We start from the raw sequence: 144,179 nt of genomic DNA, 5'->3' as shown, positions 1-144,179 counted from the left end.
TAGTGATGCCGGCATGCTGTCTAAAATCACACACTGGAGCAGCATTATGAATTATGCTTTAAACCGCATGGTTTTATTTTTTTTCACTTCACTTTCACATCATTCATTCATCATGTTCCTTGCCCTCCATCTCAGACTCCTGTCTGTGGGTAGCAGTGCTGGGGAGGAGAGTGGTAGGTGTCATAGCAGCAGTCGGCCAGCAGAAGTCAGGAGGTGCTGTTGAGCTGCAGCGGATGTCTGTTGACTGGAGATATCGGCGGTGTGGAGTTGGTGTAGCACTGGGACGGAAGGTTGTGGAGTTTGCTGTGACTCGCAAATACTCCTCTGTTGTTCTGGGAACCACAGCTTACACGCCTGCCGCCCACCAGCTCTACCAACGTCTGGGCTTCCGCTGTGTGGGGGTCACCAACGGGTACATCACACCTGGTGCGAGATGTTCCTTACTGGAACGGATTTTCTACAGGGTCCGCCATCATCACTATAGATTTGATGTGGAAAATAGCAAGGTCACTTCCAATGGATCACACTGACTCAGTGGGAGTGCAGATAACTGAACTGAATCTTCTAGACCAGGGGTATTAAACTAACATTCACAGAAGTCCAGTTAGAGAAAATTTCCTAAAGCAAAGGTCCGTAACATCATAATGTCTAACTTGTGATATGATTTAGTGTGATATATACTGAAGTAGCCTAGTAATTGTATCAACATCTACATGTAATCAACATCTGACTGTCAAATCAAATAAGAAAGTATGATTCAAAAACATTTCTACAATATTTATTGTGACTTAACATTGAACTATACAGGTATGCATTTAAAAATAAAATGGAGAAAATGAATGAAATAGTTTTTGAAAAATTGTGCATCTTAAAATAAAGTGCTTAATTTTAGAAAAAATAAAATAGTGTAGCAACAGCTTGAATTTTCCTTTTTCTTTATTAACTGTTTCACATCTTGGCTTGACCAATTTTACAATAAATAAATAAATAAATGAATAAAAATTGAACAGTTTTACAGTTTCTCTTTCTTTCCCTGTTTTTCTACTCTCCCCACTTTTTGTTGTTCAGTGAGAGAACTGAGAACTGTCCTGACTGGATATTAAATCTGGGCTGGAATGGTGTCAGGGCCATTCTCATACACATGTGCAGGTCCTCATTGGTGAGCCTGGAACGATATTTAGTTTTTATTATGTTCATTGTGGAGAAAGCTGCCTCGCAGCTGTATGTCAAGCATGATCAAGATGTAAAGGGCTACTTTCCTCAGACCTGGGAAAGCTGTCTCACAGACCATTTGGAGCCAGAGAGTGGCAGGGTCAGTTCTTCCAAACTGCTCTTTCTCTGCTTGGAGATCAACTACTCGTCTCTTCCTCTGTGTTTCTCTCTGTCCCTTGCTCACATGCTTCTTCCTCTCCGTCTTCTCTCCCTGTCACCTGCTCACTTGCCTCTCCATCGTCTCTCCCTGTATTGATTTCTTTCTTTTTCTATATTTCTATCCATTTATATTTCATCTATTTTTCTATCGTCTTTCCGCTTGTCACTAGCCTCTCACCTCTCATCTGACTGTAGAGTCGCAATGTTAAACGCCTGGAATGCAGCGATTTGATTGGCTGGGTGGCATCATGTAGGATGGCTTAACTCGCATTGGTCTGTGCGTTTCCTGATCACCTAAATCGGTGCTGTAAAGACGAGAAAAGTTGTGCTGGTTAAAATAGAAGCAAAATGATGGTGCCACATCACAACATTATCACATGGGTCAGGTTAAAAACCCACCTATTCAGTTGTGCTATGTGCTTGTAGTGAACTGAGGTTGTGGTTGCCCTGAGAGAAGGCGACAACTAATTAAAGACTGAGTTTCACCTGCTCTAAGCTGTGGCTGCTGCCGGTGGCTCTGTGGGCTGATGATTCTCAGCTGCAGGTGATTATGCAGGAGGTGAACTGATAAGAGAGAGCCCAGGAAGTGGCAGTGTTTGTCTGGGTAGCGGAGCTTCATGCACGCCAGGGCAACATTACTGTTTGCATTCACGGAAGGTGGATGGGGGCCGTTCGTAGTTATTTAGGCCTGCCGGCAGTGAAGACAGGTAGAGTAGGCAATAGATGTAACTCGGCCATTCTGGATGTCACTAACTCGGCTTCTTCTCCGCAGCCTTTGTGCTCCGCTGTCTCGCAGGTTAACTTATATCACAGCGGTGCCTGGATAGTGTGACATGTGTGGTTGTGCTGCTGCTGTGGTCCTGCCTGATGCCTCCTGCTGCTGCTGTTATCATTAGTCATGCTTTTACTGTTATTATATACATATGATTATTGTCACATATGTATACTATCAGATATTAATATATACTTTCAACATATTGTACCACAGTAGCCGTAAATATTATTATTATAATATTATTATTTTCATTAATGTTGTTGTAAGCTACTGTCATTACTATCTGTCCTGCATCTCTCTCTGTCTCTGTCTCTCTTTCTGTCTCCTTGTGTCATACAGATTACTGTTAATTTATTATGCTGATCTGTTCTGTACGACATCTATTGCACGTCTGTCCGTCCTGGAAAAGGGATCCCTCCTCAGTTGCTCTTCCTGAGCTTTCTACCATTGTTTTTCCCCGTTAAAGGTTTTTTGGGGAGTTTTTCCTTATCAGCTGTGAGGGTCCTAAGGACAGAGGGATGTTGTATGCTGTAAAGCCCTGTGAGGCAAATTTTGATTTGTGATATTGGGTTTTATAAATAAAATTGATTGAATTGAAATTGAGATGTTCCTGTGATAGGGCTGCTGACAGACAGGGACCGGGTAAATAGGAGTGCCTTACCACTGCCCAGCTCTAAGTAGAGCATCTGCCACACCGTCAGCCATTCCACCGTTCCAGCGCTGGACCGACGAATCCCCTCGGTCTCTTGCTGCTTACGACCCAGGGTGGGCCAGTGCCACAAGCCTAGACCCCGGGGCAGGGTCTTGGCCAACCGGCCAGTTAAGTGAACTGTACATTTAAAATGTTAAAATTAGTGTTATATGTTTTGTACTGTGCCCCTATTATCCTAGTCTGTGTCTTCTTTTGTTAAGTGTAGCTTTTAAGAATTTTAATCAAACCACCAAAGCAGGGGATTCATGGGAAAGGGGGAGGAGCTGGGAGGGGGTTAGCTGGTAGGCAAGGAGGAACAAGTTCCGCCCAGTCTAATCACATCGCCCCATTTAGAGTGAAACTCAGCAGGCCCGGTGGCCTGGCCTGCAAGTGGTCTGCTCTGGCCTGTCTGTCTGTTTTGTTTTTTTGTTTTTTTTTGAGGCGCGCTCTGCAGCGCAGGTGGCTGTGCCGGCTGGCAGAGAGCCCGCCCGCTGTCAGAAATGATAGGTGCTTGTCAGCATTTGTCACAGCGATTGGTCAAAAAGGTTTTTTTTGTAGATTCAAGACATGATTAGTTTGTTTTGCTTTCCCCCAAATCAGCGCGCCTGTAAACTGAAAGCAGCTTGGTTGTGGAGAGTCAGGTGGAGCAGAGAACAGAGGGTGTGTACGTGTGCCTGTGTGTGCAGACTGTGCAGTAGGAGCTCTGCAGCTCAGCAGTGCTGTTACAATGGACTGCAAAAAGAGGAAAGGTGGAGCTGAACGGGAGAGAGATAAAAAAAAAGGGCCATTGAGGAGGAGGCGGCCAAATGTCATAAACTTACAGACAAAATAATACAATCATGTTGTTTAGTTCAGCATAATATCCGTTCATATTATTGAGAGGCACATTTGGTGAGGGTAGGGAAGAGAAAAGCACTGGACTGGAGGACTATGAGTAGGGTTGCTGCTACAGTTGTGTTTAATAGAGTTGTTGTGTGACAGTCAGTCTGGAATAATGAGCTTTGGTGATTACTTAGCCCATATGTGTGTCCGTGTGTACGTGCTCGTGTGTGAGCATGTAATGTGTGGATTGGGTGGCCTGGGTGGATATATGACTCCTGGCCTGAATTTTTGTCCCAGTCCGGCCCTGAAACTTAGTGTGTCCACATAAAGTGAAATGGTGTGATTTAATGCATGGGGTTTTGAGTGCTTACCTGCTGTGTTGTCTCATGCGTGGGCCCACTTGTTTGAAAGCCAAGGTCTGCCTCCTTATTTGAAATGACTTGGTGTGCTGTGGGGTTGAGGGCTGCTGGTTAGCTGGTGGGGTGGATTTGTTGGAGGGGGATGAGTTAAAGTTTGCCCCATTCTAGACCCTGTGTATGAAGAAGCTGCTGTGTGTGTTTTTTTGGGTCACTAACACCTGACCAAACCGGTTAAAGGTGGTGGCAGCTCAACTTTCACCCTACCCAGTTGGTTCTAAATTTACGTGAATCAGGGTTTATTACATTCTGACAGAAGTCCAGTGTGTGTGTGTGTGTGTAGTGTTTTATTTCAGTATGTTTTGAATTTTAACTATATTTTTATCCCATTAAAATGCCTTAATATGACACAATATGCATATATGTTTCAATAAATATGCTTTATAAATGTATCTATGTATTAAGGGAGGGGATTCAGCAATGTATATAATGCTGTGTCTAATAATCTCTTGTACTGTATGTGCATTTGCTATGTGTGGTTATGGTTGTTGTTTTTTTTATCTGCTGCACTCAAGTCTCTCTTGCAAAACAGATGTTTATCTCAATACTTATAAAATTGGGGGATTTACAGCAGACAGTTTTGTTTTTTTTAAAGTAGGAAAACAAAGCAGCAGAGGCTGAGATATTCTGACCAAGCTCCAAAAATAACTGATTTTTCATAAAGCAACTCAATAGCGTGTATCACATAGACTGTACAAATAATGGATGTAATGATGGTGATGTCACATTGGTTTGTGGACTCCTGTTTTGAAACCACCAGTACAGCATTTCAGCTGTCACCATCTTGGTTTTTTGGAGCCAGTAGTGACCATATTTGGGTAGGAGGCTGGTACTGTGGAGGAGCAAGGGATGGATCTGACTGAGAAGCCGAGGACAATGTCGGCAGACAGCTTATCTCTAACTAACCGTAACTTTAAGTCTAAAATGTAAACAGGTGAGTTATATAGAAATTCAGCCCCAGTACAGTTGGCGTGAATGTTGAAATAAGCAATAGAGACTGAACAGTGGTAAACATGTTTATTTCTGCTATAAAGTTGGGCATTTTAACATGGGGGTCTATGGGGATTGATTCACTCTTGGAGCTGGCCTCAAGTGGACATTCAAAGAACTGCAGTTTTCGGCACTTTCATGTTGGCTTCATTTTTCAACCCCAGAGGTTGTAGCTTGGTCTTTCATTAGGCCCCTGTGCCACCTCATGTTTGTGCAGCAACAAAGGCCTTCTGTTAATTTTTTTGAGTCTTTAGCCCAAGATGAGATGGAAAAAAAGACCTCGATGGAACTTTTCAGATTACCCGGGATTCTTGAGGGGCAGGGCTGTTTGCTGAAGAACACTGATTGGTGGAGCACACACTCGCAGTGTTCCGCACTTCATGGCACGGGCAGCCACTGCAAACTTTATTTCATTTCTACAAGCTCCACTTCGTTTGTGTTTTGATTAAGCATGGGTACCAAAACCCGGTACTAACTTAGCCTCAGAGCTAAATTATTAAAGACCGTAGTATAGGTAAGCACTAACGCTATTGGTTCTTTTGTGCTGGCGTTGATCTCCTCTACACACATCCATACATACACTGACGCGACACGGTAACCGGTGAACAGCTGAGCAGCCGCGGTGGAAACAAAGTGAAGATAACTCGACAATGACTCGAGTTGACGGCAGCTACACTCGTAACTGTAAGTGACATTAACCCTTAGTGGGTAAGAAGCCAGTACTTTATCAATACATGTGTTCAGCAAGCATGAACATGTAAACATGTAGACAGCAATATTCAATATGCTCCTTCCACAGTCTCTCATCCACCGTCACTAATGTTATGTCTTACACAAGGGCACAGCACGCTAGTTCGGCTGATAGCCAGTTGTTACTAATAAGCTCAAATGACAGCTGTCTGTATGTAGACTAACTTAGTTTGACACTTATCTTAAAATACTTTTAAACTTAGCTGCTGGCTGAGACAAACAGCCCCAACTCTCTACACCAGCATGTAACCAGCCAAGCTGGGGGAGCCAAATACAGGGCACACTCCGAATCATCTACGTCATCACGCTAATTTGAATAAATTTTCTGGAACTTTGAGGTGCGGTTGAAACGCAAACCACACAAATTACCAGGAATTCTTTTACCCAGGTAAATAAATTCCTGGTAATAAAGTTCCTGGAAATGTTGGTGGAAAAGGGGCTAATGCTCATATTTATAAGGCCCTGCAGGCTTTCTGTTTTAAGCTGTTGTCAGTGTTACATTTAAATGACGCACAAAATATTTATCTCTGGGTGGACAACAAAGCTTTCTGCACACTGCAGAGTGGTCATCTCTGTGTGTTCGTTTTATTGTCTGAGGCTCTTTTTTCACATATCAGCTAAATCAACAAACACAACTGCTCCTCAGAGATAACTGAAGGGTGTTGCAGTTAATCTCAGCTCTGTTCGGATTCCTCACTTCCTCTTAGTTTCTCTTCAGTTTACTTACTCAGCAGCTGGGTCAATCAATGGTTTCTGTCTTTTACGGTACAGTACATCACTATCTTACACAAGTCCTTATGAAAATACACAAATGACCATTAGCATACATATGAGAAAATCTGGAGGGAATATAAATTTTTATTCCCTGCTTTTCATACTTTATAACGTACACCTTAACGTGCAGGCTCCAGGCCCACATTATGTTTCTGACAGTACTGTTTTCCCTGGACTGTTAAATCAGGAGTAAAAGCATAGATGTACCCCATAACTATTTTGGCACTATGTAATTTCCATATTAAAACATTGCCTGAAATATTGTGATAGTGATTCAAAAATATTTTCATGTGAGCAAAAACAATTCCATGGTCTGCGCATATTTATTGAATTTGCTGGGGAAATTTCTTATTTTTCTCTAATTACTTTTATTAATTCACAGTGAAACACCCCAGGTGAAAACATAGTTTTTTCATGCACTGGTCAATTTTGAAATTTTGGCTATTTTTCTTTGATAATCCTCCTCATCTATTCTGACTGATTTCACAGAGAGATTTGTTCAAATATAGCAGCTTTAAAACTGAATCAGATGCAGCAGGTTTTATTTGCCAACATTAGTCTGCCTCACCTCTCAGCATCAGCTCTTCCTGTCATACCTGCTGTTTCTTCACTTTTAAAAAAAAAAAAAAAAAAAAAAGTCTATTGCCTCTCTGTTCCTTTAAGTGTCTTGTTCTCTCTGTACCCTGGCTTTTCTTTTAGTGGTCCCTGATTTTTGGTAATGCATTCTGACTTAGTCAGTCTTCAGTCTGCCTCACATGTTTACTTTTAACACCGTTGTGATTTCTGCACATCACACACCTGACTCCCTCTGTCAGATGGACTGAACCATTTCACAACACCCGCAGGGTTGGGAGAATCAGATGGCATATCTAAATTTGTTTCAATGATAAAAATATATTTATTTATTGCAGTGGCAGCTCCAAAGTTTTGGAACGATATGCCTCTGCATGTTAGGCAAGCCCCCACTCTGCAGGTGTTTAAATTACGCCTCAAGACACATTTTTATTCTTTGGCTTTTTCAAGCACAGCCTGAGTGATTGGTGTTCTTCATGTGACGCTGTGTATGTTTTTTATTTATGAGTTGTGATTGTGAGTTGTTACCTGTATTTTCTTTTACTTGTAAAGCACTTTGGTCTCAGCTCTGTTGTTTTAAATGTGCTTTATAAATAAACTGGTATGGTATGTTATGGTATGTAAATACATATAATGTATATTGTCAGTGATATAAATCAGAAAGTAAATTGTTGTACTTGAGCCAATTCTTGGCCCCCCCTTGGCCTTGGGCCGGGGTCATCTGTACCCTTTGATCCCCCCTGATGGCTGGCCTGGGTGGAAGCATCAAAAGTTTTATGTATTGATTTATTTCATTATTCAAAAATATGAAAATGATACCAAATGGCCACTCTAACCATTAGATGTTATAAAAGTCTTCATGTTGTTTTCATTATGATCACAATAAGGTTAAATAGAGTCTACATAAAATGAATTTACTAGCCCAGTGCACAATGTTTTGCTGAAAACACATGTTGGTACAAGACTTGAGTAATCGGCCTGACACAGACTGTTTCACAGAATGCTGACAAGAAAACTGCACATTCAGCATCTTTGCATTTTGTGAAATCTGTTCTTCCGTTCAGTGCAACAAGTGGTTCATGTTGTGCAATTGTCAAATAGATGCTGTTTTTCTATGTAGATCACACAAACTGTAAGTGCTATATTTTCCACAATCTCCAGCAGTGCTCTTCATGCCTTGTGACTTTGGAGGTGGCAGTTGTTTGTTTCAACCAGAAGCCCAAGCTGAGTTCACTTATGAGTTCACCGTGTCTGATTTAAATTGTGTTTATGATGCACCACTGGTGTTGAGATTGATTTTGGATGGCCAAGTGTCCTGAGTTTATTATCAACCTAGTCTGTTAGGTTCAACCTTAATCCGATTTCTCAGACTAATTCATTTGCATTTAGAGAGACAGGAGGCTCTAGCTCCGCCTGCTGACCAACCCCCAATTCCTGCCCCTCCGGCCACAAGTATAAAGAAAACCACACAAGGATGTAAAGTGTGTGGTACATATCCAAGCATTTGCATACTTCTTTTGTGGATTGAAGTTACAGAAAGTAAATAGATTAGGTTTTACTTTAAGAGATTTATATATTACTTTGACCGTGTTGTCATCTTTACAAGCAGAGGTAAGTCTTACTTTGTTTATAGCTTACATTCATGCTGATCATTATCCTGTCTTACACACAAAAACACTTTTAATCCTAGTTAAGGTAAGTTCTGCAGTATCTTTTTTATGCTGAGATGGAAACTTATTGACAGGGAAACAAATGAAAGGGGACAAATTTTCTTGTAACATAATTGGAAAAAAGGAAAAGAAGCAGCTCTTTCAGAGGCTAATACTACTTTTACTTTTTCTTTCTTTTTTTATTTTATTTTTTTTGCTGGTAGGGATCCAGCTCATGAAGCAGATGTAAAGATGTCTGTCGAGTACCAGGCCTCTACAATGACCAACATGGACATAGACAACAGTAAAGTTGGCTATAAGCAACTTTTAGACGATGGCAGCAAGCTCCGGTATTCAGGTAATAAAATAATAACTTCTTTCCAAATAGGGCTGAGAGATGTGACAACATAAACAATATAAAACACGAGACAATATAAAGTTCCCCTCAGCTCCACAGAAAGTAATAATATTTTGTTCACTGATTTAGTTTCATAGCCCACAACTTTACTGGTTTAGTTCAGACAAGAGACTTGCTTCAGTGTTTCGGTTTTCTTGCTCTCTCCCTCTGACAGACAGACAGACAGACAGACAGACACATACACACACACACACACACGCACACACACACACACGAAGACTCACAAAAGCCCTTTTTCCACCAACATTTCCAGGAACTTTTATTACCAGGAAAGTATTTACCTGGGTAAAAGAATTCCTGGTAATCTGTTTGGTTTGCGTTTCCACTGCACCCCAGAGTTCCGCAAAATGTATTCAAATCAGGCTGATGACGTAGATGATAGAGGGTGGTAGAGGGAGTAGGGGTTGTTTGTCTCAGCCAGCAGCTAAGTTTAAAAGTATTTTAAGATAAGTGTCAAACTAAGTTAGTCTACATACAGACAGCTCATTTAACTTATTAGTAACAATTGGCTATCAGCTGAACTAGCGTGCTGTGTCCTTGTGTAAGACATAATGTTAGTGATGGTGGATGAGAGACTGTGGACAGAGCATATTGAATATCGTTGTCTACATGTTTACATGTCATCACATTTAACGGTGCCATAGTAACAGTTTAATTTAATGAGATTTACAATAGCATCAGCAGAGGGAGCGAGTGTTTTTGCACCAGCAGGGCTCTAGACTGTGACTATTTAGTCACATTTTGTGACCATGGAGCACCAGTGCAACTTGCAAATACTATTAATATAACAACTGGCAAGCTGTTAGATTGTTTTCCAGCTCACAGTGAATAAATCCTCCCATTTTAAGGTGCAGCAGCAACAGTTTAACTTTGTGCTAACTGCTAACATTTCACTGTTGACCGGAAGCTTCAAGTTCACAGCAAAAACAACAACACTTTGTGCCTGAATCCAGGTGCTTCAATATAAAAGCACCAGTGTTTTGCTTTGATTTAATTAATTAGAACAATTCTTCATTAAAGTTTATTACAACAGTACTCTGTTTAGATATATTATGACAGTAGCTACTTTATTTAACTTTATTGTAACTTTAGCTCATTTATTAATTTCTATAATATTTTAAGTTGTCTACATTTCTTTGGAGGGTATATCAAAATATCACAATATACACAATATTATTTTGAAGCCATATTGCTCAGCCCTACCCCAATGTCCATACACAAAAATAGACATAAGCCCCTTTTCCACCAACATTTCCAGGAACTTTTATTACCAGGAATTTATTTACCTGGGTAAAAGAATTCCCAGTAATCTGTATGGTTTGCATTTCCACTGCACCTCAAAGTTCCAGAAAATTTATTCAAATTAGCGTGATGACGTAGATGATTCGGAGTGTGCCCTGTATTTGGCTCCCCTAGCTTGGCTAGTTACATGCTGGTGTAGAGAGTTGGGGTTGTCTCAGCCAGCAGCTAAGTTTAAAAGTATTTTATGATAAGTGTCAAACTAAGTTAGTCTACATACAGACAGCTGTCATTTGAGCTTATTAGTAACAATTGGCTATCAGCCGAACTAGCGGGCTGTGCCCTTGTGTAAGACATAACGTTAGTGACGGTGGATGAGAGACTGTGGAAGGAGCATATTGAATATTGCTGTCTACATGTTTACATGTTCATGCTGCTGAACACATGTATTGATATTGTTAGCTTCTTACTCTCCAAGGTTTAATGTCACTTACAGTAACGAGTGTAGCTGCCGTCAACTCAAGTAATTTTTGAGTAATCCTCACTTTGTTTTCACCGCGGCTGCTCGGCTGTTCACCGGTTACCATGTCGTGTAGGCGTGTGTGTGGATGTGTGTATGTGGAGGAGATCAACGCCAGCACAAAAGAATCGATACCATTGGCGTTTATCAATACTACGGTCTACAGCCGATTACTGATAATTTAGTACCAGGTTTCATCAAAACACAAATGAAGTGTACAATGAACCAGTACCAGTACAATGAAAATGGCAAAAGCTACAACTGTACACAGTGCAAGTTAAAAGGTACAGGGCATTTGAGTAGACTTTACATTAAAATTTTGTGTCACAGATGGATTGGGGTTTACGGTGTGCTTGAATCCAATCCTATTACTATTGAAACGGGACATTTTAGAAGGACATAGTGAATAAGGTGGAAAAGGACACAGACAAAAGAAGCAATCCTAAGCTGAAGCTACTTGTACATGCCAATATACACCATGAGATAATGCAGAAAACTGTCAACCACCAGTGAATTTGCCATAATGTCTATGTTGTGGTATATAGTATATTACATATCCTATATGTGGGCAATATTGGAAATCACTGAGCAGGACTGATCATAGCAATTTAGGATTTTCAAATTGTTTAAAGATTATTTTGTAGGGCATTTTGCTTTTAATGAACAGGACAGTGTGTGAAATAGGGTGAGAGAGAGAGTGGGGGGATGACATGCAGCAAAGGGTTGCAAGCCGGAGTCAGACTCGCAATCGCTGCAGTGAGGCATCGCCTCTGTACATGGAGCGCACAATCCACTACGCTACTGACACCCAGGATTTTCAAATTGTTAAGAGGATTTTTCAGATTTGACTCTCAGGACGTTTTTGAACCCATATCCATTTTCTCAATTGGACTTTAAATTTATCATTTAAATATAAATCTATTTAGATTTAATGCATGTCACCCTACCCAAATTTAAAAACGACAGCCGTCACTTTTATAGGGTTGATATGTCCACTGGTTTATTATACATAAAAGCATTATACATGTGATTTATGTTGGTATATGGAATATGCTGTTTTCAAAATAATAATAAATTGTGTTTTTCTAAAATAAATAATTAGTCAGCACTTTTGCTTGAAATTAATGTTTTGTATAATATTTAGCAGCTTCACTCAATTTTGTAATACGGATAGAGCCAATGAGCCACAAGTTCCTCAGAACACTTTTTACGTTTTAAATTTCTGTTTCTACTCTTGTTGTTATCCAGTATATGCACTGAGGAACAGCCCCTTCAGAGCTGCTACTGTTGGTCTTGGGCTGCTGTGTGTGCTCCTGTTGGCCGTGGTCATAGGTCAGAGTGTCCACTGTGAGTCAACCTCTTTTCTTTTTCTCTCAAATATGCACATTAGAGAGAGTTGCCTGATATCACTGATGTCATACTGTGATATATCTCATCTGCCACAGACCAGAAAGTCGGACAAGACCATCAGAACAACCTTAAAGCCATGACTAATGAGAAAGAGAAACTACAGGAGGATCTGAAGACAGAAAAAAAGCTTAAAAAAGAGCTTGAGACCTCCCGCAATCAGTTACAGAAAACAAACGATTACTTATCTAAAAGACGAGACCAATTACAGACCAACAACAATATACTGACCCAAGAACAGCAACAACTGAAATCTAGCCAAAGTCAGTTGCAGGCCAGTAACGCTGCTATCACCAAAGAGAAAGAACAGCTAAAAGCCAGTAAAGACCAGTTACAGAGTAGTTTCACTGTCTTGTCGACAGCCAAAGCCTCATTACAAAAACAATACGATTTAGTGCTAAAGCGCAAAAATGAGGTACAGGCCAGTTTTGAGACGGTGACCAAAGAGAGGGACAATTTACAGAACAAATTCAATAATGTAACCAGATCAAAAGACCAACTGCAGCTGAGTTACAATGATTTGATAAAGCGTGTCGAGCATTTGCAGGACAGATACAACTTCTCCACCAGCGAGAAAGACAAGCTTGCTAGCAGTCACCAAAACCTGACAATATCAAAAGAAACTCTGCAGGCCACTTATGACCTACTTGTAAAGGAGACAGATAAGTTGCGGGCTACGTATGCATCCTTGGTTCAGGAAAAAGAAGAGATTGAAAGCGATTGCAAAAATGCAACTGTGGATAGAGACCTGCTGAAGGTGAACAATTACAACCTGACTACTGAGAGAGATCAGCTGAAGGCGGAGGTTGAGAGACTGAAGGGACTGGTTCCAGGTAAGCTGAAAAAAAGGTACATATTCATCATTATTCATATTGCAAAATGCATTTGGCTTTCTTGTCAAAATGATGCTGGAAAAAGCTGAGAGATCTGGTAGTTATGCCATTTCATGATAAACAAATGCAAACTCCAAATGTCTTTTCCCTTAGAAAACCACTACTTAAAAACAACTCAATGCTTGTAAACTTATTGATCAAAAAATATTTTGCATTTTCAGCTAGGAAGTGCCCCACCGGCTGGAAGAGGTTTGAGCAGAGCTGCTACTTCACTTCTGTTAGCAAGAAAAGCTGGAGTCAGGGCAGGAGCTACTGTCAAAGCAATGGTGCAGACCTGGCGATCATAAAAAGCCAAGATGAAATGGTTGGTTTATCTGCGTGCATTTGCCTATATCTGCATGAATGTATGTGCAAGTGTCACCATAGAAATGGTCATGAAAGCACAATGAATTAGCTTCTTGGGGGCATTTTACTTAATTAAAGCTGCACTAATTGATATTTTCACATGGAATAACAACATGTTCTCATCCCAAGTTATCACACATCACTGCTTTGTCAGTGGACTTTAACGTCTACATATACTGTGCCAGGTATCTGGCTGTGTCTGCTGTTGACATTCCAGGAACCTGCAACCAACGCTGGGATGTCACCAAAAGCATGTAGTTAGGTTCAGAAATAAATACCATGGTTTGGCTCTTCACTCGTATGTGAAGCGAACACTGGGCTCCCAGGTGAAAGTCTGAGGTTGGCTGGACCCATCCATCACCCCTCCCACCTGCCCTAAAGGGACTTCACTGCTCCTTATATTACATCGTTACTGCCAGCATTTCAAACTGACACCTACCGCTGCGACAGGTGCCATCTGACTGTGCTATGAACTGACACTGCCTGATTACCTATCATACAGTCACAACAGGTGCCGTCCAGCCAACTGGTAGTGGATCAACATATTTTAAACAATAGAAGTAGTTTTATTTACCCTTTAAACTGATGGAGAAAAAAAAACTTAAGGCACACTACTGGAACTAACACTAAAGCTGCATGAATTGATTTTTTAAGCTTATTGGTTTTGGGGATTTGTGGAAGAAGTTGTAAGCACAACATTGACATAACCTTATAAGCTTATATGGTATATGTCTGGGAACAATTTATACACAGCAAACCATGTAGGTCCAATACTCACTCTTTTTTAGCTCTGTTTTTTGGTCTCACCAACTCCTGAGGGAGATATCTTCACTTTGTTTACCAGCATGTTTTGAACTACAGTGATAATTTCCTTCATAAAAATAGTGATTAGTGCAGCTTTAAGATATTTGTTCCACTAAACCCCAACAATAAATGTGTGTATCTCTGTGATGACTTTATATTTTATATCTCTTCCCTCACAGCTATTCATCAACGGCTTGTATTCAACTGACAAAGAAGTCTGGATTGGACTGACTGATGAAGGAATAGAAGGGCAGTGGAAATGGGTAGATGGGACAACACTGACCACAGCGTGAGAAACTGAACTCATATCTCTTAAGGCCCAGACACATCAAACTGTCTTTATTAAACTAGTGGCAACAAAAGCCCTGCTGCACTGCCTCACGTTGCTTAGTCTGCGCCAAAAAGTTACACGTAACCACACCGCAAATTCTTCAGCTGCTGGCCAACCAGCACATATGTTCTGCACCTGCATGAGAGGAAATAACTACAGTCTACAATCGTCATACTAAAAGGGAAACGGAAGACCATCTTGACACTAGTTAGCTAGTTGGCACATTAACAACACAATCCAATGTTGAAAGAACAGAGCATATTCACCGTGTGCCAGTGAACAATAACACAAACCATTGGGAAATGTTTCTGCTGAAGAGCTCAATGACTATATATATAAATAAGAAAATAATCTGACCTAATGTTACAAGTTTGTTTTGGTCTCATTCCCTCTGGACTTTAGCTCTTTGTTTACTTTCCTCACGTCTGTTTCTCCTCTTGTGTGCTGAGCTGAACCACCAGCAGAATTATTTCATTCACCAGTTGGCTCCGTCACTGGTTCACTGGATCACTCTATCATTCTATCACTGTTACTCAATCTGTGGAAATAGAGCCGACTAGCACTGATGAGCGTCAACGATCGGGGACACGCAGCAGCTACGAGGGCCATGTACACTCACCTGTGGCCCAGCATTGGTGTGTCAGGGCCTTGAGAACCTGTCAGAACATTGATTCTATTCACCCAAGGGTAGAAAAGTATTCATGCTTGTTTGGGATGTGTCCTCTTGTCCTGCAGGTTCTGGGATAAAGGCCAACCTAATAGCTATGACGGGAGGAACCAAGACTGCGTGGAATTCTGGCACCGTGCAACAGGAACAGGCGCCTGGAACGATGAGAACTGTGATCTAGAACAAAATTTTATCTGTGAGATGTAGTTTTCCTGTACAGAGAGGTCTAGCGGTTTGGTTAGCCATGCTGCCAGCTGTCTGGTGCTGATGATAATCATGTAGTGTAGTACTAAAAATACAGATAGGGACTGTTGACCGCAAATTAGAAATAATCAAAATATCAGACACAGTTTGCTTAGAAATCAATATTATGTGACCAATGTACACTCAATGGCACACAGCACTGCTAACAGCTAAAGCCTGAAATGTACTGATTGTGATAAGTATGGTTTTGTGAAGTGAAATTTAGCAGATGGCATGTCTTGGTGATGTGGAACCAGCTTGGTGCAAAGGGCACTGAGATTCTCATAGGTGCACATGCTGTAGAAAGAGTAACGTTAGTGGTTTAAGTCATTTATGGAGTGTGAGCTTGCTTTAAAATGAGTCCTCTGGCACCAAGCCCTGCTCTGCCAATAGTTTAATAATGCTGGCTATTTTGCATTCAGTTGTTTCATCAGTTAGTTGGCTTGTTCTGTGACTAGGGGCCTGTTTGAGAAAGCATGTTTAACAAACTCGGAATCTAACCCTGAACTCTGAGTTGATGAACACTGAGATGGAAAACTTGTGCTTTCAGTTCCAGAACAGCTGATCAGAGTCAGTTTAGTCAACTCTCAGTATGTTCACTCTGAGTTAAGTTTGTGAGTGCTGAATGAAAAAAAGCCATCATCAATGGAGCTCCGATACTACAATTCACCATAGCAATAGGTAAATGAAAGGCAGAGCCGCTATTTTAATCCAGTGGACATAGAGGTTTTAATGCATGTATGTGTGGACTGTAAACATTGATCCAAAGAAAAAAAAGAAAAAAAAAAGAAAATAACTTCTACTCGCAAAAAGACAGATATGCAGGGGTTTGATTCTGAGCTGAAGTGACTCAGTCTCGGAACCCATCCTCTATTGTCTGACGGCAATACATATGCAGATATCTGTGTATTGAGATTAAGGCTGACTTGATGCTGTGTGATATTTTATTGTGAGGTTGAAAACCACTGTTTGAAGAAGCAATTGTGTATAAACGCAGTAACTTAAGATAGCCCTGAGTAACAAACTATTATCCAAATAGGATTTTGATTCTGACAGTAAACTTCTGCCAATTACTGCGCTTCGATACACGCTTTGAAACGGACTGAATCAATGAGGAAATGAAACAGCATGTCTGGCTCTGCCAGAGGGAGGAGACAGAGAGAAACTCAGGGTTTGCTGGTGGAAACCTGCCAGTGTGCAAATTAGGTTTACAAAGTCAGTTACCAAAGTAACTAACCCAGAGTTTAAGTTACCTCTCTTACTGGATGGAAAACCCAGAGTTTCCCTCATCTCAGGGTTAACTTACTCAGAGTTTTCACTAAACCCGCTTTCTGAAACAGGGCCTAGGATGAAGGTTCACACATAGTCAAAAAACAACCGCTCAATCTGTGCTTTAATCATTTAAATGAACATATGGAACAAAGGCTGCTCACACTGAAGAAAACATTTATGTATTGATTCGTGTAAATATATTAAATGAGTGTTTGTAATAAATGGATTCACTCAATGTAATAAATAGAACTCATAGAGTTTGACAAGACGCTCAAGTAATTGGGACACTAAGGACAAGTCACCTTAAATGTAACGTGTTACAATTGTACCACAGGTGTTTTCTTTTGCTGCATAAATGTCAGTTGTCAGTATCAACAGGATTCGTCCACTCTGAAGAAACAGCAGCTGGAAAACCAGTTTGGCACAAACTAAGTAAAAATTATGATCCAGGGATATTTTTCAAATATAAATTTTTGTTTGTATGTTGTGGAGCTAAAACCCACACTGTAGTTTGCATGTATCTGTTCTTCTTCAGTTAGCATAGTTTTCACGTCATGTATGCTAGTTCTGGTCTGTAAGGAACTCCAAAGCTCATTTGTAACACGTGTTCATTTGTAACATGATCATTGTATATATATATATATATAATATTGTATCCATATAACTTTTATTTCTGTTTTTGTCAATTAAACTTGCAAATATAAATGGACTGTGTGACTGTAACCTGTGTTGGGGGTAATTTTATTACATTTGCAATATCATACCAATCGAAATAAACTGTTAATTGTTTTAATTTTTCATTTATCCAAACTGATCCACACTGCTTCACTTCCACCACTGCGCCACAAGAAAAAATATCATCCGAAGGTTAAGAAAACAGTCTATTTTATCAAAGCTATGATTCTTTTTAGTGGTGGTTGAGTTGGAGTCTCTCCCTGTTGCTTAGATTTCAACAGATCAGTGAACTTAAAAGCATAGTTAATGTGTTTTTAGCAGCTTATGCAGCCTCCCGAGGTGAAATTCAGTTTGGATAAGGGGCGTGATGTTTCCGATACATACTTTAAGCTTTGCACCAATCACAACAGACTGAGCGAGCTGACCAATCACAGCAGACTGGGCTGCTGGGGAGGCTGGACATAAGCCCAGACAGAATGTTTCAGACAGAGGTGCTGCAGAAATGAGAAGTATAAGAAAAATAATGTGTTTTTTGAACATTAAAGCACATAAATGTATTCCACTGGACCCCAATATTACAAAAACAATGTAAAAAAATAGCACTATAGGTCTTCTGTAAATCATTTATCATTTCCATTCAGTCAGTGAGACTGATACTTCCTGAGCGCCTGCTTTGATATAAGGTACATCATTTTAATTGTCCTTTTCTCTATCCTAGCACTGTAAAACAGGTAGGTTTAAGACAGCTCCTGGAGCCAAAAACTACTGTATTGGTGTTGTCATGCTCCTGTGTCAGTTCATGTTTTTGTTTATTTCTTCATTTGGCCATTCTCTGAGGGGTATTCCATCGAGGCAGATAAAGAGAAAGCCTGGCTTATTTTGATAAGTCTTGCTGGTTCAAGTGGAAGATTGGTTCCATTACTGTGGCTTATATGAATTCCATGTCAAAGAATCCTAAAAGACAACTCTGTATAGTACATTTTTGCCGCAGCAACACTTTTATCCTGTGTTTTAGACATTTTTCTCACAATGTGACCAAGCATGACCACTTAAAAAAAAAAAAAAAAAAGATAGAGCGCATGCGCCCGCGCGTGCAGCCTGTTGCAGTCGCTCCTGCTTGTTTTCTCGGTTTTCTTACTTTTTTGCTTTATTAAGTTCGGTATTTGTGCTGGCTTTTTGTGATTGTAATTTTGGAACTGCGCCCTCTCAAAACATGCTGATTGAGAGAGTTGTACTCGTTTTCCTCACCCTGGAATTACTTATTTCATTCGGACCCGGCACCATTGCGCAACAACTTCATGGCCGCATTGTTTACTCCAGAGATCAGCTGATTGCGCTGAGGCCGGCCGGCTTGGCGGCCGGAACATCGGAGATACCAGCTGAACTGTGGAGGAAAACACACAGAGGATGCAGGGGAGGAAGTAAACAGCGGCGGAAAAAAGCAGGGTTGAGACAACGGAGGCTTATGGAGAAGAGAAGATATAAGCCGTGTCTCCCCTCTCTCATCATGGGCAACGTGAGGTCACTGGCAAATAAGATGGACGAGCTGACAGCGGTCGCCAAAAGTCAGAAGGAGTACCGGGAATGTAGTCTTACGTGCTTCACTGAGACATGGCTTCACCAGGACATTCCCGACACCAACGTCTCCATCAGCGGCTTTCAGACTGTTCGGGCCGACCGGGACTGCACCGAGAGCGGTAAGCGCAAAGGAGGGGGGCTTGCTGTTCTAGTAAATAACCGCTCGTGCAGTCCTGACCATATTTCCATTAAGGAACGTATCTGTTGCCCGGACATTGAACTGTTCGCTGTTGGACTCAGGCCGTATTATTTGCCCAGGGAGTTTTCACATGCCATTATTGTAACTGTTTACATCCCCCCCTCTGCCAACCCGACGTCGGCATGTGATGTCATTCACTCCGCCATAGCCCGCCTGCAGACTAAACACCCGAGTGCCTTCATAGCTATCTCGGGTGACTTCAACCATGTCACCATGGCAACAACATTGCCCACATTCACACAGTATGTGAGCTGTCCTACCAGAGAGGAGAGGACACTGGACTTGCTGTATGCAAACGCCAAAGATGCATACAGCTGCTCCCCCCTCCCCCCTCTGGGTAGGTCAGACCACAGCCTGGTGCACCTCAACCCCTGCTATGTACCACTAGTCAAGAGCCAGCCTGCGACCATGAGGACAGTGAGGAGATGGTCGGAGGAGACTTATGAGACACTGCAGGGCTGTTTTGGGGTGACAGACTGGCAAGCACTCTGTGAGCCACATGGGGAGGACATCGACGGGCTCACAGAATGCATCACAGACTACATCAGTTTCTGTGTGGACTCCACTGTCCCAGCCAGGACTGTCCATTGTTATCCAAATAACAAACCGTGGGTAACAAAGGACATCAAAGCCATCCTCAATGCAAAGAAGAGGGCCTTCAGAGCTGGTAACAGGGAGGAGGTGAGAACAATACAGGGGGAGCTGAAGATGAAGATCAGGGAGGCTAAGGAGAGGTACAGGAGGAAGCTGGAGAGGAAACTCCAGCAGAACAACGTGAGAGAGGTCTGGAGTGGAATGAGGACCATCACTGGCTTCAGGACCAACAACCACAGAGGAGTTGAAGGCAGCATGGACAGGGCCAATGAACTGAATCTGTTTTTTAACAGATTTGACACTGCTGGCCCTGCCCATCCCCCCCCTGACTCTTCTGCTGTCTGTCTTGGTCAACCATCTCCCACTCTGCCCTCCTCCCCCACTCCTCCCTCTCACACCTCAACACCCTCCTGCTTGACCCCCCCTCCTCCTCCTCCTCCTCCTCACACCTCATCCCCCCGTGGTCAGACTGACTGCTCTCTCCATCATGAGGACTACACCCCTCCCCCACGTGTCGTCACCTCCACAATGTGCTTCACTGCTGACCATGTGAGAAGACAGCTGATGAGACTCCACTCAAATAAGGCTGCAGGCCCTGATGGTGTCAGCCCCAGGGTGCTCAAAGCCTGTGCCCCTCAGCTATGTGGAGTACTTCAGCATGTCTTCAACATGAGCCTGAGTCTCCAGAGGGTCCCCTTGCTGTGGAAGACATCCTGCCTTGTTCCTGTGCCAAAGACGTCACGTCCCAGTGGCTCCAAGGACTACAGACCCGTGGCATTGACCTCCCACATCATGAATCACTGACTGCTCTCTCCATCATGAGGACTACACCCCTCCCCCACATGTCATCACCTCCACAATGTGCTTCACTGCTGACCATGTGAGAAGACAGCTGATGAGACTCCACTCAAATAAGGCTGCAGGCCCTGATGGTGTCAGCCCCAGGGTGCTCAAAGCCTGTGCCCCCCAGCTATGTGGAGTACTTCAGCATGTCTTCAACATGAGCCTGAGTCTCCAGAGGGTCCCCTTGCTGTGGAAGACATCCTGCCTTGTTCCTGTGCCAAAGACGTCACGTCCCAGTGGCTCCAAGGACTACAGACCCGTGGCATTGACCTCCCACATCATGAAGACCCTGGAGAGACTCGTCTTGGAGCAGCTCCGGCCCATGGTCAAGCCACTTTTGGACCCTCTCCAGTTCGCCTATCAGCCCCGACATTGGAGTTGAGGACGCCATCATCTACCTGCTCAACCGCGTCTACGCCCATTTGGATAAGCCGGCGAGCACTGTGAGGGTCATGTTTTTTGACTTCTCTAGTGCATTCAACACCATCCGTCCAGCTCTACTGGGTGACAAGCTGACAGCAATGCAGGTGGATGCCCCCCTGGTGTCCTGGATTGTAGACTACTTGACTGGCAGACCACAGTATGTGTGCTTGCAACGCTGTGTGTCAGACAGAGTGGTCAGCAATACCGGGGCCCCGCAGGGGACTGTCCTCTCTCCCTTCCTCTTCACCCTCTACACCACGGACTTCAGCTATTGCACTGAGACCTGCCATCTTCAGAAGTTTTCTGATGACTCTGCTATAGTTGGATGTATCACCAAGGGTGATGAGAATGAGTACAGGGCTGTTGTGGATAACTTTGTCACATGGTGTGAGCAGAACCATCTGCAGCTCAACGTGGCAAAGACAAAGGAACTGGCGGTGGATCTGAGGAAGACCAAGACATCGGTGACCCCTGTTTCCATCCAAGGGGTCAGTGTGGACATTGTAGAGGACTATAAGTACCTGGGGGTACACATTGACAGTAAACTGGACTGGGTTAAGAACACTAACGCTCTCTACAGGAAGGGCCAGAGCCGTCTCTATTTTCTGAGGCGACTGAGGTCCTTCAACATCTGCCGGACTATGCTGAGGATTTTCTATGAGTCTGTGGTGGCCAGTGCTATCCTCTATGCTGTTGTGTGCTGGGGCAGCAGGCTGAGGGTGGTGGACGCCAACAGACTTAACAAACTGATCCGCAAGGCCAGTGACGTTGTGGGAACGGAGTGTGACTCTCTGATGGTGGTGTCAGAGAGGAGGATGCTGTCTAAGCTACGAACTGTCTTGGACAATGTCTCACACCCACTCCACCATGTGCTGGTCAGGCACAAGAGTACTTTCAGTGGGAGACTCATACCACCAAGATGTACCACTGAGCGCCACAGGAAATCATTCCTGCCTGTGGCCATCAAACTGTACAACTCCTCCCTCTGAGTGGCCCTGAGACTTTCACACACTGCAATAACTTAATTTAACTTGTGCAATAACCCCGTTCACCCTGACTGTATATATTCTGTTTGTGTAAATTTTGTTTACAATATATATATATATATGTACAGTACAGGCCAAAAGTTTGGACACACCTTCTCATTCAATGCGTTTTCTTTATTTTCATGACTATTTACGTTGTAGATTCTCACTGAAGGCATCAGAACTATGAATGAACACATGTGGAGTTATGTACTTAACAAAAAAAGGTGAAATAACTGAAAACATGTTTTATATTCTAGTTTCTTCAAAATAGCCACCCTTTGCTCTGATTACTGCTTTGCACACTCTTGGCATTCTCTCGATGAACTTCAAGAGGTAGTCACCTGAAATGGTTTCCGCTTCACAGGTGTGCCTTATCAGGGTTAATTAGTGGAATTTCTTGCTTTATCAATGGGGTTGGGACCATCAGTTGTGTTGTGCAGAAGTCAGGTTAATACACAGCTGACAGCCCTATTGGACAACTGTTAAAATTCATATTATGGCAAGAACCAATCAGCTAACTAAAGAAAAACAAGTGGCCATCATTACTGTAAGAAATGAAGGTCAGTCAGTCCGGAAAATTGCAAAAACTTTAAATGTGTCCCAAAGTGGAGTCGCAAAAACCATCAAGTGCTACAACGAAAGTGGCACACATGAGGACCGACCCAGGAAAGGAAGACCAAGAGTCACCTCTGCTTCTGAGGATAAGTTCATCCGAGTCACCAGCCTCAGAAATCGCAAGTTAACAGCAGCTCAGATCAGAGACCAGATGAAGACCAGATGAGTTCTAGCAGCAGACCCATCTCTAGAACAACTGTTAAGAGGAGACTGCGCCAATCAGGCCTTCATGGTCAAATAGCTGCTAGGAAACCACTGCTAAGGAGAGGCAACAAGCAGAAGAGATTTGTTTGGGCCAAGAAACACAAGGAATGGACATTAGACCAGTGGAAATCTGTGCTTTGGTCTGATGAGTCCAAATTTGAGATCTTTGGTTCCAACCGCCGTGTCTTTGTGAGACGCAGAAAAGGTGAACGGATGGATTCCACATGCCTGGTTCCCACTGTGAAGCATGGAGGAGGAGGTGTCATGGTGTGGGGGTGTTTTGCTGGTGACACTGTTGGGGATTTATTCAAAATTGAAGGCACACTGAACCAGCATGGCTACCACAGCATCCTGCAGCGACATGTCATCCCATCCGGTTTGCGTTTAGTTGGACGATCATTTATTTTTCAACAGGACAATGACCCCAAACACACCTCCAGGCTGTGTAAGGGCTATTTGACCAAGAAGGAGAGTGATGGAGTGCTGCGGCAGATGACCTGGCCTCCACAGTCACCGGACCTGAACCCAATCCAGATGGTTTGGGGTGAGCTGGACCGCAGAGTGAAGGCAAAGGAGCCAACAAGTGCTAAACACCTCTGGGAACTCCTTCAAGACTGTTGGAAAACCATTTCAGGTGACTACCTCTTGAAGCTCATGGAGAGAATGCCAAGAGTGTGCAAAGCAGTAATCAGAGCAAAGGGTGGCTATTTTGAAGAAACTAGAATATAAAACATGTTTTCAGTTATTTCACCTTTTTTTGTTAAGTACATAACTCCACATGTGTTCATTCATAGTTTTGATGCCTTCAGTGAGAATCTACAATGTAAATAGTCATGAAAATAAAGAACACGCATTGAATGAGAAGGTGTGTCCAAACTTTTGGCCTGTACTGTATGTATGTATATATATATATATATATATATATATATATATATATATACATATATAATTTACGTTTATGTTTGTTAATAATTCCTGTTTATTTAACTATATATTTGTTAATACTATTGTTTAAATTTCTTATATTTTCATGTATCTTTCCTGTCTTGCAAGGAGCACCTGTAACATAAATAATTTCCCCTCGGGGATCAATAAAGTATTTCTGATTCTGATTCTGATTCTGATTACCACTTTTACAAAAAAGCCTCAGTTAAAGACACAGGTAAAACAAACCTAATTCCAGCTAATCCCTTTTTTATTCATGATCCCCCTTGTTTTTGTTTAGAGTTTTTAGAATGTATAATGTAGCGACGCCTACATTTTCCTTCATGCCTAGTGCTGGACTGAGTAGTTAGTAGTTTGTAGTTAAGTTTATTGTTTTATGTTCCAAAAGACAAATGTCACTTTATATCAGTGATTATAAAGTGTCTGTTCAGGTTATTCAGTTATTGTCATTTGTCACATTGGGCACTTTTCATCCTCCATACATGCCATCTCCTCAGCCCATTCAGTAATTTTCCATTCACCCCACCTTGTCACCACACCTACCTGCCAGCGTATTTCCTGTCCACTCATTTCCTGCTCCTGTCAGTCCTCCACGCCCACCTCTTCAGGCTACGCCACTCACTTGTGGATCATTATCCCCTGTCACTATAAAGACGCCCACTTCACAGACATTCCTTGCCAGATTGTTCTTCACCTTATGCAAGACTTTCTAGCGTTTGTTTTCAGGCTGCTTCATCAGTACCAACCCTGCCTGTCCCTGACTCACCTGCTTCATCTGACCCCAGTAAACCACTCTGCCTTCCGTCTTCGACCACAAGCTCTACTTCTGCCCCCCCTGGTTCCTGTTGCCTGTTTCCTGCAGCTTTCTGGAAAGAACGAGACCAGAGACCTGTGATCTTCTGAGGTGTGGATTACTTTGTTGTGTGGCAGTACACCTTGCCTTTGAGTGTGTGCTGTTGATTCCATGTTTCATCGCTGCTGTCAAGTCCTCCTCTGTCCACAGCTGGCTTCACATCACAGAGACTGCTTTCTCAGTGGGTACTCCTGGTGTTGGAATCTCAGCGCTTCTGACATTGCTCTCTGCCTGCCCCCTCTCGTTACCATCGCACACTATTGAACTGTCTGCTGTGTGTATGCGCCTGGCAGATGCTGGCAACTCCCCTGTGTGCTACTACAGCAGTACAGAGCTGCGGACTGATTCTGTTCTCCTAGCGACTCTGACATCTAACATTGACTCTCTCTCACATTTGGCGACAAGGATGGGTTGGACGTTCCACTGATTGACGCCTGAGCCTTGACTGAGGGTTAAACTGCTGGCAGGAGTCTCTAGAAGGCTCAGGGAAAGCTTCGCTCGGCAAACGGAGGACAGGATCCCGCCTGAAGTCAGGCATGGGTGGCGGACGCTCCATCTACTTTTAAGAAGTGAGTACAGTGTTATGAATCATTTTCTCTGTCGTTATTTTGTAGTAAGGCACCTGTTTCCATGTGAATCTTTTGAGTGTGGTGTTGGAAACGAGTTTTCATGTAATTCCAGAAAAGCGGTAGTGAAACTAAATTCATGAGTGTGTGTAGGCCTAGCTCGATGGCATTCCCTTTGTGAGAGTGGAGCTTGTTGGCATATAAATTCTTTGTGGTACTGTAGACAGTTCAAACATGGGGAACAAAGCAGGGAAATTTGAAACCTTTACCTGACCCACTCTCAGGTCCTGCTAAATAAATGGTAGATAAATGGGGAAAAATGTTGTTGAGGATGTTCCACATATTACCCAGGGGGGTAATGGGTACATTGAGAACAGATTGGTTAGGAAGGTACAGAGTATTGTTAGAGTAAAATGAACAGGGAAAGAAAGTTGGCTCAGGAAAGCTGAAGTGAGGGAGGCTAAATTCTTGGCAGGCTTGATGTTAAAGCAAGAAATGAAAAACAAGAGTAAGGGCTCTAGTTTCCCGGCAGGATGTCCCTGGGGGTTTTCGCCCCCTTTCTAAGGGGGGCCCCTTGTTTATCCTTGGGGCATGTGTCTACATAGTGTTTTTGGTCAGCAGAAAAGCAGTGGCAATGCGGTGGGGAGAGCTTCATCCCAGCACTTTTTTTAATGATGTGCTGTGCATGGGGTTTGTTTCTATGACCACCATGGGCTCTAGTTTCCCGGCGCAGTGCAGGGTGGCGCAGGGTGGCGAACCCCGCGCAGAGCTAGTTTCGAGCAGCGCAACCCAAGGCGTGTTCAGTTTGGTAGTTTGGCAGATCGAGGTGCGCTGAGATGGTTGTGGCGGCGCAGCAGGGGGAGGTGTTGACAGATCCAGCTTGGTGCAGTGACAGTTTTGTACCAAAAGGCTTCGCCAAAGGTGCACTAAAAGCTTGCAAGCTGAAACCACGTCTACTGTCAGCGCAGGGGGAGCGCAGCCAGTGTAAGCCGAAGTTTGGCTGACCGGCGGACAGTGCGCACACTGTCAAAACCAAAACCTCACAGGCAGGTTTCCAGAATATCAGGCACATTAACGATGCAATAAATACCCAAAAACACTATTCAATGCAACTATCTGCAATCAGCACATAAATGTATCTCTATATCGACTGTCCCGTCACATCTGATGTCAGATCAAAGGGGATCGGCACCGTGTGGCACGTTTGGCACGCGTAATGGAAACCCAACCTGATTTGATTAACACAGCTGCAAAATAATGAGTTCACATCCCTCTCAGCCAACCACACACAGCCACAGCATCAGATAGGGAGTATATATTCAGCATCTGTCATCTTAGAAAAGTCAAAAGAAAAGAAACAGAGTGAGACTGCAAGAGAGAAAGAGAGAGAGAGAGAAACGCAACATTGATTTACGATTGTGGTGACCTCCTCCCAGGCTACCTTTGCATCATCAGCCCGTGGAGGTCTGCTCGCAGTTCCGTATATTCGGACACTGTGAGCTTGGACCTCCCGGACCAAAACATCGGTTTCCTCCTGGGAGAAGTTTGGCTGTCCGACGCTGCTGCTCTCTTCTGCCATGACGAATTGAGTAAACTCTCATTACACCTTCGCGCAGCACATTTAAGGGCGAGGAGAAGGGATCATTTGATTGTTGTGATGTGTGTAAAACCCACTCCATGCCTTCTCTCCTCCCTCTTTCTGACTTGTGCAGGTAGGAGGGACGGAGGTGGGAAAGAGGAGTAGCTGCGCCAGGTGCACGGTGTGCCAAACTTTCAAAATCCGCCTGGCCACACCCAGTTGGCGAAGCGCAGGTGCGCTGCACCTCCGCCGCGCCCAGTCTGCGAAACTAGAGCCCTAAGTGTGAAAGGAAGGAAAAACAGAAACGTAGGGCAAGAGATAGGGATCTACCTCCTCCATATGCTGTCTCCACTGCTGCAGCCTCTCTTTCTCAAGAGGCACATGGCCCTGATGCTGAGCAACTTAAAAAAGACTGAAAGGGAGGGGGAAGAGGCATTGTTGTACCCTGACTTTTCTGCTCTCCATCTGACCCGCAAGGAAACAAAGACTAACCACAGCTGTGATTACCAGGGTCTGCAGCTGAGCAGCAAGGTGACAGGCATCTCGTTCAAGCCTGGCAAGAACTGGACTTAAAACATGTTCACATATTTACAGCGGATCCATCAAAGATGCTTGGAAATGAACTGATAACATCGAGGGTGCAAGAAGACACAGGGATGAAGTGGCACTGGCATGTCACCAACGCAGAGTCCAGAGACCCCAAGAGACGTGTCAGAACTTCTATAAAAGGACAGTTGATCAGAAACATAAGACTATAAAGTCAGCAGGTTGACTGGTTGATGATGGTGACTTGATCATAGACAAATGATACAATTTTGACTTCTGACTTCAAATTGACTGTTTTATATGAAAAGTTTTGTTTTCTGAAACTTTAGCATCTTTATCATATTTTATTTATCATCAATAAAAATGACGAAAAAACAAGTGGGCTATAACATATAAATTTAGTCTGTCAGCATTTTTTTTTTCCCAGGCCAGCCCCCTCATCTTGTCAAGTGTTGCCACTCTCTGTAATTACTGTTGAATTTTCGTCATGGAGCTCCATCAGCGCTGTTTTGAAAGAAGAACACAGCTCTTGTTTTCTTGTTGACAATTGACTGTTCTGGGCTGCTTGTCTACTCCGTGTGCATGCTCAAGTGAAGCTTATTCCAGCCTGGCTACAGTTAACTCTGATTAGACAAGGCTGAATTGTGTTAATAGAACGGCTTCAGTCTTAAGTGGAAGTTGATGTTCAGTCAAACAGGGCTTTTTCAATTAAGCGCAGATTTCTTTAGCTGCGTTGATGGCATACCCCCCAGGCTGCTTTGTTGGTAAGGTTGTTTGTGCTTTACGTAGCAGCAGGCACATGATTGATTGCACACGCTGATTATGTGATTTGGTTCAGTTATGTGCTGGCTTTGGCTGTGTGCTCTACTGTTTTCTGTTTTTGCTCTGGTATCTGGTTTGTTGGGAGACATGGATGAGTGTGGTTAGTAGGATGTTTTGCTATTTTGGATTACTGTATAGTAGCTGTGTTTTATAGCAAGTTGTGGTTTAGTTCTAAGGGTTGAGTCACAGATGTCACATGGTCCACAAACTGACAGGAAGTCATCGACAAATGTGCAAAACCACTTCACATGAAAAAAATTGATCCGCAAATGCCTAAATATGACTTAACACGTATTTGCTGTGGTGAAACTGTTTACATTTGTAAACCTGTAACATTTTTAGGTGAAATTAAAGTACGTGTTTACAGAGTAAGCTATTCTAATTTGCAGTTCACACTGTATTTTTGTGAATATGACTTTACACAACACAAATATAAAGAGACATGTTTGAGGATAGTGAAGTTGAGTCTTGAGTGAGTTACAAATACAATGCTCAAAAAAAAAGAAATTGGAATACTTAAATCACATATCAAATCTTGATGAAGGAATTATCATCTTTACTGATGTACATTATGTGATTTGTTGAGAACAAAATGATGTAACAACAGTCAGTGGAAACCAAAATTATCAACCCACTGAGGGCTGGATTCAAAATCACACCAAAAATCAAAGTAAAAAGTTGAAGTCACAGGCTGATCTAACTTGCCTGAATTTTATCACAGCAACTCAACTGGACAGTAGGTGACTGTACTTGGTGGCATTGGATACACCGATACAGAACATCCCAAAGGTGCTCAGTTGGATTTAAGTCATGGGAATGAGAGGGCCAGTCAATGGCATCAATACCTTAATTATCTAGGAACTGCCTACACACTCTTGCCACATGAGGCTGGGGATTGTCCTGCACCAGGAGGAACCCAGGGTCCACTGCAACAGCATAAGGTCTGACAATTGCCAAATACGGACCTGCCGATTCTGGTGTTTTCAGGCAAATGCAGATTGAGTTGCACGGTGCTGGGCTGTGAGCACAGGTCCCACTTTAGGACATTGGGCCCGCATGCCACCCTCATGGAGTCTGTTTCTGACAGATAATACTGGGCTTGTACACAAGAAAATAGTATAATGTTACAAAGAGGATGGGTCTGTCACGCTGTTGCTGAATCTCCTCCAGCATTTGGCCTGGCAGCCTCATGGCCAGAAATCCTGCTCATTCCTCTTCAGACCGCCCTCACATTAGCTGAAGAGTGTTCTCATTTCTGTCTCGGTGCTGTAGGTGTTCCTTCCATTATCTTCCTCCTTTGTTCCTTTTGGATAGATTTAATCAAATGTTTCACCCTGTGCGCACAGCAGTTTATTTGAAAAAACAAACAAACCCCACTGTAATTATAACTAGAAAAGCACTCGGAGAGCGCAGACCTCCGCCAAGCAGCTCGGATTTCCCGCCATTTTATTATTTTATCCACTTTGCTTGAACCGATCACCACCAAAATTTTATCATCATATTATTTGAAAACTCTCTCACTCACAAACACAGTTACAGATACACAAAACAATAGAAAATATGCAATACGAAAAGAAAACAAAAGGTGAGACTCAAATAAGTTACACACAACACACACATATTACTGCTTCCCTCCCTCCCCCTCCATCCCTCACGATTTGCAAGTATGGCACCCTGAATCAGAGCATTTAATTTTATGCGGCTTCCAAAAGAAGATTTCAAAAGCCCTCTGGTAGTTGAATGCCTCTGGGACAGGCCCATTTATGGCAACCCACTGGATCCATGGCATGCGCGATCCAGCCGAGGCACGGGTGCCGGAGCTAATAGTGGCCATTTAAGACATGATCCGGTGGGTGCGCCACTTTAAGCGGTCCGACCCATAGATATCATATACAGTAGGGAGCTGTCTCATTTTTCCACACTTGGCTTTTCCACACTATTCAGAAAAAGTGCAGGTACATAAAGATATTGGAAATGTTGCAGTTTTGGTTGAAGATAGGTTGCAAACATTATATCAAACATTCATCCCAGTATACACAGATGGATCCAAAGCTTTGCTTTGAGTATACCAACCTTAAAAGTTTCTGTGAAAAGAAGAACATTAGATCATTTGTCAGTTTATACAGTCGAGATGATAGCAATTGCAACAGCATTACAGTGGATAGAGGATTTGCAAATTAAAAAGGTTATTCTGTGTACAGATTCATGTTCTGCATTAATGTCATCACAGTCATTTACATCTCACAGTAGGCAGGATATAGTTAATGAGATATATGAAACTCTGTACAGATTTAAAAATATGAATGTTTTGATAACATCTATGTGGGTACCAGCACACAGATGGATTAAGGGCAATGAAATGGTGGATGCATTAGCAAAACAGGCACTGAAGCCTGAGGAAATCATGAAAATTTCACTCAGTAAATCTGAAGCAAAAGGACTAATCAAAAGAAACATCATTAAAGAGTGGCAGCACAGTTGGGATATAACAAATACAGGATGACACCTCTATGCAGTACAGCAAGAAGTGGGCACAATGAGGTCAGCTAAAAGAAGCACCAAAGAGGAGAACATCTTAACAAGGCTGAGGGTAGGACACACCAGACTAAATAAAACACTGCATTTAATAAACAAACATCCCTCAGGATTATGTAACCTATGTCATATAGAAGAATCAGTGGAATATGTCATTTTGCACTGTAATAAGTATTCTCGAGAGCGAGAATTATTAAAGAGAGAAATCGATTGGAGGGGAAGAATTGAGTTTGGAAAGTATATTTACAATTGGGTTAGGGAGTCTATTCCAGTACTTGAAAGAAAGTGGATTGACATAGTAGGTGCTGGTAATGCACCTTTATGCATTCACGCACAGTCCACTTGTCATGATGTTATTGCACTGCTCAGTCATAATTCATCCCTCGACCAGCCCACACTACTACTACTTTCCAACTGTGTGACGTCAGTTACGATATACCACCAGCAGGTGGGGCGGCTCCCTTATAGACTTATCAACACTAAATATGCAGAAAACATTAAACATTGAAACATAATATGGCAAAGGCACTCTCCAGCTGTTTCCATGTCAGTCCCTTCTTCTTGAATTTGTGCTCTGTGCTCCTTCTCCAGGTGTTTTTGGGTCTTCCTCTGCCTCGCTTATCTTGTGGGTTCCAAGTCAGTGCCTGTTTGGTTATTGCTGTGTTGTTTCTTCTAAGTGTGTGTCCAATCCAGCTCCCCTTCCTACGGGGAGTCACAGCTGTGCCTACAGTCGCTGTATACCAGGCAGTTGCAGCGGCTGGCCAGCTCCATTTCTAATGATGACTCCCATCCCCTAGCCAGTGAATTCCAGCTCCTGCCACCTAGACGGAGATTTAAAGTCCCGAGATCTAAGACCACAGTGTTTCTGTAGATAGCCAAGGTTTGTGGTTCATTTTCTTTTTCCCCACCACTTTTAGACATGCCTCCTTCCATATGGTTTTCAGGCTGATCCAGTACTCTTCCACTGGTTTTTCTGCTTCTTCTTCTTGCAGGGCATGGAACCTGTTCTGTAGGATGGTTTGGTACAGTTCAGTTGTTCTTAAGTCCTGGTAAGGCTGGATGTTGAACTTTGTTCTTCTGTCAGAAGGGTTATTGCAACGCTTGAGCTTGAGTTGGAGATTTGCAGCCAGTAGGTGATGGTCTGACCCAGCGTCTGACCCCCTCTTCACTCAAACATCTAGGAGAGAATGCCTAAACTTCCTGTTTATGCATATGTGGTCGATTTGGTTTTCAGTAGTATGGTCAGGTGATATCCAGGGGGCTTTGTGAATGGGTTTGTGGGGGAATATGGTTCCTCCTTTGACCAGATTGTTGTCAGCACAGATGTCTGCAAATCTCTCCCTATTTTCGTTCATGCTGCCAATTCCTTGCTTTCCCATCACCAGGTCATATCCACTATTGTTGTTTCCAACCTTGAAATTCATGTCTCCCATGAGGAGGAGGATGTCTTTTTCCTTCCTGGCCTGGAGTAGGTGTTGTAGTTGGTTGTAGAATTTGTCTTTTAGTTCATCAGTAGTATTGTTGGTGGGTGCATAGCACTGTATGACTCGGAGGTTGATTCTTTTATGGGTGGTTTGAAATCTTGCAGTGATGATCCTGGAGTTGATGGGCTCCCAACTGATGAGGGCTCTCTGTGCTTCTTTGGAGAGCATGAATGCCACTCCCTCCTTGTGTGGTGCATTTTCATCTGTGTGTCCAGTGTAGAGTATGGACTCGCCACTGACCAATTTGACTTCTCCTGTCTGGTGCCATATAGTCTTGCACAGGCCGAGGATAGAGATCTTGTATCTCCTTATCTCATCTGCGATGACTGACGTCTTCCCTGCTGTGAACATGGTCCTGATGTTCCAGGTGGTGATGTTGGTAGGTTGCCTTGGAGATAGAAGATTCCGACGCACCCTCTCCATGTGGTTTTCAGCATGCGTCTTCATTGTCTCTTTAGCTTGTATGCTTGAAGAGCCTTTATTTCTTAGATTATGGGGTTTCTTACTCTTCAATGTTTCTGTAATTGTTTTTAATCCACTTCACTGGTGATTGGCCTATGAGTTTCGCCATTGCCCTATTACCCAGCTTTACCTGTTTCCACTTCTTGCGATGGGGACATTAGGGTTGGACTTTGAGAGGCAAAGGCACTTAGTAATAACTAACTTTGGCACCTTTTCTACAACCATCGAGGAGTGGGCAAGTGACGTAGTCAAAAAGGCAGAAAATCCAGGACCAGGTAAATACACAGTCCATACAGATGAACCAGAATGGAGTAGGTAGAAGGCATGTCGAGGCCAAGCAGAAGGTCGAGAAGCCAGCAGGTAAGTACTCACAGTAAAGTGAAAATCTCTGGACTGCAGGAAACCACAGATAAGCAGACTGGAAAACTCACACTGTAGCGCTGTCAGATGAAAACGCCAAGCAGCCACAGGCAAAGAGGAACCAAGGATGCAGAGGCAGGTCTCGATGTCAGGGAGGCGTTTACTGGGAGTCAGATGAGACAGGCAGGTCGGAGGCAGGCAGGGTTGGCAACAAGAAATCAGTCCAGAATAAAGTGCTGGAGAGTCTTGCATGAGTGGTGAAGAACAATCTGGCAACCAGTGACTGAGACGCTGGTGTGTATGTACTGGCTGGGAATAATGAGGAACAGGTGAACTGAGCTGCCTTGATGAGGTGGGCGTGGTGGACAGGCAGGAGCAAGAAGAAAAGTATGCAGTTGATTGGTTGGCAGGTAGGAGTGGTAGAAAGGTGGGATGAGTGGAAAACTATTGACTAAGGGCTGAAAAGAGAAAAGAGCTGGTGATCAGGAATGCAAACTGTGACATCTGGACGTTTTCAGTTACGAGATCCAATAAATGAAATCATTTAAACTACAATAGGAACAGCATATATCTTATTTAATTAATTTTTACCAACAGTTTATTCACAGCAGGAAAGTGTTTTATACAGTTCATTCATTTATCTTTTTCAGCTATCAATCTTTAATGGATCTGTTTTTCAGTCTAATTCCTTCTTAGCTATACTTCCTTCACTCTTTCTTAGGGCTCTGAAAAACCAAGCTGACAGTCGTCTAAATGTCGGTGAGTGACTGTCGTCGCTCCAGTTTTTGCAGTGTATCCCATATCGTTGGCCCTCCTCTGCTTTTTTTTTTAGCCTATTCAGCATGTCGAATTGGCGTCAAAGTGATTGGGTGAATAAAATCACTTTGACTAGTAGTTCAGCTCAGCTCATGAAAAGAGGAATGGAAGTGAGGAAAGTAAACAGAGAACTAAAATCAGAGGGAGCAGGGGCGGAAATCCCGGGGGGGACAGGGGGGACATGACTCCCCCTTCAATAAAGCTGTACCCCCCTAGAATAATTTGAGACACAATTAATAATTTTTGAACAATGCAGTAGTATTTATTAAAAGCACAATGTAAGCAGTGCTCATTATAAAAGCGTAATAATGTGCTATTTAAATCTTAAAAGATTTAGTCCCCCCCTCCCATTCCTAGTAGTGGTATATCCCACACTCTTTCCAACGGGCGGGGCTAGCAGCCGTTAGTACTTGGCAGCAGTTGCAGCGTGTGGCTGGACCCGGCTGCCCACATCACGCGGGGTAAGATGTTCACTCACACAGATACAGTTTAACTTACATAAGTTACAACACATCCCATTTACTGTTACAACAAGCCCCAGGCCCAGGCTGATAATATAAACTGTCTGCAACATTTCTCCTGCATTGTTCAAAAGCCAGAGTTTAGTGATAGTCAGAGAGGACAGGAGAGAAAGAAGAGGGAGAGGACAGGACAAGAGCAGTCAGTGACGGAGCGGCTCGTAGTTAATATCTGTAGGCTCTCCACCTGTCAGTGAGACACACGACAGACGTGCAGTTTAAGTGACGAGAAGCGGCCATTACACGCGATCATTATGCAAGGTTTTGAGGTGCGCAGTGGCAGATCTCACAGCACACTGTTTATAAAGCAGTTCACCAGTTTAATTGCAGGAAATGTTTATCTCACTGCCGGTAAAAAAACGAAAAAAACAAACAAAACGGTTTGCTCCTGCAGCCAGCCAGAGACGATGGATCCATTCCACACACCTGAGCCAGATGAAAAAGAGGGAGAGAAGGAGAGAGATCGAGTTTCGGTCTTTGATGACTGAAGCCTTATTGTTTTGCTGCTATTAAACAATGAGAGACATGTTTTCTCCGTTTACTTAATAGCATAAATATTCACACTACTGCGCACAGGGAGACAGAGACCTGCTCTGCTCTGAACACACTCAGCACCTTGGACAGCACGGCGCACCTGACTGTTGTCGTTGTGTACATGTTAATTTGATTTCAATCATTTTTTTTTTTTAAATCTGGACATGTGCAGGTGGACTCAGCCAGTGCTAAGAAAGGTCCTATGCCTGCCTGTTGGAGAGATAGAGAGAAGATTAAAGCGTCAAAGTGCGGTAAAAGATGTTGTATAAAACAACTTTTTTTCCTTGTCCCCCCCTGGAATTATTCTCTAAAATTTTACTGTTTATTGTCCCCCCCAGCTATGAAATGGGATTTTCGCCCCTGAGAGGGAGTGAGATTAAAACAAATTTGTTATATAAGGTAAGATCATTTTTCCTTTGAGCTCTTTTGCAGAATCATTTTGTAATTGTTTAATTGTTTGTGTTATTGTTTGGTAGCACAAGCTAAATGTCCCTCCGTCTTTCAACATTGGATTGTGTTCATGTGCTAACAAGCTAACTAGCATCTGAAATCCATCCTGTTGTTCTTCTGGTTTCCCTTTTTGAATTATGGCTGTAGCTGCAGTCTTCACAATGTATTCAATAGCAACTTTTTGGTCAAGACATAGGTGACGTGAGGCGACACAGTCACCCTTCGTTGCAACTTTTTCTTTGATGTAGGTTTGCTGTCTGGGCCTTTACATCCTACACGTTTCTAGCTTGTTAATGCTTGATCCATGTCTGCTCTGTGACTCAATTTCTGGCAACTACTCTGGGTCTCAGAGGCAAGCAGCAGGTGCCATTGTTATAGGGGGAATTACTTCATTTGTAACCTACATGTTTAGTTTAATGACACAAATTTGTAGAAATGCTGTAAGAACCTTAGAAAATAATAATTTCACAGTACATTGCACATTTTGCCATTGTTCATTTCTACTGTGTAAATTTATATTGGAAATTGACTTATTTGTTCAGAGTATCTTTCACAACAAATTCTTATGGGTCCTTTGGACATGCAAAGGCAATATTGGTCACATCTCAACATCAGTGCATCAGTGCAGTAGTGTACAACACAAACACGGTGTGTTACATCACAGTATAGTTCAAGATGTTGGTCGATCAGTGCCAGCTGGCACAACTTGCTGTACTAATTTCACAGACCGTTTTTGTTGACATAGTTGTCACAACAAAGACAGAACATTTGTTGGAGCAGATCAGCCAGCAGAAACTGAATGTTGCTGGTGAGGGTTGTGCTTTTATCACTGTACACGTTAAAAGTTTGTTGTTAACTCTGTAGTCAATCCTCTGTTATCATAGTGTTGCAAAAGCTACATGGATAATGTCTATGTAAAGATATGGGGCTCTAGTTTCGCAGACCAGGCGCAGCGGCGGCGCAGCACACCTGCGCTTCGCCAACTGGGTGTGGCCAGGTGGACTTTGTAAGTCTTACTGTTAATTTATTATGCTGATCTGTTCTGTACGACATCTATTGCACGTCTGTCCGTCCTGGAAGAGGGATCCCTCCTCAGTTGCTCTTCCTCAGCTTTCTACCATTTTTTTTTTCCCTGTTAAAGGGGTTTTTTTGGGGAGTTTTTCCTTATCCGCTGCGAGGGTCATGAGGACAGAGGGATGTCGTATGCTGTAAAGCCCCGTGAGGCAAATTGTGATTTGTGATATTGGGCTTTATAAATAAAATTGATTGATTGATTGATTGATTGATTGATTGATTGATTGATTGAAGTCTGGCACACCGTGCGCCCTGGCGCAACTACTCCTCTATCCCACCTCCGTCCCTCCTACCGGCGCAAGTCGGAAAGAGGGAGGAGAGAAGGCATGGAGTGGGTTTTACACACATCGCACCAATCAAATGAGCCCCTCTCCTCGCCCTTAAATGCGCCGCGCGAAGGTGTAATGAGAGTTTACTCAATTCGCCATGGCAGAAGAGAGCAGCAGCGTCAGACGGCCAAACTTCTCCCAGGAGGAAACTTATGTTTTGGTCCGGGAGGTCTGCTCGCAGTGTCCGAATATACGGAACTGCGAGCAGACCTCCACGGGCTGATGATGCAAAGGTAGCCTGGGAGGAGGTCACCACAATTGTAAATCAATGTTGCGTTTCTCTTGTGCGCGCGCGCTCTCTCTCTCTCTTTCTCTCTCGCAGTCTCACTCTGTTTCTTTCCTTTTGACTTTTCTAAGATGACAGATGCTGAATATATACTCCCTATCTGATGCTGTGGCTGTGTGTGGTTGGCTGAGAGGGATGTGAACTCATTAGTTTGCAGCTGTGTTAATCAAATCAGGTTGGGTTTCCATTATGCGTGCCAAATGTGCCAAACGGTGCCGATCCCCTTTGATCTGACATCAGATGTGACGCGACAGTCGATATAGAGATACATTTATGTGCTGATTGCAGATAGTTGCATTGAATAGTGTTTTTTTGGGTATTTATTGCATCGTTAATGTGCCTGATATTCTGGAAACCTGCCTGTGAGGTTTTGATGACATGTGCGCACTATCCGCCGGTCAGCCAAACTTCGGCTTACACCGGCTGTGCTCCCCCTGCGCTGACAGTAGACCTGGTTTCAGATGGCGAGCTTTTAGCGCACCTTCAGCGAAGCCTTTTGGCACGAAACTGTCACTGCGCCAAGCTGGATTTGTCAACACCTCCCCCTGCTGCGCCGCCACACCCATCTCAGCGCACCTCGGTCTGCCAAACTACCAAACTGAGTGCGCCTCGGGTTGCGCTGCTCGAAACTAGCTCTGCGCGGGGTTCGCCACCCTGCGCCACCCTGCACTGCGCCGGGAAACTAGAGCCCATGGTGGTCATAGAAACAAACCCCATGCACAGCATCATTAAAAAAAAAGTGCTGGGATGAAGCTCTCCCCACCGCGTTGCCACTGCTTTTCTGCTGACCAAAAACACTATGTAGACACATACCCCAAGGATAAACAAGAGGCCCCCCTTAGAAAGGGGGCGAAAACCCCCAGGGACATCCTGCCTCAAAATATAATGGACAGATTAATTAATAGGATAATTCTTGCCTCGGTAGTGATGTAACATGCCCCTTTACAAGATTTTCATTTTTGTACTATAATAACAAACTTGGCTACTCATTGTGCTGGTTTATGTATCATCATTCTGCACATGCTAAAATCCTATTCAAATATTCTTTGATTTTACACTAAATTGACTTCTTCTGTATTGTGACTGATATGCAAAATTGGTTTGACTAGCCTGGCTGTTGTGATTACTGAAATGGTCCGACGATAGTGAATAACAAGTATTAATGCGATCATTAGCGGCAAAGACCATTGATAACAGTACATTTTGGAAGGAATGGGATGAAGCATAATTTGGCTGTGGAAAATAACCCACTACTGTTGAGGTTTTGTTTTAAACAGCTATCTGATCATGATGTGCGTGTGAATGCATATATATATATATATATATATATATATATATATATATATATATATATATACATACAGAACAGGCCAAAAGTTTGGACACACCTTCTCATTCAATGCGTTTTCTTTATTTTCATGACTATTTACATTGTAGATTCTCACTGAAGGCATCAAAACTATGAATGAACACATGTGGAGTTATGTACTTAACAAAAAAAGGTGAAATAACTGAAAACATGTTTTATATTCTAGTTTCTTCAAAATAGCCACCCTTTGCTCTGATTACTGCTTTGCACACTCTTGGCATTCTCTCCATGAGCTTCAAGAGGTAGTCACCTGAAATGGTTTTCCAACAGTCTTGAAGGAGTTCCCAGAGGTGTTTAGCACTTGTTGGCTCCTTTGCCTTCACTCTGCGGTCCAGCTCACCCCAAACCATCTGGATTGGGTTCAGGTCCGGTGACTGTGGAGGCCAGGTCATCTGCCGCAGCACTCCATCACTCTCCTTCTTGGTCAAATAGCCCTTACACAGCCTGGAGGTGTGTTTGGGGTCATTGTCCTGTTGAAAAATAAATGATCGTCCAACTAAACGCAAACCGGATGGGATGGCATGTCGCTGCAGGATGCTGTGGTAGCCATGCTGGTTCAGTGTGCCTTCAATTTTGAATAAATCCCCAACAGTGTCACCAGCAAAACACCCCCACACCATGACACCTCCTCCTCCATGCTTCACAGTGGGAACCAGGCATGTGGAATCCATCCGTTCACCTTTTCTGCGTCTCACAAAGACACGGCGGTTGGAACCAAAGATCTCAAATTTGGACTCATCAGACCAAAGCACAGATTTCCACTGGTCTAATGTCCATTCCTTGTGTTTCTTGGCCCAAACAAATCTCTTCTGCTTGTTGCCTCTCCTTAGCAGTGGTTTCCTAGCAGCTATTTGACCATGAAGGCCTGATTGGCGCAGTCTCCTCTTAACAGTTGTTCTAGAGATGGCTCTGCTGCTAGAACTCTGTGTGGCATTCATCTGGTCTCTGATCTGAGCTGCTGTTAACTTGCGATTTCTGAGGCTGGTGACTCGGATGAACTTATCCTCAGAAGCAGAGGTGACTCTTGGTCTTCCTTTCCTGGGTCGGTCCTCATGTGTGCCAGTTTCGTTGTAGCGCTTGATGGTTTTTGCGACTCCACTTGGGGACACATTTAAAGTTTTTGCAATTTTCCGGACTGACTGACCTTCATTTCTTAAAGTAATGATGGCCACTCGTTTTTCTTTAGTTAGCTGATTGGTTCTTGCCATAATAGGAATTTTAACAGTTGTCCAATAGGGCTGTCGGCTGTGTATTAACCTGACTTCTGCACAACACAACTGATGGTCCCAACCCCATTGATAAAGCAAGAAATTCCACTAATTAACCCTGATAAGGCACACCTGTGAAGTGGAAACCATTTCAGGTGACTACCTCTTGAAGCTCATGGAGAGAATGCCAAGAGTGTGCAAAGCAGTAATCAGAGCAAAGGGTGGCTATTTTGAAGAAACTAGAATATAAAACATGTTTTCAGTTATTTCACCTTTTTTTGTTAAGTACATAACTCCACATGTGTTCATTCATAGTTTTGATGCCTTCAGTGAGAATCTACAATGTAAATAGTCATGAAAATAAAGAAAACGCATTGAATGAGAAGGTGTGTCCAAACTTTTGGCCTGTACTGTACATATATGTGTGTGTATGTATATATGCATGTGTATGTATGTACATGTATATCATATCTTATCAAATTGAGTTAATATAGTAAAGAGCACCAAAATCTAAGTATAATCACTGTGTGTTGAGTTGTATTATCAATACAGTGCTCTCCAAAAGTATTGGAACAGTGAGTCCAATTCGTTTACTTTTGTTGTCGACTGAAAACATTTGGGTTTGACATCAAAAGATGAATATGAGACAAGAGATCAACATTTCAGCTTTTATTTCCAGGTATTTACATCTGGATCTGATACACAACTTAGAAGATAGCATTATTTGTAATGGAACACAATTTTTTTAGGTGAGCAAAAGTATTGGAACATATAAACTTAAAATAGATTAAAGTGAATGAGACTTAATATTTAGTTGCAAATCCTTTGCTTTCAATAACTGCATCAAGCCTGTGACCCATTGACATCACCAAACTTTTGCATTCTTCTTTTGTGATGCTTTTCCAGGCTTTCACCGCAGCCTCTTTCAGTTGTTGTTTGTTTTGGGGGGTTACTCCCTTCAGTCTCCTCTTCAGCAGGTAAAATGCATGCTCTATTGGGTTTAAGTCTGGAGACTGACTTGGCCAGTCTAAAACCTTCCACTTCTTGCCCCTGATGAACTCCTTTGTTGTTTTGGCAGTGTGTTTTGGGTCGTTATCTTGCTGCATGATGAAGGATCTCCCAATCAGTTTGGTTGCATCTTTCTTTAAATTAGCAGACAAAATGTTTCTGTAGACTTCTGAGTTCATTTTGCTGCTGCCATCATGTGTTACATCATCAATGAAGATGAAAGAGCCCGTCCCAGAAGAAGCCATGCAAGCCCAAGCCATGACATTACCTCCACCGTGTTTCACAGATGAGCTTGTATGTTTGGGATCATGAGCAGATCCTTTCTTTCTCCAAACTTTTGCCTTTCCATCACTTTGGAAAAAGTTAATCTTTGTCTCATCAGTCCATAAAACTTTTTCCCAGAATTTTTGAGGCTCATCTCTGTACCTTTTGGCAAATTCCAGCCTGGCCTTCCTATTCTTCTTGCTAATGAGTGGTTTGCATCTTCTGGTGTAGCCTCTGTACTTTTGTTCATGAAGTCTTCTGCGAACAGTAGATTGTGATACCTTCACTCCTGCCCTCTGGAGGTTGTTGCTGATGTCACTAACAGTTGTTTTAGGGTCTTTCTTTACAGCTCTCACAATGTTTCTGTCATCAACTGTTGATGTTTTCCTTGGTCTACCTGTTCGACGTCTGTTGCTTGGTACACCAGTGGTTTCTTTGTTCTTCAGGACATTCCAAATGGTTGTACTGGCTATGGCCAATGTTTGTGCAATGGCTCTGATTGATTGTCCATCTTCTCTCAGATTCACAGTTGCTTTTCACCCATAGACAGCTCTCTGGTTTTCATGTTGGTTCCACCTCTAAATGCAGTCTGCACAGGCAAAACCTATCGTACCCAATCTGAAACTGAGCTCAGACATTCAGTGCTATTTATTGTTTGAATAATCAGTGTAATTGGAAGACACCTGGGCAACAAAACACACCTGTCAGTCACATGTTCCAATACTTTTGTTCTCATGAAAAATGGGTGGGTTCAAACAAAAGGTGCTATCTTCTAAGTTGTGTATCAGATCCAGATGTAAATACCTGGAAATAAAAGCTGAAATGTTGATCTCTTGTCCCATATTCATCTTTTGATGTCAAACCCAAATATTTTCAGTCTACAACAAAAATAAAGGAATTGGCCTTATTATCAATATATTACCACTGTGTTATCAATACATTACTACTGCATCATCAATATGTTATCACTGTGTGAATTTAAAATATAATTGTCATTCTAATAGTAGAATGAAGCCCCTATAGTATAAACAAGGGACATACACACACCCTGAGGCCATTCAATGCACCTGCAACACACACACCAACTCAAACTTGGATAATTGGGATACATCAAAGGGGGGGAGATCAGATATGGAAGACGTAAAGTGCTGAGGTTGACACTTTTGAGAAGGAAGGCCCTCCAACCAGTTTTAACTGGTTTTAGGGGTCTGTCAGGGTTCAAGTGACGTAAAAGTGATGTTGTGATGTATATGACTTATGAAAAAATAAGGGTAAATCTACACATATGATTGGTTAAAAAACTTAAGAAAGTGAGAGAGAGAGAGAGAGAGAGAGAGAGAGAGAGAGAGACTAGGTATAAAGGTCAGTGCCCGAGCCTTTTGGGTTCAGTTCTTGGTCCGGACCACCAACTCACATGGGTTTATTTGGATGTCATCTCTGAACAAAGAATAAACCTTCTTGCATTGGACTTCTGATCAGCCTCCTGGTTTTTCTTCAGAGTGCTCTGAACTTTCTTTGATTTTATTGGAAGCAAGTTTTACTGAAGACAAATTTTTGGTTTGAGGGCAGCAAATAAATCCACAACACTACCTACTTACTTACTAACAAAGGTCTGACCACTCATTTCACTGCATGAAAAACAAAACAAAAAAAACAACATCAACTTTTCCAGATTTTGTACTTGCATGTGGACTCAAATATCTTCCACAGCTGGGTGTGGAAGATGTAATCTTCAGGCTTCTCTCTCTCTCTCTCTCTCTCTCTCTCTCTCTCTCTCTCTCTCTCTCTCTCTCTCTCTCTCTCTCTCTCTCTCTCTCTCTCTCTCTTTCTCTCTGTCTATCCGTCTATGTGTGTATTAATCTGTCTCTCTATCGAGAATCTCTACCCACTCAAACAGGTAGGTGGTGAGTTCTCAGTTTGGCCACACTGCTGTGTAGGAGCAGCTCCACGTGCACTGACACCACTCCTCGGAAAGGTAAACAATAAAAATAAAATAAATAGATTAAAAAAAAGCCTGCCTTGTGTACTTCTAATATACTTTGAAGGTGACATGTGTCAGATATGGCCAGAATTTTAGTTTAGAGACCAACAGAAGACCAGCAGAATCAGAACAATCAGAATGAGATTTATTGCCAAGTTAGGGTTTTCACTCACACTAAATTTGCTTTGGTTTCTGGTGCATACATAAACATACAATAAACATATTAAGAAGAAATAAAAATAAGGCAAAGTACTGCAAGACTCAACAACTGCAGACTCTGTTTAGACGCATTTATTAGTATTACATTGTTATTGAATCATTTGTTAATTCACCACACTGACAGGCTAACATTCAGTGCTCCAGTTTTTTGTTTTGTTTTGTAGGCCTATCTGCCTCTTTTTAATGTGTTTAGTATTTGCACTGCCGGCCAAGTGTAAATACTAAACACATCATCCAGTCCAGTCACTATAAATACATTAATCAGTGGTTTTCTACTCTCTGCAGGGTTAAAATTTTGGGTGATGGTGGCTACCCATGCATTGAAAGACCTGTTAGCCATCATCACTCTATACAGAGAACCACTGCAAGGGAAGGTGCAGAGCTGCTTCAATCAGCCAAGGAGCTGCTTCAATAAGCCAAGGCCTGTTCTATAACAGAGTGGGCCTTTGGCATGTTGAAGGTTTGAATGGCATGGCTGCTCTCCGCTCTCGTGTGCGCATGCTGTGGAGTTGCAAGAACGTGATTATTGGCATTTGTATATTTACATAAAGGCCTGGGACATGGGCCACCATACTTCAGGATAAGCAATGTGTCTTTTTGTTTCAATAATGTATATTCTTTTACATACCATGTGTTACTGGATCAGAGATTTCTTGTTTGATCTCACTCAGAGAGTAGGACTATCTCCATCTCTGCTGAGCCCTCAGCCTCAGCACTGATGCTCCTCAGGGATGTGTGCTGAGCCCCCTACTCTATACTCTACCCATGACTGCACCCCCCGCACACCGGAGCAAAGCCATCATCAAGTTTGCGGATGACGTGGTGGAGCTCATCTCTGGGGGGATGAAACTGCATGCAGAGATGAGTTCCAGAGGCTGTCAGTGGTGTGCACAGAGAACAACCTGGTCCTGAACACCCTCAAAATCAAGGAGCTGATCATCGACTACAGAAGGAAAAAATCTGATCCACATCCCATCCACATCAACGGAGACTGCATGAAGAGGGTCTCGCAATTCAAGTTCCTGGGCGCATACATGGATGATGACCTGTCATTGAATGCAAATACCACCGCGCTTGTGAAAAGGGCACAGCAGCATCTCCATATCCTGAGGATCCTCAGAAAGAACAACCTGGCAGAGCAACTGCTGGTGTCCTGTCACTGCTCCATGAAGTGTGTGAATATTGCCATCTGGAATTGCCATTGGAGTTTGCTTGCATGGCCTCAAATCACTTGTCCTCCCTCTTGGCCTCCTATTTTAAAAATTCCAACAGTGCCCCTCTGGAGGTACACAATTTTTTGGGCGTGGGGGACAGGCAGAGATGGATGGCTTGTTATCCGCCTCTGTGGCGGTGTTCCAGGCTGTGCAGAATCCTCTTCCTTTCATGCTTGGCCACAAGTAACAGCTCCAGCCCCTGGAGTGATGAGCCATTACCATTAGAGGCCATGTCAGCTACAGGCTCAAGGTTTTCCCCCATACATTAGTCCATCAGGACTCAGGCTCAGTAGAGGGTCACCTCCTGATGGCCTCATACTTGAGGGAAAACCCTGGCCAATGGCCATGGCCAAACCGTGGCCTCCCCCTGTCTGTCCCCATCCCTGTTGGTGGATTTTTAAGTTCCTGGAAGATATCAAACAATAGAATTACTGGTGAGATGTAGACACACTGAAACCACTAGAATGTGATACAATGTGCTAAATAACAGTAACAAATGTCTTCATTTGGAAGAAAACTGAGCTCATAATAAACTTAATTACCTCATCACTTATTCTGAATTTGATGCCTGCAAGGACATGTTTACCACTATGTGGCATTACCTTTTCTTTTAACAACACTCAGTAAGTGTAAGGTCAAACTGTGATTTGTGATATTGGGCTTTATGAATAAAATCTAATTTCAATTCAATTTCAGTTTTATTCCATTCAGTTTTATTTATTAAGCCCAATATCACAAATCACAATTTGCCTCACAGGGCTTTACAGCATACGACATCCCTCTGTCCTTATGACCCTCACAGCAGATAAGGAAAAACTCCCCCAAAAAAACCTTTTAATGGGGGAAAAAATGGTAGAAAGCTGAGGAAGAGCAACTGAGGAGGGATCCCTCTTCCAGGACGGACACCTGCAATAGATGTCATACAGAACAGATCCATCCATCCAGTGGTGTAGTGGAGGATGTACGCAAGTATACGGGGTATTCCCACTTATATGTCTGGCTGTTAACAGTATATCCACCCATCGGCCAAAAAGCCATTGGAATATACAAGAGAGTATAACCACTTCCTCCTCTAACCTATCCATCTACCTAGAAGCAAACCCACCTTATTAAATACCACTACACCACTGCATCCATCCATTTTTGTAACAGCTTATCCTCTTGAGGGTCGCGGGGGGGCTGGAGCCTATCCCAGCTGACATTGGGTGAGAGGCAGGGTACACCCTGGACAGGTTGCCAGACTATCACAGGGCTGACAGATAGAGACAGACAACCATTCACACTCACATTCACACCTACGGACAATTTAGAGTCACCAATTAACCTATTCCCAACCTGCATGTCTTTGGATTGTGGGAGGAAGCCTGAGTACCCGGAGAAAACCCACACTGACACAGGGAGAACATGCAAACTCTGCACAGAAGGGCGAACCAGGAACCCTCTTGCTGTGAGGCAATAGTGCTAATCACCACACCACCGTGCTGCATATTTATAAAGCCCAATATCACAAATCACAATTTGCCTCACAGGGCTTTACAGCATACGACGTCCCTCTGTCCTTTGGACCCTCACAGCGGATAAGGAATTACTCCCCCAAAAAAACCCATTAATGGGGAAAAACAATGGTAAAAACTTCAGGAAGAGCAACTGAGGAGGGATCCCTCTTCCAGGACAGACAGACGTGCAATAATGTATATGTACAGACGTGTAAGTAATGATATTGAACTGAACTGAATGGATATATCTATTATGTTGGGGGATTTTGTCTTTGGACTCTGGGTGGAAGCTGGAAAACCTGGAAAAATTTCACACTGACATGAGGCGAACATGCAAACACGCAAGAGAAACCTTGTTGCTGTGAGCTGACAGTGCTAACCTCTGCACCACCTTGCCGCCCATCATGTGATATCATTCAGAAGCATGCAACAAGAACATTTTTATAACCCATCATAAATGAGAGACTTTGTACAGTTCTATGGCCTTTGTCACTCTATCATCTGTGGAACATGATCTTGTAAACACATGTGCACACACACACACATGCGCGCGCACGCACACACACACACACACACACACACACAAATTGTATTTTGAACAGAACCCCAAGTATCTAGAGTCTTTAATATATTAATGATTTGCCTATGAAAAACTTGAATAAACAGTGTAAACTTATTATTATTATTAAATGTTATTTAATCATTCTTATTTTCATTTTTATTTAATTGAAGACATTTTATTCCATGCTACGTTTTTATTTCACAATGTCACAGAGGTATGTTAACAGCGGCTAGCTGGCTGATTCAGAGTCACCTATTCCAAGGCACACATCTCTGTGATGATCAAACCAACAGGAGCTCCCCCCCCCGGGGGGGAGCCAAAATCAAACAAAATCAGACATGTGAAAAAGGGAATTTTAGACAAAAATGATTTCCAATAAAATTCAATCAATATGAAAATAGATTAAAAAGAAAATTTCAGTTGAGGTTAGTTTTAATAATCTATTAAATTATTTCATAAATTGTTGGTTCATATGTCATAAAATATATTCACATGATAATTTCACAGTGTCTTCATAAAAATGTTTTTAATATGAACACTGTGGGGTTCCATACAGGAACGTGTAAATGTAGCCTTCTGCTGGTGTGTTAATTAGTGACATATTAAACTTAGGAGGAAGAGGTCACAGAATTTGCCAATGAGATTATAAGTGATATTATGCAATCCCTCCTTTTCTTTTTCCTTCCAGTTTACTCTCCGCCCTGTAACTCAACACGTTCAGCTCTGTCTGAGTTCTCAGAGAACAGATTCACCAGGAGACTCTAACAGGTAGGCTATTTTTTATTTCACACACAGTATATATACTGTATATATTTATTTTTATTTATTTATCTATCTATCTATCTATCTATCTATCTATCTATCTACCTGTCTACCTGTCTGTCTGTCTGTCTGTCTGTCTAGCTAGCAAGCTAGCTATCTGAGTCTCTCCTAAACACATTTGAATAGTTATCTCATGTCGGGCAACATGATATTTTTTCATTTTCATATACAGTGCATTATAGCTAATATTACCACATTATTCGCCTTAATTCACCCAAAATGCTTATTTAAGGCATTACCAATAGTCAGAATCACTTTACGTAAGTGCTGTCATTGTATAATGCTGTAGATGTTTCAACACACTAAAATATACGTTTTTTCCCCATCTCTGCCTTACTGTAATGTTGACAAAAAAATTGGACAAAGATGCTGCAGATGGCTATAACTGGGACTTATTAGCTTTAGCCTTATCTAGTGCAAATTCAAAGTCGATAATATCACAGAAAATAAAGATTTTACATGTTTTTCTAAGGTTTTTTCCAGGCTCTTGGAGGGTAAAACTACTGTACTGAATAAATGATTGAGAGTGAAAAACCAACCAACAAAGACAGAATTCATTTAGGAGCTTACTGTGTATAAAAACATTTCAATCAGGAGAGACTCATTTTTATGGTAAAAGAATATTTATTAACATGTGAACATATGAATAAGAATGTGGAAAGTCTTTGGCAATTAGACCCTGTATGATTTAAGGAGGGTGATGAATCCATAGTCGAATAGGGAAACCCCCTCCTCCTGGATGAGAGGGGGAATGAGTCTTTGAGAGCTTGTCCTGGACTCTGGATACAATGGCTGGAGGTGAACGGAGGGTACGAAGATTCTGCCTAAATGATGGCTGACAGCAGCAGAACAGAGAGAGCAGATTTAAAATTTTGCAGTGGCATCCTGATTGGCTGAGAGATCGTGGCAAAGTGTGATTGGATAACTAAAATGGGAACACCCATAGTCAGCTGATTAGAGGGAGTAGTGAGAGTGGGAAGGAGAGAAATGTGTGAGGGTGAGCACAGAGAAGGTTTTCCTGATTGAACTTACGCTGAGCTTCATTTCTAGAAAACTTTTTTTTCCCCCTTATGACAACAGGAGAGCCATTTGTTTATAATTTTGTAGATTTTTAACCACTCTCTCTGTCCTAAGATCTTACACCACCCCATCTCCTGTCTTATACCTCTCCCCTTACCTCTATGTATTTGTATATTTATATTACAGTAATTTAATGTGTTTATTTGTCCATGTGTCTATAATTTCTAGAAGGAAGTCTATCACACACACCAGCTCAGTGGCCTAGTGGTAGAGTGTCCACCCTGAGACTGGGAGGTTGGGGTTTGATCCCCGGCGGGGTCATACCAAAGACTAAAAAAGGGACCCATTGCCTCCCCGCTTGGCACTCAGCATCAGGGGCTGGTATACTTGAAGATCTTTACACAACTTTAAGTATGTAAAGAAAACTTTTGTCTATCCAGGTCTGACACACTGCAGTGGAGCAGTCACAGCACAAATTTTTATCTCCTTGCATCAATACTCACCCTCTTTGCTGTGAGACACCATTTTCTGCTTCCACCATGAAGTCAGTCTCATCGTTGAGTGGAATGTAGTCATCTAATCTGACATGCGGCCTGGGCTTGACTGGAAAACCAAACTTAACTTTGGCTTTGAGAGCACTTGTTTGCACTGGCCCTTATGTGATTACTCTGTGATCTACAAGCTAGGACCAGTGATTCACTAAACCTTTCGATTTAATTTTGTAGTAACGAAATAACAAAAATGCTTAAGACACAGAGATACATAGAGACTGGAGTAAAACTGAAGTAAAATACTTTTACTCCAATACATAGAAATGTATTGGAGTAAACGTATACATTTTATCTAGGAAATGTAGTGGAGTAAAAGTGGAAGTTGACAGATATAATAAAACTCAAGTAAAAATACAGATACTCCCAAAAAATACTTAAGAATTTTACATCCCTGGCTTTACTGTATGCTTGGATGGTTTCCATGCCAAACCAAGCTGAGGCAAGGTTCCTCTCAGCCAGTTTGCTGTAGCTACTTTAGTTTATATATATATATATATATATATATATATATATATATATATATATATATATAGCCCTTTGGATTTCCACTTTCACCTCCCCTTTAAATGTTCAGTGTTGAGTGTTGGTGTTTGACTCTGAATCTAATTTTAGGTTTTGATACATGGTAATTGGCTTGTGAATACATCTGCAGGTTGATACCTTTCTAAAATGGTTCAGTGGCAGTATGGTCCAAAGGTGGATGGATGTTTAAGCTGTAACTGACTCTGACTGTTAAAACAAGTGATGGATTCTTTAGATGGGGACAATGCAAGGTAAGACTCCATAACATCTTTTTGATCTAAACAGCTCAGTCTTAAAGTGATGATGTGATCATGATCCATACAACTGAATGTATAGACTTTACTAAGAACATCTTAAGGTAAATTGCTATAACTAATGATTAACATAATGCCCTGAGAGCTTCACCTCAACTCTGTACTCTGTATGTACTATGATAATTTGGACATTGCATAGAGTAAGTGTCAGAAAACTGTTTACTTTTCAGGGTGAGTGTGAAGGGCCTCGTGTCTACTTTCCTTGACAAAGACTTGTCACGAGTGTCTGCTGGCTCAAAGGACAAGAAGGATGAGGGCAAAAGGTACAGAGGTCTTCCAGCAAGATTTTAATGATATTTCAAGTAATTTCACACTATATTTACCTCATTAAGAAATAACAAAGTTTACAATGAATTGAACAACTTGCATTTGAAAAATTATTAGTTATGAGCAAAGACATTTGTTGCACTCATTTGTTTATGAAAAGGACTGTGATTGGCGTGGCACAAGAAAGGCAGATTTCTACTTGTAATAGATAGGTGTCAAGTTGTATATATTGTAGTACCTAAAGGGTTTAAATGTACACATTATTTGACTAAATGTGCTTATGTCATTATAAAGACATTCTTTTGAACAATGCTTTGAAGTCCCTTTTGGCAAACAGTACGAGAATATAAATCCACAGCCTCACAAATTTAACATGGGGGTAAACTCTCTAAACACACTGTGATCTGTAAACTGTCTTCCAAAGTTACTTTAAACTCAAATTTTTTGGCAAGACTTTTAATTGCCAGCGGTTATAGAAATAGTTTTGGTAAATATGCTGATTTGCATTCTTGCTGACAGTTACATGAGAAGATTGGTAGCCTACCACTCTCGTATCTGTTCTGTAAATATTAAGCTGTTAGCTTAGCTTTGCACAAAGACTGGAAACGGGGAAATGGCTGGTGTGGCTCTGTCCAAAGTAAACAAAATGTACACCTGGCACCTGTACAGCTCATGTATTAACAAGTTATATCTCAGTTGTTAAATCTATTAATATGTAAGTGTAAAAATCAACACAACCAGCCTAATTGCTTTATGCTAAGTCAAGCAAACTGCCTCCTGGCAGTAGCATAATAACTAGCATACAGACATGAGCGTGCATCAATGATCTGTTCAAATTCTTAGCAAGAAAACAGATTAGCATATTTCCCAAAATGTATAAATCTTCCTTTACATGGCAATTTTTTTTTAATAATCTGCACTTTGTTTTGTTTCTCCACAAAAGTTGTTTTAAAAACTGTACTTTTATATGTGTTTAAGAGGCTTTTATGTTTTTCAGGGTGAAGACACCAGGGTCTACGTACTCTGCGAGTCAGAGTACTGGCTGTGTGTCAAAGAAGTCATCAAAGGACATCCCTCTTCATTTTAGAAAAGAACGGTAAGAAAGAGCCTAATGAATAACTAATTCATTTACATTCTGGTGTAATATCTACATTGTATGATAAAAAAGAACATTGTCATCGTGATTACCAATGTGCTTTGATGATTTGTAATCACACTCAATAAAATTTCATGTTAAGTAAAGGAGTATCATCTTAGGTTTATGTAGACAGGGAATGAGAATGTTTTATCAGCAGAAAGTTAGGCATTTTATTAGGAGTAAAGCCTGATTTATGGTAGGATGCTCCACACTTTTGATGCATGGGTCAGTGCGGCTGGGTTGGTGTCATGTTGCAACGTGACATGTCCATTTGTCGGGCCCCACATGCTGTACCCATAGAGTCCTGTGTAGGGTGGAGTCTCTGTGAAATAAAATGAAAGTGATGCTCTAGGCATAGCTGTCTTATCTTGGGCCTCTGACGCTCATCTATTGAAAGAGGCACGTTCTGATTGGAAAGTACTACCCATAGAGTCCAGTAGAGGTCTCTGCCTATACTATTACAACTAGGGTTACAATATTGTAACCTTTGTTTCTAACATCGCCACGGAGATAGTAGTTTTCAATCCACATATATGACCTGCATTCAGTGTCTCTGTCTAGATGTCTACATCTGTCAGCAGCAGCTTCTGGGGAGCTGAGAGGACAGCAACCTGCCAAACTGCATCCACGAGGCTCACTAACAGTAGACTGAACCAAAAAAATTCTCGTGTCAGCTGCGCATGAAGAAATCAACAGTGTTTGTATTTACTGACTCATTAATTTTATCTCCCAGCCCACTCAAATCTGTTGCTCACAGACAGACCGGGAGCTGATCAGTTGATGTAAATACGGTTAATAAGTTAAAACACATATACGGGGGATGTTTGTGTGGTTTAAACAGCTGTCTGTTTCGATTATGTTGAGTGCCCTACCATAACTCATGCTCCAGGGTAAAGGCCTTTGCATACCAAGTCCATGCTTTGTCTGAAATTGTTGCACGTTTAAAAATAAATACAAACTTACGTTGTATCAATCATATTTACACACCACGCCTGAAACTTAAAGGGATAGTGCCCCCAAAAATGAAAATTCAGCCATTATCTACTCACCCTCATGCCGACGGAGGCTCAGGTGAAGTTTTAGAGTCCTCACAACACTTGCGGAGATCCCAGGGGAGAGGGGGTAGCAGCACAACTCCACCTAATGCAGGCTGGGCACCCCTGATTCAAACGTCCAGAAACACATAATTGAAACCACAAAGTATCTCCATACTGCTCGTCCTTAGTGATCCAAGTGTCCTGAAGCCCAGAGATAAAAAGTTGTTTGGAAAAACATCATTTGAACTCTGTTTTTAGCCTCACTGTAGCCTGTAGCTCTAACCGCTTCTCTGGGCACCATGCTCACATGTGCGTGCTTGCGCGAGACCAGCGAAAGCACGTGAACACACATGAATGCGGTGTCCATGTCTCAAGGTCTTGTGCAGTATGGAGATATTTTTGGTTTCAGTTATGTGTTTTTGGACATTTAAATCTGGGGCGCCCAGCCTGCTTTAGGTGTGCAGTTGTGTTGCTACCCACTCTCCCCTTGGATCTCCGCAAGTGTTGTGAGGACTCTAAAACTTCACCTGAGCCTCCCTTGGGATATGGGTGAGTAGATAATGGCTGAATTTTCATTTTTGGGTGCACTATCCCTTTAAGTCCATCATCAAAGTTTTCAGAACAGTTTCAATTTTCTGTTTTTTTTTTTTTCCTTATCTCTCAAACATCTCTAGTAAGTAGTTTGACCAAGAAGCAGTGAAGAAAATGTGGTGTAACTTGCAGGAACATACCTCCACAATAAGAGGAAAAGTGCAGAAGTGGACAGGGAGCCAGCAAGAAAAGTAGGTGGAAATACAGTGGGGCAATGTCCTTCTTGAAATATTAGAAGACAAAGAGAAGGTAACGTTAGCCTACCTAGATATGCACAGCTAGCTGTGGTGCCAAATGCAAGACACAGGCAGAGAGTGGCGACAACCTTGGAAGTACCTCCAGTGGAGAGAAGCAAGAGATCAAAAGTGTCTTTCCATTTGGTCTTGTATTGCAATTTTTTTTGCAACAAATAGAGCACTAACCCATCAGGCTTAGTGTGCAAGGTGTCCATGCATGACAATTTTTATCGGGTGACCAATTAAGAAATGTATATGAAAGATACGGACTTGGTGTGCAAAGTCCTAAGAATGTCATACAAGGGCTGTTTACTCTAAGTGTCAAAAAGAACACTATAACAGTCAATAAGATTCAACACAGGTAATGTAGTTTAGTATACAACCACATGATTGTTTAGCTGGCATTTGACCTGTCGATCTAAAGGTCCTGTGCCTACTTGTTTGTAAGTTGGATATGGGCCTCCAAAGATTTAAAGTTTTGAATTGAACATGTTTAGGAGCTAACGCAAACCAGATGGAAATCAGGGACTGTAAGATTAATGGGTGGCAAGCTGTTAAGGTCCTTTGACAGAAATCTTACTATCTCTTGCAGGCCACATTTTAGCCTTAATTGTGCCTCAAACAACTGACATCCCAAAAAAATGTTGGTCTCATTTTGAACCAGAGCATCTGCAGATCAATTCAAAACCCCATATGTTATCATTATCCTTACTGCCCAGCTTGACTGAAAGGGAGCCAGGAGGGACAAGTCCATCTGGTGCAGCTGCACAGCGTTCTTCTTCTTCCTTGGTGTTTAAAGTCAGTCGACATCCAAAATATTGCATTACCGCCTATTAGTCCAGTCCAAATCTTCACTTTTTTTTCAAACCTGTCTCACTCTGAACTCATCAAAAACTGGTCTTTAGTCAGTGACTTTTCATGTTGGCATGATGCGCAGCTGGCCGCTGTTATTGTTTAATGACGCCTGGCGGTGTCTGGTGGAAACTTGTCGGAACAACAACAAATGTTAAGGTAGTGAAAGAGCGAGTAGGGTGGGCAGGAGGGGTGGTGGATGGGTTAAACAACCACCAGCTTTTAAAAGCAAGGCCGGTGTGTGCTCCCTGTATGATTGTAAAGACAAGCCCTGTTCTTTTTCCTAACCCAACTAAGTTCATTTGTTATTAAAGGAAAAAAACATCAGTGTTGTACCGACATAGCGTGTTTATTTTGAAAGAAACTGTATGCAAACTGTACATTTCCTGTGAAAACGGAACTGTATTTTAAAAACAGACAATGCATGTTACAGGCTGAAGTTGACATGGCATCCCTGAATATCAACAACCAATGTACCCAGGGTACTTTGCACATCATATCTTGACTTGGAAATTCCATGACCAAATGTTAATATGTGATGAGGTCGGAGTGAGAATGTGTTGGTTTTTTCTCCATTCATTTGTTTTCATTTTTTGTTCACAAAACTGCTTTGGATAAGTTAAAAAAAAATTAAAACCACAAATTAATAATGAAGTACAAGTAATGTATAATTATAATCTTTAGTAGTTCTTTTCTAGTGGCATTATTTAGCTAAAAATGAATGGAAACACTGTGTGTCTTTGTTCTCTGAAATTTACTAATGTAGATTCATGAGTTTAACTTAACATTCATGTAGATGATAGACTAAATTATTAAAAACATTTAAGCAATGATAGATATTACAAGTCAAAGATGCCATACATCTTTGATAATGACCAAACAGTATGTGGATACTCATTTTATTTGAGATGTTTCAATGAAGAAATTGCTTGTTTGGGTGGAAACGGAAGCTGGTGGCACCTCTTTGCTGTCCATCTCTCAACCTGAGGTGGATGAGGTATAGTCTGATGGCCATGGGAAGACAGGACTTCCTGTTGCATTCTGTGGTGCATCAAAGTGGTATCAGTCTGTTGCTAAATGTGCTTCGTTGTGCAGAGGGTGGGAGTTATTGTCCATGATGCTCTGTAGCTTGCGTGGCATTCTCCTCTCTGACATGATGAGACAGTTGCTGCTTGATGGAAGGATTTAGCAAACAGAGAATTGATGTTGTCTTTCTTTCAGATGGGAGACAGCAGACGGTGACTACTCTGCCTATGAGACTGACTTGTCTTCAAAAGACATCCCTCTTCATTTTGACAACAAAATGTAAGGCAGACTTTTGACTTCAGTACATTATTTTTATCCCAGCAGTTTTTATTTTAGTGGTATACACTGTTCTCAGTGAGTTCCTGGGAAAGTTGAATAAACAGAAATTGTGAACTGATGGAACATACTTTTGATAAATCTAGCATCTTTTTCATTAACATATTAAAGCTGGGGTAGGCATTTCCATCATTGGGTAAAAATCCTGGAGCGAGACTGGGTTGATACAGAGCGTGCATATGCCCATGGTGGTGGGAAGGGCTTAGGACAGAGAGGGGAGAGAGGAAAGTTACAGGAGGAGGGTGTATTTTTAAAGTCTACCATTCTTTATTTATTTTTTGCCTTTTTCAGATTTCTGGCTACCCCAGCTTTAGATTTTATAGAGGTGATTATAATAATCAGGGATTTTTTTCTTTTCCTTTCAGCAAACATGGCATGCTCCAACATTTGATTTCTCCTATGGGCCCATCCAGGTATGTTTCCTGCGTATAAGTGTAATAATTATATAATGTGTAAGTGTCTGATACTATGCTGTACAGGTATCTAATTAACTAGCTGAAAACTCAGTCACATGTACAGTATACTGTGTTATGTGTGTAATGCTTTTCAGGTTAAAAGTACAGTGTCCTCCATCTGCTGCATATGCAGTTCATATAAGTGACCACAGAGCCCCTGATGACATTATCCATAGCAGGTAAAAAAACACTCTTTATATACTGCAGCAACTTGTGTCATAACATCCTTGCCTAATGTGCTGTTGTTGAAAGAGCAGCTGATGAATCACTTACATATTCTGCACATTTTATTAATACATGTAAGCAACTTTGGTGACATTTCCAAGTGCTGAGAGATGATTAGATGCCTGTCATTATCAGCAGTGTCTCCATATAAACAATTTGTTCTCACACACAAAATCTGTCACATACTCTCTGTCCACCTGGTGTGCTGAGAAACAGCAGGGAGCCCAAAGAAAATATATAGCGCAATACAAATGAGCTCTTTCAACATATATCTTCTGCATAAAGGAGTTTAAACTTAATTACTGAATAAACACTTAAAGCAGCTGTGTGGAACTTTACGTTTTCGTTGATTATAGCACCCCCTTTGGTCGAAGCGGTATGACACCCACAGCCTGGTGTCGTAAAATCTTGACTGCAACCAGCAATTACCACATGCATTTGTTTTGGAGAGCGAGAGGAAAATCATAAATGTTCTGGTGTAGCTCTGAATTTCTTATAAACTGAGGACAACTGCCTGCTGTATATTTGTGTTCATGGTCACAGTCACAGATAATTTTGTGGCGTTTGTTGTAACGTTACTAGACAAAAGCGGTTCACATCAGCTAATGTTACATTTAGCTTGCTTATGACTTCCATGTCATCATATATTGAAGTGAAACAACGTCTAAAAAGTTGCGGTATATTCTCTAAATAAAAACAAAAATTACATACCTGTCGATTAGGAAAAGGGCCAACTCGGGATCAGTTTTAAAACCTTTCAAATTTCTCAGCTCTCTCCACTTGGTGAATGCCCGACCAAGGTTTACACGCGTTTGGGCTTGAGCCCTATTACTGTCCCGTTTAGCCTTCTTCTGTTCTTGTGTTCTTTTTCTTTAAGATGGTGCTCCTTCTTTATCCGCCATGACATCGAAAGTACAACCAAGTCCTTATAGATACATCTGGTAAAACTGTTGTGTGTTCAGGAATGCCCGTTGGGTACCGCTTACTCAAAGAACACTCTCTGTAAACACGGCTCCTTCTTCTTCTGTGGTTTAATGACTGCGGGCCGCTGCGGGCGTGCAGACTTACTTCCGCCTCCGGGTGCCGTATTCTGGTTTGCTGACTTCCGCTGTGTCCGGCCCGACCAAGGCTACGCTAAATAGCCATATAGAGAAAGGCCTTTTTGTCGTTGTTGGGTTCAAATAAATATGCGGATCTTCAAGGGGGGTGATACGAACTAGGGACAATTTTATAAATGGTAAGTTCTGCACAGCTGCTTTAATAATTCTTTTCATAATACCAAACAGACATTATTCTGTTTTGAGAAACATCATCTATTTGAATGGAGAGATCAAATCCATGCAGCAATAGGAGTGGGAATCACCAGAGAACTCACGATACAATATTGTCACGATACTGAGGTTATGATAGGGTATTATTGTGATATTAAATGTATTGTTATGTGCTGAGAATTGCGATAAAATATATTGCAATATATTACCTTTTATTCCAACTGCAAATTATTTCTCCAAAGGAAAACTTTGTCAACATCTATTTAACCTAATGAAATAAAGTTTCCAGTCTGTTTATCTGATCTTCATTTTTATTGCAGCAAAATGTGACGCAAAGCAGACAGACTGACCAACACCATCATAAAATCTGTCAGATATGCTGCATACACCTGACAAACTTTCCCCACCCCTATGCAGCAGAGGCTGAGATATGTTTATAGCATGTGTAAAATGCCACTGAAACACCTCAGGTATAAACACTTGTGTGGGTCAAGATCCAAAAACACTGGATCCTTCAGTTGCTGTTAACATAGGGTGCGTTCCGAGTCACATACTTTTTCTTTTTCTTTTTAGTTTGTACTGCAGTTGTCCTAAAAAGTGTGTATTGTTGCACACAATTGGGACACTCTACTGTCTCATAATATTACGTCCTGAACCTTGACCCTCTCTCTCATATATCAGTTACCTTGGAGATAAAACAAAACACTGCTTGCCAGAGACGGGGGTTAACCTGCAGAGATCTGCTGTTCTTGTTACTTTGCAATGCGTTTAGTTTTAATTTTGAAGTTATAACTGTATACATTGTAGATTTTCAACATATTATATTCACCACAGTACAACATAAAGGTTTTTTTTGGGGGGAGCTTTTCCTTATCTGCTGCGAGGGTCCAAAGGACAGAGGGATGGCGTATGCTGTAAAGCCCTCTGAGGCAAATTGTTTTTTGTGATATTGGGCTTTATAAATAAAATTGATAGATAGATTGATTGATTGATTGATTGATACCACATTTCTCTCTCATTAGCCCCTTTTCCACCAACATTTCCAGGAACTTTTATTACCAGGAATTTTTTTTACCTGGGTAAAAGAATTCCTGGTATGTATTCAAATCAGTGTGATGATGCAGATGATTCGGCGTGCGCCCTATCTTCAGCTCTGCGAGCTTATTGGCTAGTAACATGGTAACATTAGTGCTGGTGTAGAGAGTTGGGGCTGTTTGTCTCAGCCAGCAGCTAAGTTTAAAAGTATTTTAAGATAAGTGTCAAACTAAGTTAGTCTACATACAGACAGCTGTCATTTGAGCTTATTAGTAACAATTGGCTATCAGCCGAACTAGTGTGCTGTGCCCTTGTGTAAGACATAACGTTAGTGTCGGTGGATGAGAGACTGTGGAAGGAGCGTATTGAATATCGCTGTCTATATGTTTACATGTTCATGCTGATGAACACATGTATTGATAAAGTATTGGCTTCTTAATGGCTAAGGTTTATTGTCACTTACAGTAATGAGTGCAGCTGCCGTCAACTCGAGTCCTACTCGTATTCGTACTCGTCGTCCTCCGCTTATCCGGGTTCGGGTCGCAGGGGCAGCAGCCTCAGCAGAGAAGCCTAGACAGGCCTCTCCCCGTCAGCTGTTCCAAGGGAACCCCGAGGCGTTCCCAAGCCAGCCGGGCGATGTAATCCCTCCAGCCCCGAGGTCTCCTCCCGGGTTGGACATGCCTGGAATACCTCCCAAGGGAGGCGTCTGGAAGGCAACTCGAGACATTTTTGAGTTATCTTCACTTCGTTTCCATCGTGGCCGCTCGGCTGTTCACTGGTTACCGTGTCGCGTCAGTGTGTGTGTGTATGTGGAGGAGTTCAGTGCCAGCACAAAAGAACCAATACCATTGGCGTTTATCAATACTATGGTCTTTGATAATTTAGTACCAGGTTTCCGTACCCATCCCGCTGAAGCTTTTCAAAATCCCATGTAAATGAGAAAAGTTCCTGCGGTGGAAAAGGGGCTATTGTTATTTTCATAGTTATGTCCCTTTGTTGTTGGTTATAATTATGATTATTTCGTTCATTAAAACAATTAATATTAGTATTATTACTATTTGACTTGTCATCACTTACTTGAATTACCTGTCAGCCGTCATTGTGGTTTCTGAGAGCTGTCAATCAGCTCACAGTCGGCTGTCAAGCTGTCATCTGATTGCAGCTCAGTCGATGTGGCGAATCATCCAGGGGATTGTGGGTTAGAACAGCCAGAAAAGCATGCTGGATTGCATACTGCAAGCTTGCATACATAAATCTAAATGTTAAATGTTAAATCTAAGGGCAACATTGATTTACAATTGTGGTGACCTCCTCCCAGGCTACCTTTGCATCATCAGCCCGTGGAGGTCTGCTCGCAGTTCCGTATATTCGGACACTGCGAGCTTGGACCTCCTGGACCAAAACATCAGTTTCCTCCTGGGAGAAGTTTGGCCGTCTGACGCTGCTGCTCTCTTCTGCCATGGTGAATTGAGTAAACTCCCATTACTCTTCGCGCGGCGCATTTAAGGGCGAGGAGAGGGGTTCATTTGATTGGTGTGATGTGAATCGGATGTGTAAAACCCACTCCACGGCTTCTCTCCTCACTTTTTCCGACTTGCGCAGGTAGGAGGGACGGAAGTGGGAAAGAGGAGTAGTTGCGCCAGGTGCACGGTGTGCCAAACTTGCAAAATCCGCCTGGCCACACCCAGTTGGCGAAGCGCAGGTGCGCTGCGCCCCCGCCTCGCCTGGTCTGCGAAACTAGAGGCCAGAATCTTTATTGTTTAATGAAATTAAAAGAAATGAGAGTAAACAGTATACTCAGTGTTCTTATGTTCACATGACAGAGTAAAACAAATCAAAACAAATTAAATGAAAACAACAAAAAGAGTTACGTTTAACTGACATAAAATTCCTGCCAGACAAGGGTCATGTGACATGTATTTTGTGTCTGGTGTACTCTAAACTATGTTCTATGTTACTGTATTGTACTACACTAAAAGTTTTGTGTGCAAGCTGTTTCAAAAAACATCTAAGTTGAGTGAGCACATTGGGGTTTACAGTGGTCTTTTAGTGATGATCATTCTAGTAACTTTTTCTATTTATAGACAATGAACTCCTAGGCATATTTTTGTTTTTATTTATTACTCATCTTTATGTGTCTACATGTTGCTGTATGTTATAGTATGTATGCAAGGCAATCTGTTCAAACAAATTGCCCCTGGTGAGATTAATAAAGTTATCTGAATCTGAATATATCAAGATATCTCAATAAAAATGTTTCAGCCGTCTTCAACTAAGAGAAACTCAGCTTGATGATTAATCGCTTCATTTTATTTCTCTATTTCTAAAAAAAAGAGAGGAGGAGGTGATCTGTGACATTTGCCACCACGCTACAGCTGTGAAGACCTGCCTGACCTGCAATACTTCCTACTGCGAGTACGATGTCCGGCAGCATTATACAGTGAAGGCCCTGCAGAGACACACACTCACAGATGTGTGTGCCGAAGTTGAGGGGAAACGCTGCCTGCACTATCAAAAGTCTCTGGATTTCCTCTGCAGGACTGATCAGATGCAGATCTGCAGCATTTGTGCCAAAGGAAATCACAGAGGCCATGACATCGTCTCACAGAGACATCATGCTCCAAATCAGGTGAACTTTAAACTTGTTATTGATGGAAAAAAGATCTTGCAGTGGTGACATGCTGCATTTTGGTTATTATTTTTTTTGTGATATTTAAACTTTAAACCTTTTTATGACAGATGCCTGATGGTGCAGAATACTGGGACCAAGCACAATCTGAGACAGGTGAGTAAACAGACAAGTGGTCCCTTGTTACAGGCACACTTAAACATTTTACATTTGTTTAGATGGTACTTCAGCGACAGTGATCTGGCTGTAAAAATAAGCAGTCTCACTGAGCTCCAATGAATGCATCACGGAAATGATCCACTTGATAAAGTACACACTGCACCTGAAAAAAAAACTGAAGAGTTTTGTACAGAGTGTTTGAGTTTGCTCTCACTGAATTTAAGCAAATTGAAGTGAAAACAGTGTTGAATCAGGATCAGAATCAGAAAACTTTATTGATCTGCAGGGGGAAATTGTGATACATTACAGTCATTCTGTTGTCAAGCAGAAATGAGAAATAAGAAGTATAAAAAAAGTATGTAAAAATATTATTCAAACATTTTTACTCAGGTAGATTGTATAATTTGTTGAGAACAAAATGAAAGAACAGTATGGTGTCTCTCTGTTAATCTTGATATTATTCACATTTCCAGAGACAGTTACAGTTACAGTTACAGCTGACACACAGGCCTAAATCAAAAGTCTCTGGATAAAATGACCCATTTTGTTTGCAAAATGCTCTCATACCCATAACCTAAAAACATGCGTCAAAAGCAAATATTTCCATCAATCAACACAACTTGTGGTAAAATGCAAATGCATTTGTGCTTGTGCCATTTGTTAATACTTTGCATAGTTTAAGTATGTGTGCCAAACAGACAAGTACGCATATCACAGCATGAACTAAATTCTTTTCTCCAAAGACATTTTTACCAGAGATAACAACTCCTGCTGCAGTCTGCACCATCATAGTTGACACTTTTTGAGATGCCCTGTTGAAATACTGAAAAAATTTTTTTTTAGGAAAGTTTTCATCAACCACTTTATTCTTGTGTGCAGATTTTTCTGTGCTCATCAACTGTCATTAATATGTAAGACCTAGTAAACACCTAATAATGGTTTCCTCCTCTACTTACATCCCTTTTTCCTCTTTGATCCATGCTTATAAACAGCAATACAGAGGTGACATCTTATATCGGTTTCACACAGGTGCATTACAGATTCATAATTATGCAAGTCATGTCTATCAGCTGTGAACAGATCTTTTCCTTTTGTTTAACAGTTAATCCAAAAAGAGTTCTGGGTCCCTCTATGCGATCTGTGTTAAATTTTTTGAAAAAGGTTTTGAAAAATATGTAAGACCAATGAAAAAGTGTCAACACATTGGCGAGAGAAGACTATGCTAAGAAGGCGATGATGAAGTTCAAGTGGATCCCAGTTTGATTTGGTGTTTCTCAGCAATCAAGAAAAACTATAATGAACTATCCAACCTGTGTTCAGTAGTTAATGATTTCATTTAAAATCAGATACATGAACCAATTTGTCATACTGTAAATGTTTTGCTTTCAGAGTGAATTATTTCTGAAAATGAAACAGATGGAATTCAACAACATGAGCATGTTAATGTTACTCAGTCTAAAATGAATGTTTTGTGCTGTCTTATGATTGCAAGCAGTGCCCCCTCCTGGTAGGATAGAGTTTCTGTCAGTGAAGCCAAACTCTGTGGTCCTTAGCTGGGGATGCCCACAGAGACTGAAGGGTCCCAAGAGCTTCAGGGTGAAGTGGAGCTCCTCTGTGAGGATGGAGGGTTCTCTCGTCATCAAGGACATTCATAAAATTGAAATAAACAACCTTCAATTTGGACAACAGTATTTCTTCAGTGTGGCCACCGAAGACAAGGATGGCAATTCAAGTGAATGGGTCACAGCATCTGTTTACACAGGTAATATTAGAGATGCCAAAATGTTTTATTTTCCTCTCACTGGACTGTGTTAATTTATTACTTCCATTGACTGCCCTCTTGCAGCAGTGCCTGCCCCTCGGCACTTAACAAAAGGACATTCGGAGGCCACAGCTGTGTCCTTGAAATGGACCAAAGGAGACAACATGGAGGGAGTCCCCCAGCAATTCCTTGTGACTGTCGAAAGTCAAGGGAAAGAGCCGCTAGCCATACACACCAAAGACTGCTACAAGATATTGTCAGATTTACAGCCGGACACAGAGTACGTTATCTCTGTCTCAACAGTGCTGAATGATCAGTGCAGTGAGCGGATCTCTATAACTATACACACAGGTGAGAGCTTATATCAAAAATTCTTAACATGTCTACTATACTTCACTGTGTTCACAGGCAAACTGAAATGTTAACAGAAACACAAGTGGTAATTTTTCATAATCTTTACACAAATACTGTATATTTTATATGAAAGACACATGAGATTGAGTGTAAAAGGAAACTTCTATTGCAACAAAGTCTTTTCTTGGTAAGTATGAAAACAGCCCAGCAGAGAGAGAGAGACTTAGAGGTATAAGCCAATAATATAAAATTTACCCTCCATGAAGTTAAGCTTCAAAAACCCTGGATCCTAACATGGACAAGTTATGAGACGATGGGCCCCTTATAACAAACACCTGAAAGGGCCCCATCCTACCTTCTGGGCCCTCCCCACACCCCTACAGCTGTTTTACTTCCTTTTTTTTGTTTGTTTCATTTTGCATGTCAGCTGAAACTATTGTATTCATGCTGGAAATGTAGCGAGGCTGTGTAAACCTTCCAAGTGTGCAGCTGTATTAGGAAATCAAAAACCAAGGCTCTATAACCATAGCTGTTTGTAACAAAGCTCATCAGGAAAACATTGTGCAATATATGTTTTGACAGGCTGAGTATTACTTCTCCTCATCATGAGCAGTGGCGGTTCTAGGCCAGTTTCAATGGCCTGAGGAAATTTTGTATTTGATTTAAGAGCATCAATCTGGTGAATTCTGAGAGCCAAGTTATGATGGAAGGATATGCCTAGATTTCAACATCTTTGTGCTTTTTATGTGTGAAAAATGTTCTATTTGTACTGATAGAAACCCTAGTGGTATGTTATGGTGAAGGGTTACACTTAAAATACGACTAAGGATTAGTGGTTAAACATTTCAGTAATCAAAAGAAAAATGACTAACGTACTGATCTGCCTCTGGGGGGCGATTTTATTATTTTAAATCGTGCAGACAAAATATTCTTTTAAAACTCTCACTCACAAACACAGTTACAGATACACAAAACAATACAAAATATGCAATACGAAAAGTAAACAAAAGGTAAGACTCAAATTAAGTAGAAGTATGGCACCCTGAATCAGAGCATTTAATGTTATGCGGCTCTGGGACAGGCAACCCACTGGATCCATGGCGTGTGAGATCCGGCCGAGGCGCGGGTGCCGGAGCTAATAGCGGCCATTCAAGTCAATGTAAGCTGCTCCACCAGCCACGGCCTAGAAGCGGCTCGGCGCTCCGCTCCGCTAAAAACACGCGCCGGGTCTATTTCTGACGTCAATTTGCACAGACCAAATAAGTCAAACAGGAAGTCAGGCGTAGAAAAAAACTAAACGTATCCGGTTAGTTTTCAAAATAAAACACCCATGAAAAACTCCGGATTTTATTTCACATCGCTACATCAACATGATGTGACATGTAGGCTAACTACCATGAGCCAAATGAGAAAGAAAAAGTTTTCAGAGCTTACTTCAATGGTGCTGTGTGTTGCCGTGCAGGTTCAGAGTTGTCGTAAATACAGCCACACAATTCTCTACTGATGTTTTCCTGGTGTTTCCAAAGAATTCTTAGTGGGCGCTCCAGCCGGTGCGCTACAGAGTGACGTTCATTTACCGGAGGCATTTTATATCTGGCCGATTTTTGGAGACTATGGCGGGGAAAATTAGTCAATGTATGAGAAACACTGTAGCCTATAGGCTATATATACACTAGAAAACTTGCGCCCTTTTCCTCCTTGTGTGGTGTATTCCATAGATATCGTAGTCTTCCGTGTTGGTCACATGCTCAAGCAATCTCTATACATTAGATACCTTGTTGAAGGCGAAAGCGATGAGTCAACGTTGCCGCCATCTTGGGGAGGTCACGGCCGGCTGGCTAGTACTGTTGTGTATGGAGATAGCCTAAGTCTTCAGCAAACTTGGTGTGCTGACTCAAAAGTCTCAAAGTGTAATTGGGTGCCGGTCCAAAAATTTACAGCAAAGCAGAAAAACCTGACAGCACTCACTAATAAGTATAATACTTTTTAATATAGTGGATTGCACAGCAGCAGTCTGTGGTTTGTGGGTGTGAGTCCTTTTTAACAGAAACCAGCTGGTTCAGATTAACATTAAAAACAATACAAATATGGATCATTCATAAATGCAACCTCAGTGATACATCGAATCCACCTTATTTTCAAACACGGAAGTAAATAGTGATCAACTTCCATTTTTTTGTGCGTGACTTCCGGTCAGCCGCTTTCCCTCATGTTTTCCCTTACCGGACCTAACGGTGCAAGCTAATTTTTTTTCAATTTTCAGTTGTTTATGTTAGTCAGTCAGTTAGTTAGTTAGTTAGTTAGTCTGTGTATTTTGTAAAACGTTAGATAACTGTGCCCACGTTTCCGTTATAACGGAAATTTATTCCCTCTAAACGCAAATAAATCGCACATCAATCATAAACTATGAACCAAAAAAGCACAATCTATCCCGAGTGAGACAAACTGCTTGATCCCCGTCTCCAGTGTACCAGCAGAGAACCTGTAGAACCGAATCAGCGAAAAAACACACCGGGCTACACAGCCTCTCTACCTGAGCAGCTGAAGCTGCGGCTCGCACCCTCGACACACAGACACACAGACGGTGCTTCTGCATGCCAGCCAAACGTGTGCGCAACTGTGAGAAATAAATATGTGAGGTGTACGCTGCTTTTCTATCTTTTTTTCCCTTTTCTTTCTTTCTCTCTGTCAGCGACATACACTCCTAACACAGGACGGGTTGTTTTAATTGACTGAGTTGATCATTAAGCCATAGTGATGCGCGGATCAGCTCTGATAGCACCCGAATCAGCATGTACGCATCAACCATCCAGCCGTTACAACATGATTGAGCTAGCAAAGCAGTTTTGTGTTGCTATGTGTGGTATTTATTCAGTTTTGGGAAATCACGATGTCTAGAAAGCATCAGTGGCTGCAGCTGACAGGGACAGCTAACGTTAACACTAGCAGCAAAGCTAACATCAGGATCGTCATCCGTTAAAAGCCTCCCGTTGTCGGATATGACATGAAACTACTCCAGTTAGCTCAATCATGTTGTAACTAAGACATCCACTGGAGAAAATATTTTTTTCACGGGCCACTTTGTGAGTTTAGTGAGTTGTTACAGACACGGCTAACGGCTAACAGCTAACGGTTAGCCCAGCTAATCTACGATAACCATGTTATTAATTACACACAGAGAAAATACTAATGTTTGTTCAGTCATTGTGTTTATAGACTTTACAAACATCAGATTAGTCTAAACGGTGATATAGTGATGTGAAAAATGTGATATATACATATATATAGCTAAACTCAGCAAGGTAAACAACAAGGTGATTCCCATTTACACAGTGGTAAGAATGCTGGACCGGAAGTGTCGCACAAAAAAACGGAAGCTGGCTGCGTTCTGTTTTGCCTCCGTGTTTCCGTGAAAAATAAGGTGGATAGTCTAAATATAATTAAAAAAAAAAAATAGAATAATCGAAAATCTTGAAGCACAAAATACAATACCTGTACATTTATCAGTGTCTTTGTTTTGGTTCACAGAGCCATGTCTCAGGGAGGTGCTGTCAAAGATCGGACTTGAAGACCAGTATGACAACAAGCTCACACTTAGCAGTGCTCTTCAGATTGATCAAGATGATACATCAGACAAAAATGAAAGTGCAAAGTCACTTCCTGAGGCCTTTTTGAAGAAACTTATGATGTTGAATGTGAATGCTAGAAGTGTCAATTGTGTGTCCAGCCATGTCAACACAGACAGGAGCGACGCCATCAACCCGCTGGACCTCATAACCGCGTTGTTTCTCTGTTCAGACAGCTTACTTCAGCAGTACATGGTTGTGAAAATGGTACTCTGCCAGTTTGCTGTCCCACTCCTGCTGCCCAACTATGAAACAAGAGAAATCACCATGATGTTGTGGTCCATGCGGGAAATCGTTCAGACCTGCAGACCCTCCATCCAGGCATTCAGAAAGTTCAACTATGAAGAACGAATTGTGCTCTCGGATATTCCCCTAGTGTCATTCGTCAGATTGGGGAGGACAATCTCGTCTAAGTCTCAGATGCTGAACAAACTGTTCAGCAACACTCAGGAGTACCATGACATATTTTATCATCGAAACATGGTGTGTGGTGATGTCTCCAGGAGGATTTCAGACGGACTGGTAGAAATCAGCTGGTACCTCCCGTGTGGGAACAGGAACACAGACAAATTCACTGAGCCGCTTGCTGTTGCCAACCTCAGAGGAGACATCAGGGTCTTTGACGAGCAATTCTCATTCCTCTGCCAGACATCTGCAGCTGTTTACATCTTCTGCGATGAATCAGAAGCAGATTACTTCAAGATTCTGGAAGGGAAAGATGTCAAAGCAAAGATCATTTTGATTAGCAGCGTACAGGGGAAAACCTCTACACTCAAAATGATGACGATGAAACCAAATTTAAAGACAACAAATGTGAGCCAGAAGAAAAAGTCTGATGCAGAGCTGATAAAAGCCCTCCAAGAATTAATCTCTAAGATGCTAGAAAATTGCCCAGACAAAGTGTCAGTGGCAAATCTGGCTGACAGAGCTCGTTGGTGTGGGATACTGGTTGATGAGGACAGTGATGAATGCCAGAGTGCGTGGAAGAATGCTGGTAAAATAACAGCACACATCCCCAACACTTCAGAATTCAAAGACAAACAACTACCTTTCCAGGGAAACATCTGGAAGGAGCTATCAAGGCTTGAAACCGAGTACTGGAGATTGCGAAAAGTTGGCAACCAGAACACTGAAGTGTACCGCAAGTCTTTGAAAACAAAAGAAAAAGAGCTCAGAGGGAAACAGCAAAGATTTGAGATGACAGCTGCAATGTTAAGCTTCCTTCGTGGGATGGTCACCTCAGAAGTGCAACGCTACTATTTTCTGAAATGGCTAGAAACTGATTTGGACAATCTGTCCCGGCACCAGCTGTCAGCTCTGCAGGATCGATACCAAGAGCTAAGTGAGAAATTTCCCCAGGACACAGAAAAAATTGCGGAGATTGATAAGCAAATATCTGTTTGTTCTTTGGGCCTGGTGCACTTTTTTCGAGAGTGTGGGCAGCTGTATGAATGTGCGAGTCACTTGCCAGAATACAGCCATCAGAAAAAAAACATGGAACAACTCCCTAGGCTTTGTGCTCAGATGCTGCTGAATGGTTTCCCTCTTGAGCTTGTTGATGGAGACGCAGCAAACATCCCGATGAAATGGATCACTGAAGTGCTTACTGAGCTTCACCACATTTTGCATCCCAGCAGTAAGCTCAAAGTCATCACAATCATTGGAGCTGAAAACTCAGGAAAATCGACTCTGCTCAACACCATGTTTGGGCTCAGGTTTGCTGTCAGCAAAGGAACATGCACCAGGGGGGCATTCATCCAGCTGATCAGTGTCAACAAAGCTGTCAGGAAGGAATTGGGGTGCGACTGCATCATGATCATTGACACTGAGGGACTGAAACCGCATCAGATGGTTCAAGATGATCACAGCCATGAACGTAATAAGGAAGTAGCAAGCCTCGCTGTGGCACTAAGTGACACCACAATCGTCACTGTTTCCAGGGATAACTCCGAAGACAAAGACATCTTAGAGATGGTGCTTCATGCTTTCACAAGGTTAAAGAATGTGGGCAAGAAGCCACTGTGTCATTTTGTGCATACCAACTTGTCTGCCAAGCCTGCTGTAGAGAAAAAGAAGAGAGGTACAGAGTTGGTGAAACACCTCAATGAAATGATCTGGAAGGACACGCGGATGAAGAAGGCCAAGGTCACTAAGATCTCAGATGTGATGGAGTTTGATCCAGACAGTTGCACCTGGTACATTCCTCCGGTTTGGCACGGGACTCCACCAATGGCCTCTTTCAGTGTTGACTACAGTGAAACTCTGCATGCTTTGAAAAAGAGACTGATAGGGGACCTCAAAAAGTGCCAGCAAAGAGGTGATCTGATGCATTTTATCAGCAGTGTAGATAACTTCTGGAAGGGCATTTGAGAAATGAAGCTTTATCTGAGCTAAATGCAGGAAATTGGTGTTAAAGGGAAGCAGATTTTCCTCAACAACTGAAATTAAGTTCAATTTGGAAAAAGAAATAAAGAAAAGTTATCTGGTCAGTAAAACAGTGTGTTGTCACTGTTATTCACTTTCTTTTATTTACAATAAAAAGACCTGACCTGTTGAACACTGTACAAATAAAACACTGAACATGTATATATAATTGCATAAAATAAACATGCACTTTTAGACAGTCAATTCATTTCCACCTGAATAGGGATACAGGTATGGACATAATGTGCACACATGTAACAGACACCAAAAATCACTGAATAACACTATGTTATTCTCAAATGTGTATCAGAAAAATGTTATTAAAAATGGCAATTTGATTTTCCTGCAGTGGTGAATTATATCAGAAGTGTTGTAATGTAATGGTAAAAACAATTATCTTGTAGTTTTATCAATAAAGGTGTATATACAATCTCATTTCACTTCTGTTATCTACTAGTGATGCACAGGTTGACCCACAGTCCGGCGTTTTGGGGAAGCTTGGTAGAAAATATTGCTGGTTTTGGGCAGGAGGGTCACTAAGTGACAAAGCAGCATTCTTAGTAAGTAACCTACAGAAACAATGTGCATTAATCCAACTTCCCTCTCTTGCTGTCTCTCACACAACAGCGTATCCTCAGAATAGTTTGATTGATATCTGATGAATTAGCACCCCACAAATGACGTTATGTCTTAAACATACAGTTACGTAACTAACATAAAGTTACAGAGGTTAGGTTTAGGCAAGTAAAGTTACTGTGATTAGGTTTAGGTAAAGAAAGATGGTGAGTTTGTTGTTTAAAATGACTCAGAGTTCACACAGTTTTGAATATGCATCTTCAGGGCAAAGTCCCAGGGGAAAGTCAAGGTTTTTCTGAACCATCCACCACCCCAACCCCTGCCCCCTTACAAGACTGATCGGACCTGTTTCCTTGTTTCAGCCCACTGGTGTGGGATATGTACAAATTTGGGTGCATTACTTTTTGGAGAAAAGCAGTTTATGAGAACAGCCTTCACACAACAAGCAGCTTCATTGCTCTCAGGCTTTCCGTTATTCAGCTTTTGAACAGGAAAATCTATTTAAGTCCAGCAGCTGTAAATCACTCTGGTTATAATGTCTGATAAAAATATTTCCCAATGCAAATATATTGGCCTAACACTGTGTCCCAATAAGCAAACATCTCTCTGTCCACACTGTACATATTAGCTATGCTCTCATGTAAAGAAACCACGTAGGTTATCAGCTGTGTGCTTGAGATCACAGGCTTAAGACATAACCACTTAAACGATGGATAATTACTTGCTGACTTTCTGTCATTTGTACTTTTCAAAAGAAAAAACACATGATTTGTATTGTGACATTTCCTGGAAATTACATACAATACAGCAGGTCATTAGCAGAAACTTTTAAGTTCAGTTTGTATGTTTGCAGTTTGGGTCATTGATTAATGTATATGTTTATGGGTTGGGCTGGGCAGGTAGGCTCTCACAGCAGGCCAGGTTGGTCCGGGTTTTAAAAAACCCTGACCTACACATCACTACTATCTACACTACAGTATGGTATGCTATGGGATATCAATTAAAATTTGTTCATATTTCAATTCACCTCTAAAGAGAAGCTTTGGTTAAACCTCTTTATCTCTAAACCTCTAAATCTCCTTGCTGATTCATCACTTTATAATCTTTCATTACATGTTAAATACATATCACATCCATACAACAGTAACACATTGAAGGGATTCTCTCATATTTAAGAGATGATGGAATTAACTCAAAACTGAAAACTACAGACACCTATAAGTCTTTGTACATCAAGAAGAATTAACAAGAACATTAACAGTGTGCAGTCTGGTCCATATTAGTACAGTAGAGTGAGGTTTGCTGAGGAGTCAGCGAGACATCATTCGCACAAACTCTGTGGAAAGAAAATATATGTTGTTATAGTTAGTTAAGGGAAAGGATAGTGTCACCTTTATCTGCATAATGTCTTCTACCATCTTCTTTCTTCAACCTGAACATCCACCTTTCACCTCAACCAAAAATCATGCTCTAATACCACCTAAAATAAGTTTCTGGTGTCAATCTCTGCACACACTTTCCCTTGTTTCTTGAGTCCTCTTTATTTCCCCAATCTATTTCCTCTCAGTTTCCTTGCCTAAGGTAGTAATCACTGACCTTCAAAGTCTACCTGTCCATCCCCATTGAGGTCTACGTCCCGCAGGATCTCATCTATCTCGTGGTGGTTCAGCTGCTCACCCATGAGCTTCTTCATGGCTTCCCTCAGCTCCCCAAGGCTGATCTGACCATCCCCATCAGAGTCAAACTGGGAAACAAAACGGATGTTGAAAATTAAAAGTATCTAAACACAAATGCATTAGTGGTGAAAGTTGGGGGAAATGGAGTGATCTATTTAGGGAACCCAAGAGAAAAAAATGGCGTCATAAGTTAAATGAAGCTCAACGTAAGTTCAATCAGGAAGACTTTCTTTGTGCTCATTCATTCACAAGTCTCTCCCAGCCCACTCCCACTGCTTCCTCTAATCAGCTGATTATGGGTGTTCACTCTTCCAGTTATCCAATCAAACTTTGCCACAATCTCCCTCAGCCAACCAGGAAGCTACTGCAAAATTTTAAATCTGCTCTCTCCTCTGCTGCTGTCAGCTGTCCTTTTAGGCAGAATTGGCGCGCCCTCCTCCACCCCAGCCATTGTATCCAAAGTCCAGGACAAGCTCAACGGAGGCTCTTGCCTCTACCAATCAAGATCATCATCACTTCTCCATCCCTTCTCAAATCATACCATTTCTATGGGGTCTAATCGCCAAAGACTTTCCACATTTTTCATTCTTATGTGCACGTTAATAAATATTCTTTTTACTATGAAAAACGAGTCTCTCCTGATAGAAATTGTATTGCACACCTCTTTGAAGGCATCCCTCAGCTCCTTGACTCCAATCATGTCTGCAGTCTCAGCAAGCATCTTGGGACCCATCAGTTCCACAAAGTCTTCAAAGTCCACTCTGCCGCCACCTGAAGGGGGGGAAATAAGTATGCATAGACAAGACATCGTTAACAAGCAAGCAAACCAATAACTGGATTGACGAGTTAGTGACCAACGTTACAGTATATGTGATAGCATTTGTAATGCATAGTGGTTTGGGGAGTACAGGCCGATTTATAGTTATGCTTCGGCTATATGCAGAACCTACGCCGTTGCCTATGCCAGTGGCCTACGCTGTTGTAGTCATTTGTGCAGTGATGTGTCTGTGTCACTGTAATTACACCTTTCAAAGCACTAGCTGGCCGTGGGGTTTCTGTGAAGAACTGTAACGTATGATTGGTTCAAAACACACCTAAAACATACATGAAATATGGCTTGATAGCAACAACATTAAACAAAAGTACAAAATTCTGCTCCATTATGACTCACAAGGTTCACAGACAAAACTCTTGTCTGTGAACAGCTGTCGCTCAGAGGTAGAGCAGGTCGTCCAGATTTGGGGTTAAAATTCAACTGCTTTATAATTGTGTGGCAGGTAGTGGTGGGCGATAAAACGATAACATATCGTCTTGCGATAAACACTTATGCACCGTCAACAGATAAAACATTCGATACAATGTTCGATAATGTTACTTTATTCTGTCGGAAAGAAAACACAAGGAAAGCCACGCAAGTGGACTGTTGGACATTGAAAGCTGAGAACAGCCATACTTGCAATTATCTTCGATAGGCTGGCAAACTCCAGTAAATAGTCTGCACCTGGATGTTTTGCTAGCCAGAAAAAACACTGTCCCCGGACCAGCATCAGCTGTTGGTGCAAGTTGTGAACTGTAATTCAGCAGGAAATAATCAGTTGTGTGTCTGACTATGGATGGTGGAGCTGTTGAAAGAATTAGTGGAGTCTGTTAGTTGCAGTGGTGGCTGCTAGCAGTTAGCTCCACTTGATAGCTGCTGAATGGCAGTGGAGCGGGTAGCCACCGGCCGCCGGACTTCACAGCTGATCCCTGCAGGACTCCACTCAGTCCAGACTCAGAAGGTTTTTGGGTTGATGCTGTTTGACAGGCAGGTTGGAGGCTCAGTTATCTGTGAGTGTAAGTTTAGTTTCAATCACCAACTCTGTGAGAGGGCACGTGTTTAAACCTCCAGACTAACATGTCGCAGATTAAGAAAGAATTCAGGCTTTAATTAAGTTATTTCTCTGCCTCTTAACAGTGAGTTGGATGAGTCAGAATTCACAATGAACCTGGGTACCAGTTCTAGTTGTAGTGTCAAAGTTTTCGAGAGCATAAATAGAGAGATATTGAGCTTTTCAAATGATGATCATTCAGTGTGTGCTCGTAAATCACTCCTAAACCTGTGAGCCAATGTGTGTATGTGTGTATGTGTGCTGATGTGTGCGTGCAGGACTTACAGATCTGCTGGCTGAGTTCTATCAGCTCCATCTCTGTTGGCATGTATCCCATAGTCCTCATGCACTCGCCCAGGTCCTTACAGCTGATGAAGCCATCCTTGTCTTTGTCAAATTCCCTGAATGCCTCACGCAACTCTGCAGGGAAGACGTGTGTGAGGAAAAGAGTGAGAGAACCATAAAGATGTTGCACTTCCAAGTGTATACTCTATAGATTCTATGGGCTCTAGTTTCCCGGCGCAGCGCAGGGTGGCGCAGGGTGGCGAACCCCACGCAGAGCTAGTTTCGAGCAGCGCAACCCGAGGCGCGCTCAGTTTGGTAGTTTGGCAGATCGAGGTGCGCTGAGATGGGTGTGGCGGCGCAGCAGGGGGAGGTGTCGACAGATCCAGCTTGGCGCAGTGACAGTTTCGTGCCAAAAGGCTTCGCCGAAGGTGCGCTAAAAGCTCGCCATCTGAAACCACGTCTACTGTCAGCGCAGGCGGACAGTGCGCACACGTCACCAAAACCTCACAGGCAGGTTTCCAGAATATCAGGTACATTAACGATGCAATAAATACCCAAAAAAACACTATTCAATGCAACTATCTGCAATCAGCACATAAATGTATCTCTATATCGACTGTCCCGTCACCTCTGATGTCAGATCAGGACCAAAACATCAGGTTCCTCCTGGGAGAAGGTTGGCCGTCTGACGCTGCTGCTCTCTTCTGCCATGGCGAATTGAGTAAACTCTCATTACACCTTCGCGCGGCACATTTAAGGGCGAGCATTTGATTGGTGTGATGTGTGTAAAACCCACTCCACGCCTTCTCTCCTCCCTCTTTCCGACTTGCGCAGGTAGGAGGGATGGAGGTGGGAAAGAGGAGTAGCTGCGTCAGGTGCACGGTGTGCCAAACTTGCAAAATCCGCCTGGCCACACCCAGTTGGCGAAGCGCCCCCGCCTCGCCCGGTCTGCGAAACTAGAGCCCTCTGTGTCAAACTTTGTGATTGTCATTTCCTTTGATTTCATCTGATGATACAGTTTTTGTTGATAAATGTGACAATCCCGATAATAATTAGTCTAGGTTGTACTTCTTGAGTGTGACAGTGTTGTAGTAGTTGAGTGCTAAAATATCTGGAGTGCTCTTTAACTGCTTTATTACCAAATAGAAAGAATAACATCTTGTCGGTAGGGTTATTTTATAACCAGGCAACGACAAATCTGTTCTTGTAAATAGTTTTTAACATTAGCAAACGATTTCTTATCTTCAATAAAGCCATTATCATTTATAAGCCCTTCATAACAGGGGCCACATGATGAATATGAGTACTCTTCATTATCTTGTGCAATATTTGATCATTTGCAATATTACTTTTCAATATCATGATCACTTGTCAATGCAGTGCAATATAATTTACTCAAAAACAAAATCATGTGCAATACTACTTTTCACTGTCATATCATATACGATATAACAAGTCTTGTACTCGGAGTGTCGGTGGCTTAGTGGTAGAACAGGCACCCGATGTACAAGGCTGTTGCCACAGCGGCCCGGGTTCAACTTCAGCCTGTGGCCCTTTGCTGCATGTCACTCCCTCTCTCTCTCTCCCTTTCACGCTTGTCTGTCTTGTCAAATAAAGGCTTAAAAATGCCCAAAAAATATCTTAAAAACCAAGTCTTGTACTTATGTTACTCCTATTGTTACTCTATTAGGCACTGGTTTTCATTCCTTAAACACTTTATATCTTGTATATTTTGAATATTTAGACTGATGTTGTTTTCAAAACGGGGCCCAGTATGTAAGTTAAAGTTAAAGTTAAAGTCCCACTGATTGTCACACACCTGAGTGTATGAAATTTGTCATTTTTGTTTCTGTAATTGAGGCATTCTCTGGCACAAGAATTTCCTTTGGGATAAATAAAGTTCTATTGAATTGAATTGAACTAAATTGAAAGCGATACCCTGATTGGTGTTGGTCACTGTTTTTGTTTTGTCTTCATTTCTTTTTTTGAATTGTATTGATTTTCTATACACACACAGACAAAAAGTAAATAAATAAATAAAGTGACAATTTATTTTATCTTATTCTATTTTTATTTTATTTATCTAACAGGGACAGTGCACAGCTACTTAGCTGCACTAGAGTTAGCTGTAAGATCATTTTCATCTGTAGTCTCTAGGCAGGAAACAGAGAATAATTTCTATGCTAAAAGACACTATTATATAAAAAACACAATTACAAAATGGAACATATTCATGACACAATGGCTTCAGCAATAACAATAGCAAGACAACAAAACATCAAGTCATCGCAACAGCAACAACAATACAACTACAACACTAAGACACCACAACAACAACACTAAAACCACAACATTAAGACATAACAAGATTTCATATGGGATGCTACTCCCAACCCGGGGATGTCAACAGAAGCATGTAATGTTTAGAAAAAGCATCATAGTTTGGCTCTACATTCAAAGTGGAAACTAACACCAGGCTCCCAGATGAAAGACCAGGGTTTGTTGGACCCATCCTCTACCCCTCCCATGCACCTTTCCAGCTCCTTATATTCCGTCATCACTGCAGCAGGTGCTGTCTATCAGACTGACGGCAATCAAAAAACCGAAAAGGTGGCTTTTGGCGTCAGGTGTCTGACCTCAGAATGAGAATGGGCTGGTGAAGCAGACTTAAGGAATATAGGGGGCAGGAGGCAGGAGAGTTAAACTGTGCTTAAATTGTGAGGAATAATCTTTCCCTTTGAATGATAATCCTTCACTTTGATCTTCCGCAGTTCAAGTGAAAAAAAAGTCTCTGCCGGTTCATACTGCTGGCAGTCAATGGAAGGGCTAAGCTGGGAATGTCTACTTAAATTATCTCCTCAATGAAGCAGAATTTTTTTTACAGTTTAACAGAGGGTTTGAGGTTTGAAAGGAAGGTGATTCAGGAAGACAACAGGAACAGCTGAGGGGGTGAGAGATGGAGTAAGGATTTGGAATAAGCTTTTGATACTCTGTACCTTCCATTTCCTCTGGTCGTAGATCTCTGTCCTGCAGTGGTACAGATTGAAGACAGGACACAGAGAGAGAGAAATGGACAGCCTGTCAGGTTAAACACACACTTTGTATATAATTCTGTATATCTTGTCCTGTATTGACGATGACTTAAAACGGAGGAAACATTTTAGTGCTTCAACTTTGCTCCTGTGTTCAACCGCCTGAGCAGAGATTCTATTACTGGATTATTTGGGTTTTGATCTGACTGACCCTAATAACCTCTTTAGTAGATCTGCTACACAAGCTGGTGTCCAATCTCATTGGACTGGTGAGGCTTTGAATGTCTGCTGTGCATATGCTCCACAACATGCATTCAAAAAGCATAATTAAAAACAACTCAGAGATGCACAATGACAAAGCATGGGCTCTTTCTCCCTTTCCAAACACACAGAAATAAGCACACACCTGTGTTTGTCACAAATGCAACAAAGCTGACGAAATGACACTTGCAAAATGCAAAAGGGAGTTAGAACCAAGCATCTCTTATAAATAAGTTTAAATAGTAACACAGTAACACCTCTCGCTACAGCCACACATGCACAATTTACAGTTTATTTTGAATTGGCTTCAGCATGTGGTGGCATGGACCAAAGGTGATGCCAGGATAAGTTTGTTCACCAAATGCTGTGCTCGGCCGTGACATCAGCAGCAGGAATAATACAGGCCTGGATTAGAGGATGCAGGAGAGAGAACAGTGGCAGGGAGATTACAGCTGTAAATTGTATTACAAATCACTAAGGCTTATCGTTTTTTCATTTCTGTATCTGCCGCTGATTTTCATCTGCATCTGCGTCTTTTCCAAGGTTTGGCTGGGACTTGATAAACGAACATTAACACACCTGCATATGCAGCAAACACACAAATACCTACATATGAGGGGCATTATTCAGAATTACCATGTGTATACATGTATTTTTCTCTGACATGCACAATGAAACTCATTCACATACTGAAAACCTGAAAACCACCATGCTTTTACATACACTTTCCACTTTTACATGCATTAACAGCTGAAACACTCACACAAACAACTGAAAAATTATAAGCTCAAATACAGTTCATATGCACAGTTAAAATGTTCTCACATGGTATTTTGAAAAACCTTTTGTATAAACTTTTTTTTTTAAAGCATTTCAGTATGTTAGAGAATTTCATTATGTTGACTTTGTGTGTCTGCCTTTTAATGGAGTTTAGTCCTCCATCAGGCTGCACTCACAAATTTTTCACGTTTTCCTATGAAAAGCAGTGTACCCAAATTTGTACATATCTCACATAATTTGAAAGGCTGGGATCATGTGACCAATGCACTGACAGTAAACAAGGAAGCAGTCCTGAGCACTTGTAAGGAGGCAGGTTGTGGTGGATGGGTCACAAAAAACGGACTTTCCCCTTTGGTCGTGTGTTCAGATATGTGTGAACATTTTAATGTACGTCCTAACCATGTTTCTTTTCGTAAACCTAACCACAGTAACTTTATGTTAATTTTGTAACTGTACGTTAAGGACATAATGTCATTTATGGGGTGCAAATTTATAGAAAATATGAACGCTTGCACACAGGTTTTCATTGTAGGGAACAGCGCACTATGGTGCTTTGGGCACGCTCCTCCCTCAATCCTTTTAAAGGGATAGTTTGGATTTTTTGAAGTGGGGTTGTATGGAGTGCTTATCCATAGACTGTTTGTAACATACAGTAGATGTCAGTCGGCATGCCCCCAGTTTGGAGAAGCAGGCTAGAGTCCAACACGGAAGCTAAGCAATGTATGAAAGGGAAGGAGGTCATCAAAAAAATGTATTTTAGCACCTAAAAAAGTCCTTACTGTCTGACTTTAAGACAAAGCAGTGATATTCAAAATATAGCACACATCTAAACTGATATTAATTTCTTTAGGTGGGACTTTTTTAGGTGGCTAAAATAAATTTTGTCGCTGACCCCTCCACAGCAGTACATTTCTGAGCATCAGTGTAGCCTGCTTCTCCAGACTGGAAGTGTTGAAGTGCTGACTGCCTTCTACTGTTTGTAATATACTGTCTGTGGATAAGTACCTCATACAACCCCACTTAACAAGATGTGAACTATCTCTTTAGCATGTGTCAAGTGGAAAGATATCCTATACTACTGAACATCGACCATTAGATAAACCAGGAGCAACAGTGTGTTATAGACAGAGAAAAGGAGGCTTCTGCCAAGAGATTGCAGCTGCATCCACCTCACTTTCTTTTTTTTTTTCTTTTTATTGCACCATAGTAACACATTAGGTCGACTTTTTGTTTTCAACCTCAGATGAAGATTAGTACACACATGAGGAGAGAGTCCCAAGCAGGGCTCTCTGTCTGTCAGACTGTCTGAAGGGGATGCATAAGTGCAGAATAATAATGTGATGCATAACAGACTCTAGGATAGGATTTTTTTTCCTCTAAATATTACGACTTTATTCTCAGCACAGACATGAGGGATTTGTTTTGAATGCACAGAAGGTTTTGAACATGAGCAGAAATCTTTAACTTACACAGCTTAAGCTTAAACATATATGACCTACAGTCCAGAGGTTTAAAAATGATATGTGTTTATGAATATAATTCATTAAAATGAATTAATGTGTCATTGATGTGAATATGTGGCATGTGCACATTTAATTTCAGTTTCAATTTTATTTATAAAGCCCAATATCAAAAATCACAATTTGCCTCAGAGGACTTCACAGTATACAACATCCCTCTGTCCTTGAACAGAGTGGTGGATAAGGAAACCCCCCCCCCCAAAAAAAAAAACTTTTAATGGGGAAAAAATAGTAGAAACTTCAGGAAGAGCAACTGAGTAGGGATCTCCCTTCCAGGATGGACAGATGTGCAATAGATGCCATGTGAGCAGAATAAATCAACATAGTAAATGTACAATAATCCATAAAAGATTCAACATTTTAAAAGGCACCTTCCCCAAATAAAAGACACAAAGGAGGATGGAAATGCAATCATGTCTATATGTGAGTTGAATCAGCAGAGAAAACATTAAATTAGAATAAGTTGATGTACAGGGCAATTAATATTTGAATGCACCACAGAATGTCTGAAAGCCTTACTGCATTATATTCCCTTGGATTTTTATATTTTGAACTATCACCTGCCGCCTGAATTTGTGTTTTCTTTTAAATAGAAAAGACATTTCCACCATAATTTGGTGCATAATAAAAAGAAAAAAATTGCCAGACTGCAGGAAATGAAGTGTTCAGTTCGTTCAAAATTTTCTCTGAGGAGGGCCCTCAGACCCCCAACTTCATATGTGTGGGATAGCCCATATATTGTTCTGCTTTTCTTCCAGTAGCCTCAGACTTTTTCTTTTGTAGGCTGCTCTTGTTTCCCCTTGGAACAATTCAAAAGAATGCTTCGGATTTGGCATCACTGGCAAATTAACAATTCCTGACTGGCTGCTGTTCGTGATCAATAATGAGACCTAATTTAAGTTTAAATGTCAAATTTCTAACCATTGCATTTAACACTTAACTACTTCTATTCTCATAACTTTTTTGGTCTCTAAAGTAAAGATATTTCAACTGTCCAATTAAATCTGTTTGTTTTGGCATTCAATAATGTGATTTTTTAAATGATCCAACACACAACACAGTGCTCAAGGAAGACAAAGGCAGTAAGGGACTAGGATAATGGACAGAGAGCACTGGCCCAAAAAAGGTTGAGAACCACTGCTCTAAAACATAGAGACATCTGTTTGTGATGATGTTAGCAGCTGATCACAGCTATATCAGCTGCCAGTGGGCTTTGACAGCTGCAAAGACTTTTGATAGAGTTTGTGTCTATGTGCATTGGGCTAATACTAATAAAAGCACACAGGCATTACTGCCAGAGCTGCAGGAGGCTTCTTTCTCAACAAACACATGCACATGAATTGCAGATCCAGTTTTTCGTTGATTATAATCTTTGTTGACCCCAACTCTCTTGTTGTTCTATCTCTTATGCATGAATAGAACTAGCGGTTCATGTGATGGGCTTTGAGTGCAAGACGACCATTTAGGAATTCGTCAAAATAAGGGTACAGAAAAAGTACTGGCAAATGCCTTATCTTGATTGTATTTTGATATTTTGTGTGATTTACTACGTTACCAAAAACCTACAGGTTTTTGTCTTAATGGGACTGTTGTTATGGCCATTGCTAGCACCCACTCTTGGTGTTTAACCTTTCTGGTAGCTTTAAGGGCCAGTGTGTAAAATGGGTTGAAAACCGTTGAAAACAGTGACATCAGTGGTCAAATTCTAGATTGCAGGGCTCACTCGCTCACCCCTCCCGTCGGGTAAATGACGTGGCCTCGCAGACATGAGTTTTTCAGGAGTAGGTCTATCTAGCGACGAGGTAAATGTTTATTTAGACATCTAAACCATGTTACAATATTGTAATGAATCCCTCACGAGCAGGAGACCAGAGGAGCGTTCGGGAAAAAGGCCAGTTTATTTGAGCACTCCAAAAACTCCAGTAACACTCCAGGGGGTAAAAGACTCCGTCCCAAACTCTGACTCTTCTAGCGTAACACACACACTCCATACACACATACTTGTTTACAATACCTAGCGGGTACCCCCTCCCCTCTCTGCTCCACCAATCTCCAGCCCGCACACTGACTGACAGCGTAGCCGGTAAACAGAGCTCAGCTGTTTATTTAGCCTAGCAATATCTCCGGACTATAGTAGCTGCAATGGACGACTATGAACGTGATTTTGAAGAGTTTCTTGTAGCGGACACAGACCCAGAGCCATACCTGTTTGAGCCGGAGCATACAGATGAGGAACTCCATGTGTTAGATGCTGAGCGGGTGAGAAGAGAGGCTGAATGCACAGAATGGGATTCGGTGCTAATGCTGCCATCGCTGGGGAGATATATATCATCAGGAGGAAAAGCGCCGCAGAGAGTGCATCACAAGGAGTGAAGTTGCGTCTTCTTTTCCTCGCAGATGACAGTTCGGGTTCATTCTCTCCTGTTGCGTGGTAAGTGTGGTCCATTCGCAAACTTTATAACTAAAAAAACTTTTCACTACTCTCTATCGACGAACTACTAACACTCTCTGCTGTTTCCTCCTCCTTCTTCCTTCCTTCCGCTGTCTTCGTTGGTTTATTTATACACGCGAAACGCGTTCTCTGGCTGGCTGGATTGTCTGCTCGGTCTGCCGTACATACATGGCGGCACAAGATGCTGACCTCTCTAAAGCATATTTATATATATATATATATATATAAAAGCATAATTATAAGGCTACAAAAACCAAACAAATTTTATTTTATAGCGATTATACACTTGTATAAACATATTAATGAGTAGAATATTCAGATTCAGATTTAGATTTGACAATAAACCATGCCAAATATTACACACTGGCCCTTTTATGTATGTTTGGTGCTTCTCAAAGTCAAGGAAGTATCCTTAAACAACAGAATTTCAAGGAAGCTACTTTATTGAATCCCACCAAAGGACTGCTCCAATGTTAAGGTTCCTTCCTTCAGTGAATTTTCAAGGATGTATATGTGTATCCTCTGCAGGCATGTAGTACCCACAGTTCTTTGCACACGATTTACTGGAACTGAATGCATAGCCCCTTCAATTAAACACATCTGGGCACTCACTAGCCTGTTCCAATGTGTGTCCATTGAATGCTAGGAAGGAGTCTTGCCTAGCCTCTGCAGGACCTGACTTAGAAGGACCCATTCTACCAAGGAAGCATCCGTGACTTTGAGAAACACTGTCTTATTAGGGTGTATGGTCCCCTGCACTTGATTGGCTCCACCCACTGAGGTGTGGCCCATTTCCACTCTACTTCCTGTCTTGATGAGCTGGAAATTCTGGTTTGAGTGTCACCCGGTCAGTTTTCCAATCCCGAGGGTGCAGCTCAGGACCTAGGATGCGAGAATAGGCTGGTCAGCGTGATAGTCGGGGTGACTGGAACTTTTACGCCTGCCAGCATGCTCCTCATTATTGTAAAACTTTCAGGTTGTATTGTTAATTAGTGAATTAGCTGTTGGCTGAAACTAGCAGAGCTATTGAGGTACTGCAGTACAGATGACCTAACAGGACTCCAGCCAAATGACCTGACATGACTCTTAACAAATTTGGGTATGTGAGGAGAAGCAAATGTTCCCAGAATTGGTTATCTAAATAACAGGAAGCAGCAGCTTAAGTGACAGGAAGCCCCTTTTAATGTGTGTGTATGGGAAGGCTTATAGGAGTTAGTTAGTTAGTGGTTGGAGTTATTGTCAATTAAATTAATTGTCAATTGTTGGAGGTGAAAATCTGTTAGATATGAAATTTAGCATATAAAGCATTTGACCTCTGTGTGTGTGTGTGTGTGTGTGTGTGTGTGTGTGTGTGTGTTTAGTTTTTAGTATAGTATGTGAATGAGTTTAGTTTCATAGTAAATGTGAGAGGAACATTTTCAGTTGTATATATGAGCACATTTTACTAGTATGTCAATCAATCAATCAATCAATCATTTTGTGACATGGAATTATACAAGGACCAACTCCAGTGAAGTGTGATTTCATCAGCTCCTTTAACTTCTGCACTGTAATTTAGTCATTTTGTATGTCTTCTTACATTGTTGTCCATGTTTCTAGATGGTTCTGGTAATCCACTGTTTCTGGTTGTGGAATGATTTAAGAAGACGGCTGCATGGTCGCCCTTCTTATCATGAGCAATGCCACTCTGCAGCTGCCTCTGAATGGTGTATAGAAGTGATGCACAGCAGGAACAGGACAGCACCTCACATTCCCACCATCACACCAGTCCTTGTTCACTGTAAAGCACACTCCTTCTCCCCTTCTCTCCTTCCTTTGCTCTGTCAGATCAGCATTTAGAAAAAGAACCTCCTTGGAGTAAACAAAGTTTTGGTGAATCAGAGGATAATACAGTTCCTGATCAACATCACAATGAGCAGCTCACTTCAAAGTTTGTGAAAGTAACATGTTGGTACCACAAAAGTACCTCGGTGATTCAATCATGCTGCAAAAAGTGTCCCCCTCAATGTATATGGTGACTACTGCCCTGTCACGCATGCATAATTAGGCTACAGTTGTCTGGGTGTGCAAAGGTGAAGTGCGCTGGTCTTGTCATACAAAGTTTGATGGAGTTTCAACCATATATTGGACAATATGGAGATATTTGCATCTGGAAAGCCGGACTACAAACGTGGATAGACAGGGAGAAACACACGCAAGCCTAATGGTCGATATACACTGTGCGATTTTGGGCTGTCCCAGAGGTCTTACGTCGCACTGTGAGACAGGTTCAAGGACATGTGATATGTGTGGCATTTCTGTGCAAGCCTGCATTTGCAGGTAATCCATCCAAGAGTAATGTGAGTGCAAAGCACAAGTGCTTGGTCTTGTCGGAAAGCTACGGTTCCGCTGTTTCACATGATATGCATGGCTTCCATCTCTGTCCCACTATATCCATCTCATAGACTAATCTGTGCATTCTGTCGAGGAATCTCTTTGTCTCTTTCCTCGACCCATACCTTTTAAGTAAATACAGGAAGATCAGACTAAAGCAATAGAACTTGTGGACAGGCTAATGTCAGCATGCTAATATTGCTGATAGGGACAATGTTGTTACCATGCCAATTGGATTAAGTTAGAACTTTTTTTTACCTGCTGTTTAGCAGGTATAGCCCTAAAGTTTACTATGGTCATCATCTTAGTTTTGCATGTTAGCATGCAATCATTCGCTGATTTGCACCAAACACAAAGTGCAGCTGATGGGAAGTTTAAAAGTTTTTGTATTTGATCATAAATTATCATAAATAGGCTCATCATCATAAATAGGCTATACTGAACAAATACTCTTCTTTTTGGGTGTCCACTATCTATTGAGGGAAGTTTCTGGGTGTTTAGTTGCTAAATGTTCCAGCTAGTTGTCAACTTTTTCTGTCTACCCTTTATTTATCAGAGCAGTAAAAAAAATACAAAAAACGTACAAAACAGTCAAGTTGCAGCAAAATTGAAACAATAACCCCCTCTACACCTTGCATTAAAATGTGTTTTGGGTGATTGGATTGCAGTCAGGTAGTGCTTAACCACATGAAAGTACAGGTGGATGCACCCAAAATGGATTGAGGACAGATTGTGAACCGTTTAGCCAAGCCACTATGGGAGGTGATCAAGGATGCATTGTGACCACACTGAACACAGCTGTAAATGTTTTCAGTTCACATGCAACAATTACATAGGCAGAAATATATATCATGAATGACTGATCCAAATCATTAGCCAGATCATGAGCTAAACTACTTGCCAAAACGCTATGGATACATGTAGCTTTGACACCCAGGCTGGGTCCAAAATCACTCACAACTCACTATATAGTCCACTATATAGTGACTTCGCCATTTTCTAGTGCTGTCCTGATGTATAGTGGGAGTTATTATGCTCTATATAGTAGAATCAAAGAATCCCAAAATGCATGGTGAAAAGTAGCAGTCGCTAACCAAGCATTATATCCCATCATGCGCTGCACTGAAGGAACAGACAGACACTGTCGCCTCACAGCAAGAGGGTTCTGGGTTCGGTGTGCAGAGTTTGCATGTTCTCCCTGTGTCAGCGTGGGTTTTCTCTGGGCATTCTGGCTTCCTCCCACAGTCCAAAGACATGCAGGACGTTTAGTCACGCGCCCCTAAGGAGATTGAAATAAATCGGCAATTGATATTTCTCTAGTGCTAAGTCTTACTGTACAGAGGAGAGGCTGTGCTATCTAACATTAGCGAGCTGGGTCGCTATCTGTGTTTTGTGTTGTAATGGCATAATGTTGGTGAAGATTCTCAGTCTTCAAATAACATAGTCCACTTGTCCAACTGCCGGCAACTTTTGAAGTGTAACATTTACTTGTAATGTTACTTAATGCATGAGATCAGCACATCTTAATTTCAATAGGACAACTTTGACCATTCCATTAGTTTTTATTGTCTCTCTTGGATGACATACACTTTTAGTAAAGTGTTAAAATATTATTTTTGACCAGATTACGTGAATTGTATATATTCTAATCCTCACTCAAGAGAAAAAAAGCATTGCAGAGCATCATTCCTGTGGGCTACGGCAACATTAAACCCCTACGCTTGCCTGAGAAGAACTAAATGCACAAACATGGTATTTTAAAATATCACATCAAGAGAGACTCACTCCAGTCTGATCTATTTTGTTCTGACAACGTTGGCATGCAAACCAGCACTGTGGATGATAAACAAGGTGCAGACTTACATCTGTGTCACCAGTAATGAGGACAGATCAGTCAGTGACAGCAACCCCACCCACATTTAAAAGTACTGTTTGTGGTGGAAAAACTAAATGGACCTAGGGTCTAGGTACCATGTCTGAAGGGTTACTTTTGGTTGCAAAGGTACCATACCGAAAGTGTTTGGTGGAAATGGAGCTTTACAGAGTTGTTGAGGTCACATGTGACCTCTGAGTTTCAGACTTGTTAAGGTCACATATGAGTCATTGACCCACCTGGCCATGATGTGTGTTGTTAGTGTAGATGGGTCCAGGTGTGACTAGGTGTTAAACTGTCTGGGGAAGGATCACAAGACTGCATTGTAGGTGGGTGAAAAGTGATGGCCATCTCCTCTGTTTAACGGTGGTCATTCCAGTTTGACCTAGATGGCTTCTTTCACGCCTTTTTCAAACCATCTGTCTTCTCTGGCCAAGATGTGTACATTATTGTCCTCAAAGAAGTGTCTCTTCTCCTTTAGATGTAAATGTACAGCTGAGTCTTGACAATGAGGAAACATAACAACCACTCCACAAGAGCATGGCGCAGCACAGGAGAGTTAGATCCTTAAGTAAGACTCAGCTGTCCATTTACATCTAAAGGAGAAGGTCAGTAATTAAAATGCTGACATGCTTTATAGAGCTGAGGGGAACTGCAGTGTCAGTCATGTCATCATTCCCTGTAGTTTCATATTTACAGTAAGATGTTAAATTCAATCTCCATTTATTTGGAATTACATTTAGCCACCAAAAACACAGCAAGGCCAACTACAAAATACAGTAAAAGGACATAGAGTCTATGTAAATGCCCTCAAATTTATTATAAATGAAATATATTAAGCCCCTGTGTTCAGTCACTCTTGTTACAGTTCTCCTCTCAGCCCAAGGTCTTTCAATACCTCAGAAGCCCTTAGCTCAGTAAAGCACCTGTGATACATTACCATCTTAATGGCTCTTTTCAATTAGCACTGCCAGCTGCACAGTCAGGAAATTACTTTGTTATTGATCTCTGCCATATTCCTCATCTCTACATAAGACATTCATCTGATATAAGAGGCACACATGATATCTCCAGCACTGTTAGAATGTGATTCTAGACAATTTGGGGGGCCCGTTACCTTGTCATTAATTTACAATCTGTTATATTACCACTTAATCTTTTTTTACAGCTTGTGATTGCTACAGGGCATACAGTATGTGTAAAAGATCCTTTCATTAAATCATGTCTGGTTAAAAAAAAATCTCAACACTTATAACACTGAACCCTGCATGGTTTATTATACAGGATTGTTTCATGTATTTTTTTTTACCAGAACAAATCCTATTTAGCACATTCCAGCACAACCACATAAATTCTTGCGAAATGTGGTGATATGATGGTATGTAGGATGGACTGGGGTTGACACTTAAAGGGTGAAATTCTCATTGATGGAGATGACAAGGCTGTGATGATGTCAGTCAGATGGATAGCCTTAAGTTCACCTTTGTGCTGCAATGACACTGTTAAAATGGATGGATGAAGAGATTCTTGGGCTATGATAATTCTTTACTGTGTGTGTGTGTGTGTGTGTGTATAAAAGTCATACATACAAGCTGGCTCTGTGCAAATCCCTGTCTGAGGAAGATACAAGCGGGCCCCACTAAGTTGTGCAGCATGTTGCAGTTCTTAACCAGAGCGCACAGGGGCTCATCGAAGTCCCGCTCACTCCCTCCTTCCTCCTCGTCATCCGTGTCAACCTCATCTCCACCCAGAGCCCCCAGCATGGCGGCAGCCAATGGAGCGCCATGATGATCTACAACTGACTCCCCCTTAGAGGAGGGGAACCAAGTGAATTAGAACCCAAATAAAGTTTTATATTTCACTGACTGCAATGAAACTGACCGATTCACAATTTTCATACTTTTATAGCAGTTGAATTTTGAAATGTAGATGTATCAACATAGTTTATTAGAAACAAAATTCATTTGAATGACTTACTTTCGCAAATATGGACATCCCAATATATCATCTTACATATCAGTTCACTTTAATAAATCTGTTTCTGTCAGCTGAAAGGAATGAAATTGATCCTTACCTTCTTCCTTTTTTTAGAAGCCTTGTTTATGTTTCCCATCTCCCTCCCCCTCCCTTTCCTCCTTGTTTGTCCCCACACTTCCTCTCTTCTCCCTCTCTGCTCACTTATCACATAAAAGTCCAAAATCCACACTGAATCCAGTACATTCCGTGGGGCGTCTTTCACGCCGTGTGAGGCAAAGGCAAATGTTTCCACCTGCACCACTACTACTGAAAGTGCATGAGGATTCCTGTCAGTGCACGTGTTACAATCCAAGATCCCATTGGTTAAATTAGAGGCAAGGTAGGCATTAAATTCTAAACTCTTATAGGTTGCTGGAGGCAGTCATGATGAGCTTTGAGACATGTAGTGTGATATTATGGAACAGCAGCAGGGTGCTGGAGATTGACAGGGTGGGGTGGGAGAGCCGGGTCATATCTGGGTTGAAACAACCTACTGCTGCCAGACACCGGCTCTGATTGCATGACTCGCTTCTCTCTCTCTCTCTCTCTCCCTCTCTTTCTCACACACACAAACATACACTTTTCCCCCGTATTTATCTGTCACCCCCTCTCACCATGAATGATCCCTTGAATTTGGACCAACTTAATCTAATCCATCCCACCCACCTTCCTCTCTCTGCCTCCCAAACATCGTGCTTATGGTCTCAAAATGACTAGTCTGGCAGAACTCAGTGTGTTTGGTTGTGTGTGTGTGTGAGAGGGTGTGGGGGGTGGGTGGGTGTAGGCGGGATGGGGGGAGGGGGTAGTATTATGGATGAAGAGTTGGCTGCCTGTTTAATCCCTGGCATTTCAGATTAGAGGGGAAGAGTTACAGACCATGGGAGTAGAGGTTGGAAGTAGGAGTAATAGAAGAAGAATATTTAAATTACTCAGCCCCTTTTAAAGTACATACGCGGAGAGAAACACTGGGACAGATAGAATTGGAAAGAGATTAATATGTAACCTCATGAAGGTCCTATGTTGGAAAGCGGTTGCAAGAGAGGAGAGCACAAAACAAATCACAGTTGTGGCAAAAAGAAAGTGTCATGCAGACAGGGTTTTAAAAATACTGAAGTCATAATTTCAAATTCTCAGGCAGAACCCCATTCCAATCTACTTTAAGACATTTTGACTAAAATTAGTATTTAGTATTAATAAAAAAATCTAATTTCATGTATTATTAGCAGTGTTGAGCTTGTTACTCTAAAATATAATATAGTGTTCATTACCCATTACTCTTATCAAAAGCAATATTACTTTACTTATAACTCCCTGCCAACAGTAATTCATTACACTACTCGTAATATTACTTTTCTGTGACACCCCATAAAATTGGTAGTTGCATATCTCCCCGAAATTCAGATGTGTTTCCTCTGTGTGGATGTCAGGGTTATAGCTGGTAAGTGTAGCTGAGGCTAGTAAACATGATTTTTTTGTTGTTGTTGTTGTTGTTGTTGTTTTTAAACTGGGAGCAATTAGTTACACTACTCGTTACTGGAAAAAGTAATATCATTACTGTACTGCCCAGCACTGATTATTGGTCTTCAGTGCTTAATTACATGTTATAGATAAATCGTATCCCCATGGAATAGCATGGTGCCAGTGATGCAGCCCTGCTGGAAAATACTTATTAGTTTTACTTTTTTAATTTTTACTTGATTCAGTTTAATTTAGGAGTTACATTTAATTTGAATATCTGGACCATGTAAATAGACAACATTTTTGTATTGACCCCAACCCAACCAAATAAAATATTTCATAATAGATAACATTTTATTTAACCATTCGACTGCTCAGTTATATTTTCTATACATAATATCTTCCTGTGGTCTGCTGTAATTCTGGTTGAGAATATTACATTTCTCTGATTCAAATTAGTGCCTTTTGTTTGAAACAGTTACATTTCCATTCTAAACATATTAGAATTAACCATAAAAAAGCCAACTTGTAGGATATGTGTGTAATGTAGAATACAAACTCCTCCTCAGGTTGTTCCAACAACCTTAAATTTCCAGAAATATAACCAAGGACATGACCCTGATGTCCTCACTGGTAGCTATGGCCCTGGTTGCTAACTTACTGGTATCTGTTTGATCATAACAGTCAGAGTGTGAATTGTCTGATTTTTTTTCTTGCTTACATCTGGCCACATTGGCTCCCTCCTTGACCCAACAGCTGAATGGGAGGTCTGGCTCTCTTGGCTAGCTTTGTCCATTAAGGCTGTTTGTCTTTCACTGGCAAATTTGATGAACAAGCTCTGTTTTGATGCCTTTTAATGCACTCTGGTATCTTATTTATCCTCAAAAACTTCTGTTTTACTTTCCAGATTTGTGTGTTGAAAATATTACTAGTTGTTAGAAATTAGTATTGAGTAGAAACAGAATACTTTAAAACTGCTATCATTTAAAGGTTATTAACTAGAGTTGGAATATAGTATGCATAATAATATAATAAAGTATATATATTAAACTACCAGTATAAATGGAATGACAAATTATTAGATCAGGAGCATTTTTATTTGGCCTATTCTTATTTTTGAATTTATATTTTTTACATTTATATTTATAGCTTACATATTTAGTTACGGGGCTATTCATAAAACATTTGGGTCTGAAGCTTCCGATGTCCAGGCCTAATGACACCACTGGCTAACACCACTACTGGAGATAACTGAATATCTTGAAAATATGGAAAATATAGAAATTATTCTCACTTTTCCTCCTCAGTACAGTTCAGAGGGAGACAATACAGGGCGGCAGTAGCTCAGTCCATAGGGACCTGGGTTGTGAAGGTCGCCAGTTCAAGTCCTTGTCCGGACCAAATACGGAGCGTGGACTGGTGGCTGGAGAGGTGCCAGTTCACCTCCTGGGCACTGCTGGGGTGCCCTTGAGCAAGGCACTGAATTCCCCAACTGCTCAGGGGGGCCTGACCAAGGCAGCCCCCTCACTCTGACATCTGTCCACTTTGTGCATGTATAGGTCCTGTTTGTGCATGTGTGTGTCTTTCAAACCTGTGTGTTAATGACAACGGAGTGAAAAAATTGAATTTCCCCTCAGGGTGATCAATAAAGTATATAAAAATAAAAAAATTCAAGTTTTTACTTCATTACTTTTACTATCTGACTATAATGTCCACTCCTCCACTGAGCATCCTGGCAGAGCTGGAATCCACGGCACCACTGAAACAATAAAGGCTGTCATAGTAGTAGTGATGCCACAAAATCTCCACCCACCAAAACCATGACTGCAAACCAATCAATCACTCAGTACGTTTACATGATTATGATTAGTGAAAACGGATTTATTGCATTAGTCCCACTAAAACCAGACTTTTAAAATACATATAAACATATAAGTCCGACTGAAATCATACTAAATGGGATTTCTCAAAGCCGGACTACCACACCCAGATAATGCTATTGGGAGTCGAGTTACTCCTGCATGTAAACAGTCAATCAGACTCAAACTGGCCTTGGCGCTCGGCACATGCTCCATAGTTTCTGCCCTGGGCTTTGACCCGGAAGTTGAATAGCATTAAATGTATAACAGAAGAAGAAGCCGGTAACAACATGTAGAAATCTACGTTCAGAGCTGTGTATCTTTGGATGGACGAAATGTACGTACTCTGCTGGAATATATGACATCATGTGTGGTCTCATCGGCAAAGGCTTTTCACATTTCTCATACTTACATGCACATGTAAATAAACATTCTCTTCCCTCAGAATGAGTCTCTCCTGATTGTAATGGCCTAGTCAGTGGTGTAGTGGTAATTGATGAGGTGGATGTACTACTAGGTAGATAGGTAGGTTACTGATGAGGAAGTGGGCATACTCTCCTATATGTTACAATGGCTTTTTAGCTGATAGGTGGGTATACTGTAACTGGATAGAAAAAGAAGTGGGTACCTGAGTATACTTGAGTATGCCCTCCACTACACCACTGGGCCTAGTGAAGCTATAACCATAGCTCCACTTAACTGTGCATGTACATGTACTGACTGCTGCAGGTGTAATCAGTAATTCAAACAACCAAGTTAATTGAAAATGAGCTCTAATGTATTTGTGTGTTAGTATGTTTTTGCATATAACATTTTCTTATAATTTCTTTTTTTTATTGGTGCAAAATTAACACAGTGGTGGTTTAACAGAACAAAAAAACATTCAATCTTTTTTTTTTGCATATAAAAGTTTAATAAAATGCATTATATTAAAGGATGTGGAAGATTTTTAATATGTCTAAACCCTGCATGTGTGTGCAAATCTGGCTCAGGCAGTATGACACTTTTTTTTTTTTTTTTGTTTTTTTTTGTTTTAAGAAAAAGCTGAGTTGGGATTCGAACCTAGGGGGACTAGATGTCCTGCATTGCGTAGGACTGCACAGCATTTCTAGCCCTTTTTAGATAGGAATTGTGCAAATTTGCCGGAAAGCCCAATCAGTCTTTTTTCAGCATTGGCAGTATAAAAACAAAATCAGGGAGTGCAGCAAAATCCTGCCTACTTACTTTTGTTTATACAGAATGCGCCTTTTTCGGGACAATGGGGGGCGTGAGCAAGTAACAAAACATGTAGCTCAGCGTGTGACGTAACCAGTGACGTGGGAGGGAAGCTGCGGCTAGTCAGTCCTTCGGCGATTCTCTTGAAAGTTGGCCATTCCTCACCGTCCCCTTCATCTGACGGTTAATGGCCTCTTCATTTGCGAGGACAAGGAGGGGGCGCAATTCCTTGTCTCCTCAGTTGCTCATCTTTACAGTGTCTGTCAGGTTTGTGTTTCCCTCTTGCTCCTAGCTGCTCGCTAATTCCTGCTATCAGCTGTTTCCTGTTTATCCACCGCCAGTGGCTCACACGTGCAGCGCCATCGACAGCTCCTCCCACAAGTCTTCAACAGCCCCTCGCAACAGGACAGGTTTCACCAATATGACTCTACCCTCCGAGGCGGAAAATTTGGCGCCTCGGATCAACCCGCCTTTCCGCCTTTGTGTGTATAAACGCTCGCAGCTGGCCGACAAATCAGCATGAATGTGTGAAGAAAGAATCCTGTGGGTGGCGCCAGAGTACGGGGGGGTATTCCAGAAAGCGGGTTTAGTCAAAACTCTGAGTATGTTAACCCTGAAATGAGGGAAACTCTGGGTTTTCAGTTCCAGACAGAGAGGTAAGTCAAACTCTGAATCAATCACCATGGCAACTGACTCCAACAACTCCTGTTGTTGTGACACCTGTTCGCTGGCAGGTTTTCGGTAAGAAACCCTGAGTTCACCCTGTCTCCTCCCTACTGCTGAGCCTGAAGCAAGCTGGCAGACAGACATGGGTTGTTCGCATGTAGGAACTCCCATCGATACTGAGGCAGAATTAATTCACAATGCTTTATGCCAGGAGAGGATCTTCAGACCCTGTTTAGATGTGCTGTCTTTCCCCAATGAATATCTGTTTGAACTAGGGCATTAACAGAAAACTCGTTTTGTCGATGTGTCGACGTCAGTGGCACAAGTCGACACCCCCCGGGAGGAGTCAACAAGTCGTGTGTTTTTCCCTCTCTCTCTTTGTGTGTGCTGGTGTACGGAATGCAATCGCTGCCTCTGATTGACTTACGCTGATACTTTATCCTTGACTTAACCAATAGTCATAGTCACTTCATAAAAAGGGCGGTAACGTTACTTGGCGTGTAGAGGGAAAATTAACACAATACCACAACAAGACAAGAGACATGGCTGCAGAGAACGTAGAAGGTGACAGGCCTGAGAAAACGCCTGAGAGTGACAGACACACATCACATGTGTGGAGATACTTCACATTAGATGAAAAAAACAGCACGGTGACCTGCACAATCTGCAAATCGATATTAAAGTACAACAAAAGTACCAGCGTCACGCATGGCCATCTGAAGCGGCATCTGCTAGCTAACTTGTGTGGTGCTAGCAGCACTGAAGGGAGTCGTCCAGTGCAGAGGACGGTGAGCAGCTATACAAAAAGGCCTCTAACAGACAAGAAAAAACAACAGATCATGGATTTGCTTGTTAACTTCATCGTTAAAGACGTGAGACCTGCTGCAGTGCAAGGTGAAGGCTTCAAAGAAATGCTGACATTTTTTGAACCGGACTACACAGTCCCGAGCCACACGACACTCTGGACTATTATCAACCGGCAGTGTGACGCCCTGCGAGAGAGCATCAAGGAGGAGATGCAAGGCACGAGTGTGTCGCTAACAACCGACCTGTGGACATCCTCAACCATGGAGCCTAACATCACAGTAACTGCTCATTACATTACAAACGAGTGGGACCTGAAAGCCAGAGTGCTGACTACCTCTCTCATGACAGAGCGACACACGGCTGTCAACATTGCTGATCGTCTAAATGCAACAATTAAAGCGTGGGGCCTGCAGGTGTTTTGTACGGTGCACGATAACGCCACAGCCATGAACCTGGCCTTGGAGCTGTGCGAGCAGTCCCCAAAAGACATAGGATGCACCGGGCACACTCTACAGTTGGCAATAAAGGCAGGTTTAATCCGACCTGAAATCACCAAGGCCATCGATGCAGCCAGACGTGTAGTTGGTCATTTTCATCACTCATCTGTGGCAGCTTGCGCTCTGAAGGAAAAGCACCCAAGAAACTCCAAAATGACTGTGCGGTTCGGTGGAATTCCACTTTCGTGATGCTGGAGCAGCTGCATGAGCAGAGGTTCCCCGTGCAGTCTGTCCTGGCGGATGAAAGAGTCACAAAGCCGAGTGTAAAAAAGTCACTTGACATGCGAGCGTCACTTTGGGAGCTGATAGAATAACTGATTGCTGTGTTATCTCCCCTGGCAAAATCTACAACCGTGATGTGTGGCAAGTTGCATGTGGGCCTGTCTTTCATCTATCCAGTGATTTGCAACGTGATCAACACCACCCTCTGTGTCCAAGAATCAGACATGGGTGCAATCCGCTCCTTAAGACGACTGTGCAAGAACAGCTGGTCACTCGCTCCAAACTGGAGTCTGATGGCCTCGCAGAGTCAATCCCAGTAGTTGCCTGTCTGCTAGACCCCGCTTCAAACAACTCCAGTTCCTTCCAGAGTGCACGAGAGACGATGCCCGCGACCACCTGCATCAGCTGCTGCAGGATGAGAGACCAGACACCAGACCCCGACCCTAGCCACCTGCTACACCTACTGTTACAGGTAGCCTAACGTAAGGTCAAGGCCAAACCAGACTAGGCTATTAATTCATTTTGGCCGGTGAAAATATTGTTATTTTGTCAATGAGAGCTTATTTCATTAGGTTACAGCTTGAGTGGCTATTGAAATCATATTTTAAACAATTTGGCCGTAATTTGGCTGTGTGGAACTGAGTGTTATTAATTTTTGCTTCAGGTGAAAATGATGAAGATAATGTCTAACCTGCTGACGATGAAGCTGAGCCGGTGATTAAGAAATCCAGACTGGAAAGTGATTTTGAGCAACTTTTTGGACCCCACTTTGAGAGCGGGCGCAAAGAGGCTCACTCCACTCCAGCTGTGGAGTTCCGTGCTTATTGCACAACACCTTAAATTCCTACGATGGAGAATCCACTGCAGTGGTGGGCCCGCAACCAGAATGAGTTCCCTCATTTAGCCAAACTGGCTTATCGCTACTTGGCTGTTCCAGCCACCAGCAACCCCAGCGAAAGGGTGTTCTCTCTGGCTGGGAATACCATCACCCGACAGCACGCAAGCCTTCATCCAGCACATGTTGATACTCTCATCTTTCTACACGAAAACCTGGAGCGCAAAGCCAAGACTGTGAAAGAGGAATATGACTAAATTGACTGTGAAATAAGAATATTACAGCAAGAAGGACTACTTGATTTAATTATTTTTATTGCTCAGTTGTTTTCTGAGTGGTGTTGGTTTGCAATTCTGAAGGCTTGAATTTTCGGTTATTTTACAAAGAAAATGATTCTCTAACTAATGTTTTGTGAACCAGTCAAGCAAGGCAAAGCTTGAATGATAATTTCAGCAGCCAGTGTGTTTTGATTCTTCTGTTGTTACATTTATTTTATAATGAAAATGCGCCCTTTTGTTATCCATATATTAGTGCTGTGCTCGCATGGTGTGCGTCTTGGCTGCCAAGGTATTGGCTTATGTTTTGTTTTGGTTAAAATGTCTTTGAAAAGGCCTGTTGATTCTTGTTTCTTTCAAGTTTTTTTTCTGCAGGTAGCTAATTGCTGTTTCTAACACATTTTGAATGTTGGAAAGAGATTTTCGTTAATAGGCCTATAGGCTAAATATAAACCTAAGGATGTTATTGTTGTATTTTTGCTGACAGTAATCCCACTGCTGCACTAAACTGTAATCAGGCCTGAATCATTCTGCACTTTACTGTACATTGTTGATGTTACAGAGATCTTTAATACAAGTTGCTCATTGTTGGACAGCTGTGTCTGTGTTGTTCCTCCGCCGTGTCAATGTGATGACGTCATCAAATGACTTGTCGACTCAACTTAGACTTTATTGACAGATAAGTCGACCTGAAAAAAATCAAAGTCGTTAATGCCCGAGTTTGAACTCTACCATTTTTCATTAGACTCAATCATTTACCTGCCGCACATATCAAATCTGACACACCGTGGACGAGCGTGCTCATCAGAGCAAATGTGCATTGCGCTACGTTTTTTTGTGAACGGTAGTTTTTTATATGATATTGGTGGTCTACAGTACATAATGAAATAGCCACGGAATGACAGGTTATTTAAGCTACTTTGTTTAATAAATCAAATATGAATAAAGCTAAAGAAAGGTACAGTCATGGCCAAGTCAAATATGCCTTACCTGTTTGATGTTTTTATATTTCATTTTAAGCTGCTTCCAAGTGTGTTTTTCCCCTGTGAGATTGCACCTACATGAAAATCAGATTTTATTACAAACCACTCCACCACTTTTTCACCTGTAGGCCTATGCTATGATTTTAATTAAGTGTGGTTAAATGTAAATTAATGGCAGGGCTCTCAAGTTTTGATGTCAGGGCTCTCAAGTTTTGATGTCAGCTTTTGATGTCATTTTTGCTGAGTGGTGAAATTTCAAATAAGTCATCAACCATCTATATGTGCTTAAAATAGCTGCTGAAATTAGCCACCACAATAAGAGTATGCATGCATAATATGATATTAGTTCCACTACAGAAGAGACTTGATGATCACTAAAATTAGATGGGGAAAAAGTGGATATATTGATATCTGTATCAGTTATTGGCTAAATAAGTTGTTACAAATTGATATATTGGTATATTGCACCCCTAGCATTTATTGCATGGAGGTTTTTATGGGGAGCTGAGTTATCCACAAAGGTCTCTTCCTCTGTGAGGTAGGGAAAAAAGTAGATATATCAGCCAAAAAGTTATGTCAGGATATTGGATACTGGCAAAAAAATCTAATATTGTGCATCCCTAAATTTAATGTATAACACTAGGCATTATGCTATTATGGCACAAGTCAGAGCTAGTAGCCACCCGGCTGGCTAACAGTAGCTAGCGTTATTAGTCTACTTAGTACAATAACTATGAAGGACAAGAGAAGATCAGATGCTGATTTATTTTTATCTGACCGGACCAATGATTACAAAAATTTATTACATGGCAAAGAAACTGGTAAAACAAACTTCAACATGTCATTTTAAGTTAAACATGTAGGCCTACAGCAGGTTGTAATTTAGTTGTTCTCTCTCCTCTCGTCTTTCTCTGCCTTTGTCCCATACAGTCTGTCCAGAATCCTTAAATAGAGTCGCTTCACCTCCGTTCTCTCCGGTGGACCTTTTTTTTTCCACAGCAATGGCAGTTCGCAGAGCCTCTCAACAGTTCCCAGAAGTAAGCGGCACATGCTAGCAGCGCAATTTAGTTACAGCAGAAAAGACCGGTTGTGATGCACTTTTAACGGGGAAGACATCTAGAGACTCAAATTTTATATTATCAGCAACTAAATTAACATATGCATTCAAGCGTTATTGGATTATCCCCCACTAAATTAGTAGATTTATGGAATGTTAACAGATAAGATAACAGATTAGGCAAGTACACTGCCAAACACCACTATGTTACTGTATTATACAATAAATCATGTTAAAAATATATTTTACTACATTTTATTACAATCTTGTATATTTGTAACCTACTGTAGGAGCACTGGGTGGTGGAGGAGCAGTGATGCTGCAGGACTACTGAGTGACAGAGGATGCTACAGATTAGTGTTGAGTGGACCTTGGTGAGATTGAAAACTTTACAAGGTATGTTTCAGATAGTTCCAGAGATAAGAAATCATACTTAATATGTATTATATTGCATTTTATATTAATTATATTGGTAATTACATTGAATATGTAATATATGATATACAGTGTTGGGCAAGTTACTTTCAAAATATAATACATTGCATATCACTAGTTACCGTCATTACAATATTACAATATTAATAGGCATTACAAAATGGAAGAGGGTCATGTTGTTTCATAGCAGCAGTACAGAGAGCTCAGGATTTATTACAGTTCATTAACTTCCAAATCCAGTAGTGACCGATCTTGCACAGTCTAATGAAGGCTCTCCTCTGGAGTGCAGATCTGGCCGATTCACGCATTCATATACAGTGGTTACAACTTTGTATTAAAATCCCCTGCTAATATTAATAATAGTGTGATATAAAAATTAAAAAGCCTAGACCTTTTCAAATTAACATATAGCTGTGGACACAGGGACCAGCACACACAGGATCAAAGTCTGATAAATTATGAGATAGGGATGAATATTTGAGGGCCTGTCAGATGAAATGAAACACAGTAGGCAAATGCTGAGGTTAGCACAACAAAAGCAAGTTGGCTTGCCAGTCAGTCATTATGACAAGTGCAAATTAATACACCAGAGCTGGTAGAGCCACCTGCTGGTTTCCGGTGTGCTCATCAGTTACAACAGCACCCAGCACTGAAATATAAGTAAACATTTTAAGGAATTATACTGCAGTGATGCTGCATGCCTCATGTCAGGAGTGCTGCAGGATGAGGACCATTAATGGTACAGTTGAGGAGTGGCGATAACAATGATGCTAGAGGTCCAGGGGTACATTGTGGTGCAGGGGCATTTCTCTTTTTGACCACAGTGTAATGCACAAAGATGGTGGGAATTGAATCTGTTCTAAGCCTAGTCTTGCCCTTTTTGGTCTTGGCAAACTGGTCCGCACCAAAATGTGCCTGCAGTGACTGAGTTTACTCTCCACACACAACAACTCACTTTTGTCTACCCACAGACATATCCCATACAGTATTAGGGGAAATTTTATACTTACTGGACATATACACACTCATTACATGTCAAAAAGACAACCAAATACACGAGACAACTTCAGACAAACGCAATTCAAACTGATGCCACTTGTCATACTTTGTTAAACATTCACAACTAATGAAGTTCCCTAAGTTGGGGAACAAAGACCACACCTTATCTCACAAGGCAATGTCAGACCCAGGCCTATATAGGTGTGCCTAACCTTTTCTCCTGTGTCTTTTTTCCCTCTCTCTTTCAGCACAAGAACAACAGGGGGATGCGATGGAGGCTGAACTCTCTAATGCAGTATTTGAGAATGATAACCTCACATATTTTTTGTTGTTGTTTATAGCGAGTCTAAGCTTACTCCTGCTGACTTTAGCCAAACATTTTTTTTTCTCATCTCTGTGTCAGTAGAGAAATTGCGCATGCGTACTTCTCTCTAAATGACTGGAACATCCCCACACAGCAGCATGGTGGAGACTATATGAGAGGACAACACGGAAAGAAGGGCACAGACAAACAGCTTGACATCCTAGTCATGTTTCTGAGTTTATTAGAAGTTAATTCATTGCATTAGTAAAAAGACAAAGACATAAAATACATTTATGTCTATAAACTGCTGCTGCTATTGACCCATTGTCACTTGACAATCATTGGTCGTCACCTGTCGGTCTCCTTCTATCCCACTGAAAGTAATTAAGTTATTAAATCATTACAATCATTACATTATCAATGAATATTAGGATGTGATTGCTCTTGACTACCACACAAGCCTAAAGGACAGAATTTAAAAAAAATATTTAAAACAATACAGCAACATGCTCTTTCACCAAGGTAATGGAAGCTAGGGAAAAACTTTACACAGATATGTAAAGATCAAGCCCCAACCTCCGGGGGAGATGAGTGAGGCCAATGCGGAAGTGCCAAAAACTGCAGTTCACTGACTGTCCACTTGAGGCTGGCTCCAGAAGTGAGTCAATCCCCATAGACCCCCATGTTAAAATGCCCAACTTTAGAGCAGAAATAAACATGTTTACAGCCTGGTACAAAAAATGGTTTTGGTCTCTATAGTTAATTTCCCCTTTCATGACAACTGTGGGTGGGGGGTGAATTTTTTTCTAACTCTTCCATTTAAATGTTATTAAGGTTTGAAATTGCGCATAATTAAGGGCATGGTCAATTTGAGTGACAGGTCGCACCATCACGGGTGGCTAACTAGCATGCTAACTAGCTGCTGGCTCCGCTGTGCGGAGCTGAGCTCAGACATGGCCGTCTGCTCGGCGTCATCTCAGCCAATTCATGTCCATGTTCAAGGCATTGAACCTGTCCTCTCAGCCGTGTTTGTGCCTTTTGGATATTTTTTTCAGGCAAATATTGGAGTAATATGGCTTGCTGTTCGATTAATTATACCAACAGACCGTCCAAGAAGTCTGTGCTCCAGGTTTTTCGGTAAGTGAAAGTCGGAAATTCTAGTATTATTTTATTTATGTTTATATGTTAGCATTAATTAGCGGGTGTCGGTGTCTGCGGTCACTACGGTCACCACCTAGCTTGTCAGCAGCGTGTATTGGTGTCTGTGGTCACCTAACGTTAGCTTGTCAGCTTATTATTATATTATTAAGCATTTATTTAGGACATGTAAAATCACGTTGATACCGGAGGTCTCATTTTCAAGCTTTGATAACAGTTCAGTTTCCTTTTGATAGCAACAATTATTTTAATGTGGATGAATTGCATACTGTACATTGATACTCCAGTTTTCTTGATAGTACAGTTAAATTTAAAATCACATTCAAATATAAAGTCAAATATCTACAGAACTTAAACAAAAAACTATTTTATGAATGACAGCCACTTACTCAGCAATAAGTTCATTTTGGTGGTGAGTGGGCTTTTAACCAAGACAGGCTGTAGTCAATGTTTTCTACCTGTGTTTTTAACCTGTCATCTTTCTCTCATGTAGGACACTTGAGGAAAGTTACAATGCCTAGGCCAATGTGATATTTACTCCACAGTAAAGAGGTTGTTTCACAAGAAATTAAGATTTTGCAAATTCTGACACTGGGTCCTAATTCATAGGTTTTATAATTACTGTTACAAATCTTTTCATTTATTTCATGTGTAATTTTTTTAACCTTTTAATATGGATGTTTTCATGAATGCAAGCTTTGACTTAATTTTGTTTGTGTAATGTTTATAACTTTTACTATATAAAATGGATCAGACAAAATTTACTTTAGAGTAAAAGCAATTTTTTAAAGCTGTCATTCATCAGTTTCCTGTGATGATTGGAAATATAGTGGTGATTTAAACCATTTACAAAATATAATAGTTATTTTCATTTATGTCTTAACATTTGCCCAAGTTTGCATTTATCTTAGCAGAATGTAAAAAAATGAAAAGCTGGTTTTGTTTGAACATTTCTTTAAGACAAATGAAGAAAATTCACTGAGAAACTATTCTCCTTTTGTGAAAAACAAGGAAATATCTGCACACTGAATAGTTTTAAGTCCCGTAGGAGGTATTATTTATGTGTGACGTTGTGACATATGAGAAGGTTCTGTGGGTATTGCTCGGTATTGAGGCTTATATAGTGAGGCTAAAAAAAACGTAACACATAATTGGCTGATTATCTTGCTGTTTGCCTCACTATAAAAACGTCACAATACCTTTGCCTGAGGAAGACCCTCTCAGAGTTGGCAACATAGCGAACAAGTGATACCTCCTTGGGGGCTTCAAAACTATTGTGTTCAGCTAATTCTTTGTTTTTCACTTTGAGCCTTTTTATCCAGTCACATTCTTCTGTGTTAAAACTAGACTTCTAACAGAGCAGCAAACAAAGGTTATTCTCCAAAATCTTCTCAGGCTCTGCTGCTGGGTGTAAGGTGCTTAGTTATCTTCAAGTACAAAGTTAAAATAATCAGGCCCACACAGAAATGGACTGCTTATTTTTTTTGTCAGTGACAATGTTAAACATTAATGCTTTATGTTTTATCTGTAGTGTATGATTTGTTTGGCCTTTCAATTTACAGTCAGATTTGATTGTGAAATACAACATTCAGTCAGTAACAAAGATAAAAGGAGTGCAAATATAAATAGAATTTATTACTCCACCACAGCCAAACCAGCAGACACGGACGCCTGGCATACTGAGGGTGCTTCCCAAGGTCTCTGCAGCTCTCTGGACACCGGACAAAGCTGTCACCAATGCTCCACACTGTGCATATGAAAGTAAAATGAGTGTAATAAATAATTAGCGTTATATATTTAAAAATGTTGAAGCTTTTTTAAGATTGTGTAATCTCAATAACAGCTGAATCATTGTTTCAAGGTTTGTTGTATAACGTTAGTTTCAGCTAAACTCAACTTACCTCAAGTTTCGTGAAGGAGCTGGCACCACAGGGCTAGCCAAAGTAGCGTAGCTTGTTAGCCTCGCAGCTTCTTAGCCTAGCTTGTTAGCCTTAGCTAACTTAGCAGCGCAGAGCGAGGTGGGTGTGTTTAGGCAACCAGGCTTCCTTCGGCCTGCCTCTTTGCCCATTTTTGATTGTCCGGGAGTTGGGCGGAGTCAGGCACTGCCAAGATGGCGACGTCCATAACCGAGTATTTTGAGCTTCAAACCCACTCCTCAGAAACGAATGGGTGACGTCACTGTGACTACGTCCATTATTTTTATACAGTCTATGGTAAAGATATGTGATAGATATGTAAAGGAATATATTTGTTAGGTTTCCACCCTCACATACTTTTTTTTATTTTTTTTTTTTTTACTACATGAAAACATTACAACTTAAATTTGTTAATGTTCAACAGGTCAGCGCTTTATTTAAGGTTAAAAGAGGTGGTGAACATCACAGTCCTTATATTCATGTTCTATCTGTTGCATTTACACTTAGTGTTCATATGTGATGGTCAAATGCATAGTTTTGCCATACCACATTCACTTATGTAACACACGATTAAGTTCAGTAAGTGTCAAAGATTATGTAAAAACACTGAATGCAGCAGACAAGCTGCAAACGTTATATGTCACAGCCTACAGCTGATCACAGTCACCTGTCTTAGCAATAATATTAATAAAAATAATAAAGTTTGGGTTTGTGACTGTCAAATTTTGGGGGGGTGGGATATGCTACTATATATATTCATAAATAAATTTCAGGACGAATGGTGTACATTTATGTGTTTTTCTGCTTCTGTTTACAGTCGCTGCTTTTGGAATTGTTGAAATGTACACTTACTATGGGACACTAATAATAATAATTAAAAATATTGAATGAGAAAAGTATTATCACCTTAAATTCTAACACTTCTGTATTACGTTTGGACTTCGGGTCTTGCCGGTTAGCAGCTAGATAGCGTGATAACCAGCTCAGTGGCCTAGTGGTAGAGTGTCCACCCTGAGACTGGGAGGTCGTGGGCTCGATCCCCGGCTGGGTCATACCAAAGACTATAAAAATGGTACCCATTACCTCCCTGCTTGCCACTCAGCATCAGGGGTTGGAATTGGGGGTTTAGATCACCACATGATTCCTGAGCGCAACACTGCTGCTGCTCACCGCTCCCTCAGGGGATGGGTCAAATGCGAAGAACAAATTTCACACACTCAGGAAGCCTTATTATTTGTCCGACATTTGCACAAAAACAGACAATCTCTGACAGGCTCCGGCCAGCTGGCTTCAGCACCTCAAAACATGGTAAGGAGGTCAACTTGAGTGAGACCTAGCTGACAGGCTGTCAGTCAAAGTGGCCTTTAAGCCTTAGTAACATTTAAACGGGATAGTAATAATAGAGAATGTGAAGGTACGTCACGCCGCTTTGCATTATGGGGAGTCAGCGCCATCTTTAGAGGAACGCGGGTGTATATATGTCTATGGGTGTAAAGCGGGAAGCTAGCTCTTCAAGCGAGCTCAACATTTTAAGTAATCATGGTCGGACAGTACTGCTGCGTTAAAAACTGCCACAGTCGATCACATGATACATCTGGCAAAAAACTGGACAATGGAATCCGCTTTTTCTCCTTTCCTAAGTGGAAAAAAAACGAAGGCCCGCAAGTTGAGGAGCTGACAAAAAGACGACGAATCGGGTGGGTCGCAGCAGTAAGGAGAAAAAACATCGCATTTAACAGTATTCCTGAACATATGAGAGTATGTTCTCTTCATTTTCAGTCAGGTGAGTACTCTGGTGTTTTGCTGTTACATATTGGTGTCTAACTTAGGCCCAGGGTGTGTGTGTATGGTAACGTTAAATACGTGTATGTCTGTGTTTGTTGACACCAACGTTACTGTGTTCTCCACTTTAGATTGTGATCCAAACTATCTTCAACTTTGTTTCTATCTTAACGAAATGTTTGTGAAATGTTAGTATTTGCATTATTGGGTTTAATTTACACTTATTTCTGTATGCATAGGACAACCTGCATATGAAATGCTGGAAACTCATCCTGATTGGATGCCGTCTTTGCTTTTGGGGCACAACGAGGTGAAAGTTCCTGACAAAGACAGATTTGCACGTCAGCTGAAGAGACATAAAAACCAAGATGAGAAGACAAAGGAAAGGGCAGGGGACAAAGTGGTGGACAGAGCAGAGGAGAGCTCACAAGGAGAGGAGAGGATGGCGCAACTTCAGGTGGAGGACCGAGCACAACAAGGAATGGAGGAGAGGTCTCATCAAGGAGAGGACAACACACAAGAAGAAGAGGAAAACGGGGCACAACATGAAGCGAGCACAGTGCCACATCCTGATGGCCAGTGTGAAGAGGATTGCGAGATGTGCAAGCTTAGGTGTGATGAAATCAACCGTCTACTGGAGGAAAACAGAAATCTGAAGTGTAAACTTGCTGAAAGAGAAATAACAGAGGAGTTTCTGAAGTGTGATAATAACAGAGTAAAATATTACACCGGACTTACAAATTATGAAAGTTTTTATTCTTTGTTGTGCTATGTAACTCCCCTTCTGCCACAGGGGAAAAGAAAGCTTACTCCGTTTCAAATGCTACTGATCACTCTCATGCGTCTGAGATTGAATCTGCCATTGCAGCACATCGGTCACCTATTTGATGCGCACAGAGGAACAGTGAGTGCTGTATTTCAACAAACTATTAATGCTCTGTATGCATGCCTGGCTCCAATGGTGCATTGGCCAGACAGAGACACTTTGCAAGCCAGTATGCCACATAACTTTGTTGAGACATTTGGGAATCGAGTAGCTGCCATTATAGACTGTTTTGAGGTTTTTATTAAAAGGCCATCCAACCTTCATGCAAGGGCACAAACATTTTCACATTACAAGCACAGCCACACACTTAAATACCTAATAGGTATAACTCCTCAAGGAGTGATTTCTTTCATTTCCAAAGGTTGGGGTGGACAAACAAGTGACAAAAGAGTAACAGAGAACTGTGGCTTTCTGGATAAACTTCTGCCAGGTGACATGGTGTTGGCAGATCGCAGTTTTGACATCAGGGAGAGTGTAGGGATGATGTGTGCTGAAGTAAGAACACCAGCATTCACAAAGGGTCAGCGACAGTTGGACGCAAAGGATGTGGAAGAAACAAGATCCCTCGCAAACCTGAGGATCCACGTGGAGAGAGTCATCGGTGTTGTCCGAAACAAATACCAGATACTGTCTTCAAAAATCCCCATCGACATGGTTTTGCCATGTGAAGGTGAGCAAATCACATTATTGGACAAAATTGTTGTTGTTGCCTACATTGTAGTGTTTGAAAAAAAAAAGACTGTCAGGTAGCTGAGGCTACTGGTGAAAACTTTGGTTACTGTTACTGGTATGTTTTCATAGATAGTACACAAAGATAAAATAACCAGTCAAATAATTGTGATGAATGATTGACCACTGCTTTATATTACTCTTTTTGCAACTTTGTTTTTAATGTGTCTGGTATGTTGTCATAGATGGTGAGTAAATGTACAGTATCTCACATAAGTGAGTACACCCCTCCCATTTTTGCAAATATTTTATTATATCTTTTCCTGGGACAACACTATATGCAAAAATGGGAGGGGTGTACTCACTTATGTGAGATACTGTAGATAAAATAACCAGTCAGACAATTGTGGTGAATTATTGACCACAACTTCTGATTACTGTTTTTGTAACTCTGTCTTTACAGACAGCAAATTTCTTAAAGTGAAATAAAGACCTTACAAAGGCATTCAAATGTGTCTGTCTTTCATTTTAGTCATCAAACAGGTAATAATGAATAATACCCATATAACTAGCTAGGTCTAGCAGATATTTTATTGCCTCTTTTTTATCATGTTTATCAGTGTAACAGGAAGATTTTCTAGTTGAAGATTTTCTATTTTCTAGTTGATGAATAAATATTTGTGGATGATCAATGAACACAAACTGATCTCAGGCTGGCTGACATGAATACTTTATTAACATTTTGATTTCAACATATTTATTTTAACATTCATATTTACATCTTTCAATAGGTCAGAAAGGTAATGACTTAAGACGGAATCAGTTTTGCTACGACACTCTTTATCCTGCCCTGACGTTTAGGAGTGGTCTTTTCTCTGTGAACTACCACTTGGTGTGCTGAGAGGTGTGCAGAGCTAAAATGTTAATTATCACAACTCTATAAAGTCTAGCTTTAACTGTGGTTATCAGGTGGCATTTAGTGTTAACACAGGAGGCAGTTGGCCTATTGTAGAGCCCAGCCAGACATGAACTTATGACTTTGAGCAGGAGCTACAAAACCAGATGTCATCTGCTGCAGGTGCATCCTTGAGTCCAACACATGTTAAATGAAACCACTGGATTTTGCAGTTTTCATTATCACATGCAACCATGTCATCTTTATGTTCTGGTCCATGACACAGACACCATTGTCTTTCCTTTGCATTTTGACACTGTTTTCCGTCCCTCTTTTTCCCCTTCTTCATGCTGTGTTGTTGCAGTTCCTTCAGAGGCCTTCTCTCTGACACTTGGGACACTGGCTTAGTGTAGTGCTGTGCAACCAGCTCTGGCAAAGATACTGCTGTGAAAAAATGTTGTGCCTTCTGTAGGTGTGCCCTCCAAAACTCAGGGTTTGGCAGTATACGCAGAATAGCACAGTCTTTGAGTGTCCAAACTACAAAATCACAGTACTTACTATCTGTAACAAATATTTGTGTTTGGACTTGTGCATAGTAGGGATGTCCATGTTTTAGTTGTAATTCCCCATCAACAAGCTGAAGGCAGAAGTTACTGTCTTTGGCCAAACAAGCATCATGGATGGTGCTGTATTTGTATTTGGAAGGACATTTAATCTCTATGCAGCCTTTACCACAACAAATGCACCTCACTGTGCCATCTGGTGATGCTCCTACTTCAGGGAAAGTGGGGTTGATAAAGAATCCACATGTGGCAACCTCTTGACTGTTGTGTTGTCCCCTGGTTTTTTCAATGTACGTCTTCATTGCCTCTCCTTCATTTGTTATGCCCCAAGACATATCGGATGTGGTAAATGTGTTGTCCTTAGGATAACAAACCTTTTTTACTGTTGACAGAGCTGGTGACTTCAAATCCGTTGCATAAACAGCATGCATATTGGAGGCTGTAATCCTGCCAGCTCGCGCAGAAAACCACAATGAGGATTTCTGCTGTTTTCGTGTGCACCTCTCTATCTGTTCTGCTTGTTTCTCTGACACTTCAGCTTGTGATTTTAGTGACTGGCAGTGCTGTTCCAGAACTGAATACTCACATCCAACAATACTAGTGTCACGTAGAGAGACAAGAGATTTCGGTTTTGTTACAGGCTGCACAGGATCTCTGAACTCCTCACAGTAGTCTGGCAGCACACTCAGTATTGCAGTTTTGCCACCGGTTGCTTTATGGAGATCTGCATAGAAGTTTTTCAGTTCCAAAGGTGTTGGTGATGGTAGCGGTGTGCTGATTTTCCTGGCACGAGTCCTCAAGCCGGGCCTGCTGTCAGTCTCACCATCCAGGAGTCTGTTCAGGGATTTTCTGGAGGAGGCAGCAGAAGTGTAATTTATGTGATGACTCTCAGCAGCATGCACTTTGTTGACATTACCAGGTAGGATCCAGTATGCAGGTTTGTCTGTGACTGTTTTCACTTCCCTGCACTGGACAGTAGCTTCCACTTTGAAAAGTAGGGCACCAATGTGTGTACATGTCTCGCCAACACCAGCCATGCACGTACAATGAGCTGCCTGAACTACACCAGTTGAGCTGAGTATAACCCAAGCCTTCAGAGGAACCTCGTTGAGATGCTGGGAGTGCATGACCTTTGACAGAAAAAGAAACAACAAAGATCCATGATCCACAAGCTTTAGGCACATTGTTTTTTCTTTTTTACATTTCATGTCATTTCATTACATGTCTGGGGGTTTTTTTGTATATAATGGTTGTATATATTGTACTCTTGCTTATCGAAATAAACTCTTTCATTCAGTCATTCATTCATCCCCGACAAAAACAGTGCAACCTTACCTTTGCTAGTACGACTGTGTTTGCTGAGTTTTCTGGCTTGTGAATGAGTAAATCTTGCACCCATCCGCTGCAGAACTGCTCATGGGCTTCTAAAGATTTATAACTTTTAAATTCTTGTAAAGTATATGCACTCAGTCCAAAAACCAGATAGTTTACAACGTCGGGATACGTCAGTGGCGGGAGTACAGCGGGGTCTTGACTCCAGTCCTTGGCCGTTATATCGTAGGGATCGACATTGTTAAGCATTTGCAGCTTCTCTATGTACCTTTGCCTCGCGTTTAATTTGAGTTTGTCGCGGTAGGGTCCTCTGTCATTTTCTTTGCCCTTCTTCATCTCCTTTGCTTCATGTTCGTATTCCCCTTCACTGCTTTGTTTACACCCGCGTTCCTCTAAAGATGGCGCTGACGCCCCACAATGCAACGCGTGTGACGTCACCTTCACATTCTCTATAAAACTTTTTTTTTTTTTAATTCACCTTGTGTACAGTGGTCATGACTCATGAAATAAGCCTTAGAGACCAAAACCATTTTTTGTCCCAGGCTGGTAACATGTTTATTTTAGCTATAAAGATGGGCATTTTAACATGGGAGTCTATAGGGATTTGCTCTGCTTTGGAGCCAGCCTCAAGCGGTCAGTCAGTGAATTGCAGTTTTTGGCACTTCCCCATTGGCTTCACTCCCCCCTGGAGGTTGCCTCTTGATTCAAACAACCCTCCAATAACTTGTGGGAACTATCTGTTGTCTGTCTACATGAGTCACACGATGCACAAGCATTTTTGGACACCACCCACAAACTCGACCCCGACAGTTGGTTATGTTCGGACCAGTCATCTCATCTGATGAGACTCAATTCAGTACAAAACAAGCTTTGTTAGATGCCCACTATTGTTTTACCATATAGTTGACTTTATATTATTATATAAATTTTCATATAGTTGTTAAGATGTAAGTTCGTGAAGCACTGTTGAGTACTAGCTTCAGGAATTGATTGGTACGTTAGCAAGCTAACTGTTAGCTAACATTAGTAGCATAAACTTCATTTCCGTAGCAAGCTAACACGTTAGCTGGCTACCTATGTAGCAACCAAAGCTTCAGCTAGCTAGCCAACTTATTTTTCACGGAAACATGGAGGCAAAACAGAACGCAGCCAGCTTCTGTTTTTTTGTGCGACACTTCCGGTCCAGCACTCTTAACACTGTGTAAATGGGAATCGCCTTGTTGTTTACCTTGCTGAGTTTAGCTATATATATGTATATATCACATTTTTCACGTCACTATATCACCGTTTAGACTAATCTGATGTTTGTAAAGTCTATAAACACAATGACTGAACAAACATTAGTATTTCTGTGTGTGTAATTAATAACATGGTTATCGTAGATTAGCTGGGCTAACCGTTAGCTATTAGCCGTTAGCCGTTAGCGGTGTCTGTAATAACTCACTAAACTCACAAAGTGGCCCGTGAAAAAAATATTTTCTCCAGCAGATGTCTTAGTTACAACATGATTGAGCTAACTGGAGTAGTTTCATGTCGTATCCGATGTTGGGAATAGAATGATGTTATGTGTTTTACTATAAGTTGTGTTTCACTATATAAGTTTTAGATGTGTGAACAATGAGAATACTGAGATGATTTCAGCTGATCTGAATGTGTTTGCTTTGCAGAAGTGGAGAAGTACAGGAGAGGAAGAGACATGAAGTCTGAGGAGCACATACCGCAATGCTTAGATAATTAGTTTCATATATGGTAAAAAGAATAGAAAGTGATATACAGATAGTAAGGTACAGCACGTGTAGGGAGTTGTGTTGTTCTCTTGTCTTTCAAAACAGGAACCACGCCCCCACCGCCAGCGGGAAGGAGTCAGATTAACATGAGGCAGGGGCGTGGTGTGGTGAAGGAGGAAGTGGAACTGCCAATGAGAAGAGGACAACGCCTTGCGTGCACAATGACACTCTGTTACGCTCAAATATACTGGGTCAGGGAAAGGACAGGAGGTCAGACTTCGTGAACTGACACACCTTTGTTGTTCGTCAGGGACGTGAAGTTGAGACCCAGAGCTCTGTAATTTTATTCCTTTACTGCTTAATAAACTACATTAACTGAGACCGAATATCTTCTCCTATTGCTTCATTAAAGAACACGCAGGACTGAGCTCACACATAGCACATTAGAGAGTAGGATGAGACTCTTAGTCCATCACCGACAACGGGAGGCTTTTAACAGATGACGTCCTGATGTTAGCTTTGCTGCTAGTATTAGCTGTCCCTGTCAGCTGCAGCCACTGATGCTTTCTAGACATCGTGATTTCCCAAAACTGAATAAATACCACACATAGTAACACAATACTGCTTTGCTAGCTCAATCATGTTGTAACGGCTGGATGATTGATGCGTACATGCTGATTCGGGTGCTATCAGAGCCGATCCGCGCATCACTATGGCTTAATGATCAACTCAGTCAATTAAAACAACCAGTCCTGTGTTAGGAGCGTATGTCGCTGACAGAAAGAAAAGGAAAAAAAGATAGAGAAGCAGTGTACACCTCACATATTTATTTCTCACAGTTGCGCACACGTTTGGCTGGCATGCAGAAGCACCGTCTGTGTGTCTGTGTGTCGAGGGTGCAAGCCGCAGCTTCAGCTGCTCAGGTAGAGAGACTGTGTAGCCCGGTGTGTATTTTTCACTGAAAATTGAAAAAAATTAGCTTGCACCGTTAGCTCCGGTAAGGGAAAGCATGAGGGAAAGCGGCTGACCGGAAGTCACGCACAAAAAAACGGAAGTTGATCACTATTTACTTCCGTGTTTGAAAATAAGGTGGATACTAGCCAGTTTGAGCTAGCTGGGGGGCGAATTCGATGACAGTGTTGTAAGTCGCATACAGTTAAACCGCCGACCAAGGGGCATATTTTAAACTTTGGTAACGTTAATATTTGCTCACATCCGACGTCATAAACTGTGGTAACGTTAACATTAGGCCCAACCGTTATGTTACAGTGAAAAGACGTTTGGACTACTGAATCTTAATTCATTTTATGGTATGTTTGTTCTTAATGGACTCTCTGTGTTGATGTTTCAGTTTGATAAAAACAATCCATGGACAAATTTGTGACCTCAAAATTGATTGAGTGGCAGCTTCCGGGGCTGATGGAAAGGTTTAGAGGTAAGCTAATTTATAAGTCATCTCCATGCCTTAATTTTATGGGTACTGTCTTATGGTAGCCACTGTCATCATTATGTGCCTGCTATATGCTCTGTACATAGGAAATGAATGTGGCTAGTTTGTCACTGTAGCTTGGTACCAATGCCTCAGTTTTTAACATTGAGTGATCCATCTTGTGATTCAAATATCTTTTACTGTATTTCAACTGTAGTAGTTAAGTAGTTTACTGTAGTTTACTGTCCACTACAGGGGTGGGCAACTTAGATGATGGAGAGGGCCACTATATTTCCACATTCACTCTAGAGAGTGATTAACCCTCTATGGTACGCATTATGATCCCAGTTGGTAAAAAAAAATGTTTTGGGTGTTTTTTTGTCTTAAAATAGACCAAGTAAACATAATCAAGAGACATTTTCAAAAAATATAATTTTTTTTTAGTTTTTAGGGTTCGTTGCCATACGGCAACACTGTACGATAGTGGAAAGTAATGAAAACAAGAGAATTTTATTTAAAATTGTAATAACGTTTATTTAAAAACTCATGTTATAGTCTCAACATCCCCAGTAGCCTGAACAGTTAAGAATGCATCTCATTTGAAAGTAAAAACCACCAAGACATTTTTCATCGTTTAATTCGATTTTTTGGGTTAGGGTTGCCAGCTGCTCGTTTTCTTCATCACTGAATCCTAATTCATCTTCACTACCATCTACTGGGAGGGCTAGTTTTGCTTTCTTCCGTGAGGAACCATAAAACATTGTTGCATTCATTCTGTAAATGGAAGAAAGATGTGTCAAATATCATCATATGCAATGCAGAAAGGACTCACAAAGTGCATTATTATATTAGACTATAGAAGATCAGTGTACACCAATGCAATTGCTATTAACTTTACTACAACTAACAGTCAAATGTGTATCTGTCAAATTGATGGACCTGAAAAAATAACTAAATGATTCTACGTGGTTGTGGAGCCTGAGTCCATAAAGTTTACAATATGCTTTTGAACAATGTAGGCCTATAACTAAATACAAAATGTTATCAACATGCCAGGATAGCAATTCATAATGGTATGGTGTTGCCATATGGCAACATACACATTTGAACATTTTCTATTATTTAATGATCAAGTACAGTGCAATAAACTACAGAATAATGAACTTAACTCACCTATTATTGAGTATATATTTTTTCCCAGTTGAAAAATGTCATTAAAACACTTTTTTAGATGATTTTTGAGGAGTCAAATGGCGAGGCTCCTCCCTGTGAAGTCGTCTGCAGAAAAGGGCTTCAAAATTGCCTCCAGAAAGTCATGTGACAAATTTAAACACTGCTATTGGTTTACTTAGAACCCTACCTCTTTTTTAATGCATTGCATCATAACTGGGGATGTATTGTCTGTGTGTAGAAGGCTTAAAATGGGTTTGTTGCCAAATGGCAACATTGTACCATAGAGGGTTCATTATTCAGGAATAAATTCATCCTGTAGTATTAGACAAGGAATATTCAAGACCACATCATTTCGGGAAGTAGTGCAGCTGAACACCAGCCATGCACAGAGCCTTGTGCCTTGCCATTGTTATGGCACCCTAATATCTATTCATGAGTTGCATTTTTAGTCCTATACCTGCCATGATGAGGACCAACACAGGTGTTTCAACTTGTGTTGGTCCTCATTATAGCAGGTTCGGATTACATTATGACATCAGCTGCAAGTTGTGAATAACAAGGAACACACAAGCTCTAAAGAGATTGTGGTCTATATAAATGGTCACTTTAGTAATATTTTGTGTTCTGTCTTTCAGATGAGGCTATTGATGAAGAAAGCTTTGGGTACCTGGATTTTCACACCATCACCACCTTAATCCCCAGAATAGACGAGAGGCTAAAATTCATTAAGAAATATAATGAATTTGTAAGTAATGCGGTTGCATATACAGTCACCATGTTCTAAATTAAAATTCCAACGGACGGACTGACAGACAGACGTTACCCTTGACTGCTTGCCCTTTTAGTTCAGAGTTCAGACGAGTCATGGGATACGTTTGCTTTAGATGTAAAACTCAAATTCCTGGGGATGTGAAAAGTCTTTTTATCCATTTACGTGCGGTACATCATGTTAATCATGCTGCAAACTATTTCCAGTGTTGTGAAATTGGCTGTGGTAGAACATTTAACTACATGCGATCTTTCCGAAGACACTTACAGCAGCATGAAAATGTTGAGGAGGTGCTTGGTGTACCCGCTCAAGATCCAGTCCAGCCTGAGTTCCTTAATGCTGAAGGCCAGCCAGTAGAGGAAGTTGAGGAGTGGGATGAGATTGAGCCAGAGGGCATTACTGATCGGGTAGCTACTTTTTTAGCTCATTTGAGGTCTGTGTCTTCACAAACATGGTCCAGCATTCATTTTTTTGTTGAGCAGACCTCTAGTTTAATCTCTGACATTGTGGGTAGACTGCAATCAAGGACCATGGCAGTTTTCAGTTGTTGGGACATGATCAAAGCCCAGAGGTAGAGCAACTAATGGTGGAGTTCCAAGACTGTGCTGAGCCCTTCCGAGATCTAGACACTGAGTATAAACAGATCCAGTATTTTGTCACATTTGGAGGCTTCATTGAACCAGTTGAGGAAACTTTTCCTGGGGAGGGTTCCTACGTCCAGAAAAGGGACTCTGCCACCGGCACTGTGAAACAAGTCACAGTTCCTGACACTTTTCAACGTGTTCCACTTACATGCCTTCTAGGACAGGTCCTTGAAATGCCTGGCATCTTACAGGCAATGCTGGATTGGCAGCAAAGAGATGGTGGAGTCCTTCAGGATGTCTTTGATGGGGAGTTTTGCAAAACACACCCACTCTTTCTGAAAGACACTTCCATTCCACTTCTTTTTTACAATGATGACTGTGAAACAGTCAACCCTCTAGGATCAAAGACTGGAACACACAAGCTAGGCTTCATTTACTTTCAGATCAAGAACCTGCCACCAGATCTGCTCTCCAGTTTATGGTCGCACTTCCTGTGTGCAGTATACAAATCAGATGATGCAAAAATATATGGTCTTGATGTTGTCCTGCGCCCCATTGTTGCAGAGCTGCAGTTTCTAGAGAAAGAAGGCATCCCCGTTGACACCTCTACTTTTCAAGGCGTTGTTTAGTTCTCTCTTGTCCAAGTAGTCGGGGACAACTTGGGCTTGAATGCCATCCTCGGTTATTCTGAAAGGTTAGCAGGCCAGTCAGAGAGAACCATGGAGCAAAAGGTTAGATTTAGATGGCCTAGGGCAAATGACAGTAAAGAATGGGAGATAGTTAATAGATATTTGGCAGTAATCTTAAGCAGGCTTAGAGGAAATGCAATAGAAAAGTTAGAAAAGATGGGAGATATAATTTACTCATATAGTGCAGACAGGTTTGGGGTGCATGAGAGAAAGGGGGGTGAGAGGGTACAGTCAGGTAAGTCTAGGTGGCAAAGAGAAATAGAGAAGTTAGTAAAGGAAAGGAGACAGTTAAGAAAGCAGTGGAAAAAGGCTACAGAAGAAGAAAGGGAGTGAATTAATGTGTTGCAAGAGGAGTTGAGAAGCAGGCTTGCAGTTCTTAGAAGGGCAGAGCATCTCAGGAAAAAGAGGAGAAAGAAGGAATATGCAAGGACAGCTTTTTTCAGGGACCCTTTTAAGTTTGTTAAAGGATTGTTTAGCCAGGAAAAGGGAGGGCAGCTTAAAGCAGAAAGGCTAGAGGTTGAAGAATATTTGAGAAATACATATTCAGATTTAGAGAAGAATAGGATAGCAGATTTTCCACCCGATATCCCTCCATTAGGAGGGATAGAGCATGAGATTGATGTCAGGCCACCTAGGTGGAAGGAAGTTCAGGAGGTGGTCAGGCGTGCTAAGGCTTCTTCGGCCCCAGGGCCTAATGGAGTCCCCTACCGGGTTTATAAAAGTGCACCTGATATCCTTAAATTTTTGTGGAAACAGCTAAGAATAGTTTGGGAGAAACACATTATCCCAAGAGCATGGCGTAGGGCAAGGGGTGTCCTCATTCCTAAGGAGAAGGAGTCTGTGGACCTTAGCCAATTGCGGATGATTTCTCTCTTGAATATAGAGGAGAAGATTTTCTTTACTGTAGTAGCGGAGAGATTAGCTAGCTACTTGGAAAGGAATAGCTTAATAGATACTATGGTGCAGAAGGCAGGAATACCAGGTTTTGCAGGGTGTTTAGAGCATACTAGCATGATCTGGCACCAGATTCAGGCAGTGAAGATTTAAAAAAGGGACCTGCATGTAATATTTTTAGATCTTGCAAATGCATTTGGTTCAGTACCGCATAGCCTCATTTGGAGTGCATTTGACTACTTCAAAGTGCCACAGGTAGTTGTTAACTTAGTGAAAGCATATTTTCAGGATATTAGGTTGTGTCTAAGTACGGCAGGTTTCACAACAGGTTGGCAGAGGCTAGAAATAGGCATCATGGCAGGGTGTACAATTTCTCCATTAACATTTACTATTGCGATGGAAGTAATCATCAGAGCTTCCAAGTGGGTAGTAGGTGGGGAGAGACGGCAGAATGCAGTGCATCTTCCACCAGTTAGGGCTTACATGGACGACATGACACTGGTGACCACAACAATGCCATGTACAAAGAGGCTACTAGAGAAGGTAAATAAGAACCTCAAGTGGGCCAGCATGAAGATCAAGCCTAGTAAATCTAGAAGCATCTCAATATGTAGAGGGAAGTTAAGTGATAGGAAGTTTGTCATAGATGATGAGGAAATCCCAACAATTAAGGAAAAGTTAGTAAAGAGCTTAGGTAGGCTGACCAAACGTCCTCTTTAACACAATACATTTTGGGCAAAATTTTACTGCACTAGATTATTTTGTTCTTTGTACATTTCTTTCCCACTTTTCTTTTTCATTCTTCCTTTACCATTGCTACTTACATCCTGAAATGGTCTGAAAACATCAAACCCCAAAACTAGAAAGGCAAAACTCAACTCTTCACCAAAGACTTGTCTTTTAATGAAGTATATCTTCAAAGCAAGACTTTTCCGCCCTGTAATGCAATTTTGTTTTTGTTTTGTTTTTCATTACTGTTCAGCTTCATTGTCATTACTATGAGACAGGATTATATAACCATATCCAGTATACACTTACACACTCAAATAAATGAAAACTGCAGTTAGAACCAGGCTTTGCTACATGTGATCTCACGTAACACCATATTTCCCTCTAATACACAGTCTGCTGGTCATGTGGTGCTGTATGTGTGCCAGAGATTAGTGCAGTATGTGTGAGGCCAGTGCTGAGTGCCTGATGCCCTAATCCTCTGTGGTCGCTTTAGGAGAGCTAACAAATGTTTTGGTGTCTCTCTACATTTTCTCATATCTTTATATGAGACCACTCATCTGCTTCTTGAGTTTTTAATTTTTTTTCTCTTCATATTTTTCTTTTTCATTTCTTTACATACTGTAGCCTCCTCTTCAGCGCAGATCTCTCCTCATTGCTGCTCCTATTCTGAACCTTTTCTTCTTTTTTCATAAATAACTAGGCAGTTACACTCTATAAACTGTAGTTGTGAAATGAGATCACATAAAACAGATCTCTATATACTTTGTAATTCATGGGGTTCTTTTGCAGGAATAAACATTTATCAATGAGCACCCAGTACTTACAGTAATACTATACTTCCAATACTTCACTGTCAGTATATCACCAGAAGAGTGCAGCAAAGCTCAGCTTGTGGCTATTGCTTAGACGGACTTGTGCTCAGCTGTAACACTTGCGCACCACCATTAGATGTCAGCCTCATACCTTACTATTACAGTCCATTCATTTTAATTACGGAAACGTCTGTGTGTGTTTTGGACAGTGCATTAAGCAGACAGAGAGAGATAAGAGATGGGAGATATCACAGGGTGGAGAAGTGAGTGGGGAAATATTCAATGGGAAAACTTCAATTCAAGGAGCACTGAAATCAGTGCTCTGGCAGACATGATTCTCCGCCTGACCATGCAGTTTGACCCTTCCATGGGGGAATTAATAAAAAATTCCACTGAGAGTCTAATAAGTAGAGAGGGCAGACAGTGATGAGATGACTTGCGACAAAGGATTTGAGTCCACAGTGTCTAGGTTACATAATAGCGTGTGCCTTAGCCCACTGATCCAGCTGGACACCCACTAGATTAGCAAATGGAAGCCCCAGTCGTGACATGTTTTTTTTTTACTGCATTGTTTCCCATCATATGTTTTACAGACCTGCACGGAATGATTCAAGTTCATTTCATCATACTTCAATTTACTGACATTTTGCAGGGCATGTCCTTAAGTGGGGAAAAAAGGGCATCCTTTCCACTTTTTTTTGCGTGTTATTTCTGTCTAGCTAACATTTGGGGTGTCTAAATATCTATACTAGATACACCCAGCAGCTGTTACACATTCACATTTATCATTTATTTATATCAGGCAACAACAAAGAAAACAATGCCACATTGTGTACACTTAAGTGCTCTAAAATAACCATCACAATTAACAAATCCTTACACACAATTGAAAAATGTTTTCTGAACAAATAATATAATAAACCACCCAATCTACCCTCCAAACTACAAAGTAGGCCTGTGTTTAGTTGTAACAATCAAGCTAAGTGTCCTCTCCTCTTTCTCAATTTGTTCTCTTCCCCTCCTCATTCTCTTCTCCTCCTTTCTTTTTAAATAGTCATGCTCTGATTCTTATCTTCTGAATAAGCTTTAAATATTCCTAAAGTATCCCAGAGAAAAGACTTGTGCGGCTCTGCACTCCTCCTCTGCACTTTTTACACACATAGTCCCTAACTGCATGTCATATTTGTTTGAAGTAATTATCAGAAATGCAACAAGGGAGACATAAACATTATTTCAAAGTGAGTTGTGGTTTATAAAGACACGTGGAGGTGGGAGAGCAATTCAGTGTCTGTCTCTGCTCGCACCAGGCAGTTGGTGAACCCGAATCTGCCAGAGAGTTGGAGAGAGACAGTGTGATTTTACACTAGACTAGCTAACTTGTTGTAAAGCTTAATGGTGGGTTATTGCCTAAATTAGTCTGGCTGTATTTAGATGTTTTAATAGTGGTTTGATTTTACAACAGTTACAAACAATGCAGAGGCTTAGGCTGTCCATGACGACAGGTCAGAGAGAGGTGATGCAGCTCTGCAGGGTGCTGCCACAAGGGAAGCTGGAGAGGGAGGGGCAGGGGCTCGACTCAGTTGTAGTTGTTGTGCATACAACACACTTTTAATTGAGAATTGATGCCATGGGCCAAATTTAAAAACTACAATATAAAATTATTATCTGCCTCAGTCAACAGCTTAGTGTGAACACAAAGCTTTCGGTCATAAAACCCAAAACAGAGCAGCTGGGTGAGAATTTGTGCTCTATCCCTCGACAACAGCAAGCACACCAGATGCCTGAAAGACAAGGATAGGCCAAGAGAAAATCCAGTGCCGGGGCAGTGAACAACATGATGGACACTTTCCAAAAGTCAGGATTTTTGCATGCCATGCCTTGCTAACAGCTTTGCTGTAGGTCAGGTCAAACATTTTGGCTGAGATGTGCTGCGTCCATGTGTATTTAGATGCTTACATTTGCATGTTGACACACAAACACAAATTTATCACAAATGCTTTAAATCAGTTCATATGAGGCAACAGGGTGACCTACAAATTAAAGTATGCAGACCAACCAACAAACTAAATGAATGAGGGCAGCTCTGCAGACATCATACTGTGATGATACATCAGTTACAGCCTGCAAACATAGTATCACTGTTACAATTTGCATCTCCTGCAAGGTTGGTACCATAATCCCAGTGCTGTAAAGATGGGTAATACCACTCTTACGTGTACTGAGCCTGTTTGACGTCAAATCTTTAACAGAAATATAAAGTGCTTATCCCTTCACTCCATCTTCATAGGAACACTCTGCACCATCTATACACGTCTAACAATGCTGTCTGACCTTAAGAGTGTGCTGATCTCTCTAGCAAATGCATGCATACAGTTTATCTGCCAAGACATCTGAGAGATCAGTTGCAGGGAGGGTGATCAAACTGAAATGAACTGATTCCAGTCTTCAGCTCAAGCTGAAGATTGGTTTGGGTTGTCACACTGACATGGCCTATGACACACAGATAAGGGCTGAAACCACCTGCTAGATCCACACATTTAGCAGAAACAACATGACACTGATATCAGCAGCTCACATAAAGAAACATAATTCTAATTGTCAGCATCTACTGTCTTCCACTGTCTGCCGGGTCGTGGGGGCAGCAGGCTGAGCAAAGTACCCCAAACATCTGTCACAGTCTCAGTATACACGGGTTTGGACCCAAACATAGAAGCAATGAAAGAGACAGTAGGAATCCTGATCCTGATCAGATGCCCGAACCACCTCCACTGGCCCCTTCTGATGAGAAAGAGCAGAGGCACTATTCTAAGCTCCCTCCAGATGTCTGAGCTCCTCACCCTATCCCTGAGGCTAAGTCCAGCCATCTCACAGAGAGTACTCATTTCAACCACTTGAATCAATGATCTCATTCTTTTTGGTCACTACCCAAAGCTCATGACCATAGGTGAGGGCTGGAGTAGAATGATTGGTAAATCCAGGAGCCTTAAGGAGATGGCAGCAGAGTGAGGCAGTAAGCAAGGCACTGCCATGAGGCCAGTGTTCTGCAGCAACAGTTAAATCTGCTCCCTGAAATGAGGGACTTTTTCATTAATTTGTTACTTTCAATACTATTTTTTAAAAGGTCTGTTTCAATGTCCTTTAAAGGGCTGTTTTAACCTTTTCCTTTTTAGGACATTTTAACTTAACCTAAATTCTAATCTTGATTTTTAAGTTGTTCTCCTTCTTAGTTGTCCTGTTTGCTCTCCACCTGATCCAAAGAATCCTTTTTATTTTGAAAAATCTTTAACCCTAACAACCCCTCTTATACTTGTACTTAAATGTTTCCATTTTATGCTATACTTTATACCTCTACTCCACTACATCTCAAAGAAAAATACTGTACTTTTTACTCAACTCCATTTATCCACTGTGAGGGTCCAATGACAGAGGGATGTCATAGGTTGTAAAGGCCTCTGAGGCAAACTGTCAAAACATCGAGGAGGACCTGACCTGGGACTGCCACATCACCGCAGCAAGAAGGCCCAACAGCGCCTCTACGGCCTCCGATGCCTGAAAAAATTCAGCATGAGGCTCCAGATCATCAGGGACTTCTACAGAGGCACAATTGAGAGCCCCCTGACGCGCAGCTTCACCTCCTGGTACGGCAACTGTACCATTAATAATTGGTCAGCACTGAGGAGGATGGTTTGCACGGCCGAAAAGATCACCGGATGCGAGCTGCCCAGTCTAGAGGAACTGTACACCCAGCGCTGCCTCAGCAAAGCCCTGAGAATTGTCAAGGACCCCACCCACCCCCACAACAGTCACTTCACCCCCCTGCAGTCCCAAGGGTGAAAGGATACAAAGCACGAACAAGCACACTGAGAAACAGTTTTATCCCCCAGGCCATCAGACTTTTAAATGGCAGGAAAGGGTAGCTGTGTAATAACATGACACTATGCACTTTATTACAGTGCAATAGCACAACATTATGCAATTGTCACAATTAACCAGGGCTACAGAATAATCTTCCAGGGCTAAAGCCCTGAATGTCCAGGCCAGGTGATGCCCATGCACAGACAGACAACGTTAGTGCCTAGCTGGTGAACAACGTGGAGCATTTTGAAGCTAATCTTGTCTGAGTTTCTGTACACCACAGCAGAACTGAAACAAGAGACAAATTATGGACTTACATTTGTCTTGTGGCCATAAACTTAACTCCAAATAAGTCCTACTGGATGTGTACTTAAGTAATTGTTTGCTAATATGTCAATGTTGTGTAATATTCTGCTTATAAAAACCACATAAATATTACGCCACATACTATATATTACTCCCTGAAACCTGATCAGACCAGAACTTAGATGAAAAGCCCTTACAGAATAGTTCATATAAGAAAAAGTGCTGGTACAGTCAGTAGAGGATTTGAGTTTAACCTGACATCATTTTACAGACTGCAACCACATATGGCTATCTGGATTGTCCCACATTCCCTGCTCTGATTCTTGTCCGCTTACCCATTCCCAAAAGGAGGATAATGCCTTTTGCACCTGTCCAGAATTTTGTGTGACCTAAAAGTTGCAGTTTCTCTGAGGTCCTGTAGGTCCTATGGATTAGAGATTTTCTACTAAAATAGGGTGAAGGGATAGAAAGTCACAGAAATGTTGGCACAGCATGTTCTTTATCTCCATCCATGGGTATAGGACACAACTGTTGCTGCTAAGAGTTGTGCCGTGGCAATAGTCTGTCAACTAACCCACTTTGACATCTGCCTGCTAAAGCTGCTCTTGTTTTTTGTTCTCGTAGCTTTGTATGCATTGTCTACAAATACTGACACAAACAGAGTAAAGTCTGTAACTCGTATGTTTTCTAACAAAGAGTGAAATGGAAAGAGTTTAAAGGGATAGTTAAGGGATTTTGAGTGTGTTTGTGTTTGTATGTGTTTGTCCTGTGTTTGACTATGCTTCTGGTGTTTTGGGTTTCCGAGAACATACAAGTTGTAACACTGTGCATTATAGAGTGATTCAATCTCTGTGAGAGTCCATGGTTTTACTTCAGTTTTGGCCAACTGGGAAGATATAGGATGTGAACCTGCAAACATCAGATGTAAATGTCAAATGCTTCAGCTTTGGAATACACTTGTGAAGATGTCTGACCACAGACTCACTAAAAATAGATTTATTTGGGACATCTACGTGGAATACGTGCTGACGTATTGCGGTAAGCGAGTTGTGTCATTTCCGGTGTTTCTGTGACAGCGTCTCTGTACTGCTCTGGTGAATTCTGCTAGCCTGCTTTCTCACCTCAGTTGCTTTAATGCTGCTTTAACGTCTACTTCAAGTCTTAACCCACACTGGTTCTGTTTAAGCACTTATAGCTCTCCTTCTTTCTACGACTTTCTCGCTAATCTCTTAGCTGTTGTTTGCACGCTCTTAGCCTTGTTAGCTACTTTAGCTTAGCCATGGCTTCTCCTTCTCCTGCTCTTTCTTGCCCGATGTGCCAAATGTTCAGTTATGCCTCTGCCTCCTTTAGCGACAGTGGTAATTGTAATAAGTGTAGCTTATTTGCTGCGTTGGAGGCGAGGCTTAGTGAATTAGAAGCGCGGCTCCGCACCATGGAAAACCATTCAGTAGCTGCGGTAGTTAGCCAGCCCCCTGTAGCCGGTGCGGAGCCACATAGCATAGCCTTAGCCTCTGCTAACTGTCCTCCGGCAACTCCCGTGCAGCCGGGAGGCCGGGTAACTGTTCGTGAGAGGCGCAGCTCCAAGCCGAAGCCCACGGCTCACCACCAGCCTGTTCACGTTTCCAACCGCTTTTCCCCACTCAGCGACACACCCGCTGAGGATAAAACTCTGGTTATTGGCAGCTCTATTCTGAGGAACGTGAAGTTAGCAACACCAGCGGCCATAGTCAAATGTATCCCTGGGGCCAGAGCGGGCGACATTGAGTCAAATTTAAAACTGCTGGCTAAAGCTAAACGTAGATTCAGTAAGATTGTTATTCACGTCGGCGGCAATGACACCCGGTTACGCCAATCGGAGGTCACTAAAATTAATATTGCCTCGGTGTGTGAATATGCAATATGAATATGGACTCCGTAGTTTTCTCTGGACCCCTCCCAAATCTGACCAGTGATGACATGTTTAGCCGCATGTCATCATTTAACCGCTGGCTGTCCAGGTGGTGTCCAGCAAACGATGTGGGTTTTGTTAATAATTGGCAAACTTTCTGGGGAAAACCTGGTCTTATTAGGAGAGACGGCATTCACCCCACTTTGGATGGAGCTGCTCTCATTTCTAGGAACCTGGCAAATTTTATTAGTAATTTAAATCCCTGACAACCCAGAGTTGAGACCAGGACAGAGAGTTGCAGTCCTAAACGCCTCTCTGAGCTTGTAGTTCAGTTACCCAGCCATAGTTTTCATAGTTTTATACAAACGGGGTCTGTCCCCCGACCACCTAAATTATTTAAATCTAAAATTAAACAAAGAGGAGTTGTGCATAACAACCTCATAAAAATTAAAACCTCTTCTGTGACAGAAAGACAAAACAGGAGAATTAAATGCGGACTGTTAAATATCAGGTCTCTATCGTCTAAAGCAGTGTTAGTAAACGAATTAATATCAGATAATCATATTGATTTACTCAGTCTCACTGAAACTTGGCTGTGTCAAGATGAATATGTTAGTCTAAATGAGTCCACTCCTCCCAGTCATAATAATACCCACGTTCCTCGAGGCAGCGGCCGGGGAGGGGGAGTTGCAGCCATTTTTAACTCTAGTCTGTTAATCAGCCCTAAACCTAAACTAGATTATAATTCATTTGAAAGCCTCGTTCTTAGTCTTTTACATCCGACCTGGAAAACCTCGCAGCCACTTTTATTTGTTATAGTGTACCGTGCTCCTGGCCCGTATTCTGAATTTGTATCTGAATTCTCAGAGTTTTTATCCAGTTTAGTTCTTAAATCAGATAAAGTTATTATTGTAGGCGATTTTAACATTCATGTCGACGTTGATAATGACTCCCTGGCTACCGCGTTTATCTCATTAATAGACTCCATTGGCTTCAGTCAGGGTGTACATGAACCCACTCACTGTTTTAACCATACCCTCGATCTAACCATACCCTCGATCTAGTTCTGACGTATGGAAGTGAAATTGATAACCTAAAAGTCTTTCCACAGAATCCCTTGCTATCAGATCATTATCTGATTACTTTTGATTTCTTTTTACTCGATTACACGCCACTCAGCAACAGTTACTATACTAGATGTTTATCAGATAGTGCTGTCGCAAAATTTAAGGAAAAGATTACTTCGTCGTTAAATTCAATACCAATACCTTCAGTAACAGAGGTTTCCCGTGCCGACTTTAACCTCTCCCAAATTGATCATTTTGTTGATAGCGCCGTAGGCTCGCTGCAAACAACGCTCGACTCTGTAGCTCCTCTTAAAAAGAAGTTAACAAAGCAAAGAAAGTTTGCTCCTTGGTATAACTCTCAAACCCGTAGGTTAAAACAAATATCGCGAAAATTTGAAAGGAATTGGCGATTAACCAAACTGGAAGAATCTCGTTTAATCTGGACAGACAGTCTCAAAACTTATAAGAGGGGCCTCCGCAATGCCAGAGCAAACTATTACTCAGCATTAATAGAAGAAAACAAGAACAACCCCAGGTTTCTTTTCAGCACTGTAGCCAGGCTGACTGAGAGTCAAAGCTCTATTGAGCCTTGTATTCCTTTAGCCCTTAGCAGTAATGATTTTATGAGCTTTTTTAATGACAAAATTCTAACTATTAGAGGCAAAATTCATGACCTCCTGCCCTCAGATGGTAGGCCTACCTATCTAACCTCAAACACAGCTGTAGAATCTAATATATATTTAGATTGCTTCTCCCCAATTTCTCTTCAAGAATTGACCGCAGTGATTTCTTCATCTAAATCATCAACGTGTCTCTTAGACCCCATCCCAACTAGGCTACTTAAGGAGGTCTTTCCTTTAGTTAACACTCATATATTAGATATGATCAATATATCCCTATTAACAGGCTATGTACCGCAGTCTTTTAAGGTAGCTGTAATTAAACCTCTCCTAAAAAAGCCCACCCTGGATCCAGAGGTGTTAGCCAACTATAGACCAATATCTAATCTTCCCTTTATGTCAAAGATCCTTGAGAAAGTAGTCGCAGACCAGCTGTGTGATTTTCTCCAGGATAATAATTTATTTGAGGAATTTCAGTCAGGATTTAGAGTGCATCATAGCACTGAGACAGCTCTAGTTAAAATTACAAATGACCTTCTGATTGCTTCAGACAAAGGACTCGTCTCTGTTCTTGTTTTATTAGATCTTAGTGCGGCGTTTGACACAATTGACCATCAAATTCTACTGCAGAGACTGGATCACTTAATTGGCCTAAAAGGTTCAGCACTAAGCTGGTTTAAATCTTATTTATCTGATCGTTTTCAATTTGTTGACGTTCGTAATGAATCATCCTTACGTACCAAAGTTTGTTTTGGAGTTCCGCAAGGTTCTGTGCTCGGACCAATCCTATTTACTCTATATATGCTTCCTTTAGGTAACATCATTAGAAATCACTCTATAAATTTCCATTGTTATGCGGATGATACACAGTTGTATTTATCGATGAAGCCAGAAGAAAGTAATCAATTAACTAAACTCCATAACTGCCTTAAAGACATAAAAAATTGGATGAGCACCAATTTCCTGATGTTAAATTCAGACAAAACTGAAGTTATTGTTCTTGGCCCCAAACAACTCAGACTCTTTATCTGATGACATAGTTTCTCTAGATGGCATTGCTCTGGTCTCTAGCACTACCGTAAGAAACCTCGGAGTAATATTTGATCAAGATTTGTCTTTTAATTCTCATTTAAAGCAAACCTCACGGACTGCATTTTTTCATATGCGTAATATTGCGAAAATTAGGCCTATCCTGACCCGAAAAGATGCAGAAAAATTGGTCCACGCTTTTGTTACCTCAAGGCTGGATTACTGTAACTCTCTATTATCAGGTAGCTCTAGTAAGTCCTTAAAAACTCTCCAGCTAATTCAGAATGCAGCAGCACGTGTACTAACAGGAACTAAGAAACGAGATCATATTTCTCCTGTTTTAGCTTCTCTGCACTGGCTCCCTGTAAAATCCAGAATTGAATTTAAAATCCTACTGTTAACTTATAAAGCTCTAAATGGTCAGGCTCCGTCATATCTTAGTGAGCTCATAGTGCCATATTATCCCACCAGAACACTGCGCTCTGAGAACGCAGGGTTACTCGTGGTCCCTAAAGTCTCCAAAATTAGATCAGGAGCCAGAGCCTTCAGCTATCAGGCTCCTCTCCTGTGGAATCATCTTCCTGTTACGGTCCGGGAGGCAGACACCGTCTCCACATTTAAGACTAGACTTAAGACTTTCCTCTTTGATAAAGCTTATAGTTAGGGCTGGCTCAGGCTTGCCCTGTACCAGCCCCTAGTTAGGCTGACTTAGGCCTAGTCTGCCGGAGGACCCCCTATAATACACCGGGCTCCCTCTCTCTCTCTCTCTCTCTCTCTCTCTCTCTCTCTCATCCTATTACTGCATCTTGCTAACTCGGCCATTCTGGATGTCACTAACTCGGCTTCTTCTCCGGAGCCTTTGTGCTCCACTGTCTCTCAGATTAACTCATATCGCAGCGGTGCCTGGACAGCGTGACGTGTGTGGTTGTGCTGCTGCCGTGGTCCTGCCAGATGCCTCCTGCTGCTGCTGCCATCATTAGTCATTAGTCATACTTCTACTGTTATTATACACATATGACTATTGTCACACAAGTATACTGTCAGATATTAATATATACTTTCAACATATTGTACCACAGTAGCCAGAACTATAACTATAATATTATTACTTTCATTAATGTTGTTGTAAGCTACTGTCATTACCTGCATCTCTCTCTCTCTCTCTCTCTCTCTCTGTCTCATTGTGTCATATGGATTACTGTTAATTTATTATGCTGATCTGTTCTGTACGACATCTATTGCACGTCTGTCCGTCCTGGAAGAGGGATCCCTCCTCAGTTGCTCTTCCTGAGGTTTCTACCGTTTTTTTTCCCTGTTAAAGGGTTTTTTTGGGGAGTTTTTCCTTATCCGCTGTGAGGGTCTTAAGGACAGAGGGATGTCGTATGCTGTAAAGCCCTGTGAGGCAAATTGTGATTTGTGATATTGGGCTTTATAAATAAAATTGAATTGAATTGAATTGAATCTCCCATGGTCATCCCTAAGGTAATGAGTTGAAATCCTTATTTCACTGGAACAACTTGTCATTTATTTTTCATGACAGGTTACTCTGTGATATTCGAGAGATTAGGAGTAAAATGTTTATTATATTTAGAGAAAAATGGTCTGTTGATATTTGGTATAAACCAAGATTATGAGCTTACTGTCTCATAAAGAATAGTTACAGTGTGGAACCTTATGTAAAGTATAATTTAAACAAACAGATCCCTATGTGTACAGATGTGCTCAGGTACATTACCATTAGCCTTAGAGGCTGGGAGGTTAAATGCCACCCCAGAGGAAGACAGACTTTGTTTGTTGTGTGACAAGGGAGAAAGACGTTCATTTTATGTTTTACTGTCCTGTATATGAAGACATAAAGGATGTACTTTTCAGTAGAATGACCTCTATTTATGTTGGTTTCTTTTAAGTTGGATGACTATGAAAAATTTGACTTATGTTTTAGAAGGGGAACTTTTTTGTGGCACAATTTGTTTGCTAGGCCTGGGATAGAAGGCAGAGTCTTTTGTCTGGAGACTGAGTAGTAAAATAACGTGTTCTTTGGATTTATCACTGCAGCATTGTTGTAATGGTGACTTGTAAACCCATGAGGGTTGAGGACATGTTTGTAATACAAATCAATCAAAATCAATCATATCTATAACATATATACTGTCCTACTACTAGCATTATTATTCATATTTCTATAATTTTTTTATATATATATTTTTTTTTTATTGCCTTTATTTAACCAGGTCGGTCCCGTTGAGACACAATGATCTCTTTTTCAAGGGAAGCCTGGCCAAGACAGCAGCATAGAAAAGTTGCAACAATTATAAGACACACAGAAATCACACAGCAACAGAGATAAAATACATTACAGAATAGAAGCAACAGGACTAAAACTCCGGATTCACATTAAAACAAGAACAAGTGCGGTATGAAGCTGCTCCAATTTCTCTCACACGAGTTTTCAAAGATCCAAGGTTGATGAGCTCCTTTAACTTTAGAGTTTTCTGCAGTGCATTCCAAGCAGCAGGTGCAGCGTACTTAAAGCAGTGCTTACCAAATTCAGAATTAACTTTGGGCACGTTTAATACATAAAACTCGTTAGAACGCAAGCGGTAATTGCTTTGGGATTTAGAGAAATAATTACATAAATATTGGGGGAGCAGACCCAAAATGGCTTTATAAATAAAAATATGCCAATGTATAAGGCGGCGTGCTGCCAGAGATGGCCACTCAACTCGAGCATATAAAGTGCAATGGTGAGTGAGGGCTTTATATCCAGTGACAAACCTTAAGGCACCATGATACACGGTGTCCAGAGAACGCAGACAATTTGCAGGGGCATACATATATAAGAGGTCGCCATAATCAAGTACAGGGAGGAAGGTGGCAGCGACCAACTTTTTCCTGGTAGAAAAAGAAAAACAAGATCTGTGGCGGAAAAAGAATCCCAATTTCAATCTTAATTTTTTTTACCAGATTTTCTACATGTGGTTTAAAAGAAAGCCGATCATCAATTAAAATGCCGAGATACTTGTAACAGGACAAAAGTTCAATCTCACACCCTTGTAATGACAAAATGCTGGGAGGAGACACAGGTACTTCCCTGCCATTCGAAAATATCATCAGTTTAGTTTTGGCAGCATTTAAAACAAGTCTTAATTCAATGAGCTGACTTTCCACAAGGTTAAAAGCAATCTGTAAGTTGCCAAGGGCCTCGGCAAGAGTGGAGCCACAACAGTATATAACCGTGTCATCAGCATAAAAATGAAATTTGGCATTTGGGATGTTTCTGCCCAATGTATTTACATAGATAACAAACAAAATCGGGCCCAGAACTGAGCCCTGAGGCACACCGGTAGAAACATTTAGCAGAGTGGATGAGCTGCCTTCAAAATAAACACATTGTTTTCTATTTGACAAATTATTATCAAACCAACCAACGGCCTGCTCAGATAAACCTATGTCAAACAGTCGTCGTTTCAGAATAGAATGATCGACTGTGTCGAAGGCCTTAGAGAGGTCAACAAAGAGAGCTGTACAAAATTTCTTATGATCCAGCCAATCTATTATATCATTGGTGAGTTTAAGGGTGGCTGTAATTGTGCTATGTTGTTTCCTGAAGCCGGATTGATATGGGGAAAGAATGTTGTAAGTATGAAGAAAATCCTTCAACTGGTCATTTACTAGACCTTCAAGGACCTTCGACAGGATGGACAACTTGGAGATAGGTCGATAATTATTTAAACAAGTAGGGTCCCCTCCTTTCAAAAGGGGAAGGACATAAGCAACTTTCCAAATTTCAGGAATACAATTCGTAGTGATAGAAAGATTAAAAAGATATTGGAGAGGTTTGGCAATAAAATCAGCAGCTAGCTTTAAAAAATATGGTTCCAAGTGGTCTGGGCCTGCAGATTTAGAAATGTCGAGAGAGAGAAGAGCTCTATGGACCTCTTCCACTGAGAACAACCTAAAAACAAAGGAAGGTTGACCAGCAGAGATATGGCCTAGAGACATGTTACCATCAAGGGCAGGCATAGCAATCGTGGAAGACCTAGAGAATAGGGAACCAGAGGCAGAAAAATGATTATTAAAACTATCAAGTATAGTAGCCCTGTCAGTTACAGTAGTAGCATCATTAACAATACAGGATGGGAGTTCGCAATGATTATCAGTGGCTGAGACAGATTTGATCACTTTCCAAAATTTTTTAGGGTTGTTTAAATTTTTCGTTATTGCAGAAAGATAAAAACTGGACTTTGCTTTTTTGATAAGAAAGGTAAAACGATTTCTGAGTTGCCTAAATATAAGTTTATCTGCCTCAGTCTGAGTCTTTCTGGCCTTAGCCCAGGCAAGATTTCTATTATGCAGTAAATCGGCTAAGTCAGACGTGAACCAGGGATTATCCCTCCCCTTGACCTTATATTTTCTGAAGGGAGCATGCTTATCAAGCAGGGAAGAGAAACCCTCAGAGAAGAATTGCCATGCAGTCTCTACATCATCAATTAATTCAATACGGTCCCAGTTAGTATTATATAAATCATAGAAGAACCCCTGTTCAACAAAGGCCTTCATATTACATTTTATCAAAATACGAGGTTTGAATTTTGGAATTTTGGCATTTCTGACTGCAGCAATCACACAGTGGTCACTTATATCGTTTGCAAAGACACCTGACATAGAATACTTGTGTGGAGCATTAGTCAAAAACAAGTCAATTAAAGATGATTTGTCAGGACACTTCAAATTGGGGTGTGTGGGGCTTTCAATGAGCTGTGTAAGATTTAATGAAACACAGGAATCTTTGAAGGCATCGGATTTAGAATTTAGCCAATCCCAATTGAGATCACCGGTTAATATTATTTCATTATAGTGCAGGTCAGCTAAAAGCTGATTCAGAGAAGTTAGCGCTTCAGCAGTGGCTGATGGGGGTCTATAGCAGCCCACAACAGTGATGAAGAACCCATTCGAAATTTCAAGATTTATGGCTAAGAACTCAAACTGTTTACTAATTGATTTGGACTGCAGGACATTTACATTAAATTTTGTTTTACAATAAATTGCAACCCCACCCCCTTTCTTGGGATGGTCGGCCCTAAATACATTATACCCTTTAATGGAGATGGCTTTATCAGAATAAGATTTACTAAGCCACGTTTCAGACAGAACAATGACATGTGCATCAGTCGATTTTGCCCAGATATGCAGCATATCAATCTTTGAAAGCAGACTACGAATATTCAGATGGATTAAACCTAGCCCGGTCCTATCCTTAAATTCAGCAGGTGTGTTACAAATAGCGGTACCAGGACCAGGATTAGGCTGGATACCAGAAATCAAGAGTAAAATAAACAACAGAAATCTTTTCCTAGTAATTTCAAGGTTGCTAGGTGTTTCTGTTTTAGAGTGTAGTCTAGCATGCAACATGACAAAAGACTTATCGGACAATATGAAGTTTGATTCTAAGACAGAGGTGCAAACAAGACATAACCATTGTGCAAAAATAAAAAGATCCATATAAGAATGGGTCAGCACCTGTTCACTTCGTTCACTGAGCAAGTTATTAGTTTCAGGGTTTGGAGTAATTGGAGGAGAAAGCACAATAGCTGGTGTGCAATCCCCATGGTAGGTAGTTAACCCAAAGTCCAAGAGAGTCACAGTAGCGATGAGGACCATGAAGAGAGAATGCATAGTACCTGCACAGAGTTCAATCCCAGGAGAGAAAATGGCGTGCAGGAAGCAGTGTATCGCAGAGCAGGGTGGATGGAGCAAGCCGCAGGCTGCAGAGCAGGTTGATGAAGCAGGCCTCAGGCTGCAGAGCAGGGTGATGAAGCAGGCCTCAGGCTGCAGAGCAGGTTGATGAAGCAGGCCTCAGGCTGCAGAGCAGAGTGATGAAGCAGGCCTCAGGCTGCAGAGCAGGGTGATGAAGCAGGCCTCAGGCTGCAGAGTAGGGTGATGAAGCAGGCCGCAGGCTGCAGAGCAGGGTAATGAAGCAGGCTTCAGGCTGCAGAGCAGGATGGATGGAAAGGCCTCAGGCTAGAGAGCAGGGTGGATGGAAAGGCCTCAGGCTAGAGAGCAGGGTGGATGGAGAGGCCGCAGGCTGCAGAGCAGGTTGATGAAGCAGGCCTCAGGCTGCAGAGCAGAGTGATGAAGCAGGCCTCAGGCTGCAGAGTAGGGTGATGAAGCAGGCCGCAGGCTGCAGAGCAGGGTAATGAAGCAGGCCTCAGGCTGCAGAGCAGAGTGATGAAGCAGGCCTCAGGCTGCAGAGTAGGGTGATGAAGCAGGCCGCAGGCTGCAGAGCAGGGTAATGAAGCAGGCTTCAGGCTGCAGAGCAGGGTGGATGGAAAGGCCTCAGGCTAGAGAGCAGGGTGGATGGAGAGGCCGCAGGCTGCAGAGCAGGGTAATGAAGCAGGCTTCAGGCTGCAGAGCAAGGTGGATGGAACAGGCCTCAGAAGCAGTGCAGGATGGGTGAGGTGGATCCCAGGCCCCAAAGCAGTGTATAAAAAAAAACTGTTGTATGCTGCTATAATCCAGGATCAACCTCGAGCCCCGACACTGCAGCTCCAGGCAGAAAGTCAATCACACCTCACAGTTCCAAAAAGCTCAGAGCAAGCCACGGCTAGCAAACCAGTCCACAAGCAGAACGAGCAGGCCAGAGCGTACAAGGCAGAGCAGCCTTCCAAAGCAGACAAAACATGAAACAATCCACAGACCTTTGAGAGTTGGCCATTTGTCAGTGCAAAAGCCTTAGGTAAAAATCCTTAAAAACACTAAAACAAACAGACACATGACAGAGACAAAGGACATGCTGCCATCTTGGTGGTGGGAGGAGTCTGTCATAGTAGTTTAGTAGTTATTTTGTTATTGTCGTTGCTGTGCATCTCTCTCTCTCTCTCTCTCTGTCTCTCTCTGGATGTGGTATGCTGTAGAGCCCTCTGAGGCAAAATGTGATTTGTGATATCCAGCTTTAAAAATGAATTGAATTGAATTTGTTGTTTAATGCCTGTCTTCAACTGTAATGTCTTTTTCTGTATTGTATCGTATTTGACAGTTGCCACAAACACAAAGAGTTCCCTAGTGTGACGGCCCTACTAATGTGTCTGTTTCTGCACAGCTATCTTTTTCCTTGTGGCTGGAGAGGCGGGCCGTCAGATCTTCCTGGCCACACCTGAGGAAGGGGTCTCACCTTATAAAAAGGCCTGGTTTGTCATCCTGCCCTCTCTCTCTTTCCCTTGACTGAGCAGCTGACAGCCACATGGCCAACATGGTGTAGTTTGGTTTTCCTTTGTTCCATTTGTTCTGTTTTACATACACACATACACACACACATCCACACAATGCAGTCACTCACACCACTTCGACATGCATTATTTCTTCTTTTGGAGTATGTTTAGTTAAATAAACTACCTCTGTACCTTGAAATGGTTGTGTAGACTCTCTTTTCTTGCAAACTGTGAGCCAGGTTTGTAACATCTAGGGATAAACTAATTGACTGACTGACTGACTGACTAAGTCTTAAGTGAAAGTTTTTTGTCATTGTTAAAAATACAGTAAATTTGACAGAACATTTCAACAGGAACTGAGAATGAGGCCACATTCAGACTCATGAAACAGCTTTACTTTTCAACAGTGATTCGTAATAGCACACACACTACAGGACATGGACATGCATGGGCAAACAATGCGTTTCGTCATTTCATTTTAACAACATGTTGGTGCATACAGTGATGCACTCTTTTTTTGCTTGTCAGGCAGGTGTATAGCTTCATGTCTTGTGTGTTCACTGTTGGTAGTTTCAGTCATATCACCTACACTTATCTATATCACCCAGCTATTAATGACTTACTCCCTTAAAAGGTCCAGTGTGTCCAGTGGGCAGAAATTGAATATAATATAAGTATGTTTTCTTTAATGTATAATCCCATGCAAATGCGAATTGCTGCCTCTTCATTTCCTTAGAATGAGCCATTTACATCTACTTAGGAATCACTGGGTCCATTTGTTATGGAAAAGAAGAGCACTCTGCAGATAGTTCTGCTGCAGATAAAAAACGACTGAACATCTGGATCTTAAGTTATCAGAGAGCAAGGTGCAGTCACATGATTATCTTGCTTGAGCATACTTCTGCGTGAATAGTCTGTTGGTAATAACATACTTAATCTTGCATTTCGTAGGTGGTGTGCAGTGCATACAGATTGAGAATGGAGTAGGCAGTATCTTAGTATGCAATTCCAAACACTGCCAGGAACAGTGGGAAATATTACCTACTGGACGTAACTCCAGTTCTATGAGAATGAGTGGTCTTTGTGTAGAGCACCCAACCAGTGCTGTCTGTCTATTAGAACCAAACGACAGCCATTGCTGTTTCAGAGCTGAAGGACCAGCGTTCTAAAAGTAACGGAAGTAACTGATGTCTTGTTTGAAAATGTACTTAAGTATTTGATTACTCAAACAGCAAACTAACACGTTTGGTTACTCGTTACTGCAAAAAGTAATCAAAGTACTCCAAAGTACTTTGTAACGCGTTATACCCAACTCTGATCATGCTGTACAACAATTAGAGGTCTTCATGGGCCTACTCCGACCCTAGGACTATTTATCATTATGTTTAACAATCTGATGCCCCCCACAGGCCTTTGTAAGGTTTTATTTTATGATTATAGGTTAGCAACTGCTGTTTTTGCTGTGTTTTAGTTTAGTCATATGACATATCATTCAAAATCTATGTTCCTTGCAGTTCAGTTGATGCAAACCAATCCAAGATACAACCACCAAAGCAGTCTCAGTAAATGCTTCTGTCCGACAAACAAATAAATTGTTATGACTCGCCTATGAAGCATTATTTCACTCCACAGATCAATACTATGCCAACAAAAATGGTCCTCATACACTCCCAAAGTACATGACGACCTAAATCCAGCAAAATATTTGGTCCAAATACACTATTACCTCTGAAGATATCCACAAACTGCTGATGCATCATTACAAATGTTAATATTTCTCCACATATTATCCATCATTTCTTTAGTTTGCATGTAAATATGCCAAGTCCTCGATGTTAAAAGTATAGCTAAACTCTGACCTTTTGATTGAAACCTCACCTGAACCAATATGAGCTTCCATACTGACAGTCTAGGCAGCAAGGGCCTGTGTTGAAGGAAGTATATGTCCCTCTGAATGGCTCTGAGGCCAAAGGAAGTATACTTACTTTGGCACAGATTTCTAAAACTGTGTGTACACCTGCCAGTATGCAATTTCCTTTTATAAATCTTGGAATTGTCCACATGTGGGCCAGCCTCATATCCCGTCCTCTACATGTCCACATTCAGTCATAAATGGTCAATGCAAAGCACCTCATTAATGCTGATGCATAGACATGAGCTTGCTGTTCAGTGGTTCTTCACGGTAAATCATGGCAACGACCAAGAGGAAAACCAAGAAGACGAACATTCCTGATGCAGAAATCAAGGTGCTTCTGGGTGAGGTTGAGGTTAGAATGCACATAGCCTGTTGTTTGGTGGGCAGTGGGGTCACAACCAAAAAGAATTGCACCCTGACGTCTTTGTTAATTTACACAATGTGCAGGACATTTTACACACAAAAACTATCTGAAAACTAAAATGGTACCTTGGTGATATCTGCACAGTATTAGAAGAGATTACTGAAAACTGTTGACGCAGTGTACTGCAATTTTTCAATGCCGTTTGATGTTATCTTGGATTTCTACAACCGACAACATTAATTTCATCAGTTAGCCTGGTTTACATGGTTGAGGTTAAAATGACTCAGTATATTCATGTTTATTATCAGGTAAAGGAAAGCCAGACTTTTCTGAATGCTGTCACCTGCCACAGCCTGACATTATCAGCTATGCACAGTGCTCTCCACAGCTGACCATGTGTATCAGCAGCATACAGTCTGGCCCTGACCCTCTCCTCTGTGCTTCAGTGGTGGGGAATGTGATAATGAGGCAGCGCTAATGAAATACTGAGGGGTATCAGATTTGTGACATGCCCTGTACAATCAAAAGGTGTTTATTGAAAATCTCTGGCTCACTGGCACAAACACAAAAACCACTTCTGCATTTGAATGTTTATGAAGTGGCTCTATGAGAAGCGTGTGATATGAGGTGAATTTAAAAATGTGTGAGATCATTATATGTATGATGACTCCTCTCACACCCAATTTCCACAATCTGGCTTCAACTCAGCACCTCACCATCTGTGTTGCCAATATCCCGTCTCCAAAATGTGCGTACGCATGAGTCAGAGATTTCCTACATTTATGCACGTTCCCTTGTCAAGTTTTTTTTTTTTCTTTTTTTCTTAATAAATCCCAATTTATACTTAGAAAGTGGCGTACACACATTTCAAGCCCCTTTTTGGACATTTGTAATGGTTATAAATGAGGAACAGAACAGTTTTTAAAGCATATGCACAGGCCAGAAGACTGACACACTGCAAACACAGTACATAAACAATCCTCCCATTATAATCATCCATTTTTGATTTGCATCCAAACTTGTGTTTTTGGGGGAAAAAAGAAAACTTGTGGACTTTTATATCAGACATTTATGTCTGTACACTATGGCTGTCCCATCTGTTTCACACTTGATTTGCATTTTCAGTGCACTAAAATGTTCCAACAGATTCTGTGTACAATATGCGTACAATCTCCTAGAAATCTGCAGGACCACTGTAACTCTCAGCTCTTTAAAATCAATTCATTTTTTACACTGCACAGTAACTGTATTCTTGTATTTTATACCTGTCTAGCATATACTGTTCAGACAGGTTTAAATGATGTGACATTGAAAGCATGTAAGCATGATAGACTGCTGGCGGAATTCAGAAGGATGCAAATGGCAGTGCCAGTGATGTCATTGTTAACAACATTAATCCTCAGGCTTCTCAGACAGGTAAAGGTATCATTATTAAGATAAAGCAACGGTCCAAACATGTTTCAGGCTAAACGGCTCAGAATATATTCCTGGCTCCGATTTAACAACAGTGAAGAGCTGCTTGATTTGTAAAATGTACAGTGCTGACCAGCTGATGTTAGAAAATGCCAACAGTAAGTCGCTCCTTAGATGGAGCTCCCTCCATTTCTTGAACGTCTGACTGAGGTTTACTCTTGTTTTTCCTTTTCTTTTATCACTCTCCTTTTTGCTCTTCTTTGCCTCCTCAGACAGAGGAGCTCCTTTTCTTTCACTAGGCCGTTTTTCACTTGTCTCCAAACTTTGTCCGTCTGCCATTGTGCTCGTGACTCAATTATCTCATGCCCAACTCTTCATAAGGACCAGCTCCAGTCCCTGATTGGCTGACCGACCAGTTTCGCAATACATGACACGTTTCCTGCCGTAAAGCAGATTTTTTCCGTGAAATTTTGCCCCCGATGGCAGGAGCTTATTACAAAGATTGCAAAGCCACTAAGTAACCTATGGAAGCGCTGATTTTACTGTGGCCACTACCCTGTGCAACCCACATTATTTTCATGATGATATATTTAGGAAAAGATGCTATCTGTTGCCTCTTTCATAGAGATAATTCCAAACACAAGTACACAAATTGGCTTCATTATAAGTCGCAAGATTCATTAGCAAAACAATACTCCTCTGCTAGACATGTTTTCTCCACAAATACAACATGCTGACTTTATTAGCCAAAGCCTACGCTACTTACATCATAGCAGAGATTTCCTCTACTCATATGAAGCCAGGAACAGCAACAATTAACAAAGGTAATATTACAAGCACTGTAGTTGACTTCTTCGACTTAGTTTCACCCACAGGTCTGCAACAAGTTGTTTACTCCAAAACAGAGCTTTGTTGGCTGTGGCGATGTACGTACCTGCTGACATCAGCCTGAGTTGCTGCACCTGTGTGCTCAGCTCATAGGTGGAAGCTCAAACTCAAAGTAATGCGGTGATAGGCCTACTTTAATTCTGTTCGGCACAAGGTGCATGTTACTTTTGACTTGTCAACTGAGCCATCTGACAAGTGAGTGTACATGAAGAGACCAGCACGCGATTAATACAATTTAAAAAAAAACAACAACACTTTGTGTGTAGGCCTTAATCGCATTACAATTAATGTGTTGACACTGACAGCCCTAGGTAAAATACCATGAAACTTCAAGTAAAAGTCCCAATTAAATGCCCAGTCTCTTTTAGTAGCTTGGTGTGGCTACACATTTTGACAAATAAAGGCCTGTCTCAATTAGACACCTGCTCATGTTGCAAAGCAGTTCATTTACATAGAAATTCTTTGGATGTAACTAGGTTGTTGGCTACCCACTTGATCTAACATTAGTTAGGTGCGTCGATTGCACATACATACATTTGTCAATATGGGTATTCTGCATATTGTTAGCTTGGTTACATTCTCCGCAATTCAATTGTTCAGTTCATTTTACTGAAACTACAGTATAAGCACCAAATAAGACAGTAATTCATTCTCCATGTTAAACAAGCAAGATAAAAAACAAAGACGGTGACTCCCCACGTAACCTATGAAGCAGTTATATAGTCAGAATATGCGTCCATTCCTCCATTACACTGTAAGTTTTTCATATTCCTTCATATTCCATCAAAAGGGTTTTTCGTAAAAATATATCCAAGTTATGAATATTGTTTAACAGGATAAAGTGGTGCTGTGTTGGTATGCCGGGTGCCATAATCCTTGGGTGCCATAGAGCGAGTGTTGTAACGCTCACTGTCGTGCTGTCTCTTGGAGCTAGATCAAATAAATGGCATTATTTTTTCATAATTATATCATAATTGATATGTTGTTTGAAGACTAATTTTTATACAAGTAATATTAATACTGGTTTACTAAACAATTTGACAGTATTTCTCATCTTTGCAGTGCAGCACTTTTGTGTGAAAGAAATTAAAAGCCTGTCGTCTGTCCCAAATATAAGCCTGTTGAGTTCAGTGATTTAAGCAATTAGCCCAGGCTATTAATTGAAGTTTTACGGTAGGTATGTATGTATATAACTCATGGAAGTTGTCACATGTCATTAACTACATACATAATGTAGGCCTATTCTAAAAAAACTCAATGTTTTACTCAGGACACAAACGACAGTCTCCTGAGTACCCTCGCTCTTTATGTTATTACAGCGGATGGGTCTACATTGGAGTTAGTTAAAAGCCTGGTACATCATACAGACATTAAAAGGATGGCCACCAAGCTGCTGTATTTAACATGCTGTGAATGAGAACAGGCTAAAAGTGCTTATAGCTTTTTAAAACTAATTGTAGCAGTGACTCACCCTTGCTCCTATTCAGACACCCAGGATGTTCAGTCATTTATGTATTGATGAGTTGTTTTGTCTAACTGAGTTTGTTACATGCAAATTTATCAGATATTATTCAATAAGACATTTTCATTATAGTGAACATGTATCAGCAAAACACATTTTATCAACACCACAGACACACACAAGCCATTTTTAGAAGGGCGCTTACATAAAGAGACGTGGGTCACATGTTATGCCCAGTTGAGTGTCCTACCTGTCCAAAGACTGAGTCCACGATGGGCCGCAGCTTTCTTCTGTTTCCCTCTTGAAGCCAGACATCATCGGGGTCTCCCACGGGAGAAGACAGACTCAAGGTCTTGGCTTTAGGCTTTGGTGGCCTCTTTATACTAGCTGAACTCCATCGCCTTAATGATTCAATTTTCTTCTTGATGGAACCCTGAAGAATGGTGGATGAACAAAGAGGACAAGAAATGGGAAAGTTTTCAGACAAGAAAGAGAGCTGAGTGAGGGTTGGTAATCCAGGCACCAGAGATGATGAATAAATAAATAAATCAATGAATTGAAATGTATTCAACTCACTGTACACTTGCACCAAAATATTGTAAACAAAGTAAGGCCTCAGCAGACAAACCCTGAGTCCCCAAAGTATATCACAGTGAGTTTGTAAGAGCACGATAGGCAGGATTTAGGATACTGCAAAGTCATATTTTGGCATGTACATTCATTCACTGACCTTCTTTATTAACTTCCCCTCTGGCACCTCCACGGATGATACGCTTTTTGCGTCAGTCATCTTTGCAGCCCAGCTTGCATTCACAGAGACGTCCTCTTTCTCTCTGTCTCTCCTCCTGTCACGCTCTTGTCCACTCTTCCTCTTTATCTGTCTCTAGAGCATCCAACACTGGTTGATAATCTGAGGCATATCTCCCACTGTTGTTGCTCCTCCTTCTCTCATCCCTCTCTCTCCCTCTTTCATCCCTCTTCATGTATCCGCATCCATCACTTATGTCATCATCTGTCGGCTTCTATCCACCTCTCCCCTCGGTCTCTCTTCCTGTAAATATTGCTATCACACACAGATGCTGGTTCATTCAGGCACACACATTTAGGCTCAAAGAAAATGTTTAGCTTCTGTCCTTTTAAACTCTTGTTGTTCATTCATATCTTTATTAATATGTATTTCCCGCTCTTGACTAACTTTGGTGACCTTTAACTTTTTAATTGAAGTTGATTCATTTTAAATACAAAATTGTGTATTAGTTGCACACACATTTTGTCCTACTGAGCCTGACACTATTTTCTGTCCATGTATGTGACATCTCCAATAATCCCCTATTTATTTCCCCTCTCTGATCTCGTCCATTGCAATGCTGATGCAGGCTTGTCCTCAATCCTTTGCACTTTACCGTGCTTCCTATTGTATAGTACATTCACCATATGGGCCTGTGTTGTACATGTACAAGCACACAAACAATCCAGCATGTCAGGGTCTTGTATGGAGCTAGAACAGTCTCAAAATGAATAAATGCACAAAAAAGGATTGCATTTGGGGATTTATATGTATACATATATAAATATAAATATATATGTATATGTATATACAGTACAGGCCAAAAGTTTGGACACACCTTCTCATTCAATGCGTTTTCTTTATTTTCATGACTATTTACATTGTAGATTCTCACTGAAGGCATCAAAACTATGAATGAACACATGTGGAGTTATGTACTTAACAAAAAAAGGTGAAATAACTGAAAACATGTTTTATATTCTAGTTTCTTCAAAATAGCCACCCTTTGCTCTGATTACTGCTTTGCACACTCTTGGCATTCTCTCCATGAGCTTCAAGAGGTAGTCACCTGAAATGGTTTTCCAACAGTCTTGAAGGAGTTCCCAGAGGTGTTTAGCACTTGTTGGCCCCTTTGCCTTCACTCTGCGGTCCAGCTCACCCCAAACCATCTCGATTGGGTTCAGGTCCGGTGACTGTGGAGGCCAGGTCATCTGCTGCAGCACTCCATCACTCTCCTTCTTGGTCAAATAGCCCTTACACAGCCTGGAGGTGTGTTTGGGGTCATTGCCCTGTTGAAAAATAAATGATCGTCCAACTAAACGCAAACCGGATGGGATGGCATGTCGCTGCAGGATGCTGTGGTAGCCATGCTGGTTCAGTGTGCCTTCAATTTTGAATAAATCCCCAACAGTGTCAACAGCAAAACACCCCCACACCATCACACCTCCTCCTCCATGCTTCACAGTGGGAACCAGGCATGTGGAATCCATCCGTTCATCTTTTCTGCGTCTCACAAAGACACGGCGGTTGGAACCAAAGATCTCAAATTTGGACTCATCAGACCAAAGCACAGATTTCCACTGGTCTAATGTCCATTCCTTGTGTTTCTTGGCCCAAACAAATCTCTTCTGCTTGTTGCCTCTCCTTAGCAGTGGTTTCCTAGCAGCTATTCAACCATGAAGGCCTGATTCGTGCAGTCTCCTCTTAACGGTTGTTCTAGAGATGGGTCTGCTGCTAGAACTCTGTGTGGCATTCATCTGGTCTCTGATCTGAGCTGCTGTTAACTTGCGATTTCTGAGGCTGGTGACTCGGATGAACTTATGGTCTTCCTTTCCTGGGTCAGTCCTCATGTGTGCCAGTTTCGTTGTAGCGCTTGATGGTTTTTGCGACTCCACTTGGGGACACATTTAAAGTTTTTGCAATTTTCCGGACTGACTGACCTTCATTTCTTAAAGTAATGATGGCCACTCGTTTTTCTTTAGTTAGCTGATTGGTTCTTGCCATAATAGGAATTTTAACAGTTGTCCAATAGGGCTGTCGGCTGTGTATTAACCTGACTTCTGCACAACACAACTGATGGTCCCAACCCCATTGATAAAGCAAGAAATTCCACTAATTAACCCTGATAAGGCACACCTGTGAAGTGGAAACCATTTCAGGTGACTACCTCTTGAAGCTCATGGAGAGAATGCCAAGAGTGTGCAAAGCAGTAATCAGAGCAAAGGGTGGCTATTTTGAAGAAACTAGAATATATAAAACATGTTTTCAGTTATTTCACCTTTTTTTGTTAAGTACATAACTCCACATGTGTTCATTCATAGTTTTGATGCCTTCAGTGAGAATCTACAATGTAAATAGTCATGAAAATAAAGAAAACGCATTGAATGAGAAGGTGTGTCCAAACTTTTGGCCTGTACTGTATATATATCTATATATATATATATATGTATATACATATATATGACTCAAAACACAAACACATTTTCAATGCATACAAAAACATGTTTCATTCCATATATAAAATATTTCTTGTTTTAAATACAAGCAATTGAAATTCACAAATGTACACATGTAAAAGTATTTGCAATTTTCATCAAATACATATTTGGAGGTTGTTACATTTATATATGAACTGTCAAACCTGCATTTACAAAGTGTTTTTAATTTGTAAACTTCCCTGCATTTGTGTGTGGGAGTTTTGAGACTCCCCTGACATGACTCGATTCATAAATGCATTTTTTCTAATAGGGGATTGTCTGCAGCCAATCAGATGACAGCGGAGCGTGCCAACACTGTGCAGCCCAGGACGGGTGTAGTAAGTGTGGGTGAGAGGAGCGGAGAGGACCACGGAGGTCAGGCGGGGCGGGCCGACACTGTGTATCCCCGGACGGATGCTCAAGTGTGGGTGAGAGGAACGGAGAGGACCGCGAGGTCAGGCGCCTATATCAGTGTTGGATAAACAGTAGTTATGTTTTGTTCCCAGGGCCATACAACTTTTCAGCTCCACCCTAAAGGACAGAAGTGCAATGGACCTTTGGGCCTGATCTAGCCCTTTTATTGTGTTTTACTGTGTTTTTAGTTTTGCATTTTTTTTGCACTTGCACCTGTGTGAGGATGTGTTGTGTTGCTGTTGAATAAGTTACTGGATGCCTTAATTTCCTTCGGGATGAATAAAGTATCTATCTATCTATCTATCTATCTATCTATCTATCTATATGGTATGCATTTTAACCCTGCAAACCTGAATTTGAACTTGTGCAAAAAATGTTCAATGTATGTAAAATAATTTCTCAGGAAATTATTTGTATTCCTTTAAAACACAAATACAAATCGATAATTACAACTGCTCGAATCTTCCCTACGAGTCACAGATTCTGTTTCCCTCAACTACAAATCACAAATCGCGCCTCCACTGAGATATTTGGTGAAAAACTATCTGTGCATTCAGTCTATGGAGAAAAAGGCGGGTGCTGATCTGAGATCGACTGATTCCACAGCCAATCAAAGGAGAGTGACTTTTGTCTGCATGGCGGAGTGAGAAGGAGAGAAGGCCTGCCGGTGGTGGATTGTTTTCAAACTAACAGCAGCAGAGATAGTGATTTTGGCAACATTCAAGGTAGGTTGCATTTTTAACCACATTAATAAAAAACTGCGACACCAAGCTGAGAAATTTAGCGTCCTGTCACTTTTCCTCTGTTTTGCTAACCCTCCTCCCTGCCGTGTGCATTGGTTTTCAATGAAGTCGTTGAGAAATCAATCTGTGCAGCGGTTGATTATCATACACATGTTACAATGTGTGTATTGTTGTAGTCTTATCTGTCATAAACTGTAACAAGAAATTACGGGGCGCGTGTGTGGCGCG

At 41.5% G+C, this 144,179-nt stretch overlaps 5 protein-coding genes and 1 long non-coding RNA gene across 13 annotated transcripts in view; 5 read left to right on the top strand and 1 right to left on the bottom strand.

The window, feature by feature from the left end:
* The window catches only part of LOC117254794 (N-acetylaspartate synthetase-like), a 4,358-nt gene extending 3,314 nt beyond the window's left edge, over positions 1-1,044 (top strand). The window contains exon 3 of one of the 2 annotated variants that reach the window (XM_033623201.2): positions 136-1,044. In XM_033623201.2, coding sequence (XP_033479092.1) covers positions 136-530 — 395 coding nt within the window. In that variant the 3' untranslated portion in view covers positions 531-1,044. The remainder of the gene's footprint in view (positions 1-135) is intronic. The other variant, XM_033623200.2, reaches the window with a different exon arrangement.
* Positions 1,045-5,943: 4,899 nt separating this feature from the next.
* Positions 5,944-17,660, top strand: LOC117255379 (uncharacterized). Of its 2 annotated transcripts, XM_033624224.2 has the most exons (7): positions 5,944-8,773; positions 9,036-9,169; positions 12,237-12,335; positions 12,434-13,228; positions 13,450-13,592; positions 14,617-14,726; positions 15,504-17,660. In XM_033624224.2, exons 2-7 carry the CDS (start codon positions 9,064-9,066, stop codon positions 15,640-15,642), a joined length of 1,392 nt encoding a protein of 463 aa, XP_033480115.1. In that variant the 5' UTR covers positions 5,944-8,773; positions 9,036-9,063; the 3' UTR covers positions 15,643-17,660. The 2 variants fall into 2 exon arrangements, with proteins under 2 accessions (XP_033480115.1, XP_078019575.1); XM_078163449.1 differs by lacking the exon at positions 9,036-9,169 and having other exon boundaries at positions 5,948-8,773.
* A 7,060-nt stretch (positions 17,661-24,720) lies between these two features.
* On the top strand, positions 24,721-69,294 carry LOC117255285 (up-regulator of cell proliferation-like). 6 transcript variants are annotated; one of them, XM_078163404.1, is made up of 13 exons: positions 24,721-25,476; positions 47,278-47,357; positions 49,635-49,755; positions 49,989-50,081; positions 51,083-51,181; positions 55,161-55,244; positions 55,667-55,714; positions 55,852-55,935; positions 60,622-60,916; positions 61,027-61,072; positions 62,568-62,837; positions 62,922-63,188; positions 66,720-69,294. In XM_078163404.1, exons 3-13 carry the CDS (start codon positions 49,727-49,729, stop codon positions 69,185-69,187), a joined length of 3,783 nt encoding a protein of 1,260 aa, XP_078019530.1. In that variant the 5' UTR covers positions 24,721-25,476; positions 47,278-47,357; positions 49,635-49,726; the 3' UTR covers positions 69,188-69,294. The 6 variants fall into 6 exon arrangements, with proteins under 6 accessions (XP_078019530.1, XP_033479914.1, XP_078019543.1 ...); XM_033624023.2 differs by lacking the exon at positions 24,721-25,476 and adding an exon at positions 43,077-43,092; XM_033624025.2 differs by lacking the exon at positions 24,721-25,476 and having other exon boundaries at positions 47,227-47,357; positions 62,571-62,837.
* A 25-nt stretch (positions 69,295-69,319) lies between these two features.
* On the bottom strand, positions 69,320-88,211 carry cabp2a (calcium binding protein 2a). Its single transcript, XM_033624027.2, has 7 exons — positions 88,012-88,211; positions 87,527-87,745; positions 76,643-76,673; positions 73,647-73,781; positions 72,155-72,264; positions 71,414-71,561; positions 69,320-71,153 (listed from the first exon to the last, which is right to left on the bottom strand). Exons 1-7 carry the CDS (start codon positions 88,048-88,050, stop codon positions 71,128-71,130), a joined length of 708 nt encoding a protein of 235 aa, XP_033479918.1. The 5' UTR covers positions 88,051-88,211; the 3' UTR covers positions 69,320-71,127.
* A 16,404-nt stretch (positions 88,212-104,615) lies between these two features.
* On the top strand, positions 104,616-105,997 carry LOC117245667 (uncharacterized). Its single transcript, XM_078163232.1, has one exon. It carries the CDS (start codon positions 104,678-104,680, stop codon positions 105,995-105,997), a length of 1,320 nt encoding a protein of 439 aa, XP_078019358.1. The 5' UTR covers positions 104,616-104,677.
* A 4,283-nt stretch (positions 105,998-110,280) lies between these two features.
* LOC144459426 (uncharacterized) lies at positions 110,281-110,819 on the top strand. Its single transcript, XR_013488406.1, has 2 exons — positions 110,281-110,516; positions 110,567-110,819. It is a non-coding gene; the product is annotated as an uncharacterized LOC144459426 (long non-coding RNA).
* The last annotated feature ends 33,360 nt before the right edge of the window (positions 110,820-144,179 follow it).

Source organism: Epinephelus lanceolatus, chromosome 3 (assembly GCF_041903045.1).
Source record: "Epinephelus lanceolatus isolate andai-2023 chromosome 3, ASM4190304v1, whole genome shotgun sequence".
NCBI classification, from domain to species: domain Eukaryota; kingdom Metazoa; phylum Chordata; class Actinopteri; order Perciformes; family Serranidae; genus Epinephelus; species Epinephelus lanceolatus.
This window is presented reverse-complemented; position numbering and strand designations above follow the sequence as displayed.

Excerpts from the sequence above, each read along its gene's own strand:
- LOC117255379 (XM_033624224.2), top strand. The coding sequence starts at position 9,064 with ATGTCTGTCGAGTACCAGGCCTCTACAATGACCAACATGGACATAGAC. Across the intron at positions 9,170-12,236 it reads CAGCAAGCTCCGGTATTCAG|TATATGCACTGAGGAACAGC; the intron begins GTAATAAAATAA and ends GTTGTTATCCAG. Across the intron at positions 12,336-12,433 it reads CATAGGTCAGAGTGTCCACT|ACCAGAAAGTCGGACAAGAC; the intron begins GTGAGTCAACCT and ends CATCTGCCACAG.
- LOC117255285 (XM_078163404.1), top strand. The coding sequence starts at position 49,727 with ATGGATTCTTTAGATGGGGACAATGCAAG. Across the intron at positions 50,082-51,082 it reads AAGAAGGATGAGGGCAAAAG|GGTGAAGACACCAGGGTCTA; the intron begins GTACAGAGGTCT and ends TATGTTTTTCAG. Across the intron at positions 51,182-55,160 it reads CTTCATTTTAGAAAAGAACG|ATGGGAGACAGCAGACGGTG; the intron begins GTAAGAAAGAGC and ends TCTTTCTTTCAG.
- cabp2a (XM_033624027.2), bottom strand. The coding sequence starts at position 88,050 with ATGGGAAACATAAACAAGGCTTCTAAAAAAAGGAAGAAG. Across the intron at positions 73,782-76,642 it reads ACGACCAGAGGAAATGGAAG|AGTTGCGTGAGGCATTCAGG; the intron begins GTACAGAGTATC and ends TCTTCCCTGCAG. Across the intron at positions 72,265-73,646 it reads AGAACTCAGCCAGCAGATCT|GTGGCGGCAGAGTGGACTTT; the intron begins GTAAGTCCTGCA and ends CCCCCCCTTCAG.
- LOC117245667 (XM_078163232.1), top strand. The coding sequence starts at position 104,678 with ATGCTGGAAACTCATCCTGATTGGATGCCGTCTTTGCTTTTGGGGCAC.